This window comes from Leptodactylus fuscus, chromosome 9 (assembly GCF_031893055.1).
Source record: "Leptodactylus fuscus isolate aLepFus1 chromosome 9, aLepFus1.hap2, whole genome shotgun sequence".
Lineage (NCBI taxonomy): Eukaryota > Metazoa > Chordata > Amphibia > Anura > Leptodactylidae > Leptodactylus > Leptodactylus fuscus.
In genome coordinates, this window is record NC_134273.1 from 17,056,081 (window position 1) to 17,200,259 (window position 144,179).

General features: G+C 42.7%; 8 protein-coding genes across 12 annotated transcripts in view; 7 read left to right on the forward strand and 1 right to left on the reverse strand.

The window, feature by feature from the left end:
* Nucleotides 1–725: 725 nt before the first annotated feature.
* On the forward strand, nt 726–17,247 carry LPAR3 (lysophosphatidic acid receptor 3). Of its 2 annotated transcripts, none has more exons than XM_075287001.1 (3): nt 726–895; nt 10,043–10,798; nt 16,925–17,247. In XM_075287001.1, the coding sequence occupies exons 2-3, from the start codon at nt 10,063–10,065 to the stop codon at nt 17,245–17,247; spliced, it is 1,059 nt and encodes a 352-aa protein (XP_075143102.1). In that variant the 5' UTR covers nt 726–895; nt 10,043–10,062. The 2 variants fall into 2 exon arrangements, with proteins under 2 accessions (XP_075143102.1, XP_075143103.1); XM_075287002.1 differs by lacking the exon at nt 726–895 and adding an exon at nt 1,085–1,122.
* Nucleotides 17,248–25,723: 8,476 nt separating this feature from the next.
* On the forward strand, nt 25,724–44,035 carry LOC142218472 (atrial natriuretic peptide receptor 1-like). Its single transcript, XM_075287222.1, has 24 exons — nt 25,724–25,844; nt 26,143–26,237; nt 26,598–26,688; nt 26,971–27,097; nt 27,365–27,512; nt 28,466–28,570; nt 28,832–28,934; nt 29,621–29,766; nt 30,251–30,320; nt 30,398–30,542; nt 30,849–30,935; nt 31,496–31,636; nt 32,473–32,594; nt 32,811–32,949; nt 33,379–33,427; nt 34,556–34,657; nt 36,299–36,418; nt 36,864–36,957; nt 40,515–40,602; nt 41,044–41,183; nt 41,650–41,802; nt 41,954–42,052; nt 43,284–43,375; nt 43,970–44,035. Exons 1-24 carry the CDS (start codon nt 25,724–25,726, stop codon nt 44,033–44,035), a joined length of 2,643 nt encoding a protein of 880 aa, XP_075143323.1.
* A 3,080-nt stretch (nt 44,036–47,115) lies between these two features.
* SSX2IP (SSX family member 2 interacting protein) lies at nt 47,116–63,831 on the forward strand. 3 transcript variants are annotated; one of them, XM_075287054.1, is made up of 14 exons: nt 47,116–47,189; nt 52,170–52,279; nt 54,124–54,272; nt 54,887–55,096; nt 55,204–55,314; nt 55,742–55,877; nt 56,512–56,587; nt 56,877–57,054; nt 57,148–57,298; nt 57,553–57,689; nt 59,423–59,602; nt 59,708–59,819; nt 61,113–61,251; nt 61,847–63,831. In XM_075287054.1, exons 2-14 carry the CDS (start codon nt 52,243–52,245, stop codon nt 61,881–61,883), a joined length of 1,653 nt encoding a protein of 550 aa, XP_075143155.1. In that variant the 5' UTR covers nt 47,116–47,189; nt 52,170–52,242; the 3' UTR covers nt 61,884–63,831. The 3 variants fall into 3 exon arrangements, with proteins under 3 accessions (XP_075143155.1, XP_075143157.1, XP_075143156.1); XM_075287056.1 differs by having other exon boundaries at nt 57,580–57,689; XM_075287055.1 differs by lacking the exon at nt 47,116–47,189 and adding an exon at nt 50,424–50,438.
* An 8,435-nt stretch (nt 63,832–72,266) lies between these two features.
* On the forward strand, nt 72,267–84,229 carry LOC142218811 (vitellogenin-A2-like). Its single transcript, XM_075287749.1, has 35 exons — nt 72,267–72,405; nt 73,692–73,712; nt 74,177–74,328; nt 75,043–75,294; nt 75,386–75,547; nt 75,640–75,788; nt 75,895–76,045; nt 76,199–76,356; nt 76,501–76,666; nt 76,747–76,872; nt 77,054–77,272; nt 77,363–77,586; nt 77,790–77,887; nt 77,970–78,094; nt 78,216–78,317; nt 78,402–78,521; nt 78,619–78,808; nt 78,892–78,985; nt 79,087–79,272; nt 79,455–79,599; nt 79,691–79,907; nt 80,001–80,173; nt 80,262–80,876; nt 80,975–81,022; nt 81,702–81,785; nt 81,866–82,078; nt 82,163–82,305; nt 82,417–82,555; nt 82,638–82,773; nt 82,862–83,045; nt 83,204–83,298; nt 83,387–83,484; nt 83,606–83,765; nt 83,848–84,003; nt 84,114–84,229. Exons 1-35 carry the CDS (start codon nt 72,366–72,368, stop codon nt 84,227–84,229), a joined length of 5,457 nt encoding a protein of 1,818 aa, XP_075143850.1. The 5' UTR covers nt 72,267–72,365.
* A 12,392-nt stretch (nt 84,230–96,621) lies between these two features.
* On the forward strand, nt 96,622–112,900 carry LOC142218473 (vitellogenin-A2-like). Its single transcript, XM_075287224.1, has 35 exons — nt 96,622–96,670; nt 97,547–97,564; nt 97,982–98,133; nt 98,730–98,981; nt 100,118–100,282; nt 100,358–100,506; nt 100,599–100,749; nt 101,385–101,542; nt 101,687–101,846; nt 102,222–102,347; nt 102,644–102,862; nt 102,963–103,186; nt 103,284–103,381; nt 104,503–104,627; nt 104,723–104,824; nt 104,912–105,031; nt 105,122–105,311; nt 105,994–106,087; nt 106,183–106,368; nt 107,075–107,222; nt 107,359–107,578; nt 107,661–107,833; nt 107,917–108,468; nt 108,617–108,664; nt 109,074–109,184; nt 109,268–109,480; nt 109,559–109,701; nt 109,953–110,091; nt 110,315–110,450; nt 110,708–110,894; nt 111,153–111,247; nt 111,409–111,506; nt 111,840–111,999; nt 112,287–112,439; nt 112,797–112,900. Exons 1-35 carry the CDS (start codon nt 96,631–96,633, stop codon nt 112,898–112,900), a joined length of 5,409 nt encoding a protein of 1,802 aa, XP_075143325.1. The 5' UTR covers nt 96,622–96,630.
* Nucleotides 112,901–114,192: 1,292 nt separating this feature from the next.
* CTBS (chitobiase) lies at nt 114,193–122,969 on the forward strand. Its single transcript, XM_075287392.1, has 7 exons — nt 114,193–114,349; nt 115,547–115,685; nt 117,018–117,226; nt 118,866–119,037; nt 119,338–119,435; nt 122,129–122,290; nt 122,375–122,969. Exons 1-7 carry the CDS (start codon nt 114,224–114,226, stop codon nt 122,558–122,560), a joined length of 1,092 nt encoding a protein of 363 aa, XP_075143493.1. The 5' UTR covers nt 114,193–114,223; the 3' UTR covers nt 122,561–122,969.
* A 3,563-nt stretch (nt 122,970–126,532) lies between these two features.
* SPATA1 (spermatogenesis associated 1) lies at nt 126,533–139,125 on the reverse strand. Of its 2 annotated transcripts, none has more exons than XM_075286227.1 (12): nt 139,012–139,125; nt 133,552–133,658; nt 132,542–132,659; nt 131,777–131,830; nt 131,233–131,554; nt 130,635–130,779; nt 130,461–130,521; nt 129,384–129,477; nt 128,825–128,950; nt 128,176–128,354; nt 127,051–127,149; nt 126,533–126,673 (listed from the first exon to the last, which is right to left on the reverse strand). In XM_075286227.1, exons 1-12 carry the CDS (start codon nt 139,066–139,068, stop codon nt 126,569–126,571), a joined length of 1,467 nt encoding a protein of 488 aa, XP_075142328.1. In that variant the 5' UTR covers nt 139,069–139,125; the 3' UTR covers nt 126,533–126,568. The 2 variants fall into 2 exon arrangements, with proteins under 2 accessions (XP_075142328.1, XP_075142327.1); XM_075286226.1 differs by having other exon boundaries at nt 131,224–131,554.
* A 4,170-nt stretch (nt 139,126–143,295) lies between these two features.
* Nucleotides 143,296–144,179, forward strand: part of GNG5 (G protein subunit gamma 5) — a 5,733-nt gene continuing 4,849 nt past the window's right edge. Inside the window, exon 1 of the mRNA XM_075287235.1 lies at nt 143,296–143,458. Coding sequence (XP_075143336.1) covers nt 143,378–143,458 — 81 coding nt within the window. The 5' untranslated portion in view covers nt 143,296–143,377. The remainder of the gene's footprint in view (nt 143,459–144,179) is intronic.

The following is a 144,179-nucleotide window of genomic DNA, read 5'->3' on the forward strand; positions in this document are numbered from 1 at the left end:
ATTTCTATGGGTGCCGACATACGCGCGTATCACATTGAAAGCAATAGGGAAAAAAGCCTTCAATTGATTTCAATGGAGAGCACACGTATGCCGGCACCCATAGAAATCAATGGGAGCTGGTTTTTCCGCGCTCATTCTGAACAAGTTTTACGTTCAAAATGAGCGGAGCGTATACTCCGTGTGAAGGCTCCCTAAGAAGCAGAGAACCGCTCTTAATAGAGAAACAAGGCAAAGAGTGAAAAATGCAGGATTTCACATAAAGGAGCCAAAATTTGTTACTAAAGTACAATCCAAATTGTATTAATGACACAAATACTGCCAGAAAATCAGAAGTTGTCCGAGCATTTTGTTACACATTAATATAGCGTCCATTGGAACATGCTATGAGACATCATAGGGATTTGGAGGTACAGTATGGGCCCATAGAGTTCTATAGGTGCGATATGGTCCTATACACGAGGCCGCAGACCTAAATGCACAGTATGTATTGAGCTTTATGGAAGTGGTTGCAGTTGTGAGGATCCGGGATCTCTGCGTTGGAATGTAGTGTATATGTGGGTACATGTGATGTGTAGTATATTGTACTGGTGATTTATAGGGTTGAGCGTGTCTTACACAAAGCATATGATGAGTTAATCTGGGAGGGAGCGGAATGCTCTTCCTTGCGTGGGGTGGGACAAGTAGAAAGCATTCAGACTGCCTGCAAGTTGTAACCAGCAGCTCTCCCCACACCACTATACTGAAATCTATTCTCACACACACAGGCGGGATCTGTGTCCAACCAGCACCATGACCAGGGCTGCCTATCTAATGGAGCAGATGCTGCCGCTGCATCTACCTGCACTGGACACCTGCAAAGACCAACAGAGCCACTGACTTAGAGGCCAGCCCAGTGGTGAGTAACCTATGACCTGCCACACTACTCCAGCCATATTGCATGACATTAAGTTATCAGACTTGTACATGTGCCCTGTCTTACTTTAAAGGGAAATCTGTAAAAATTGATGGACTCTCTCAATTTTTTGCAAGAGCTGTGCTTGCTGGAAAGCTCCCAAATAAGTTGGCATCAGGTTCTGATGGAGGACACCACTGGATCACCAAGCCCCTGCAGAGATCCATCAGGTAGTGTTCCTAGATATATTGTTACCCTATGTATTTCACAGGAGAGACACAATGGTGTATGGGGGAAAAATAGCCAAATGAGCTCATCCCAGAAAACCAGATTTGCCCATCTGTTTCGGAGAGTTTGCGCCTCATCAGCGTAGAGGAGGGTTACTGGATTTCTGGATGAGCTGCCTATGGCGCAACACAGTGGGGGGGTCATTGATGAAGGTCAAACATCCGAAACAATCCTGATGTGTTCAGTGCTATGGGCTGTCAGATCTAAAGGAATTGTCCGGATTACCCCTCCTATAGGTAGATGTTAGATCATAAAGATCCGGTCAATACATCACATCTGAATTAGAAATGTGACTAATATATTAAGAGCTGAGTGATTTATAGATCGTATTAATGTCACTATTACATATATCTGCAGTGATGGGATGTCAGGGTTATCCGCCCTGGTGGACTGCTGCTCCGTGCAGGTCACTCCGTGCAAAACTTAAGTGGTTAATAAGGTTTAACACAGATAAATGTAAGGTTATATATGTCAGAAGGGAAAACAAATGTCATCATTAGGCTCTGTTCACACTACGTTAAAAGTCAGAAACTTATGCAGGATTTTGTAAATGGGACAGTACAGGCTGCAACCAATTTGTTTGTGTTCAGTCACACCCCCATCCCTATCAATTTTCTTTTTGATCCTGTCCAGTACCTCTGTGCCCCCCCCACACAGTAATAGTGTCTTCCTTGTGTGTGACAAAATATAATACCCTCTTAGTGGTCCTCACATAGTATAATGTCCCCTTAGTGGTCCTCACATAGTATAATGGCCCCTTAGTGGTCCCACACACTATAATAACCCCTTAGTGGTCCCCACACAGTATAATGCCCCCTTAGTGGTCCCCATACAGTATAATGCCCCCTTAGTGGTCCCCACACAATATAATGCCCCCTTAGTGGTCCCCATACAGTATAATGTCCCCTTAGTGGTCCCCACACAATATAATGCCCCCTTAGTGGTCCCCATACAGTATAATGTCCCCTTAGTGGTCCCCACACAGTATAATGTCCCCTTAGTGGTCCCCACATAGTATAATGGCCCCTTAGTGGTCCCACACACTATAATAACCCCTTAGTGGTCCCCACACAGTATAATGCCCCCTTAGTGGTCCCCATACAGTATAATGCCCCCTTAGTGGTCCCACACATTATAATGCCCCCTTAGTGGTCCCCATACAGTATAATGCCCCCTTAGTGGTCCCCATACAGTATAATGCCCCCTTAGTGGTCCCCACACAATATAATGCCCCCTTAGTGGTCCCCATACAGTATAATGTCCCCTTAGTGGTCCCCACACAATATAATGCCCCCTTAGTGGTCCCCATACAGTATAATGTCCCCTTAGTGGTCCCCACACAGTATAATGTCCCCTTAGTGGTCCCCACATAGTATAATGGCCCCTTAGTGGTCCCACACACTATAATAACCCCTTAGTGGTCCCCACACAGTATAATGCCCCCTTAGTGGTCCCCATACAGTATAATGCCCCCTTAGTGGTCCCACACATTATAATGCCCCCTTAGTGGTCCCCATACAGTATAATGCCCCCTTAGTGGTCCCCATACAGTATAATGCCCCCTTAGTGGTCCCCACACAGTATAATGCCCCCTTAGTGGTCCCACACATTATAATACCCCCTTAGTGGTCCCAACAAAGTATAATGCCCCCTCAGTGGTCTTCACACAGTATAATGCCCCCCTAGTGGTCTCTACACAGTATAATGCCCCTTTATTGGTCCCCACTCAGCATAATTCCTCCTTAGTAGTCCCCACACAGTATAATGCCCCCTTAGTGGTCACCATACAGTATACTGCCCCCTTAGTGGTCCTCACACAGTATAATGCCTCCTTAGTGGTCCTCACACAGTATAATGCTCCCTTAGTGGTCCCCATACAGTATAATGCCCCCTAAGTGGTCCCCATACAGTATACTGCCCCCTTAGTGGTCCTCACACAGTATAATGCCTCCTTAGTGGTCCTCACACAGTATAATGCCCCCTTAGTGGTCCGACACATTATAATACCCCCTTAGTGTTCCCCACAAAGTATAATGCCCCCTTAGTTGTCCCCACACAGTATAATGCCCCTTCAGTAGTCTTCACACAATATAATGCCCCCTTAGTGGTCCCTACACTATATAATGCTCTCTTAGTGAGTGTTAAGTAAGAATATCACAGGTTATTGGAATTACAGATTTTGGTCCAGGGATTTAGTCACATTGCCATATTTGCACCAAAGGAATTTGTTTCCTCTCATAGGGCGACTGTACCTGCTTCATAGGGTCGGTAAACTTGGTAGGTTTATAGGTTGGGCTTCATAGACTTTGTCTTTATCCAACCTTATGTTACTATATGTTATTGGGCCCCACATAATATAATGTCTTCTTAGTGGCCCCACACAATATAATGTCCACTTAGTGCCCCCACATAATATAATGTCCGCTTAGTGGCCCCACATAATATAATGTCTCCTTAGTGGCCCCACATAATATAATGTCCCCTTAGTGGCCCCACATAATATAATCTCTGCTTAGTGGCCCCACATAATATAATGTCCGCTTAGTGGCCCCAGATAATATAATATCCCCTTAGTGGCCCCACATAATATAATGTCCCCTTAGTGGTCCCCATACAGTATAATGCCCCCTTAGTGGTCCCACACATTATAATACCTCCTTAGTGGTCCACACACAGTATAAGGCCCCCTTAGTGGTCTTCAAACAGTATAATGCCCCCTTATTGGTCCCCACTCAGTATAATGCCCCCTTAGTGGTCCCTACACAATATATTGCCCCCTTATTGGTCCCCACTCAGTATAATGCCCCCTTAGTGGTCCCCACACAGTATAATGCCCCCTTAGTGGTCACCACACAGTATAATGCCCCCTTATTGGTCCCACACATTATAATACCTCCTTAGTGGTCCACACACAGTATAAGGCCCCCTTAGTGGTCTTCAAACAGTATATTGCCCCCTTATTGGTCCCCACTCAGTATAATGCCCCCTTAGTGGTCCCCACACAGTATAATGCCCCCTTAGTGGTGACCACACAGTATAATGCCCCCTTATTGGTCCCCACTCAGTATAATGCCCCCTTAGTGGCCCCACATAGTATAATACTCCTTTGTTCTCCTTTGTCCCCTTAATGTCCCCCCACACACAGAATTCTTACTATTATAAAAGCATTACTGATCTATCCTAGTTCCCCCGCAGCAGGTCCCTTTGGTCTGCGATGTTTCTAGCTTGGAGCGGCAACTCGATGACGTCATCACATAGCACCTGCCTGCGCTGTAGTGTAGACAGGTGCAAATAATGTAATGGCGGGGCCGTGTGCTGACAGATCTTTGCTCCATCACTGTATACAGCTCCATTGGCTTATACTCTGGAAGAAAGTCATGGTTTCCACGGGGCTCTTTTCACCCGATGAGTGTCATTGACCAGTATACAAAAGAGGATTGACTAGCATAGAGTATACAAACAGTACAATGGGAACCTATTAATATGTATCCTATTGTATATCTATACCATACGATATGTTGCGAAATTGGTGACCTAGCCATAGGTAGGTCATCAGGATCTGATCATTGGGAGTCCAACACCCGGGACCTTACTGATCAGCATCACTGAATAACAAATACAGTGCCGTTCATCTATGTATTGCGGTTCTGCCCCATTGACTTCAAAGCAGAAGGGGAATCATCAGAACGCCCCCGCCACTTTCCAGCAGCTGATCTGTAATGGTCCCAACAACAAACGCCTGGCCTAAGAGAGCTCGTCGGTCTTCCACAATCTCTATGCTAGAAGTTGGCAAGTATGGAATGATACTTGGTCACTGGGGGTTAAGATCTACGATATTCGGCTTGATCAATAGCCGCCCCTTATGGAACAAACACTTTATATTGGCCAGTAAAGGTCCATTTTGGGGTAAATCCTCCAGCCCTGTAGGGTTGTCGGTGGTAGCGCCATCACCTAATACAATCTGCAATGAATGAAAAGTGCATTGAATGTCATTGATTTGTGGTATTCTGTGTCTTCATGGTGTGGTTTATGACCCTTAATCGTGTTTATGTCACTTTATCATGGTGCTTATGGGGTCCCTTCCTCAGAAATGTACATATTATAAAGGACGCATTCATCCCTGCTTGACTTCCATGTGGCTTGTATCTGCATGTAAGAATTTAGAAGTTCTGGTGAGTCATTGTAGTTGTCAGATGTCCCTAATTCCTGAGATTATCACAGGCTCTAAACACTTGACTATTACAAAGCGGTATAAACATATGGCAGAGTACAATATACAGTAATCTATAGAATATAAAGTACCGGACATGATATATAGAATGTACTATATAGAATATAATGTATAGTTTATGATCTATAGAATGTAATATATAGAATATAAAGTATAGAATATGATATATACAATGTAATAGATAGAATATAACGTATAGAATACAATATACAGAATGTAATAGATAGAATATAATATACAGAATATGAGATACGAATGTAATAGATAGAATATGAGATACAGAATATGAGATACAGAATGTAATAAATAGAATTTAATATACAGAATATGAGATACAGAATGTAATAGATAGAATATGAGATACAGAATGTACGTCACTTTTTGAAAAGGAAGGATATTCCTGTGGTCTCCGTATTCTGACACCTAAAACTTTTTTACTGTACTGTTGATAGAGATAGGTCAGGGCTCTTTATTTGCAGGACAAGTTGTACTTTTTAATGGTACCAAGGTTAGGTGTGAGTGACTTTTTGATCACTTGAGCAAAGCGAGGTGACCAAAATACAAGAATACAATGTCCTACAAAGGGACTTGATCCTGGGATCTCCTAGTACTGCAGCACATCGCACAGCAGCTCACTTTGTGTAATGGGTATAGGCAGTCAGGGGGCCATTGCTTGGCCCCATGGCTGTCATTGCAACCCCTCAGACCACACAATCTTATCACAGGGATCTGAGGGTGACAGGGGGCAATATGGTGCTGAGGGGGAAGGGGTCTAACCCTAAAATCATTGGGAGAACCCTACAATTAGAGATGAGCGAACACTGTTCGGATCAGCCGTTCCGAACAGCACGCTCCCATAGAAATGAATGGAAGCACCTGGCACGTACACTTTTCCGGCGGCCGGTCGCTTAACCCCCCGCGTGTCCATTCATTTCTATGGGAGCGTGCTGTTCGGAACGGCTGTTCCGAACAGTGTTCGCTCATCTCTACCTACAATCATTCATTCATGTTATTCACATGTTAGTGTTTTTCTGTCCGGGTGAAGGTTGAAAAATCAGAACAGGTGCAAATTTTTCCACTGTACCTTATCTCTGTTTCGTCTTCACTCCTGATGTGTGAATAAGGCCTAAGGGTATAAGGTGTTACAGCTCCAATACATCATGTGAATATGCCCTAAAGTCACTGTTACATAATAATAAAACAGGATTCAGCTCTCCTGGCAAACCTGTTTTATTAAATATCTGTATGTGCTGTTCCTCTATTATTCCTCCTGGAAGTAGATAAATGATGTCAATGTGCTTGGGGAAGGAGTGTTTCTCTGCATACTGATGCTATAGGGGGAATTCGCTAATCCATCTACACCAGTGTAGCCCATTTTTCTTGCATTCTTTTTTTGCGCCGAAGATGTGCTACAGTGTTATTTCTGCACCCCGCTTGCTGCTTTTTATGAAAGTGGGCAGAGAGAGGTAGAGATCAAGGCAGGACTAGGTGGGGACAATTCAGCCCGACGTATATACCTGTCCCTGACTGGCGCATAGTCCATTACTGGTGCACAGGAGGACCGCTGAATTATTAAGAGGATGGAGTCTCTTGCACCAACTGGGGGCTGGAAAAAATAAGCTTCCTGCTCAATCTTTCTGCGGATGCCGCATCTCAAGACTCCCCGCTGGTTAGGACCATTCATCTGAACGTAATCAGCATTGTTAAAGCCGCAACAGAATGTCGATGTAGAGCCTCTGCATTTCACCATGGAGAGCTGGAGGGCAGAAAATGTAAAGGAATGCCTCTTCATTTTCTGCATTTGATCGGCCCCGTTACTCAGTAATGTCTCTTTTTGCCTGTACATGAACTCTATGATGTGTAAAGCGCTGCGGAATACATTGTTGCTATATAACTGTAATATTATTATTATGATTATTATTATTATTATTATAATGATCCCATGCCCCGGCTATTGCACACCTAGGATGATGCCGCCTCATGTTAGAATAGACTGCCCGCCATGCTTGTTTACGCCAGCCCCGGTCATTGTAACAATTGTGTTGCTATAACTTGTGCCAGTTTTTGTCTCTCAAGGCCACAATGAGCGATGTCTATGCAATGTTTATATCATCTGTATTATCCTCTACAGCACATTCCAGGCAATGGAGGGGACAGGTTACCCAGCTTGTGACATTTGACACATATTGGGCAGTTGATTCAGACTGTGGGAATTGTGTAACTACTCGCCCGTCTGTGCAGTGAATGAAAACCTATCATTATCAGTAGGAACCTCCTTGCATTTATCTGAGCAGTCTAATGCTGGTGTATTAGGTATTTACTATGGCTCTGGGATAATATAACTGGACCTGGTTGTTAGTATTCTTATGTTCACAGGGAACTTAGCTCAGCACTCAGACCTGGTGGTTGTGTTCTCAAGGAGCTTAGTTCAACTCCTTCACCTGAGGGTTTGTATCCTTGTGTTCTCAAAGAACTTAGACCTGATGGTTTGTATACTTTTGTTCGCAGAGATCTTAGTTCAGCACCTAGATCAGTTGGTTTGCTTCCGTATTATCTCAAAGAACTTGGCTATACACATAGATCTTGTGGTTTGTATCCTTGTGCTCTTGGTGAACTTAGCTCAGCGCCTGAGCCTGGTAGTTTGCATCACTGTGTACTCAGAAAACTGAGCTCAGCACCTAGACCTGATGGTTTGCATCTAATGTTCTCAGATAATTTAGCTCAACACCTGGTCCTGGTAGTTTGCATTCGCAACGAACTAAGCTCAGCACCTAGACATGAGAGTTTGCATCATTATTTTTTTCCAGAGAACTTACCTAAAAACCTAGACCTGATGGTTTGCATCCTTGTGTTCTCAGAGAACTTAGTTCAGCATTTAGACCTGATGGTTTGCATCTTTATGTTCTCAAATAACTTAGTTTAGCATTTAGACGTGATGGTTTGCATCCTTGTGTTCTCAGAGAACTTATCTGAGCACCTAGGCCTAATACTTTGTATCCTTGTGTTCTCAGAGAACTTAGTTCAGCATCTAGACCTGATGGTTTGCACCCTTGTGTTCTCAGAGAACTTATTTCAGCATCTAGACCTGATGGTTTGCATCCTTGTGTTCTCAGAGAACTTATCTGAGCACCTAGGCCTAATACTTTGTATCCTTGTGTTCTCAGAGAACTTAGTTTAGCATCTATTCCTGATGGTTTGCATCCTTGTGTTCTCAGAGAACTTAGTTTAGCATCTAGATCTGATGGTTTGCATCCTTGTGTTCTCAGAGAACTTAGTTCAGCATCTAGACCTGATGGTTCGCAGCCTTGTGTATTTAGAGAACACCTGGTCCTACTGGTTTGCATCTTTGTGTTCTTAGAGCACTTAGCTAAGCACCTAGGCCTGATAGTTTGCATCTTTGTGTTGTCAGAGAACTTATTCAACATCACACATCACAATATTGCATTGCCGCACTGTGATGTGGGACCCCCTTCTATAATGTCCATATAATGTTCACATATCTCAGAAGGCCATAAAGATAGTGGTTGTCTCAAGCTGGCAATTCCATTAATCCAAACATAAAGAAAATCAAAGTCTGAACAGGCCCTGTCAATTTTCTACAAAGTTACAGAAGCCTCTGAAGACTAAGCAATTGAGAAGGTGTTTTTTTGTCATGTATTTCTTGCTTTTGAGCAGGGCTACAGTGTAAAGCATGGGAAAAAGATAATGCAAAAACCTGTGATGAGAAAGGGCATTGAGCTCAGACTCCCATTAGGTGATGTAGTTAAGCTCCCGTGTATAGGTGTGTGCCAATAAAGCAGAGGTAAAACCAGCCACGTGTATAAGTACTTTACTCTGAAACTGGAAGAATTTACATTCACATTTCCTAATTTTTACTTAATTTTATGGGGATTTCTATTCCTCCTATATAGCAGAGTAGGTGTTTCACATCTGACGTTTGTTGACAGCTTATTCGTATTCATAGCTTTACTGTCCAGCACTTCACTACTATTGTAATGGAGAAGTAATGTGATTCATGGCGCGTTTCTCAGACTAGATGGCATCAGGCAACATCTTTCAAAGGGGAGTCAGGAGGCCCTTATACACACAAGATAGTTGTCCAGTCCCACCATTGATTCCAGCGTCTTTTCTCTGATGTGTATGGGGCCTGTATACTGGAAGGAGTTCATCTATGTCTTAGAGTGTGAGAGGACCGAGGTTCCCAAAGGAAACACGAAGAGAACGTGCAATGCTCAAGCAGATGTTGTATGAGTCGCATTTGGATTTTATGGCCCAAGTGCTTCAAAAAACCAAAGCATTTGTGTCACCAAAATCTGACCTACAGCACCAAGTATATCAGGGTAATGGTTTAGACTTATTTATTGGGTTGGTTAATGCTACAGGTTGACCTACAAAGGGGAATGTAAGCAGCGTTGAACTAAGGTTCCTTGGGCCCACCAGATACAATGGTTCTGGAGCCGACTCTCCAACAACCCATTAGAAATAGACCACAGCATCCTTCAAATTTTGGTGTCTTGCCGGACCATTATTGTGTTAGAACCTGGACCCACTGGAGGACACTCTGGTACCATGGTGAACCTTTCAGCCTTATTGGACATATTCTGATGTTTTCTCTCTCTCTCGCCCTATAGGATGTGGGGTCCCTTCCAGGATGAACACCTGTCACTATGATAAACGAATGGACTTTTTCTACAATCAGAGCAATTCCCAGACAGAGGACGACTGGACAGGAACCAAGCTGATATTGCTGTTCTGTTTCGGGGCCTGCTGCTGTTTGTTCATATTCATCTCCAACATGTTGGTCATCGCCGCCGTGGTCAAGAACAAGAGATTCCACTATCCCTTCTACTACCTGCTCGCCAACTTAGCGGCTGCAGACCTTTTCTCTGGGATTGCCTATGTCTATCTCATGTTTCATACGGGGCCAGTGTCGAAAACACTAACTGTACACAAGTGGTTCCTGCGCCAGGGCCTGCTGGACACGAGCATGTCAGCGTCATTGGCCAACCTTCTGGTCATTGCTGTGGAGAGACATATCTCAATTGTCCGGATGAGAATCCACAGCAACCTGACCAAACGGAGAGTGACTTGTCTCATTTTGCTCATCTGGGGCGTGGCAATTTTTATGGGCGCTGTCCCAACTTTGGGCTGGAATTGCATCTGTAACATAACCACATGTTCTTCCCTTGCCCCCATCTATAGTAGGAGCTACCTCACTTTTTGGACGCTCTCCAACCTGGTTGTTTTCTTAATCATGGTGGTGGCTTATCTAAGGATCTACATGTATGTACAGTATAAGACCAACGTCTTATCGCCACACACCACGGGCTCTATAAATCGACGTCGGACTCCGATAAAGTTGATGAAGACTGTCATGACTGTGTTAGGTAAGGCCACTCATTTTACATCTGACCAACACACATGGCTACTCCATAAGGAGCTATTTTCGGGGTGCATAGGAGTTAAGTATGGGGCAATTTAGTGGAAACTTTTTGGGGTTGGGGTGCTATTTATTTGCCAACCTCAACCAATGATTCCGAGTCTTCTTGTTTTATCATTATTTCTAGAGATGAGCGAGTAGTACTCGATCGAGTAGGTATTCGATCAAATACTACGGTATTCGAAATACTCGTACTCGATCGAGTACCATTCGCTGTTCGAATGTAAAAGTTTGATGCAGAACCAGCATTGATTGGCCGAATGCTATACAGTCAGCCAATCAACGCTGGTTCTTCTCCTACCTTCAGAAGTCTTCTCCGTGCAGCTTCCCTGTGGCGTCTTCTGGCTCTTCCGCCTCTTCATTCACTCTGCCAGGCATCGGGCCTGGGCAGAGCCGACTGCGCATGTCCGCTTGTAGTGCGGGCATGCGCAGTCGGCTCTGCCCAGGCCAGGTGCCTGGCAGAGTGAATTCAGAGCCGGAAGACGCCGCGGGGACGCTGCACGGAGAAGACTTCTCGGAGGATCCAGCCCAACCCTCACTCGTGGACTTGGTAAGTATAATTTGATTGAATGTTGCCTACCCCTGAAACGAGCATTTTCCCCCCATAGACTATAATAGGGTTCGATATTCGATTCCAGTAGTCGAATATTGAGGGGCTACTCGAAACGAATATCGAACCTCGAACATTTTACTGTTCGCTCATCTCTAATTATTTCCCTATGATGTCCATTATAATGAATGGTTGTCCAGATAACATACGATAACGTAACACCGATTTCCAGAGAAGGAAGCGTTCACATTTGTGCCATTTGATCCATTTGTGAAATCCGGTCCATTTAATGGACAACGATAGGCTTTGACTGTAATGGGGTCCTTTGGGTATCCATTGTTTTGCCAGAAAGTGATTTTAGACAGAGACTCCAACGCGAATATGAATGTAACATAAGTCATACAAGCCACAAACCCCACTTTATTTTATTCTAGACGATAACCGGCACTTTCCAGTGAAATGAATTGTATATTTTTTATTGCTTTGTTTTCCAGATCTTAGCACAAGGATATCTTTTATTGCTTAATGTATTTACGTCTTATTACAGTCAAAAGCAAAGCACATTTCCTATAAGTCATGCCTTGTATTATTAAATCTTAATTGACTAATATTAGTCAGTGAATGGAACATGCAGGAAGCTGAGATACTTATTCTACCCCTGGTTATCTCAGTAATGCAATGTGGTCAGGGACTAGGTTTTTTAATCAGTTTTTCTTGAAAACTCCAAACAATTTTCCATTTTCAAGTGCAAAATAAGGCTCAGAGGGACATACAAAAAAAACAAGAAAACAGCCCAAAAGGAAATATAGTCAACTTAGACTTAACCGAACTAACATATAACCCCACCCACAGACACGGAGGTAAAACTTCAGGCCGTTGTGCTGATCAGCATAGACATCATAATAAAAGTATCTATTAAATAATTTATCAAGAACTCCAAAGATCCCTTATAACCCCCGGAGCTAGAGACAACATGAAGTAATCAGAAATATTCCTAGTAAAGTAGTGTTATGGAGGACGGGATAGTGGGAAAGTCCATAAGGAGGATTCTGGTGGGAAGACTTCAGGGGCGTAAAGTGAGGGGTGCCGGGGCCCAGGAGCCTTAGGGTCCCCATAAGCACTGGCATCAGTATTGAGATTGCAGCTTCCATCTGGCCCATAAACCAAGGAGACCCACAGATTACCCCTAACCACACTAAGGTGGATTAAACTCCTTAGCACCTGTAACCATCACTATCAAGAATTCGCTGTAGGGATGAGGTAGGGGCCCCGGACAAAAGATTGCACCGGGGCCCACAAGAGTTTAGTTACACCACTGCCAGGACTGTCAAGCCACTCTCCCTACACCTTTACATAGTTATGGGGAGACTTTCCTTTCATGTACCCTCCTCCTTCCAGTCTAATAATAGTGGACATTTTAGTTTTTAGGTCCCTAATAGTGATGTATAGACGTCTACCCAATAGACTGCTAAATGGTCCGAGCTTGATATAAGATCCAAGAGATTCCTATTGATTCACGAGACTCCATATCCGTCCCAAGATCTTAGGACCGATCTGTAATTTTTAGGGTTGAGCTGATCTTGAAATTTCAGGATCGTTTTTAAAATCCGATTTCTGATCATTTTCCATTTGAACCCCATCCCGATTCCGATCCCAATGTAAGTCAACGGGATTTTTTAAATAATCGGAGATCGGATTTAAAAAAACTATCCTATTCACTACACAGCATGTAGTCCAAAAATGTATTCAATTTTTGGACCCCACGCTGTGTAGTGATTTAACCCCCCTTCCCACCCTAAAAAAGGAGCTGTTCACTTCCTTGTTAATAACATCCCATCCTCAGGATAGGTCAGCGATGAAAGGTCAGAGGGGGTCCAACACCTGATCAGCTGGGTGAAAGTCGAGGTATTGTTAATCGAAGCTTGTCAATTTTACCTATGGAAATGCTGGCAGTTTCCCTATAGGTATAATGAAGGCAGGTTTCCTCTGCGGACTTTCTGCAAAAAGCTCTGCAGGAAAAACCATGATGCATGGCCTTGTTTTTTTCCCACAGAGCTTTTTTGCTGCGACCCGTTACATGGGGCCTTAGCCTTAAAGGGATTCTACCACTAAATAGCTATTTTTTCTGCCTTAGACGTCGGAATAGCCTTTAGAAAGGCTATTCGTCTTTTACCTTTAGACGCGGTCTCCTCCGTTCCTTAGAAATCCCGGTTTTTACCGGTATGCTAATGAGTTCTCTTGCAGCAACGAGGGCGGGCCCCAGCACTCAAACGGCGATGGGAGCGTCCTCACTGCTGCCCGAGAACTCTCTCCAGCAACGCCTCCTTCTTAAGCTACATCCTCCTCTTCTCTGTTGTCTTCCTTCTGCGTCAGCTCCGACGCCTGCACAATCGGCTCTGCCAGCGAGACACTAGTAGAGCCGACTGCGCATGCCAGCCGGCGGCCATATTTTTGAGGCCGCAATTGTGCGCATGTGCAGTACACTCCTCGAGGTCTTCGCCGAGCAGAGCATACTGCGTATGCTCAGTAAGGTCTGTATAGACCTCCGACACGCGAGTGAAGTCATCCAGGCTTCAGAGGATCTGTACAGACCTTACTGAGCATGCGCAGTACACTCTCCTCGGCGAAGACTTCGAGGAGCATACTGCGCGCACGTGCAATTGTGGTCTCAAAAATATGGCCGCCAGCCGGCATGCGCAGTCGGCTCTACTAGTGTCTCGCTGGCAGAGCCGACTGCGCAGGCGTCGGAGCTGACGCAGAAGGAAGAGGAAAGAAAAGGGGAGGATGCAGCTGAAGAAGGAGGTGTCACTGGAGAGAGAGTTCTCGGGCAGCAGTGGGGACGCCCCCATCGCCGTTTGAGCGCTGGGCCCGCCCCCATTGCTGCGAGAGAACTCATTAGAATACCGGTAAAAACCGGGATTTCTAAGGAACGGCGCCGCGGAGATCACATCTAAAGGTAAGAGACGAATAGCCTTTCTAAAGGCTATTCCGACGTCTAAAGCAGAAAAAATAGCGATTTAGTGGTAGAATCCCTTTAAGCCATTATTATTTGATTTGTGGAGGTCCAAATCCCAGCACCCCAATGTGGACCTCTTCAGCGTTTACCCAGACACAACGCCTTTATGAACAACCCTTTAACGTCAGCATCCCTGGTGGTCTAGAGTTGTGAAAGTGTCTGTCCCTCCATATCAATGTGACCTTTGCCCTTTGCCTTCCATCAGTTCTTCTCGGTACTTGCAGACAGTTTTTGGCAGTACTGGGCAGGGAGGTTGTTCCTGCCGCCATCTTGAAGAACTAAGCACTGATCTTCTGTAGATGTAGGCTCGCTCCAATCCGTCTGTCTCTTCATGTCATCCCAGACAGAGGGGATGATGTTGAGATGACGGCTATATCTATGGGGGCCGGATCATCACTTCCCCAGACTCCTCCTCCAAAGGGGAAAAGGCCACCCCAAATATTGATGGGATTTACATTTCTATTTTCTTCATTCATTTAATTTTGTTACCTGAACGCATTCTTACTTTGCAGCAGTTTTTCCACACCTGCCTAAAGCTTTTGCACATCAATGTATATCTGTTGATGTATCTCATTATTCTAGTTGCTTTAGTAGGAGCTGCCTGACACTGCTAGTGTTATATGTGCCCATAAACATTCAATAGCTTTTTGGCCAATAGATAAGCAATTCCTTTCAGTCTTTCCAATATACATGCATGCTCAGTGGTAAGAGGGTAGCAAGCTGCTGCAAAACATCTTGGTTTAGTTTTGTCTTCCATGGGAATGATAAAATCTGATATGACTGATCCAAATTACAGTAGCCATTTCCTACCTCTGCACCCCCTATCAGTGGTGATCCTTTAGCTCAGACACCATTGACATTGCCCTTAATGTAGGGATTCTGGTACCAGATAGCACCATTCGGCTCTGCTTGGCCTAGGCACTTTTGCAACCTGGAATAGCTATGAACCCAACCCATTGGTCCAAAAGGCCCATCAGAGATAGAATCGTAACTCATAGCAATAACCCGCCATCATTCCTTACATTGACATAGTTTATTAATCCCTGCCTAACCATCATCTGCATTCACAGGGTGATTGAGTGCTTTTGCAAATCGCCCAGAACTTCTGTAGGTTGGACGCTGACTCTCATTTCGTGGGCTGGGTGTTTATGTTCTTTCATTTCCTGCTCGTCTCTCTCAGCTCTTGTTGGGACCTGCAGGGAGTTTTGCCACTTTCTTCATCACAGTCATTATACAAAAGACCAGAAACTGGAAAAACTCCCTTTTCACTAGGAGCTTTGAAATCCATCTTCAGATGAAAGGAGATTGAATGGCTGGACGTATCGATGAAGTCTGTTCAAGCTGCGACGAGCTGGGAGATGTGCGTGTGCCCTGTAAACACGAAATAGGATTCTCCCCGTCTTCATCAATTAGATTGAATGTGATAACCTAATCTTTGCTTTGTAATAGGGTAGAGTATGATTTGACATAAGACACGTGACATCCTTCCAATTTTCTGTCTTTCACATTGTACAATTTTCAAAAGATATCACAAATGCTAAGGTCAGGTCAGTGTATTAGGGAATGTCTGAAGTATGTCCTCACGGTCCCATAGATGGAGCCATGAGCGAAACTCAGGACACGTCCTATTCCTGTCCGTTTTGCAACCTGATCTCAATGAATGGTACTGAGAAGATACGGGTGGCACATAGAAGTCATCCAGGTGCCATCGGTGCCTAGCAATCATGGTTATATGCATGTCACTTTGGGCTCCATTTGTTGTAAACGGACCCTTAAAACAGAGCAAGGGGGTGTCCTGTTGAGGATCCTTATCTGTTAGCCAAAATGGCTACAAAGATCATCTGTCTCTTTGGAGGACCCATGTATTATTGGGATATACCTTTGATTTCAATGGGAAAAGTGTAATTCTCCTTTTCTCCTGAGGAGGTGCTGCAGGAAACTGAACAGTTACTATAGATTGTACAAAAGATGATCAGTAGAGTCCCTACAGTGGGATGCCCTAAGGTCAGTGGACCTTTCAGACCTTACTCTTCATCACTGTCCCTTTATTACCTTTATATACATCATATTGTTTTTCTTTGACTTCCAGCCTGATGTATGGACTTGGATCCCAACACATAACCTTACAGCGGCAGCAGGGCTCCCTTGTAATGTTCGTCCTGTTATAATGCGCCTATAACCCTGCAGCACTACCCCTTTCAGTTATTTCTGGTCTAAATTCAGAAGAAAGTGGTGAAAATGGAGTCAAAATTTCTCAGCATTACCGGTATTATGTGTAGAGTGAACGTAGAGGGTGGGCACGGCAGGAAGTCTGTGAGATGTTGTTTCAGCCAATAGCTACAGAGCAGGAAGTGAGGTCAGAGAAGGAGGATATCGTTTGGTGCCTCCTCCCATTCTGTTATCGTATATCCATAGACTGGACTAAAATAAATATATTTGATTTAGGAATAGACTATGACTGTCTTGATTCATATTGTTGATATTAAGATTTCCTCTTGTATCTCCAGGTGCCTTTGTTGTGTGCTGGACCCCCGGGATGGTTGTTCTCCTTCTAGATGGTCTCCACTGCACTTCATGTGGCCTACAGCAAGTCAAGCGTTGGTTTCTTCTCCTCGCCCTGATGAATTCTGTTATGAATCCCATTATCTATTCATACAAGGATGAGGAGATGTGGAGGACTTTCAAGAGCATGATATGCTGCTTTATCTATAGGGGAAAACGCCGATCCTCCAGGTTTCCATCTGCGGTACATAGCACCAGAAGTAACGATACCTCCAGTTACTACCTAGAAGACCTTGCTAGTCAACTACCGCCTGAAAAAGTACCCTAGCAGTAGAACGAGACACCCCGACACCCTGGAAATATTTTCCTTGTTTTTTTTTCCCTATATTTATGTCATTATAAAACACTGTATGGAAAATATACTGTGTATAGTGTAAAGTATCACAAAGGGACAATAATTGTGATATAAGATCGCCCTCCAAGGACAGTGTCCATGTAAATACAATATAGTTAGTAAAATATTAGATTTTTTTTTTGTAAATTTTTTCCTAAAGGTATTGTTTTTATTTGACTGTTTTATATGTTTGATCTCAGGTACAGTTTGTGCATATAGCTGGCTATAGATGGCATGACCCAACCAATTGGGTTGGTCATATCAGTTCTATCATTGTCACGACCAAGTGCATACATGTTATTGAGCAGACCATAGATACTGGGGAGGAAGCCCAGTCCTGTTTGTCCCATTCTACTAGATAGGACAACCTGCGAAGCAGAATATATACAATTTGTTCCATGGGCCATAGATAAGCATTGTGGGGTTTAACAAACACGAACTTCTTCTGTCTTGGGTGCCAACACCAAGCACCATCGTAGGGCGTTCTGCCGCTGTGATCAGAAGCCTTGGCGATATATATTGGTTTCGGGGCAATGGTCAACAATGTATATCGCTGCTATGGAGCCCCTAGGGGTTCGGTGTAAGGACAAAGTCAGTGTTCATCAGAGGTGGTGGTCATCTTTACAGGGCTCTCACCATCATGGTGCCATCATGCCACCACAAAAAGGAGAGAGGATACACCACAGTACAGATGTGTCCACACTTATCTTTCCAAGAATCTCATAATGGACTCCGGTTTCTCAAGACAGATTAGGCCATTTTTTGTGAAAAGGACACCTTTATAGTTTTCTACTAGGGACGTGGATGATGGGATGCCGCAGTCCTCGTAACAGAATTGTACAATTTTTCCTTTTTCCTTAGAATGACATAATATTATTGCCTTGACTTCCTGTTTAGCCCTGGTTGTATAGACTATAGGGCAGCGTATGTGTATATACAACAACCTCCATTAACTAATCCCACTAAAGCCACGTGACAGGTTCCATGGAACACAATGTTTCCATATGTAGTAATGCGGCCATGTGTGTATTCAGTGTAATGATTATTCTGCCATCTAACATGTATCTGTGAATTATTTTCATGCTGGTTCATTGATGATCATAGTCATGGTACTGTTACTAGAGATGAGCGAACACTATTCGATTGAATACATATTCGATTGAATCTCAGGCCGTTCGGAGTATTCGATTGGAATCGAATACTACGAGGCAAACGCAGTAAAAATTCATATCCCCTCTCCAATGTAGCAGTGCTGGCCGTGCGCTGAGCTAGACTGCATCTCCGGAGTAGCCGAGCTGAGCGCACGGCCAGCTCTGCTACATCTCAGCATAGGAATGCATTGACCAGCGTTGATTGGCCGAATGCCATACAGAGTATAGCATTCGGCCAATCAATGCTGGTTCTGCCGGTGGAGGCGGAGTCTAAGATCGGTCCACAGCAGTCTCCATTCTGGTCCGATATTAGACTCTGCCTCCTCACAGATGAGCCTCCGGCAGAACCAGCGTTGATTGGTTGAATGCTGTACTCTGTATGGCATTCAGCCAAACAACGCTGGTCAATGCATTCCTATGGGAAAAAGTCAGCTCCCGCATATCGCAAGCTGACAGGGATCCCGACATAATACAGTTACTTGGGCATGTTAGATGCCCCCGACATGCTTCGCCTGCTGTCCCAGTTGCATTGCAGAGGTGTTGGCATCATTTCCTGGGGTGTGATAGTGGACTTGGTGACTCTCCTGAGTCGAATGGTGGGATCCCCTGAAACGAAGCATTTTCCCCATAGACTATAATGGGGTTCAATATTCGTTCAAATAGTCGAATATTGAGCGGCTATTCGAAACGAATATCAAATATTTTACTGTTCGCTCATCTCTGTTACCCTTCCAGAACGTTCTTGCTAGGGGGCAGTAGATGTCATGTGTGGACATGTAAATGTATCTTTTGTATACAGATATAATATAGTTGATTTTATTTGGCATAACTTATTGTGATACTGTATCAAGATATAAGACACTGTATGATGGTTGATGTGCCTGTGAGTCAATGCTATTAATCCATAAATGCACTGTATGTTTTTGCACCATATTTTCCCCTAAAAGTTCTGCTTTTGGGGAAGAATCCCTCTGTAATAAGGCACGAGGTGTTGCATTTGCTGCAAAAACCTATTTGTACTTCCATTTAAAACTTGAGGCATAAAAGGGTTCTGTATGGCATAATTGATTATTTTCAATCAGAATAGTGTAATGCTAAATTGCACCTGTGGTGGCGCTGCAGAGCAAATAAACAGCCATGTTCCTTCCTATAGCTGATCACTGTGGGGTTGTATATCATAATGTCCAGCCAATATTTTGGATCTGAGTTACACTCTCATGGACAGGGACGTTGCAAGGACAGAGCTCCAGATTTAATATAATCTCCTCCAGTTTATTTCAATGTGCAGAGGGTGCACCTGATTTATAAATGAAGTGCACCCTCTGCCAATACAAGGGACAAGAAGACTGACGCTGAATATGCCAGTCTCCATAGATGTTCCCCATAGTGTATAGCATCTCTTTGAAGGACCCGTACTGTCCTTTATTACACAGACAGCCCATTGATTTGAATGGACACTGTGCAATGCCTCATTTTTCCTGCGGAGGCGCCGCTGAGTAATTGATTACCTATTGCTAGACTTTCCCATAGATAAGATCTGATCACTGGGAGTCCCAGCAGGAGAACACTTTGTGATCATCTTAGGGTAGATTCACACTACCTTTGTTAATGTCCGTTGCTGTCATCTGTCATAGGACGTTAACAAAGTCAGTGTGAACGAACCCTCACTGCCAAGAGACCCTTCTAAATAGGGATTGTCTTCTAACAACTTATTCTGGTAGTACTCTCTGTTTTAATGTCGACTTTGTTAAGAATGGCCAGGTTTTTAGTAATATGATTATTTTTATTTTATTTAAAAGTGAACTATACTGTAAGGCGACAAGGCCGAGTGTGCAAGTGTCCAATATTATAGTTAAATGCACTTGGATGACATTGAGTGCCATCTGTCCCCCATCAATGGGGGATTCATCTTGCTCCGCTCTGACCGGACCTGCTCTGTAATCAGTAATAGCGGTTACACTCGGAGCCCAGTGGACACCATTAACGATAAAAGGACTGTCAAGGGCCCATCGTTGTAAAACTGAAAACGGCACATATAAAAGCAATACATGGAGGTCTCGCAGATTTCAGATGGACAGCTTTATTTAAAGAGGACCTTTCACGTCCTCCTAGATGTGCGGTATTATATACCGCTAGAAGGCTGAATTCAGCACCCTGTCACCCTTTACGGTATGTGCCCCGGTGGTGGAAATATCTCCTCAATGTCGGATGGGTGGGCCATACCACTCAGCATCATCACTAGGCTGTGAACGCCCCTCTGACAGTACTCTTCCATAGACTTGATGACGCTAGGCTGTAAGGCCTGACCTGACAGTGGGGAGATATCGGTGCCGAAACTAACAGCACCAGTATCTCCATTACTAGGGCTCATAACAAGATAGCCGGTACATAATACTGCCCATCTATGAGGTCATGAAACGAAAAATTGTCTAACACCACGACTGTATTTGTTGCCCATAGCAACCAATCAGAGCTCAGCTTTCATTTTTCCAAGGCAGGTTAAGAAATGAAAACTGAGCTCTGATTGGTTGCTATCAGATGGCTGTGATAAACAAGGCCCTATGGGACAGTCTTGGCTATAGCCAACAAAGACAGTTTTATAAATCTGCCCTTATGTGTCGTTTATTTTCCATATATCTTGGTATGGGTTAGACCAGGGGTAAGGAACCTTTGTCTCCAGCTGCTGTGAAACTACAAGTCCCAGCATGCTCCATTCACTTCCATGGGAGTTCCAAGAACAGCAGAGCAAGTATGCATGCTAGGAGTTGTAGTTTTGCAACCGCTGGAGAGCCGTACATTCCCTAACTCTGGGTTAGACTTTTTCCTGCTACAGTGCTCCAAAGAATGAAATGTTTGCAGCCACCACTAGATGGCGATTAGGAGTCATTTGCATACAGTTTACAGATTTATCAAGAAGTCGCCATATTCTATGACAGTCGGGTTTTTGCACAAAAACATGCAACTTTTTTCCATTTTATTCCACCTACTTTCCTGATAGGGGGTGTAGCTTATGGCATGGCTACCAACCCCATCAACTATACGATGCCTGAAGTCTATGTTGTAAATTTCAATGCAGGTCCATGGTGTTGCCAGAGGATTTGCTAGATTTATGACGAAATGTGCACATGCCCCAGCAACGCAGGCCTTGGGTCTTCAAGTTCCCCCATTGAACCCAATAATAACCCAGTATGTAGTAAGCTCCCCCTAGTGGTGACTGCAAATAATAACATTTTACCATTTATCTTTGTTGTTATGCATGGGGATTGCAGAGACTGTTACATATGTGGAGCATGATGGGAGGAACAGTAAGAATACAAAATTATATAGCAAAACCTATTTTATAGGATGTAACAGGTGAAATATCAGGTATGTGTTTCGCCACCTGTATCCTAGTATCCGCATACCTAACATACGCTACTACATTTCAGAGGGAAAGCAAAAGATGTAGACGCTGCATTGTATATCACTGCCATATAACAAGTCGCCTGCTGCATTGTAAGTCACTATGGTTTGCTGGTCAGATCAGGACATGTTGCTGTTGTTAATAAAGAATCTTATTCATTTGTGTGTCTGTCTGGATTCATTATATTACCCCTTCCAACCTGGTCAGGTTTAATACAGTGGAGGAGATGAGCAGCTACCAACAACTCGGGCGCCGCTTATCTCTTGGGAAACCGTTAGGATCCGGAAGGTAATAGTACCAGTGAATAGAAGAAACTTTGCAATATATCTTATTAGAGAAATCTTTACGGTTGCTCTCCTCCTCCTTATCTTCACTCAGGCTGTGTATCTCGGTCTACGGATAGGGGAAGGGGAGGAGTAGGCTGCTAATGGATGTATTGGATTTAGTAGAACCTTATCTTGAAGATATAGCAGTGTCATAAGAGCTCTCACTTACAGTGTAGCAGAGTTTAGCAGTTGTGTCTTTAACAGCAGCCTCCTCCCCTCCCCTCTCCATAGACTTCTATGTAATAACTCAGCCTGATAAGTGGAGAAGGAAAGATTTTTTTAAAATAAGATATATTACAAAGTTTCTTATATTCTCCCATACTATTCATCTATAATCGGAGGTACACTTTAATCCATGTGCCTGAACGGTAGTAGGATCACCTCAATAATCTATGTGTATAGGCAGCTATACAGTATACATTTCAGTCTTTGGGCTGTCTCATCTTGATGTCTTGCCTGATGATCCACTCTTTGCCATACATCTTAAGAGACCCCCCAAAAATAGATGTAATACTGGGGTAGTAGCAGAAGGCCATATACTACATTTCCTCTACTGTGCCCTCCGCAGGTGAAATGTAGAATTACAAGCTGTCCGAATGAATATATGGAGAGAACACAATTGCAGAGAGACACTTTTTGTTGGTGGCCCTCCATTCCCAGGTGGAGAATCTTCCCTATATGACATCCATATACTCTAATCGAGATAATGAAATAAAATAAATTGTAATTGATATTCGTCCTAACCAACTAATATTCATTACGTGCACCCAAAAATCCCCAAAGGATGGTCTTCGGAACGAGCAGCTGCCGGGATTAGCACAGTTTTTCCCTAAAGTCACATTTACGCCTCTCTAAGTCTCAGTTGTATCATTACAGACAGTGATTTACAGTAATCTGAGTCTTTCCTTCATCTCCATCCTACATGCGAGAAATGAAACCAGTTTAAGCAGATCATGTGCGATAAGGTGTCAAATCCTGAAACACGGCAAAGCTCTCAGAGAGGCGGGGAGTGACTCACCGCCATAGACGTTGCATAAAGAACATGTAGGGACAAAGCGCAAGACGAGAAGAATAGGATCTCACCTGTCCTATGTCAACTGGAAACCGACATAAATTTGTGTCGCCCACGCATGGTACAGCATGTTCCCTGTTTACCGTCTCCTTTGCTCTCATACTGAAATTTTTCGATCTTTACCAATGGAGAAGAAAATTCCTATAATTCACCGGCTAAGTTCTTGGTCCGAACTGGACATATAGGTCAGCGTCAGATGGCTGCAATACAGCCGCGTAATATGTTCATTTTAAAGCTGCACGGTCTGGGCCTAGTCTGGTTCACAATGGGATTATATATATGGGATATATATTATATAATAAAATCATGTTTATTGACTTAATCTTCTGTGTCAAGCGATACATAAAGGAAATTGGAACAGGACAATAATACTGGATACTGCATTAAAAAACAGCAAAAGCACAGGGAGGGCAATGGGCACTATGCCAAGTATGGGATTGGCACTTATAGCAGCTACCTGCAGCCCCACTAGGTAGAGCTTGCTGCATTTACAGCTCCCACTGAGTTCAATACTATATACAGTTAGCTCTCCTAGAGGTCCTCTCTATGGTTAGATTATAAAATTAAGTAATACCATTAACGATTTGCTTTTTTCCAGCAACAGCACCACTATTGCCTATGGGTTGTGCCTGGTATTGCAGCTCACCACTACTCAAGTCAGTTGCAATACCGGACACAACCCATGGACAAGAGTGGCGCTATTCCAACCTCAGAATGTGCCTTGTGTATTCATGTTTCAGCGACATGCACACAACTGTGTGTGGGTTCATGAATGATTTGCGCAAATGGTACACGGATTCCTTCCATGTGCTGCCCATACTTCCCATTCATTGGCGCCATTGCAAAATGGACAGAAATAGGACATGACCTGAGTTTTACCCAGGACAGTGAAAATACACAGTCGTGTATATGGGGCCATAGAAATGAATGGGTCAGTGTGCTAGTGGTGAAAAATATGGCTGTGCACACGATCGTCTGCATGAGACCTTCCTCAGATGGAACTTAGGTGTTAAAACCTACTTGTAAGATTTTCGATAACACAAGAGTATAAATGTAAATTTGCATGTTTTTACATTACAGGGGTATTCTGGTTTTCTAGTTCCAATGTGAGTTTCCACTGCCTTCTGGTCCTCAGATATGTCATGTGACCAACAGTAAGACTCTAACTGAAGGAGCCTTCGCTATTTATTGTTATGAGACTCACATTGATCATGCTAGATCATGGTGTAAATGGAATTCGAAATCTACGTCTGAGTGGAGGGTGCACCTCGCCATAAACGGGATGGACCCTGTGCCGGTGTTGGGGTTATGAAGGCAGCCATTGATATGCCAGTCTCCATAAATCTCCCCCACTGTGTCAGTCCAAGAGACTTATTATAGGTCACATGACACAGCTTAGGACCAGAAGGCGGAAGAGAGAACTGAAAAATACAGCCAATGGTAAGAAGATTGTGCTGTTCCTCTGTTGTTCCTCCTAGAAATGTATGAGTAACCAGTTGCGGGTGCGCCCCTGCATGGTTTGATACCGTCCAATCAGCCTGCGTCAGACGATATAGGGACACATATGGTAACGAAAATTTCCAAGAGAAGTAACAGAGTAACAACACAATGCAGACTTATTACAAAAGATGTTCTAGAATAATTTCTTGAAAACTATCAGGCCCTTTATAAGTACTGGAGCTTCTAGCTGATACTATTTTCAAGGATTTTGTGTCCTCTGGGATTGTTGATCCTCCCTAAATCCAAATGGCAAATTCATCATACTAGGTGGAGATCAGCGTTCATCTTACTAGTGGATCTTACTGGCTTCATCTCAGTATCATCCTTAACTTAACACTTTGCCTCTTGAGGATAAAGATTCTTCCTCTTTATTCACGTCTTAAGAACTCATTACATTTTGCGCTTTATTGGAGACTTCATTCAAGCGGTGGAAGGAGTCCGCGTTCCCATTTTCTAAAATCGTTTCTCACACTTCTCGCCATAAGGTTCCTCATCTCGATTCTCCAAGAACTTGACTTGCAACATCTATTATAGGAGAATCACTGATGATACCTAAACTTGTTGGGATTAAGAAGAAGAAACTTGACATCTTGAGAATTCAATGAAAGCTTATCTTGAGTTTCTATGTCATACTTGAACCTCAAGAAGATCCCTCTTGTCAGGTCTACTGACCAACATCTACATTGTCTCTACTCCTTGCTTGGCTTTCGAGATTCGGGAATACTAAACGTCTGATCCAAATGGAGTTGACTTTGGTGTTGAGCTCACACCTACTCCTTCTCTTCAAGGTGAGAACATCGCTGGACACATTATAGAATGTAGTATGGCATAGATATATGTTGGGTGTAGACCTGGTTTTTGGTTTCAATGTTGGGATAATTCTCATTGGTGATGGGAAATATCGCATACTGATTTTCAGAAAATCGTATCAGAGAGTGAGTTAATAGAGGGGTGTGGGATGGGGGCTGTTAGCCTGGATAAGATCCTCGTCTCATCAAAAAGTGAGAGTCATCACAAGGAGCATCTCTTCACCTTTCCTACATTACATGGACAGGCCATTGATCCAGAACTACAACTACGTAATGCTAAACGCCACTGTGGTGGCAATGCAGGGATACTGAATTCTTAGTCTGCATGCCAGTCATGGGGTGGCTTATTTTATAGTGGAACGTACTTGGATGACATCTGAGTGTCTTCCGTCCCCATTGATTTCAATGGGGTATTCCATTTCGTTCCAATGTTAGAATAGGACCTGCCCTATAATTGTCGGAATGGAACGGAGTAGAAGCCTCCTCGGATGGAACACATGGTCTTATACATCGGGCCTTAGGGTCTTAGCACATACGGAACAGTCTAACCTTTTTTGCTATTGTATAGGGAGGCATCCTATATCTTTTGTACTAAACTTCTCAGGCAAGGCTCAAACTAAACGTTCAAAGGAAGATCCATCCCGTATTCACTCTGTATCACCGGTATTTACTGAGATAGCAAATACCAAAACAGGGAGTCACTTCAAACGGTTGTATCTCCAGTTTTATACCGCCTAGAACAGTCATTCTGGTGTTATTGGAAAGCTGAGAGTCTCGGCATGTATAGGGCTCCCAATATAGCAGTTCTAGTGTAAAAGGAGAAATCGCTAAAAAAAAAATTAAGAATGTATTTTTTACATCATGCAGCATTCACATTATCACTTTCAAATTTTATATAAAATGTATAAAGTTCAGAGAATAGACATATCTTCAAAATAGACCTAAAGAGGCCATCGCATTTCTGGCAATTAGGTGTTGTAAAGATTACTAAATGCGTTGATATTTCTTGCCTTCTCCTTACAGGTCGTTTCTGCCTGGCATGACCTGGATAATACAGATTTTGACTGTTGGCCAAATGATCAGCCTAATGAACAGAATATGATTGACTGTATGGGTATGTAAGTTACTATAGGAAACTCAGGTCTAACATACTGCACTATTGGTGGCCACTAGAGGAAAAGTGTGGTATTACATGGTGACCATTAAAAGAAATGGATGACCTTGGTTGTGTTGAAGGCTAGGAGCAAACATTTAAGAGACTTATAGCACTAAGAGTAAAAACTACTGTAATATCTGGAAACAGATGAAGGGGCAGATGGGTATAAGAAGCAATGATGAGAGTCTTTAGCTCTGATAATATCTGATGGGAATCTTTATCATTACTGTTCTCTTGTAGGGTTGGAGATGACCTGGATTGAGAAGCCTCCTGAAAAGGTCATCACCGGGCACGAATTTAATGTTACCTACACGGTGTCTGTACCTGACAGTTTTTATGAGAAGGCCGTGTCACAAAACATTATGAAGTTCAGGTGAGTTCTATCATTCTATCATTTAATTGCAATTTTATTACACGTGTTATTATAAAGGGTTAATCTTTAAAACACCCCCAACCATTATAATTGGAACCAAAAGGGATTTTGAGATGATACATAATCTGTATACAGTATACAGGCCCTATAGCAGTGGCATGGTGAATCCTCTATGGCAGATATTCCCCTGTATATCTGTGCTTCATGTACCTTGCAGATTGCGGTTATGCAATATTACATCATTGTACTGTACAAATATAGTAAGTCTACAAATCTTTTTCATAGGAATGCCAGCGAAGCTAAAAAATTTTGCGAGGAAGTTGAATGTCCTGCAGACTGGAAATATGCGACTGCTGAAAACTGCTGCATCTACCACGCCAATATCCATTCCTGTCCGCTAGCCTATATGGTAAGTCGTTCAGATGATGTCTATATAACCTCATGAGTCTCCTCTCTGTGACGCTGGACCCATGAGACTGCAGACATAGTCAGCCAGTACAGGACACCCCTTAGGGTACAGGGCACGGGGCCACTGCCATGCAAAGTGTTTAGAGAGAAAGAATAAGTTTGTTTAAGACCCACTGACCCTACACCAACAATTGTGTATGTAAGTCATCCTTGGTTCACATCTCCATTGGTAATCCCCATGCGGACTCCCCCGAACGGATGGCAAGCGGTGTGCAGTGAAAGCACATGGACCCCATAGACTATAATGGGGTGCGTGTGCTTGCCGCGAGATCTCCGCACGAATCATGCGGACATGAAAGTAGATTGTGAAGTACTTTCCTGTCTGCATGTTCCCTGCGGAGATCACACGGCAAGCACACGCACCCCATTATAGTCTATGGGGTCCGTGGGCTTTCACTGCACACCACTTTCCATCTGCGGACTCCCCCGGACGGATTACCGACACAGATGTGAATGAGGCCTTAGGGTTATTAATCCTAACCATTTTACAAGATTTGTCCAGTGTGAATCAGATCCTGATTCGCTTCGATGCCTGAAAAATAAGACCTACCCTGAAAATAAGCCCTTTTTTCATTTGTTAGGGTTTGGAGATAGAGTGGCGGTATTACTCCATCTTTCCAGGATGCTGAAAGGATTAGTCTTGACATGGATAGATATGAGAGGCTGATGACAGGGGAGCGCCGGCGCTGGGGATTCCTCCATCACTCTCCAGCGCTTTGTGGTGACTCATGATCTTTTCGGGTCACATTTTCCTCTGCATTGAGGGTATTTCATGAGTCTGATGTCACTAGAGCGGCAATAAACAATCCCAGGGCTCCGGGAATAAACTTCACGTCTTTCATGTGTGCAGCTGCTATAGACACCCTTAATGTGCCTCTTGTGCATTCAATACAGAAACAGCGTGGGATCTGCGGGCCGTGGATCCCTGACGATGGCAAAATAGTGACACATACTGTGTCCCAGGCCGGGAAGATGACCCAGCTCAACTGGACAAGTAAGGTAAATTCTTCTACGTAGGGCTAGATATATGACCAAATGATTCCTAGACTTGTTCATTTAATCTCTGCAACTGTTTTAGGGTAACAATGATCCCCCAATGTTGTTATTTGCTGTCTGATCCCATTCTGTTTCCTGGAGATGAGCGGCACCAGATATGCCTGGCTGCCACTTATCTTCATTCTATTGAAATTGTACAGGGCTGACTTTGTATTTCTGTCTCATCTTAGTCTATGCATTGCTGAATGATTTGTGTAATTGTAGGTTGTTTTGCTTCACCTCGGCCTCACCTCATTGATCGCTCACATCAAAATCGGATCTTTTCAGGTGGCTTTAGAAGCCGAGTCCACCGTGATCAGTGGCAAAGGTAATGTGATTGTTACTGTAATGCCTTCAGATTTTTCAGTTGGAAACCAAGCGAAACCCATTATAGTCTATGAGGTTTCTGCGGGTAATCCGTATGTCCCCCATGCACCGACCGTGCCTTTAATTCACGGCCGGTCAGAAGTGTACGGTCATCTGCAACCGGCCTTAGGGGAATCCAGGAGCATCGATTTGATCATGGTACCTCTGCCATGGAAGGAAGGTGTAAAGAACCACAGGACAAGGGAATGAAACCAATCCAAAAATTCTCACCTGCCCCATTATACATTCATGATTAAAATGCGCTTTAGAAAAGTTGTAACCCCCCCCCCTCCCCCCCAGCCTGTAGTCGAGAACCTGAAAGTAAGGGTGCAGTCCCCCCCCCAGGGAATATGAAGCCGGGGGTTCTCCTTTATTAACTCAGAATTCCCAAATATCATGTGTGAAAATGGGATTTCTACGTTACAATGCCTTTAACCAGATTTCCAAAATTTTAGGGAAAAAATTGATTCTGAGAACTGTGCCATCTAGTGGCCAAACAAAGACCGGCATGCTCACTATATCAGGCATCACCTCGTGTTCACACTAGCTTTAAAATATTGAATGAATATTCCTCCAGATTGTCTTTCCTTCTGTTTGCATCTGAAGACTATGATGTTGTCTCCATCACCGAATGTCTCTTGTCCACAGTATGTGGAGATGATGTCTGCAGTCCTCAAGAGAACTGCGCCCTGTGCCCTGCTGATTGTGGCCCGTGCCCAATGCCAACCGCAGTCAAAATCGCCATTGCACTTCCCCTGACTCTGTTCTGCAGCGGCTTCATCTTCGCGATAGTGGTATCAATATCTTGCCTTTACATTTTCTGATTTGTGTGATTGGGATTCCTTATATAGAAATACGATTTCCAGAGACATATTTTTGGTAGAGATACAAAAGGTTTTTTTTTTTTTTTTTTTTTTAAAAACTCACTAAGGGAGGGGAATGAGGTTTACTAAGGTACTTAAGGAAACAAATGAACATGTGTATAGTATAATATTACTGAATAACCAGACAGATTTATTGTGAAGTTATGTGCTCCCCTCCAGAGCACTGACGTCCTCTCTACTCCTCTATGAGAATCAGAGCCAGACTCTAATAGGCCTGCATTGTCAGTATTACCTACTGGAAACACTGTGTGCATCAGAGGAGCAGAGGAGTGCTCCAGAGGGGAGCATATAACTTATGTGTGTGTATTTACATATAAATGTATATTTTTGGGATCTTAGTGTTAGTGCTTGTTCCTAAGCTATAATACTATGATGATATTGTCTTGTTTTCCAGTGGTTCCAGTATCAAAAACAGAAAATGCTTTGGGATGAGAGTTGGATTCTTACCGTGAAAGACTTACCCGGTACACAGTATATTCGGGTATATTATATTGGGATAATAGACATGCCCCTGACTAGTCATCCTATTATTTTCCTTTAGCGTCTGAGGTTTGGAATGAGCTCGGCAGCACCATCAGTCTCAGACACAACAATACCATGATCCCGGGTCAGCGGGTGGAGTTACTGGCAAACACGGTCTTCATATGCGGCTCATCTACAGAAAACGCCATACAGACAGGGATCTAGTGAGTAAATGACGGGTTACATGAATAAGACCCTTTTGTCCAGTCGGTCAGCAGCATATTATAGAGCAGGAGGACCGCCCACTGGACTCTTAAGCCCAGAATGAGCAGCCATTAGGTCCAACCACAAGTTCTACTGAATCTTTTCCCATCAAGCTATATATCAATCTGCTCCGCTCCTCCTGCTCTATAACATACTGCCGGCATTTTTAATACAACAAGTTCCAATAAATGGACCGATGTTTTATAGAACCTAAAACCAATCTGGTGCCCCCTGTAATGACAGTGATGTCTTTGGTTACTTTTTAGCGATGGACGGACTGTTTCTGTCAAAAGAATATATAAGAAAAATTTTACCATTACCAAAACCATAAGGAAGGAGGTGCAGCTTGTGCGGTAGGTGTTATCATCAGGGCCCCTCTTGGATGATCTATGGAACCATTTGCACCTTATTTAAAGACGTTTAATAGGATAGGTCATGGACATGTGTTTGGTGTTGGTCCAACATGCAGGACCCCCAACGATCAAAATTTGGTTAGTTTTGTATGATATATACAATCTTATATACTGTACATGTATAAAATGAATTTCTGATGTCTCATGGCTGTTGTCTGTTCCTTATTCACGGCCAAAAGACAGGACCAATCGGCACCAAATTTGGCAAGTAGATAAATTTGGCAAGTGAATTCATGCACCATGAATTCACTGTTGTTCTCTGTTATCAGCCATTTCAGAGGATTGTATATATATCTATATGGCAACTGCCTCATTGTTTTCTGCTACTTTAACTAAACCATACCCCATCTATCATGTAGCTCCCCGCCCTTTAATGCTACTGAGATGACTCTGCTGCCTCTGCCCCAGTAGGTACAGCAAAGCAGAAAACACGAATGATCAATACAGATTGAAGGTTGAAAACTGGGCTTTCAAGTCATGTGATCGCTTTATATCTGTAGGAAGCTGGATCACCAGAATCTATGTAAGTTCATAGGAGGATCAGTGGAAGGAACCATCTTCATCATCACAGAATATTGTCCAAAGGGAAGTCTGACTGATGTACTCCTGAACGATGATGTTCCTCTCAACTGGGGTTTTAGGTGAGTTATGTGGGTTACCCGGGAAAGCCCTTCACAGAGACGAAAGTGACTATTGATTGGGTGACAGAGGGAATTGACAAGTCCTTAAGGCATGCTGAATTTTGTAGTTTTGCAATATAGAGGCCCCTGTTATATCAAAATAATATGGCACTCCTAGGAATAGTGGTGACCGGGGAGGAACTTGCTCCAGTTGCGTCAGGAATTAATGAACTGCGACTCTCGATAATCTTGCACTTAACAATAAATTTATTGGATCGAGGCAACTTTTGTGACGTTTCGGGTTGTTGTGACGTTTCAGTCCAGTCTCGAACTTTATTCAAACAGTCGGATTGCTGTGTGGGAGGAAAGAGGAAAAGATTCAATTGTTGGCCTCTGCTTAGGATAATAGGAGTCCATAGTATGTCCCCTCTCTGCTATATAAACATACCCTAACAAAGCACATGGCATTAAAGGGAACCTGTCATCAGAACCTAGCACGCCACCCTAGCCCTGCAGATAGATAGGTGAGGATCACCGGTGTTGTGCATCGCTGTCTCTGTTACTGTATCATTGCTGCATTTGTCAAAGAGTTATTTGGAGCAATGACGGCACTGCCATTGCTCTAAAAAAGTAAGCGGCAATACCCTCATTGCTCCAAAGAGCTCATTTACATATCGACCAAAAAAAAAAAAAGATATCTCGGAAATGGAGGCAGCGATTTACAAAGGGAAAACACTGTTTCATAGGTAACCCTAACCTATCTATCTTAAGGGCTGGATTCATATGCTGGGTACTCCCTTAAATATCCTTATATAGTATCAGGCAGTAATTGAGGGGTTTTATTTTGCTATCTTCAGACTTTCCTTCGCCACCGATATAACACGAGGTATGGCTTATCTGCACCATCACAAAATGTACCACGGGAGACTGACATCCCGAAACTGCGTCATAGATGATCGATGGGTTTGCAAGATCTCAGGTAAAATATGTGGATACTATTGATGTTCAGCTGACAGGTGTGGAGCTGTGTTTGGAATAAAGCAGCCATGTTTTATTAATCCTGGCCAGCGAAGGGGCATATACACTGATTTGTATACATCACATTATAATTGTCAAATTAAATCCATGTAATAAGATCACTGACAATAAGTATGACCTATAGGTGAAATTGTATATCTCATATATTTTTATGCAGATTATGGATTGATGGTTTATAGACGAGATGAGTTTAAAGAATTAATGAAGAATAATCCTGCTCATATCTACTATGCCCCAGAGGTTATACACAGTGACAGCAGTTCTGTCCTGCCGACCCCTGCTGCCGATGTATACAGGTAGTGGTACCATTATATAAAATAGAGTTGTTGTTTTTTTTAATTATTTCTGCTTCCACATATCTCCCTTTGGTGTAGGTGTTCATCTATGCTGCTGGGGGTGGCTTCAGAACAGAATCAGCCTCCTTCCCCCTCTGGCAGCTGCATAGGCATAGATTTTACAAATGCACAATTTCACCTATTCCACTCTTTTTTTTTAAGTTGGACACTAAATTGCCAAAATTCCAGTCTAAATCCAACTCCTGGATCATCAGATTTCACATAGAGAGAGGTAGCAGTGCTAAATTCGTCATTAAACTGTTGCAGTTTCTGTAAAAATTTCTTTGATGCTAAATTTCTCCATTGAGATGCATTATAGACATATATTTTTGATGCTTGTAGAATATTATACAGCATTTCTGCACTTGTTTAATTATTTTGTTCTTTCAGTTATGCCATTGTGCTGGTTGAAATTGCCAGCCGCTGTGATACATTCCCGGTGAGTTTTATGGTTTCAACATCTAAACTGTGTTGTACTACCTTTGGCTTGAATCTTACAATGGTAGCTTGCCGTCTTCCCTGACCACCTACTTGTACCTGACTACTGAATGGCCTACCCTGATTGCCTACTTGTACCTGACTACTGAACGGCCTACCCTGATCGCCTACTTGTACCTGACTACTGAACTGCCTACCCTGACCATTGAATGGCCTACCCTGACCACCTACTTGTACCTGACTACTGAACGGCCTACCCTGATCACCTACTTGTACCTGACTACTGAACGGCCTACCCTGATCGCCTACTTGTACCTGACTACTGAACGGCCTACCCTGACCACCCACTTGTACGTGACTACTGAACAGACTACCCTGACCACCCACTTGTACGTGACTACTGAACAGCCTACCCTGACCACCCACTTGTACGTGACTACTGAACGGCCTACCCTGATCGCCTACTTGTACCTGACTACTGAACGGCCTACCCTGACCATTGAATGGCCTACCCTGACCATCTACTTGTACCTGACTACTGAGCTGCCTACCCTGACCACATACTTATACCTGACTACTGAATGGCCTACCATGACCACCTACTTGTACCTTACTACTGAACTGTCTACCCTGACCACCTACTTGTTCCTGGCTACTAAACTGACTACCCTGATCGCCTACTTGTACCTGACTACTGAACAGCCTACCCTGACCATATACTTGTACGTGACTACTGAACGGCCTACCCTGACCATTGAATGGCCTACCCTGACCACCTACTTGTACCTTACTACTGAACTGCCTACCCTGACCACCTACTTGTTCCTGACTACTAAATTGACTACCCTGACCGCCTACTTGTACCGTACTACTGAACTGCCTACCCTGACCATATACTTGTACCTGACTACTGAACAGCCTACCCTGATCGCCTACTTGTACCTGACTACTAAACTGACTACCCTGACCACCTACTTGTACCTGACTACTGAACGACCTACCCTGACCACCTACTTGTACCTGACTACTGAACGGCCTACCCTGTCCATCTACTTGTACCTGACTACTGAACGGCCTACCCTGTCCACCTACTTGTACCTGACTACTGAACGGCCTTCTTCATTTCCAGGGAGATGCTTACCTTAAAGATGTGACATGGAGACCAGAGATACCAGATCTGAGTGCAGGCAAATCTGACCCCGACTGCCCCAACCAGGCAGATTACTCCGAGGTTAGTGCAACTTGTAGACTATCCAGACTTCATGAGGGTTGACCTCTGAATAGATCCAATATGGTGGGTTGACTTGGAGGTGCGGCTGATTATGTTACGGTAGGTTCTCACCTGCGTTGGGGTTTCTATTATTCAGGGATCGAAATACGGAAACCCAATCTGCATAAAAAGCGGTTACCCACAGAAACCTGCAGACACCATAGACTATAATGGGGTCTGCTGGGTTTCCGCTTAAAAAATATGGAGAAAAAAGTCATGGACCACACAGCTGCTGTGGTGCCCAGGCTTGGCTTATCACATCTTTGCTACTTGGTGGTCAAACTTATGTTGGGCCCCTCTCCAGACTCATTGGCAATGAAAGCAAAACCCCGTACCCATAATGTCACCCCGTTTTGATGTGTGGCCCCTGTCTTCTTTACATGCCGCTGATCTAGACTCTATAGTATAACCATTACCCGTCCTCGTGAGCGCACAGATGTCCTTGCATGACATGTTTACCTTTCACTAGCATTTGGCACAATCCATTGTAAACTACAGTCAGCACTTGGGACTGAGTCACTAAATCCTTGTTTACCAGAGATGAAGAGAAAAACAAGTGATGTCATCGGAGCTGTTTACATCACATATCTGTTTATTGTATCCCCCAAGTCATAGACTAATGAATTTGCACCCCAAAACCGGGGTCCGTGCTGCTACTATGGCAATAGCTCAATGGCAGACAAAAAGTCACCTAAAACATGTTAGAATATATAGCAGTATAAATGCTATTGATGTAACACGTAAACGGTATTAATGGGCCTGGCAATCCCGACGTGTCTTACTGTTAATATTTAATGTAGTGATCAAGTAGTTTACAGAAACCATCAGCAACGCTTTATAGAGTTTACGAGACTCTCAAACATTAGAAGAGAGGAATTATAGATGTATTAACTACCTGTAAAATGATTATGTTATATGAGGGTCTGGCGGACAGAAAGTGGAATCACCAGTGCTATGTACTAAAGCAGGGGCAGGCTGCTGTGAAACTACAACTCCCAGCATGCTCCATTCACTTCCATGGGAGTTCCAAGAACAGCAGAGCAAGTATGCATGCTGGGAGTTGTAGTTTTGCAACAGCTGGAGAGCCGTACGTTCCCTACCCCTGTACTAAAGGGTCTTCGCCTCCAAAAAATCTCAGCAAATCATTGTCGTCTTAGACAAGAGCTACCCAGATTGCAATTGTTGCATTGCCAGTTGCACTTAATGTAAATGGACATGGTTGCACATAAACCTAGCAGATATAGATTCCAGCACATTGCAGGTGGTAAGCATTAAAGGGGAACTTTTACCATGCCTACACTGATTCCAGCACAGTTGAAATTTTTTCTCTAGCCCCTACCGCTCCAGTTTAATCAATGCTGTTAGTTTCAGCACATAATATAGCACTTAGGCTCCATACTGTCAAGTAGGCGGAACTAGGTTGGGGCACACAGACAGGGAATCACAGCGCAGCTTTCTTCTTGTCTTCGGCACCCAAAAAATGAAAGCTATGATTGGTTGCTACAGGCGGCTAAGAAAATTTTGTTTTTTGACCATTTTCATAAATCTGCCCTAAAATGACCCAATATCAGATATTAATTTTGGTTCTCTGTTTGGCTGTAGCTGGTACAGAAATGCTGGGCCCATAACCCCATGCTGCGACCCCCATTTGACCAGATTAAGAAGAGTCTAGAGAAGATGAATCCTCACCGAGTTAGCCCGGTAGACATGATGATGAACCTGGTAAGTCTGGCCCCTGTTATTGAAAGTCGGTATATTCAGTTTAGGTTGTTTTTTCGTTATTTGTCTATTCTGTAATAAGGGTAAGTTCATACTGAGTTTTTTGCATGCTGAACACATCTGCTTCAGGAATTAGGCCATGTTTTTTGTCCCCCAAAGCACACTGCTTATGGGATGGGCCTTGAAAATGTGCTTAAAAAACAGAATAATATTGGTTTTTGATGCTGTTTTTACAAAGACGGCATCACTTTTATCCACCTCCCATTCATTTCTATGGGTTTTGCAAGGCAGAATTCATCTGAAGATAGGTCATGATGCTAGAGGATAAAATCTGCTACTTAATTATATGCCTGAGATTGATCTGTAATACCAGGCATAACCTATGATCGAGAGTGGCGCTGTTTTAGATGGAAAAATCAGAGTCCTTATTTGTATTATTTCATTGTAGATGGAGAAGTACAGTAAACATTTGGAGGCCATTGTAGCCGAGAGGACTCAAGATCTCTTACAAGAAAAGCAAAAGACTGACCGCCTGCTTTACAGTAAGGAGGAAACCGAGTGATTGCTGTGATGAGGGGTGCTGAGGTAGTAATTGCTAAAAGGTCCTGGAGCCTCAGGTGGCCCAAATGACTCTCTACAATATAAGAAGCCATCAATGGTATAGAGAGCATATTATACATATTTGGCATTGGGCCCAGGAGCTTCATGTTACGCCTCTGATGGAGATATTCTGCTACTAATAAGATATTAGGCCCAGCCCTAAGGCAAGATGAATCCATTAAAACCATAGTATAGTGGTACAGAGAGCCGGAAATCCCTCCAGTGCTCCTTATATCTGGGGTGGATAAAGGGTCTCTTACCAGAAACGTTATACAAGAAATATTGACTTATAATGGTGTCTGTCAGGGTCCACTAAAGAATCTTCCAATTGGACATGTTTAAGCAGATGTGAACATGGCCCTATAGAGCAACAGCTGCGCCAGACAGTTGAGGAGTACATAGAATGTCTATGTGCACACGTATGTGTCTCCATGGTAACAGACTACAAACCAGTGGTGTAACTACCGCTGTAGCAGCAGAGGCAGCTGCCACAGGGCCCGGGACATTAGGGGCCCGGCGACAGCCGCTACCGCTGCTATCATTATACTCAGGGGTCTTTTCGGACCCCCGAGTATAATGATTGGCGGACCGGGAGAGGCAAGAAACAAAAAACACTATTACTTACCTCTCCACGATCCGTGCAGACTTCGGCCTAGTCATCTGACGTCTCATGACCCCGGCCTGCATCCCGGGTCATGTGACGTCTGACGTTATTGAAGATGGACTACTTTGGAGGCCGACAGCGTAGGAGACAGGAGATAGGTGAATAACAGAGGGTTTTTTTTATGTTTCTCTCCCCCTGGGTCTCTGATTATTATACTCCGGGGTCTGAAAAGGGAGGGGCATAATACTGTGTGCAGGGGCCACTATGGGACATAATACTATGTGCAGGGGCCACTATGGGACATAATACTATGTGCTGGGGCCACTATGGGACATAATACTATGTGCTGGGGCCACTATGGGACATAATACTGTGTGCAGGGGCCACTATGGGACATAATACTGTGTGCAGGGGCCACTATGGGACATAATACTATGTGCTGGGGCCACTATGGGACATAATACTATGTGCTGGGGCCACTATGGGACATAATACTGTGTGCAGGGGCCACTATGGGACATAATACTGTGTGCAGGGGCCACTATGGGACATAATACTGTGTGCAGGGGCCACTATGGGACATAATACTGTGTGCAGGGGCCACTATGGGGCATAATACTGTGTGCAGGGGCCACTATGGGGCATAATACTGTGTGCAGGGGCCACTATGGGACATAATACTGTGTGCAGGGGCCACTATGGGGCATAATACTGTGTGCAGGGGCCACTATGGGACATAATACTATGTGCTGGGGCCACTATGGGGCATAATACTGTGTGCAGGGGCCACTATGGGACATAATACTGTGTGCAGGGGCCACTATGGGACATAATACTATGTGCTGGGGCCACTATGGGACATAATACTATGTGCTGGGGCCACTATGGGACATAATACTGTGTGCAGGGGCCACTATGGGACATAATACTATGTGCTGGGGCCACTATGGGACATAATACTGTGTGCAGGGGCCACTATGGGGCATAATACTGTGTGCAGGGGCCACTATGGGACATAATACTGTGTGCAGGGGCCACTATGGGGCATAATACTGTGTGCAGGGGCCACTATGGGACATAATACTATGTGCTGGGGCCACTATGGGGCATAATACTGTGTGCAGGGGCCACTACGGGACATAATACTGTGTGCAGGGGCCACTATGGGGTACAATACTGTGTGCAGGGGCCACTATGGGGCATAATACTGTGTGCAGGGGCCACTATGGGGTACAATACTGTGTGCAGGGGCCACTATGGGGCATAATACTGTGTGCAGGGGCCACTATGGGGCATAATACTGTGTGCAGGGGCCACTAAGGGACATAATACTGTGTGCAGGGGCCACTATGGGGCATAATACTGTGTGCAGGGGCCACTATGGGGCATAATACTGTGTGCAGGGGCCACTATGGGACATAATACTGTGTGCAGGGGCCACTATGGGGAATAATACTGTGTGCAGGGGCCGCTATGGGGCATAATACTGTGTGCAGGGGCCACTATGGGGTACAATACTGTGTGCAGGGGCCACTATGGGGCATAATACTGTGTGCAGGGGCCACTATGGGGCATAATACTGTGTGCAGGGGCCACTATGGGGCATAATACTGTGTGCAGGGGCCACTAAGGGACATAATACTGTGTGCAGGGGCCACTATGGGGTACAATACTGTGTGCAGGGGCCACTAAGGGACATAATACTGTGTGAAGGGGCCACTATTGGGGATAATACTGTGTGCAGGGGCCACTATTGGGGATAATACTGTGTGCAGGGGCCACTACGGGGGATAATACTGTGTGAAGGGGCCACTATGGGGCATAACAGAGCGGCAGGAATGCGTAGGAGGGGGTCGGCCGAGGTCTTCGGCGTCGGTCGGTGGGGGGGGGCCATGTTTGCCATGGGCCCCACCATTCCTAGTTACGCCACTGCTACAAACCAACCCTGTGTAGTCTGATCCTGTAGTCCTATCGCTGTAGATCTGTACACTACTTAGCTTACAGATGCATTGGAGCAATAAATAGTTGTGAACGTGACCGATAGCCTTTCAGAAGTTTCCAGGGAGATTTAGGCTATGCCTTTGTCCCATAATATTCACTAATGAATTACAAACCAGACAACAAAAGGACACGATTTACGATCATTTGCTGCAAAGTGGTCCCTGGACAATGTCTGCATACTACTAGGCACGATGGGAGCGGGACTGTTGGTGTATGATGTATATAAAGGATCGTGACGGAGGACGATGAAGAGGTCACCATGAAATATTCATACGATGGACGATAAATGGCATCCTTCATCGTAATATACGCAACATCCGAGTAGAGAATTCTATTAAAATGGGGATAAGAAATCCTAAATCCCGAGCGGAGACAGATTGACTTAGCGGCTCATTTGTAGGGGACTCATTGCACAAAGCAGACAGATGGCCGGGCCTGTGTTGCCTAGGACACTGTGAAAGGCCTCACTTGAAAGTCTGAATAGGGACTTGGAGATGAATGGGGCTTCTCCTTGTATAGGTTCATCTACAAGCGGATATTGGGATGACTAACATATAGAAGAACTCTCCCACCCATAGTAGCCGGTTATTCATCTATAGTCAGTGACTAGTTCTGGCCGACTATGTAATACATGATCTGGTCTGTGAAGACGAAAGCTGTTCTTGCCAACCAGGGAAAATCTGCAAAATACATTGACACCTCCTGGATTTAAAGGTTTCACTAACAACACTTATCCCTGTATAGTTTTAGGCAGAATCTATGATTCTGTTCACCCAGTGCCTCGTCAATTATGAATAAAATTCCAGATCTGCAGTGTGCACTGACACGGCTTTTAACTAATGGCCATTTCTTGATCATGTTTTGTCCTGCTTCCTTCTCTTTGGACACTACCAGGTATGCTGCCCAAACCTGTAGCGGATGATCTACGCCAAGGCCTGACCTGTGAAGCTCAGAGTTACTCTAACGCTACTGTCTATTTCAGGCAGGTTGTATGACTGCGTCTGTGGTTTTGTGAACTTGATTGTGGTGTGTCCCGAGAGAAATCTATAACCCATGAGCGAGTAGATCAATGTCTAAATTACTCGATACAGATTCGGCAGACATTGAGACGTGATGGCCTAATGCGGCCACAGATGTACTTGCATAGGGGTCCCAGGAGAACCCCCTTTCTAATATGGAAGCCACTAAATATTGGATAAGATTGTCAGCGCCTACATCTGGGTCTATATCTGGTTACTGTCTGCTGTCAGAATTACTAGGACACACAGGAGGAGAAGAGGAAAGTGGTAACGATGTGACCCGTGGAAAGCTGGGTGACAATCTCTATGGCTTCTGTAGTGGCTGTACCCTATAGAAATCCATCATCATATAGGGACCTAGAGATCAGCACACATACTAACCATGATTTTTCTCACTGTTTTAGTGATATCGTGGGTTTTACATCACTTTCTGGGGCAAGTACACCATACCAAGTGGTCAATTTCCTGAATAAGTTGTACACCAAGTTTGATGACATCATTGACAATTATGACGTGTACAAGGTGGAAACCATTGGAGATGCATGTAAGTAATGAGTATGTGTTCTGACTGTGCCCTTGTCATTAAAATATACATATATATATATATATATATATATATATATATATATATATTTGTATACCCCTGAGTATGGGCAAATAAACACAAATTACTCTACATCATAAGCACTGGAGTGTTGCAACCTTTCTTGCATTTGGATAGCTGTGACGCCTGACCTTCGAATTGGACTATGCTTTCGGCATTGCTTCTTTTTTTCCCTTCAAGATCTGTAGTCTATGGCATTATTGCTCTTGGCTTAGCGAGTGCACCCTGTAAAAACTGTATGCTCAGGCTTCATTGAGTGTTCCCTATAAAACTGCAAGCTCTGAGCTCAATGTGTGTTTCCTTATAGAACTGCTACCAGACATTCCTGCTAAAAAGTTATATATACATATATAGTAATGTCCATGCTATTCCGTAGTTACTCACCCCTCAGTCCTCTGCCCTATAGATATGGTGGTGTCTGGTGTACCAAAGGAAAATGGCCTAAACCATGTGGCGGAAATTGCAAGCATGGCTCTAGATCTCATTGCTGTTTGCCACTCCTTCAAGATTCCACATATACCCGATACCAAGTTGAAGATCCGAGCGGGAGTCCACTCAGGTAAGTCATTGCATCAATTCTACTATAAATTTTGTATGATATATATATATATATATATATATATATATATATATATATATCATATAAAAAAAAAGTCACATACCATGTAAATGTATTAATGTGATTATTATTTATAAAATCTGAATTACAGGGCCGGTAGTGGCTGGAGTAGTTGGCACCAAAATGCCTCGGTACTGTTTATTTGGCGATACAGTGAACACGGCATCGAGGATGGAGTCTACCAGCGAAGGTACAATTCGCACCTAGTACATGAGTAGTCTGATAGTTGACCGAAACATTCACATGGAGTATAACATGGATCTACCTGTTACCACTACCTGTATATGTTATTAAATCTGTGCTGTACCAAGGCAAGCCCTGGAAAGTCAGATATGACTACAGCTAAATCTGAGAATTTTCTGCCTTATGATATTTAAAAGGACAAGAATCTGAGGCCTGAAGTGTTGTTTTATGAGGTCCTCACATAGTAGGGCTTCTATAGATAAATAAATAGATAGATAGATAGATAGATAGATAGATAGATAGATAGATTGATAGATAGGAGATAGATAGATAGATAGATAGATATGAGATAGATAGATAGATAGATAGATAGATAGATAGATAGATAGATAGATAGATAGATAGATAGATAGGAGATAGAGAGAGAGAGATAGATAGGAGATAGATAGATAGATAGATAGATAGATAGATAGATAGATAGATAGATAGATAGATAGATAGGAGATAGATAGATAGATAGATAGATAGATAGATAGATAGATAGAAGATAGAGAGATAGATAGATAGATAGATAGATAGATAGATAGATAGGAGATAGAGAGAGAGATAGCTAGATAGATAGATAGATAGATAGATAGATAGATAGGAGATAGATAGATAGATAGATAGATAGATAGATAGGAGATAGATAGATAGATAGATAGATAGGAGAGAGAGAGAGAGAGAGAGAGATAGATAGATAGATAGATAGATAGATAGATAGATAGATAGAAGAGAGAGAGAGAGAGAGAGAGAGAGGTAGATAGGAGATAGATAGATAGATAGATAGATAGATAGATAGATAGATAGATAGATAGGAGATAGATGATAGATAGATAGATAGATAGATAGATAGATAGGAGATAGATAGATAGATAGATAGATAGATAGATAGATAGATAGATAGATAGATAGAAGATAGAGATAGATAGATAGATAGATAGATAGATAGATAGATAGATAGATAGATAGATAGATAGATAGATAGGAGATAGAGAGAGATAGCTAGATAGCTAGATAGATAGATAGGAGATAGATAGATAGATAGATAGATAGATAGATAGATAGATAGATAGATAGATAGATAGGAGATAGATATTAGATAGATAGATAGATAGATAGATAGATAGATAGATAGATACTAATAGATACATCCGCTGAATTTCAAAGTGAATAATATAATATTTTCTTATCATTAGCCTTAAAAATTCAGTGCAGCCCCAGCGCCGCTGAGCTACTGAAGAGAATTGGTGGCTACACTCTGGTATGCCGGGGCACACTGGATGTAAAGGTATAATAAACTGACTTTATGGCAATCAGATGACCACTAGGAACATAAATAACAAGCCCAACATCCACACATATGGACTGTATCCATCACCCAGATAAAGACCGGATCATTAGACCAGATTCTAGTAAATGAACCCTGGGTTTTGCAGCAAGTTGCTGTGATCTGAGTGTATGGCCCAGTGGGCAGCTGACGAATAGTCCACAGGGTTTGTTCATAGACACTGTTGAAGCTATCAGAATTCACCAGCACCTATGGACGTGCATGTATCTCATGACCAGGAATACACTGACCCCCATCCCACGGCCGCAGGGAACAGAGAGGTGGGCATACATGTGCAGCGCTTTCCATTTACTCGTTCATTCATGGGTTAACCCAATCTGCCAGTGGGATATTGGGGTATTTATGGAATACTTTGTGGATATACCATAAATAGCTAATATCAGAATACTCCTTAACCACCATAGAATGACCAGGGCTGACCTGTTAGTGTATACGCTCTGTTGTGACCTGACAGCCAGTACATACCAGTACTTCTAATTGTATACTCTTGTCAAAATGAATGCTGTAATCTTATATACTTTAAACATTTTTCAGGGAAAAGGAACGATGACAACATGGTGGCTGGAAGGGAAAGAGAAACCTGGAAGCTGGAACATCTAATACGTTATAACCCATCCAAGAAATGTTATATAGACTGTGAGGGCTTCTGGTTTTATGCAAAACAAACTTAAGGCCCCACGTGGTGTCCCGCAACAAAAAAAGCATCACGGTTCTTCCTGCAGCGCTTTAGACAGAAATTTCGCAGATGTTTCCTCTGCAGACTTTAGGCTTCAATTATACCTATAAGGTCGAACCCTAGGCCATATGCATGGTTCATTTTGTGTACCAGTAAAAAAACATATACCTATGTCTTGAATTTGGAAAAAAATCATATTTGATTTATCACTAAAGAAGGGTTCGGTGAATGTGCATATGAGACTGGTGGGTCCGGTACCTCAAACAAGGTTAAGAACCACTGCTATAAGGAAACTGACAGCATTTCTGGAGGAATAATCATGCTGCGATTTCAAAAACCGCGCAAAAGCCTTTGGCTTAGTTCACACGTAAATTACGTGTGGCTTATTTTGGCACCGGAAAAAAAACGCTTCCTAATTAGGAAGCATTTTTTGGACCTTGCCCCGCTTTTTGTGGAGCGTTTTTTTGTTAAAAAAAAAAAATCGCTTCCAAAAGGTTCCAGGCGGTTTTTCCATCCTTTAAAGAGAACGGGCAGCAAAAAAAGCGTTGCGTTTTAAAAAAACGCAACGCATTTTTTTTGCAAAAACCTGCGCGGTATAAAAAAGTGCGTTTTGCGCTTCCCATTCACTTCTATTGCTTTCTTCAGGCGGAAAACGCCTGAAGAAAGGTGATGTCGCTTCTTTTTCTCTGCTAGCAGTCTACATAGACTAACATTGTGTGGAGGAGGATTATGACGTGGATTCCGCTGTCAAAATCCTCCTCCATGTCCCCGTGTGAACTAGCCCCACTGTGAGGGACATCCTGCAGTAATAAAGCGCTGTGGGAAAAACCGAGGCAGCAATGCATCGCGGCTGTTCCCGCAGCACTTTGAATAGAAAGTTTGTAGAGTTTACCTCCACAGACCTTCTGATACAATTATATCTATGAGGGCACCGCCGGCATTTCTATAGGTATAATTGACACACTGGCCACACCGGTTTTAAAAATCGCGGGATGTCCGATTGGCGGTTTTTACCGCAAAGAGAGCATGGAATTCGCTAGAATCCCATCCACTTTGCCCGTACTGTAAAATGACACGATACTTCCAGAGTTGTCTCCGCCACAGGCAGATTGTGGCGTTTCCGTCCCTTGGGGCCCCGGCCTAGGATTTATATACTGTGACTATGGAACGTCTCTGTCTAATAAAATCTCATATTGGTACGTCTCTGTTCGCATTCAGCTGTTTTAATTATTGTAATACCAAAGGTGCAGATAATTGATATGTTGTGAGATCTCTGCTTGCAGTCATTCAATAGGACCCGTCATAACGTACTTTCAGGGGATAAATATCTATCCTGATACTGTGATGATCTCACAAGTACACGGCCCATTACAGTATAACCCCTCGCTATCCAGTGTATCAAAATGGGTGGTCTTTATACTCATCACCCACAAAATGGGCACTCCGGGGATGGATATGGCGGTGTTATTGGGCAGATTAGGACAGCAGTTGGTGTAACTTGGTAAACATCACATGGCAGGGAATCAGAGGAGCGGCAGGGGATGGGTAATCGGTGTAAGAAATTTGAGGGATGGACCACCCCTTTAACAGCCGATATCATTATACCAGGATATGGCGGTGATGATGTGTAAGCTGGCATGATAGATGGCACAATGGGGGAATTAGCCGCCAGAAATATTAGGAGGCTGGTGACCCCATTTCTGCCAAATAAATTATAACATAAGTAATGTACAGTCGACTCTCAATATTACATATCGGTATATAAAGTATATCGGCTATAACGTATATTTTCTCTGGTCCCGACTAATCTACATGTATTTTTATCCTGTTATAACGTAATACGGTTCGCATATAACATAGCTCTTTTTCGGACCCCTGCAGCCAATTGCATGCACTTTTCGCCACATATAATGTAGTACGTTGTGTACAGACGGGCCCCACCCAGCCAATCGCATGCATTTTCTGCCGTGTATAATGTAGTACATTATACGTGCGAGCCTCTGACGAGTCTCTCACTGCATTGCCCTCTGGGTAGATTAGTTCGCCGGAAGCAAGGCATACGTGTCTCGTGTCGTGTGAAGTGCCGGTTTTCGTTGTTTATTGATGTCAGAATGCCTCCCAAAAAGAGGACTAAGTTTACTGTGCAGCAGAAGGTAAGCCTGACATGGAGTTGCACACTGGTAAAGATCGTTTTGTGTCAATTGCATTGCGGTTTGACATAGTTATCGTGAATAACGTATTCGGGGTCTAGCACCGTGAAATACGTTATATATGTATAACATATTCGCCTTATAACGTATTTATTTTCCCGGTCCCGACAATACGTTATATCGAGAGTTGACTGTATTAGAAATTATTGTTAACCCCTTGTATGCCGAATACATAAAAGGTAGAGGAAATCTGCCCATTGAGTTCTATGATGTCCGTAAATGCGTCCAAATGGACAAATATAAAACGTGTGCGTTTTTTTTAACACATTTTTTTCTGTTTGTCAACAAATACAGCCTCGTGAACCCAGTCATTAACTCTCAATGTTCTTAAAATGGCCGCCTGACATCCGTTCTTCAATGTAGTGTGAATAAGCCCCTAACCCAATTATAAATCAGTGGGGTCTGCTGTGTATCCCTTCCGGCAGTGCGGTTTGTTAATCATGATGCAAGTGTGAACTGCGCCTTATTCCCATGTGCAGTTTCTCTCACAAATGATCAAAATAAGTTTTTTTTTTTCTCAACAATTCGTCAAACCGTGAGAAAAACCGCAGCACGACCACAAAATGTGAGCAGAGCCAGAGTCCAGTGACGCACAATAAGCTTTATTAACCCCTTATACTTGGGTGGCCATGACACCCGCCTGTCCTCTCACCCAACCCTGTCTCCCAAGCCCCGCCCACGGCCCGGTCAGCACGTGCAGGTGTACCCGCCGCCTTCCCGGCATCCTTCGCGCCCTGTAACAGGTGCTGAGTCTCCGCCCCTCCGCTCCCTGGTTGCTTGGTAACCGCTCAGGCCTATAGGGCCGGTAGTTGGTAGGACGAGACTATAAACCGCCGGAGGCCGCGCAGCCCCGGGAGGAGGAGGACAGGTAACAGCCGGTCCGGGGGGAGGGAAAGCGGTGTGTTTGTGTCACATGGGCGCTGGTGCTGTCAGATTGCCGGGGCCGTGTAGTGCCGCATCAGTCATTGGGTGTCAGGCTGTATTATGGCGGATACTGTTATAGGGACCAGGTCACACTGGCAGTGACTGAGCCGTTATTTGTCTGTAATGAGCGATTGTATGACTAGTGTGAGATCAGGACGTGTCACGATATCTGTCAGGGTTGTGATATGGTCCCATTTACTAATAGTGCTGTCACCTCTAGCCTTACCTGTATGATCTATAGGTGAGAGCCTTCATGTGGCTGCAGTACTGCTAATCTCCACTCAGTGTGTGAGGGCGCTGTGCTGTTACTTCATGATTGTCAGTGGGCTGGCCTCAGGAACTGCCACCCGTCCTGACAATGATTGATTTAGGAGCGTGCTCGTGGATCGGTGACTGAAACCACTCCAGCATGGTGGACCCAAAGAACCGAAACCCAGCGCAGGTGTGAACCAAACGTCAGCCTCATACAGTCCACTGAGTGGCTGCCGATGGGGGAGGGGGGTCTGATGCTACACAACAGCTCCTTTACTTCTCTGTGGCATCGGAACACCCCCCCCCCCTATTGAGGTCAGTGGGGGACGGGTGATGGTCGGACGTCATCTTAGTGCTTTCCACTATGAAATTGTTCCCCAGCTGATGTGTGTGTGTGTGGCCTTATACTAGTGATACGTCATCACACTATAAGATGGGGCTATTCCTTTGTTGTCTTCATATTATACTAGCAATTTTAAGGAGGTTTTCTTGCTGATCCAGGTGCTAAGAAACAGGATACCAAAAGCAGTTATATAGGACGGGAGCGTCAGGCTCTGCCCACTGTGTATTGAAGGCAGCGGTGTACTGCATCTGTGCTCCAGTTTATATAGGACTAGAGCTTCAGGCTCCATCCACTGTGTAGCGGTGTACTGTATCTGTGCTCCTGTTTATATAGGAGTGTAGCTTCAGGCTCTGTCCACTGTGTAGTGCTGGTAGCTGTGTACTGCAGCTGTCCTTGAGTAGCCCCAAAGCTGCTTCTTGCTCTGTCCATCTTTGTAGCTTCCAGAGCTGATCGGTTGAGGGGCTGACACTCGCTGATGACCTATCGATAATATGATAAATGAAGGGGGGGGGGGGGGGGTTCCTGGAGATCCCCGGTGTAAAGCCAAAATAGACGTTCAATGTTCCAAATTAGAAGGTTTTTGCCTGAAGCCTCTTGAGTGCTGCAGTCTATTTTGGTTTTGTATGTGATGTGGATTCTCGCACTGTGCCCTTAGAGGGCTATTCCTATCTCACCCGCTGGGCTGCCGGTGACACCAGCGCCTGTAACACTCCTTAAAGTCAATGTGCGGTTTCTCTTGATGGGAAATTGCTCTTATGTTCCTATCATGATATTCAGCAAAAAAACAAACAAATCTGAATCGTTATCACGGTGGAGGCATCTACTGCAGTCATGGGTATGGGTCTGCTGGGTGGTGTTTTTGGGAATAAGACATCACTTCTATGGCTTATCACCTTTGACAACCTCTGTGTTTTTGGGATGTGTGTGAACACCTTCCTGAGCAGATGCCCCTCGGGCAGTGACAGCTGAGCGCTCCTTGTTTATCCAGCTGATGCCTCCTGTAGATTTTGGGCACCATGTACAGCCTTTTGGTGTAAATGAGTGCAAAGGTCAACCTCAGGACAGGTGAGGACGTCACTTCTCTTCTTTCACTTAAAAAGAGGATGTCCCTCTTTGTCACTTGGGTGGATTTATGGTCCTTGCTGCATCCAGTACATCAGTGCCAGATCTGTCACATAGTGGACACACGGACCCCCTGGTGGAGCTCACATGCTGGGAAACCATGGGTGGGTCTTTGTGAGAAAAGTGACGTGTGTATGGTAAAATGTACAGGCAGTGGGTCCTTGTGGTGAGCTCTTCGACCAAAGTGATGATATAGGTAGCCATCATCTGATAGTCGGACGCTAACAGCTCAGTGACATGTACAGGACATCCGGCGGTCACACGTGTTGGCTCTCATGACAGGGCTTCAAGTGGCATCCTCAGGCCGGGTTCACACTAGTGTCAGAGCTTTTCTCTCTGCTTTTTTTCAGCATTTTTTGGGTGGACCCTATTATAGTCTGAGATCCATGCGTTGAAACTTTCCGTAGGTAACAGCTTTTTTTAGTGGATTAGGTTTCTGTTCTTGCGGCGCTTGGAAAATGGAAAGCCCAACGTTCGTGTGACCCTGGCGTCAGCAGGATAATGCTCGTTCACCCACACAAGGTTTCAGAAATGTCTCCACCATAGTATAACACTCTTGTGCCTGCTCAGACACCAGATTTATCGCCAATTTAGTCTTTATGGAACCAGCTGGGAAGCCGTCATTAACCTATTAGGCCCCGTTCCCACGGAGTACCGTGCCACTCATTCTGACACGTAAACACGTGTCAGAGTGAGCACTTCAAAACAGATCTCATTGACTTCGATGGGTGCCGTCTTACACGCGCTACACATTGAAATCAATGGGTTAAAAAGCCTCCCATTGATTTCAATGTGTAGCGCGTGTAAGATGGAACCCATTGAAGTGAATGGGATTCTGGTTTGAAGCGCTCACTCTGACACGTGCTTACGTGTCAGAATGAGCGGCGTGTTACTCCGTGGGAACGGAGCCTAAGTGTGCAGGATCTGCAGGCCCGGTTGTAAAGTTTATGGGTAAATGGATATCCTATAGTACCTTTATACCCCACCTCAGACTTGTACTGAGCCTCCTGAACAGGAAGAAACTTCTCTTCGAACCTAAAATCACCAAATATTGTGTCTGTGACTATTTTATTTAACCCAGAAACACTGATAAGATCACCTAGTCAGGGTCGGCTTTCTTGTGGAGCACCGCTGTTCGCCATAGACCTTATTCACGTTATTGAGACTTTCCCGCTACAACAGACATGGCCCATAGAGGGGTATGGTTTCTGGGGAAGAGCCGGGTTTGTGTTAGCTATTACAACTACAACTCCCAGCATGCTGGTTTACAGATCACTGTCTTACAGCGTATCATTGGAGGATCAATAGGCAGGTGAATGGGAGAGGGCTGAGTGTTGTGTGATCCTTGTGTCTGACCTTTAGCACCAGGCGGGGTGAGCAGTGTGGGCCGGGCCCAGGATAAGCTCCTTATCTTCTAGCACAAGGAGGTCAATGCTGGAGGAGATACCACAGCGCCCCTGACATTCAGCTCCTTCAGTAAGTGCTCTGTGGGACAGATGGGGTAATAATATTCTGTATTGTTTCCATGTCTTCTGGTTTGTGATGTCTCTCTGTATTACCTGTGATAAATCTGTATAGTGACATGTACAGTGTGGTAGTAAAGCTAAGTAACCTTCTAAGTATCTGACTATATCAACGCCTCCCCCTGTGACTGTATGTCCGATTATATGCATGATGTTTGTTATACCTTTTCCTGATTTTAATGGGGTTGCCAATAGTATAAGAACTATAATAAATGCAGCAAATGTTACACAAATAGACCCCCTGCTATTGCTCTGCACGCTTGGACAGATTGTCTGTACATGCGGTGATGATGTGTTATAGATCCACATGACTGTGGCAGCCAATGATGGCTTCGGCCTGCAATCTTCTGCATTTTGACACTGTCCCTTTATGCTGTGGGATTTTTTCCCCGGCTTTGAACTTTTGCAGTGTTGGTCTTTTTGAGACAATGAAAAGTGATCTGATACTTGTGTGTGAAGAGTTTTTTATTTTATGATCATCCTTTAAGGGCCGTTCCTGCTGTGGTTCTTCCATTGGCTGATCGTAGTGGGTTCTAGGGGACATACACATACATATACAAATACCGTACATGCATACACATATATATATATATATATATATATATATATATATATATATATATATATATATATATATATATATATATATACACACGCACATGTATATACACATATATATATATATATATATATATATATATATATATATATAATATATATATACGCGCACACACACATATATATATGCACATTCCTCTGATAGTGATCTATCCTTAAAACATCATGAATTTAAAGGGGACCTGTCTCAGGTTTGGGGCCCTGATGCTGCTGGGGATTATGGCTACAGACCCCGCCATCACCCCCAAATTCAACCTCCCAAACCTCTAATGTTATGTATCCTACGTCCATAATCCATTGCTGCCCTGAAATCTCGCCCATTATATTCTAATCCTCCGCTGAATTCTAGTCCAGGAATACAATGGCTTGTGCCCACATCCTCTGTATACACTGCGATAGACTATTACTGTATTTAATTTTGGCAGAGCCATCTGGAGGGGATTACTTGTGGGGCGGCTGTAAGTAGATTGGAGGGCTGCTATTTACAGAATTAATGTCCCTTTACCGGGGATTCTTAGCAGGGTAAAGTCACGGTCCCTGGCAGAGGGGTCATGTCTACGGTGGAGGGTATTAAGTGATAAATCACATGGTACTAAAGTGCCGTGTGGGTTACATGTGCCGCGCTTTACCCAGATTAGTGAGGGCACAACGTAGCAGAGAAAGCCCCAGACACAGGGCCTGGATTATATCACCTGCTGCGTCTCCAGTGTATCCTCTGTGCTGCTGTTGGTATAGGAGTATAACCTATGATATATTCTGTCTTCTGACGCAATACGTACATTAAAAGGCCAGCATTTATCCGGTTTCCCCTATTACTTGTATCTTGTCATAAGCAGCTCTTACACATTTCACGTATCCTGGAAAATCTGAGAAGCATATCCTGTCATCTGTCCTCATGTATCCGTCTATATACCATGCGTAGTGAGACATGACAGCCATTATCACCTGTTTCCCACCTCTGTAGTAGTCTGCTGATGATCTTTCTGAATCAATGATGTGCCGTGTTATCTGCATCCGATACCAGATTTATTGATGATATTTCTAACCATTTTCTTTTCACTTTTAGGATATGTCTAGATAGATGGTTTGTCCATCTGCTGTATACAGGAGATTAGACGTCTGCATGTTATAAGCCGGCTATGGGTGATTGGAGGTCGGGAAACATGCCAGAATCAGGTAATTCTACATTCTGACATCTTGTTTGCCTCAGCTGACGCTTACATTGTACAATGAATTATTGCAGGTAAGGTTACGGTCACATCTGTCGGACGCCCGGTTTCTATTGCAGACTGTTTACAATCGCAGATTAAGAATGCCCTACAAAATACAGACAACACATTGGTTACTCAGTGGATCCCATTGTCGTCAGTCGGGTGTCTCAGGATCTGATGGTGTCTGTCATTAAATGGATCGATCTCTCCTATTATTTGTTCTTCTGTCTTTCAGAACAGACTAAATACTCATGAGAACACAGTCTAAGGCCTTGTTCACATAATCTGTTCTGGGGAGTCTGCATGGGGACCCCCCTGAACGGACTACCGAACGCATTGATAAGCAGTATGCAGTGAAAGCACATGGACCCCATAGACTATAATGGGGTCAGTGTGCGTTTCTACATGGAACATGCGGACAGAAAAGTAGTTCACGATCTGCTCTCCTGTCTGCATAACTTGTGCGGAGACCGTGCAGAAAGCACACAGACTCCATTATAGTCTATGGGGTCCGTGTGCTTTCACCGCTGACCGCTTGCCAATGCGTTCGGTAGTCCATTTGGGGGGGAGGGTCCCCATGCGGACACCCCCGAACGGTTTACCAGCGCAAATGTGAAAGAGGCCTGACCTGCAGATTTTAATGGGGCTGATCAGGTCCTGAAGGGAACTGATACCGATGACCTATCCACAGGACAGGTAATCAGTATCAGATTAGTCAGGGTCCGATATCGTGTTCAGGTTTCAGCTGGCAGAAGCCATATAATGCATGGATGAGCGCAGTTCTGCTCCTATTGAAGTAAATCGGAAGCAGGGCTTCAATTCCAAATGTCATTGATACAGACCAGAAGCTGTATATACAAGTGCACAGAGCTCTGTATACTGTAATAGCGATGCCTGGAACTGCAGCCTCATTCACTTGAATAGTAGCTGAGCCGCTTCTGGCTGTATATCTAGTGCAGGGGTAGGGAACCTTCCGCTCTCCAGCTGCTGTGAAACTACAACTCCTAGCATGCTCCATTCACCTCCATTGGAGTTCCAGGAACAGCAGAGCAAGTATGCATGCTGGGAGTTGTAGTTTTGTAACAGCGGGAGAGCCAAAGGTTCCCTACTTCCTGATCAGTATAGGGTATGAGTGATTGACCCTGACACATCTGATAGACCACCAGTATCAATTACCTTCAGGTCCTGGACATGTTGATTAGACATGTATGGTGCATAAACAATATATGTAAATTATGTCTGATAGATATGAGTGACACTTGTAGAGAAATGTGTGTTCTCCTACCTGTCTGGTGAGGTGGCCATTAGCCTCTGCATCCCGGCGGAGAGCGAATGGAGAGGTGACTGCTCATGTGTGCCCCTGCCAACCACAGAGAGCCATGTTCTTCTTCACATAGATGTGGATCACAGGGGTGGAACGTGCAACTTTCAGACTTTAATGACATGCCCTGTGGATGCCATAAATGTCCGAGCTGGGAATACTCCTTTAACTTTGCACAACTTCCCGTAGTAATCCTGGTTCTAAGTACACCCTTCTGGTCCGAGCAGACATCACGTCTTTGGTACATGCAATGTTCTGAGCACCCAGTACACTGTGGTTAGTAAGTCTTATATAATTAGGCCCGATGGGGGGTTGATCTTCTTACGGTCGGTGTCTTTGTAGCCAATTACTATAATGATTCTGTACCTGCAGTGTCTGGAGGAATTCCTTTGTGGTTAATCACGCTTGAGGTGCGGTGCTGAACACTTGGCCTTTTCTTCAGTTTGTGTTACATTCTCATCTGTCATTGTTCATCGTATATTTTTCAGATACCAGGATTATTTCACGATACAACTCTGAGCCCAGAATGACCTCCCCGACCCTCCTGCAGCCCTCCATCAGCATAGCCAAAATGGCCCAAGAGCCCAACTTTTGTCATGAAGACAATGTAGAGCAGTGTATCACTTACATTGACCAGGTGAGTACAGTAATGCGTCGCTGTATGATACGTCTGCATTAGTGCGTTATATGTATCCCAGACAGAGAAGGAAGCTCATAGGCATCCTCAACTCCTTATTGATATATCACCAATTTAAAGGAGTTATCAGACTTATTTTTAGAAGAACCATGCCGATGTGGCGAGTAACAAAGTGTGTGATTGCTGCGAGCTATGATGAAATTGGTTAAGTCTCTCTCAAAGGGGATGGTCCAAGTTTTAAAGTTATTCCCAATCCATGATGTAAGGGATAACTGGCTGATCAGTATGGGTTCAACTACTCGGACCGATACAGATCCTGTGAATGTGAGTCTTGTTTCTCTACAATGTGCAATGCTGCTCCAATTTCTGCCGGCTCTGTACAGTCCGCTTCATAGACAATGAATGGAGCAGCAACACAAATGCCGAATTTGTCTTTTTGGAGACTGGGAAACAAAGACCCTTTTCTTAAGATCAGTCTGGGTTACAGAGGTCAAACCCCTACAATTCGGAAAGCTATCATCCTATACAGGAATTCAGTGTAAAATTTGGTCCCACCCCTTAATGCTGCCATTTGGTGTATTCTGTTGTTACAATGACCTTTTCTCTTCTTGTAGGAGCTGATAACATTGGGGTTTCCTTCACTACAAACCGTGTCCAGAAATGGTGGCAGTAGGAGGCTGCATGTAGTGTCCATTATGAACTGTATCCATGAGCTGCTTCAGCGACACACCCGGGATCTGCGAAGGCGCGAAGATGTAGAAGTGCAGCTCCTTAAAGTGAACAGCGACTTGGAACATCTGCACAACAGTCACAGCAAACTTAAGGTTAGTAGGGTCAAGTGTCCCGCATGTCTATTAGTTTGGTGTTCGCTGATATGATCGTCCACAGTCCTATCCCTAATACTCTATATATTCTCTGTATGTGACCTCAGGATCAGCTGGATCTGACAAAACGAGAAAACGCTGCTCTCCTGGAGAGAGAACGGCAGCAGCAGTGCAAAAACCACAACCTGCTGCAACTACTGAAGAACGAGAAGGAGGAGGTGAGTCCTGTGCAATGGCTGCTGCAGGATTGGACACACACCATGGACAGGGGTGGCAGTGTTTTTGCAAAGATGCAGCCGTGTTTCTCTAATCCTGTACAATCCCTTTAAAAGTTTTTTAATGTATCCTGGAAATAGTTGGATACGGTTTTCTTACGGCTTCCTTCTTATTCCAGCAATAAGCATAGACTGTATTACCACAATCTGTGTCTGTTGCTCCTGTTGCTGCCACAAATGAGTTGTCTTATGACAGTCGTGTAGGGAAACGACAAGGGATTCTTCATTTTGCTGCTTCTCTTGTTCGCTCACTCCTACTTGTAAAGGATGCCCTAAAATACACCAATGGTAACCCTTTATATGTCTTCCTAGGTGGTAACTCTGTGTATGTTATAAATAAATATCAGTGCGCCTTGTGCATTTCTTACAGGTACAGAAGCTGCAGAACATCATTGCCAGTCGCTCCACTCAGCACAATCATAACATGAAGAGGAAAGAGCGGGAATATAACAAGTTGAAGGAGAGGTTGTACCAGCTGGTCATGGACAAGAGAGACAAGAAAATCTGTAGGTGACATTGCATGTACAGACGCTGTTATCATATTCATCGTTCTAGAGTTCTGCGATTATCTGGTCACATCACTTCTTCTGTAATAAATGGGATCCAGTGGATGATATCATATGTGTGGGGCCTCGTGACCCTTCCCCAATAGTAGATGTGGGGAAGATCAGGACTGAGCTTTTTCTTTCAACTGCACATTCAAGGGACAAGCTATTACCAGAGGTGTCCTTGTCCTAATGAGAGCACATGTATCCTCAGCCAAGCCAAGTGTACATCTGTACGGGGGCTTTGTGAAAGGTCCCACAGCTATTGTGTGGGCTTGTGTAGGTATGGTAGCATCTGATGATGTGACATGGCTTTCAGAACTGATAAACCTGTGAGTTTCAGTAGAAATCATGTCTAATATCCTAGAGTGTTGCTGCAAGAGAGCCGAGGGAAGACATAGGGATTTAACAACCAAACATGTCTGCTTTACTATACTCTCACATACCCTGACCTCCATCTGGTTTAATCTCTACAATCCTCTATCTCCAAGTATAAGTGTAAGGCTTGTGATAGGACATGTAGTAATTCATAGTTTGTCTCTTATGTTCCACCTACATTGTTCTGCCCAGTTCCTAACACACATTCGTTTTACAGCCATTGATGTGCTGAACTATGTAGGACGAGCTGATGGCAAGCGGATGGCCTGGAGGACCAGCAAAACCGATGCCAAGTGAGTACAATGTATATTTAATGCCTAGTAAGTGTAATAATTGGCAGAAAGATATCTGGAACATTAGTTTTTAGAAAATAAGGCTTTATGCCTCCAGCCTATGAGCTACATTGTATACAGAGATGTTTGACGTCATTTAGACCCTTGACATCACCGATTTTGGGTCAGAATAAAATTACTGACTCCAGCTACAAAGTTGAGGTTTTTTAATTCTATTATAAATTGATGTTGTACGATTATATTTGTTCCTGGCCATAGACAATACATAATGTGCATTTTGTCCTTTCAGGAATGAAGAGGAGATGTACAAGGTCCTGCTCAGCGACTACGAACAGAGGCAGAAGCAGCTAATGCTGGAGAACGCCGAACTGAAGAAAGTCCTGCAGCAGATGAAGAAAGAAATGATCTCCGTCCTCAGCCCGCAGAAGCCGAAAGCGAAAGAGAAACTGGAGGATAGTCTCGGCCCTGTAAGTGTCTCCGTCTGGGCCAGATCTGTTTCTGTACCCGTTTGCTGCAGTTTACAATACTGGCTGCTGTTGACTGATCTCCTGCATTTTCAGGCTCTCTCGGATGGGGAGGACGATGCTGCAGACTCCAGTAAAGACAACCTAATAGAGTTATCCTGTGAGGCCGTCAGGGAGCAGCTGGTCAACAGCATCCGGCAGCAATGGCGCATACTGAAGAGTCATGTGGAGAAGCTGGACCACCAAGGTAGGCCTTTGTTAGCATTATAGTCCAGACACAGCAGGTTGTTTCCATAAATGATGAATAATTTGCCAGTGAAGTCTAACTGGATTTTGCAGCGTATTTGCTGATGATTTCACCCCTATTGAAGTGGATCTGCATCAGAAAATCCACTACATATGAATAGGGTTATGAGAAGCCTATTCCCTTACAAACCTATCACCCTTATAACTTGCTCAAATCCCCTGATATTTGGCTCTAAACATGTGACCCGCTTGCAGCTTCTCAAGTATGTGTGGCATCCCCAGATCGCAAAGGCTTGATCTCCAGGGAGGATCACGAAAAGGAGCTGGAAAAATTAAAGTCAGAAATTCAGTGCTGCAAAGAAACCATAAAGAACCAGCAGCACCTGTTACAGGTATGGGGGTGTCATGGCCAGGTTTAGAGTGATTTCCAGTGTCATGTAGATTTATAAGTTGTGATATTTTACAATGTAGTCGGTTAGATGGTGTAATAGGCAAAGATGGTGACTCTAGATCAAAGGGTATTTACATTCTTAGGGGGCATTCACATGGAGTTGGTTCTGAGACAATAACTCTCGTAAGAATCAGCGCTGCAAAACAGAATCCCATTGACTTCAATGGGTTCTGTTTAACGCGCGTAACACATTGAAATCAATGGGATTCTGTTTTGCAGCGCTTATTCTTATGCGAGTTATCGTGTCAGATCCAACGCCGCGTTTCTCTGTGTTAATGCTCCCTTAGTGTGTCACAGCATCCTGGGCCTGGGGAAGTCTTCATCCAGGAAATAATGTATTGGGGCTTATTGGCTATTCATTTGCATGGTTTTACACAATCCCTTCCCCATTAGAGGATCATCAAGATATTTAGTTACTTTCAGGGCCCCATGTGGTGTAAACGCCACGCGGCAAAGCGCTGCATTTTACAGTCTAGCAAATCCCATCCACGCCTTGCAGAATAATATGCGCAGCGGACACGCTACGGTTTCCAAAACGGTCACAGTTTTGAAAATCACAGCATGTCAATTGTACCTACGGAAAAGCCGTCAGTTTCCCTATAGGTATAAGGGAAGCAGAAAGTCTGCAGAGGAACAAAGTGACTTGAAATGCCTTAAGCCTGCAGTATGTCATTGTTGCTTTTGGCTTTAAAGCAGAGACCCCCACGTTTTTTGTTGTTGTGGATTTTGTTGCAGTTTTTTGAGCCAAAGCTACAAAAGGAATGGGAAATGTATAGGAAGTTCTTATACTTCTCCCTTCTGCTCAATCTAGTCCTGGTTTTAGCTTTAAAAAAAAAAAAAAGGGAAAAAAAGCCTGCAATAAAAAAAAAGTTGTTTCTGCAACGTGGGGCCTTAGCCTAAAAGTGTAATGCAAAGGTTAAAAGCTGGGGGTGGGGCACAGAAAACTGCAGGTGAGCTACACCATAAATCACCAGATCTGTGTAGTGTTCTGTATGTGTGTGTATAGATAGATTATTATTAGAGATGAGCGAGTACTATCCGAAACTTCAGTTTCGAATAGCACGCACCCATAGGAATGAATGGACGTAGCTGGCACGCAGGGGGTTAAGTGGCCGGCTGCCGGCAAAGTCTGCGTGCTGGCCATTTCCATTCATTCCTATGGGTGTGTGCTATTCAAAACGGCCATTTCAAATAGTACTCTCTATTATTATTAATAATATTATATTATAAAATATATATATATAAAATATAATTTATTTTTATTTTTTTTCTATGGCAGCATGCGGCCAAGCAAAAATTCTGCACGGTGTTCACACTGTGACCTTAGAGTGTTTCATTTGTGGTGCACTGCTGCCCTCTATTGTATTGTGGCGCATATTACATGCAAAGTTCTTGCTCCAACCTGCTCCAATCTGCAGTGAAACAAAACACTTGACAGGTTCCTTCTCAGATCTTGGCCGATTGACCGAACTAGTGAAGTATGGCTTTCAACCAAAAAATCCCACCTACCCTATTGAAAATGATTCGGTGCAATATTGTGGCCTTTGTCTTGCTGTAGCCCCCTGGCCTTATTGTCACGCACTGACATCTCTGGCAATATCGCTCAACCACGGCCTAAAACCTCTGTCTACACTAAATCTGACACCTGGCTAATAATTGTATCTTCATGTACAGCAACAGGTAGTTGTACCGAGTGATGATGATGATGATACGTCCGCCCTGCTGCAGGATTGCTACCTCCTAGAAGACCAGGAGCGGCTCCAGCAGGAATGGAAACTCTTCACCGAGCAGAAGAAAAACTTTGAAAAGGAAAGGAGAAATTTCACGGAAGCGGCCATCCGTCTGGGCCATGAGGTAATTGATGGTGTATGCTAAGTGGCCACTAGATGGCGCTCCGTCACTGTGTCCAGGGGCCTCTTTGTCTATTTTGTGCTTTATTAGAATTTTTTTTTTCCTTAGAGGAAAATGTTTGAGGAGGATCGAGCGCTGTGGTTAAAGCACCAGTTTCTGAATATGACCTTGTTTTCTGACCGGAAGAGCTCCGAGCACTGCCAATCTCTAAGTGCCTTAAGTAAGTCTCACAAGGCGTAACAGCGGGGTCTTGAGACACTTTCTCTGATATCTCTATTCTCTATCACTACCAGTTATGTCATTGTCATGAATACATCGTTTTAGCAATGCTATTGTGAATGGATGACTAGATCATTCTCTAGTATATAGATTTGAGCGCTGAATTTCGGGATATCCTTCATGTCCCCTATACACAAGCACTCTCAGGTCATGAGTGTAGTAAGAGAAGCCACTGCCTCCCTTGATGGACACTATCAGGATGGGCATCCTATGGCCAGGACCAGCAGTGAGCGGTGGGAATCTTTGGTATAACTCGAGTCAATGCATTTATTTACCCGACAGCGCCACCCCAAGGAAAAGTCTGGCATTACATAGATCCATAAATGCCATGGACTGTCTAGGTAAAGATTTCAATCTGTCCATTCTCCTCTGGTTGAGTGATGGGATTCAGAGTAGAGGGGACACCTGTATCGTGAAATAAGTCTTCTACACCAGAGAAGCCCCTTAAAGGGATTCTACCATTAAACTACCTTTTTTTTTCTAATGAACATGTCGGAATAGCCTTAAGAAAGGTCTTCGCCGTTCCGTTCCGTAGAAATACTGGTTTTAACCGGTATGCAAATGAGCTCTCTGCAGCAATGAGGGCGGGCCCCAGTGCTGAAGGGCCGATGAGCACATCCCCATTGCTGCCCGAGAGCGCTTTCCTGCGCCGCCTCCTTGTTCTGCAGCAACTCCGCCTCTTCTGGCTTCCGCTGGCCATTATTGGGTAGCCGCTCTTGCAGTTCAATACAGGAGCCGTCCGGCAGCCATTTTGGGGTGGCCTCTCTATGCTCCTGTATAGAACTACAAGAGCAAGAGAAGCCAGAAGAGGCAGAGTTGCTGCAGAAGAAGGAGGCGGCGCAGGAAAGAGCTCTCGGACAGCAATGGGGATGCGCTTATCGGCCTTTCAGCGCTGGGGCCCGCCCTCATTGCTGCGGAGAGTTCATTTGCATACCGGTTAAAACCGGTATTTCTACGGAACGGCGCGGCGGAGACCACGTCTAAAGGTAGGAGACGAATAGCCTTTCTTAAGGCTATTCCGACGTGATAATTAGAAAAAAAGGTAGTTTAATGGTAGAATCCCTTTAAGGGCCTGAAAGGCACCAAAAAGTGAGAAACTCCTTTGTCCGATATTTTAAAGGAAAGGTGTATCTGCAGTAAGCTGCCAGTTTTTCTTTTATAGTCGGCTTTAATCTTCTATTTACAGCTTGTTACCAAGAGCACGGACTGAATTTGAGGTTATTGTTTCTTTCAGGCCCCGAACAAGACCCTAATAATAGCCAGTCTAGGTCTCCTCACAATAACCTTCGCCCATCATCTTCAGATTTACCAAGAAGCACTGGGAAGTCACTGCCAGCTACTCCTGCCACCAAGCAGCCTCTTCACAGATACAGGTACATGTCAGCGTATCTAATAGATTATATATATATATATATATATATATATATATATATATATATATATATATATATATATATATTAGAGGTTTCCATGCTGTACTAGGGTCTGGGGCTCTTGGCTAGTGAGCAGGTTATGTACAATAGCCGGGGGCCATATTTTATATTCCTGCTTCTTCTGTATGTGATTCTGTCCTTGCTTTATTAGAGCGTCTCCCATTTGAGGAACCTTCTAAAAACCTGCAGCAAGTACTAATTATGGTTCCCCATAATATATAGGATCATGGTTCCTTCATAATGGGAGAATGGGATCAGTGTATGGCAGGTCTCTCCTCTTCCATATGTGGAGCCAAATACTGGAGTTGAGGGTAACCAGATAATCCGATTTCTGATCTGTAATGTATTGACTTGAGAAATCTCACAGGCCATATTATATTCTAAGATATCTCCCGGATTGTTCCATTGGAGAGACGTTTTGCTGTGACTGTCCAGCAGATGGCGCTCTTTACTGACATATAGGCACTGTGCACATTATATCCATTGGTAGAATAACTCCATGTCCTGATTCTTTACTTGTTCTCTCCTCTTTCAGATCTAATCGGATTGACTCGAATGGCAGCGACCTGTGAAATCCCGGCAGATTTCGATGCTGGACCATCCTCCGCTCTTGCACACACCGGCCTGTGGCCTTGTCTCTGAATTGTCTAAATACCACTTTTCTCCATGATCTGATCAGTTTCTCTGCTGTGAATTTCACTGCCTGCCTAAATGAGTTGCGGCTGTCTTGTCTGCGGGAGCGGATGGATTATTCGCTCCCGGCCGTGTCCCCTGTACGTGTGCGCGCCGTGTGCGGATCTCATAGCTTGTGACTGAACGTGGAATGTTTTTCTTTTTCTCAGGGAATAAAGTCTGGAGAATTCTCATGGCCTTACATTGGCTGGACACGCGTAACGTCCTAGAAGCGCATACCTATACCGGAGTTCAGTCCTAGTGTAATGTAATACTGGGGTGCAATGTGCCTGCTGGTAGGCCCGACCCCGTTTTATGCCCTGATAGGTCTCCCACTGGTTTGGGGGGTAACTCTAATCTTTGATCTTGAAGTATAGATATATATATAACCAAATGATCATGTATTATAAACTGTAATGTGACCGGATGTGTCATGTAGTCAACATCCGCACAGTCTGAGGTTTTCTGTTATGGGACTACTACTCTCATCATGCTCTGCACCCATCATGTCACCAAAAGTTCTAGTCCGCTGCTAAACATCCTCATTGACCTATCACGATGGTGACACAAGGTAGGCTCCATTATTCCTGCCACGCTCGCTGCATGTCGTAGACACATTTTAAGCAATACTTTATAGCCACACCCGGTGCGTCTTTTTAATAGGAACCTGTAAAATGTCTTAATTTATGTCTGAATGTCGGCCAGGTCTATGAAGGAGTCTTCTGTGGCTTGGAGCATACCTGACTTTTTTTTTTGCCAGAAATGGGATTTTGTCATTCTGACGTCTAGGCAAAGCTCACAGCCTTCAGACCAAGTCTACAATCCTTTGGTCATGGCTGCACCCTGCAACATAATCGTCTGAGGCTATATCGAAATCTAATTCCTCTTCTCAGACCTCTCACTTATTGGTCACGTGACCACGCAGCGGCTCAGTCTCCTTCAAATGAAAAGGGCTGGGCTGCAATACCAAGAACAGCCACTATACAATGTATGGCACTGTACTTGGTAAGTAGCGAAGAGGCCGGAGCAATATCGCCCCTTTAAGTACTTGACCCTTAAACACTATAACGGAAGGCCTTGAGTTGAGCCCGCTGCTAACCTCTTATTTCTTTACACTTCATTTGGTATAAAGCTTAAAGGGTTGTCCAGGATCACAAAAACATAGCAGCTTCCTCCCAGGAACAGTGCCACACTTGTCAACAGGTTGTTTGTGGTATTGCAGCTCTGCTCCATTCACTTTAATGAGATTCTATACCAGGTACAACCCTTAAATAGGTATGGCACTGTTTCTGAAAGTAAGCCGCCATGTTCCTGTAATCCCGGACAACCCCTTTAAGTCATTTTAACTTTTTGTTTTAGTAGCTCTCCCTTTTTATTCTGGTTTTCGTTCTCCAAGCCCTTGGTAGCAGAGCTGCTGACCATGTATTGGGCTTTGTACCTTGTACATATCCATAGAGGTATCAGACAGGTTCTCCGTAGCCTGATAACTATGGCAGACACTGACGCCGTTTCAGCACTGCCAAGACGCGACGTTCTCTTTAGCTCACTTAGATATCATGTTAGCGCCACCTGCTGGCCAAACATGACAAACTGCCCCGTATGTGATAGAATATAGCAAGAGCTCTCTCTTCTAAGAATTTGGGTTCTTTGTGAAGATCTGTTGGGGGGAAAAATAAATCTGTAACACTGCCCCTAACTTTCCAGCCTCCATGTTGGCGCCTGGTCTGCGGTTCTGACGTTCCCTGTAGTCATCTATCAGAGGTCTCCTGTCGTGGCACTTAGTCATGTGTATGCTTTTCTGCCTTGTTTTTGTTTTTTAGATTTATAATAAAGTTTTTTTGTTTTTAATGCATGTGTTCTGTCGTTCCTGGTGGTAAATGGAGACTCGATGGGTTTCTTTTATCAGCTCCTGAGCACTCCACCGCCCGTACGATGCCTCCATTGGGCACCTAGTTATCACACATGGGGTACAGGATGGATCAGATCTGTGATAGGACAGTATACTTGGCTCTAATACATACACCCTCAGGTTATGAGGGAGGTGAGAATAGGAGTCCTCTGATGGGGCTGACCTCTGTGTAAGTCTATTGTCAGCTTGGAGAAGGAATGGTCAAATGATCTTTTGATAGGTCACTGGTGCAGAACTTCTGGTTTTCAAAATGAAAGGTCCCAATGGAGACCTCATAGCATACTTGGCAATTGAAATCAATGGGGCTGCCATAAGCGTTGGTCCTCCAGAGAGTGATATACATTTTGTATCCAAGTTTGACCTTTTTCAGCACTGAAAAGAAGCAATTTTTTGCACAAAACATAAAGAATTGCGACCTTTTGTATCTTGTATATCAGATAGAAAGCTGCCCCAGCGTTGTATGAATTTGGCCCTAGTGTATAGGTCTATTGAACATGTTGATGCTCTATATTTTATGGCAAATAACTCATAATATAATTGTAATATTCCCACCTTAGAAGATTTGTATATTAACAGGATAGGCCATAAATGTGTGATAAAATCGGATCTCCACTGAGACCCGCACCTGTCTGAAGCAAGGCCACGACGCAAACCGAGATTAGGAATGGAGGTCACTGGGCATGTCCGACCCCAATTCTATCCCAGACATTTATGATCTATCCTGTGACTATACCCTACAGATAGAAGGTGATACTTCCCCTTTAACATAGTGAAGAACAATATTACATGACAACAGTGGAATAATTTTGGTAGTTACACAAGCCAAGAGACCGGACTAATGTCCTGATGCACGTGCCAAAGGTTTGTCCTTTACCAAAGTCATTGTGACCTGCTATGAAGATGGCAAAATCGGGAAAAATGTGCAAAACACGAAACCAGAGTCAGGAATAAAACTGATTAAAATACAACATAAAATAAAAAAATACAAGATATAGTTGTGGCAAAAAGAGATGCACAAGTCTTTAAAAATTCAGACAAATAGGAACAAAACAAATAACATATCTGGGGCATGTCGTGTACTTTATATGGCCAAATTTGTAACCAGATTCTGGTGCGTTTTTACCAGTGCTAAGGATTTTGTATATTTAATTGCCATCATATATTTAATACATTTCTATTTCATTATCGTTCTAAACATATTATTTAGTTTAGTTCTCATTAGTGTATTATATTATTTTATATTGATTGTGGGTATAAATATATATATTGTAATATTTCATAATTTTATACATATTTTATATAATATATATATATGAAATATAAGAATATATAAAATATGTATATAATTATCAAATATTACTATAAAATTTTAAAACTAATTATATATAGTATATAAATTAAATATATTTATAGAGATATTTAGAAAATACTACAATTTAAAAAAAAAAAAAACTATATATATATATATATATATATATATATATATATATATATATATATATATTCCACATGTTGCTCTTATTATTCTTCGTTCCTGATAAGGTCACATTTGAGAATTAGAGAATTTGATTATTCATTTCATCCTCTCAGGGCTTTGTTAATGTTATTCTATCACTTTATATTTTCTTTCATGTTTCCTTACACTTATTTTTGTCAGCCTTGTGGGTAAGGCACAAACGTCCATCCAAGAAAAACTTCCATATTTTATATATATATATATATATGTATATATATGTATATATATATATGTGTGTGTATATATATGTGTGTGTGTGTATATATAAAAAGTAAGTAGAGTTGTACTAAATGTATATGTAAATTAATATTTCTATAATATAGTTAGATATTTTCCCTTTGTTCTACTTTATACTGATTCATTGTTATATATTTTGTATTTTTGATTCCTACATTTTATATCTATTAATTTGTATTCCTTATATTCTGGTTGTTGTGTCCATTTTGTGTTTATTTTAAATTATAATTATTTCTTTATTTAGATTTATTATACTCAGGGGCATAATATAGATAGATACTATAGATAGATAGATAGATACTATAGATAGATAGATACTATAGATAGATAGATACTATAGATAGATAGATACTATAGATAGATAGATACTGTAGATAGATAGATACTGTAGATAGATTATTCCTATAGTAAAATTATCTAAGTAACATCTGTAAATATATTATAATAATAGTAAAAGAACCTGGTGTTTCCTATCTGGTGAAAATAGATATTATATTTCTAGCTCTTCTATATAGCACACATAAAATTGATTCTCAATTTATGTATCTTTTTTTAAAAAAAAAAATGGATTTTTTTCCCCGTAAGAAATAATTACTAGTTTAGTGTAAGTTTTTGTGAAAGATTTTTCTGATCTAGTCTCAGTTCCCCGCCATCTAGAGTTGTTCCTCACTTCATGAAGATAATAATGTTAATATTAATACTATATTGATTATTCAATACTAAATAAGGTGTAAATATTTACAAACATAATATTTCCGCGGCTATCATTAAAATATCTTAGTAAGAAGACAAAATCTTGTTGTTTACTGCGATCTATCTCATGAAAAGTCTGACAAGTCAAAGAGATCAAAGTTCTAATGGAGAAAAAAAATAGTTAAAAATTAATGGGACAATAAAAAAAAAAAAACGTAACCGCGTGAATGAAAATAATGAAATAAATTATATTAAAATTAATAAAACTGTATTGATTGTATTCATTCGTCTTCACTTCGTAGCACTGGCATGTAATATCAGAATAATAATAATGATTCGTCTACATTACAAATGTTACAATTGTAATAATAGAAGAAGTTACAAATTATCACATTTAAATCAGTCTGGATTTGTCTATAAAAAATATTTTAAAAAATTAAAATAAAAAGTACAAAATCAATTATTGAATCAATCGACATACAATGAATGAATCAGATGAAAAATTCAGACGTATCAAAGGCTAAGTTCTGAATACAATTATGTGAATCTGCATATAAAGAAGAGAATTGTCAGGAATGATTTGCACTTCCTTTATTTACACACGTGGACACAATTGTTGGTCGTCCTTGTTTAATGAAAGAAAAACCCACAACGGTCCCAGAAATAACAGTAATAATAACCAAACTACATGTTGACAAGCCACAAAGCGTCTGGGAGAAGGTCCTATGGACAGATGAGACGAAAATCAAACTTTTTGGCCAAGTACATCAGCTCTATGTTCATATCTTGAAAAGAACACTATCCCTACTGTGACACATGGAGGAGGTTCTGTTATGTTGCTGCGTCTGGCACAGGGTCTTGAATCTGTGCAGGGTACAATGAAATCTCAAGACTATTATTATTATTATTATTATTGTTTATTTATATAGCACCATTAATTCCATGGTGCTTTACATTTGGGGGTTACATACGGTACACAAAATGTACAAACAGATATAATACTAACAATGACCGACTGGGACAGTGGGATAGAGGGCCCTGCCCGCGAGGGCTTACAATCTATGAGGGAAGGGGGGTAGAGACAGAAGGAGAGGGGGAGACTGTACAGATGGTGGTGCGGTGATAGTGTTATTGGAGGTTGTAGGCCTTCCTGAATAGGGGAGTCTTCAGGGCCTTCTTGAATCCTGTGATTGTGGGGGGTCAGTCTTATGTATCTTGGTAAGGAGTTCCAGAGTATGGGGGATGCACGGGAGAAATCTTGGAGACAGTTGTGTGAGGAGCGGATGAGAGCAGAGCGGAGTAGGAGGATCAGAGGTTACGTGTTGGCAGGTAGCAGGAGATTGGTCCCTATCAAGTGGTTCTAGACAGAAATGTGCTGCCCAGTGTCAGAAAGCTTGATCTCAGTCACAAGTCATGGGTCTTGTAACAGGATAATGACCCAAAACACCCAAGAATGGCTAAGGGGGCCTTCACACAGCGTTTACACTCCGCTCATTCCGAACGTAAACTCATTCAGAATGATCGGCGTAAAAACAGATCCCATTGCTTTCTATGGGTGCCGACATACGCACGCTACCCACTGAAATCAATGGGATCTGTTTTTACGCCGCTCATTCTGAACGAGTTTACGTTCAGAATGAGCGGAGCGTAAAGTCCCTGCAAAGGCTCCCTAAGAGGAAAACATTGGACTGTGTCATGAGGTTTATGTTTAAAAAATAAAATAAAATTCTGTTGAAGCAAAAAGTAAAGTCTGACTTTCATTTGTTCATTTTCATAGAATTTTTCTTATTACTTTTGTCAGTTTCAAGTTATTTCTGGGACCATTGTGGGTTCTTCTTTCATTAAACGAAGGGGACCAACAATTTTGTCCACGTGTGTATATACAGGACGATGGTTTGCAAGATTTTTCTGGTTGCCCTTGGAAACAGACAGCGTTGTGTCTCCAATCTGTTGTCAGCGTTGTCACCTGGTAGCTTAGGATTTACTGAAAATTTAGTTCCTAAAATGCTCTGTACAAGGTCCATCGTAAAGTTAGGCGGATACTGTATATCACAAATCTGGGATCACTCTTGTAGTGCAAAATACTATTTTTAACCACCAGATGGCAGCACTTTACAGTGATCGATCCACACTGATAGAACTGGCAAACACAATGGGAAACCTAACATTCTAGAAAACAGGAATGTATCCACAATGTTCCTTTTCCTTATTTCTCATCAGATTGCACATTTTCTGTTCTATTTTCTGTACATGACCATGGGGTGGCCATCTTGTCTGAGCTTCTATCGTGCTCTGCTAACAGCATTTAGCAATCTGCTTTACGGTATAGTTGAGGCAATAGCGAGCAATAGACTGGAGCAGACGCATTGGGGTCTATGGGAGAGTTTTCTAGACATGCTCTATGCAGGGGGGAGGGGGAGCAGACAAGCTGTGCCGTCATCTATTGTCAGTACTGGATGTAATGATGGCTGTTGTGGTGTTAGCTATAGTGGTTTTATTTTCTTTTGGTAATGTCTGTAATGTAAATGAGGCAATGCAAACCCCTTCAGAACTATTAAGTGCCAGATTATGATTAGGCTTAGTGGCCAGAATGAGAATTGCAGGATATAGTATATATGAATTTTTTTTTACTATAAATAGCGAAATGGAAAATTATATTTATCAAAAAAATATGTTTCATGTAGAACTTGGTTTAAAAATAATAGGCCATCTTTGGTGACGCTTTCCCTTAGTCCTTCGGCTTATGACTCTGGAAACAACAGCGCCACTCTTGCCCATGATTTCTGCCTAGTATTGCAATAGTCACTTGAATGAATCTGAGCTGTAGTGCCAGACTAGGCCTATGAACCACAGGGGCGCTGTTCCTGGATTAACATCAGATTTATTTTCTAATTTCAGTCAACCATTTAGATTGGAGCACTAGAGATACATTTTGTATTATGGCGCTCAGTGGTGTAACTAGGAATGGCAGGGTCTTGTGGCGAACTTTTGACATGGCCCCCCAAAGACCCTGACCGACCGACCAACACCCCCCTTCTGCATTCCGGCATTCCCCATAGTGGCCCCTACACACAGTATTATCCCTTATAGTGGCCCCTGCACACAGTATTATCCCTTATAGTGGCCCCTGCACACAGTATTATCCCTTATAGTGGCCCCTACACACAGTATTATCCCTTATAGTGGCCCCTGCACACAGTATTATGCCCCATAGTGGCCCCTGCACACAGTATTATGTCCCATAGTGGCCCCTGCACACAGTATTATGCCCCATAGTGGCCCCTGCACACAGTATTATGTCCCATAGTGGCCCCTGCACACAGTATTATGTCCCATAGTGGCCCCTGCACACAGTATTTTGCCCCATAGTGGCCACTGCACGCAGTATTATGCCCCATAGTGGCCCCTGCTCACAGTATTATCCCCCATAGTGGCCCCTGCTCACAGTATTATGCCCCATAGTGGCCCCTGCACACAGTATTTTGCCCCATAGTGGCCACTGCACACAGTATTATGCCCCATAGTGGCCCCTGCACACAGTATTATGTCCCCATAGTGGCCCCTGCACACAGTATTATGTCCCATAGTGGCCCCTGCACACAGTATTATGTCCCCATAGTGGCCCCTGCGCACAGTATTATGTCCCTTAGTGGCCCCTGTACACAGTATTATCCCCCATAGTGGCCCCTGCACACAGTATTATCCCCCATAGTGGCCCCTGCTCACAGTATTATGCCCCATAGTGGCCCCTGCACACAGTATTTTGCCCCATAGTGGCCACTGCACACAGTATTATGTCCCTCAGTGTCCCTGCACACAGTATTATGCCCCATAGTGGCCCCTGCTCACAGTATTATGCCCCATAGTGGCCCCTGCACACAGTATGATGCCCCATAGTGGCCCCTGCACACAGTATTATGTCCCCATAGTGGCCCCTGCACACAGTATTATGTCCCATAGTGGCCCCTGCTCACAGTATTATGCCCCATAGTGGCCCCTGCACACAGTATGATGCCCCATAGTGGCCCCTGCACACAGTATTATGTCCCCATAGTGGCCCCTGCACACAGTATTATGCCCCATAGTGGCCCCTGCACACAGTATTATGTCCCCATAGTGGCCCCTGCACACAGTATTATGTCCCCATAGTGGCCCCTGCACACAGTATTATGTCCCTTAGTGGCCCCTGTACACAGTATTATCCCCCATAGTGGCCCCTGCACACAGTATTATCCCCCATAGTGGCCCCTGCTCACAGTATTATGCCCCATAGTGGCCCCTGCACACAGTATTTTGCCCCATAGTGGCCCCTGCACACAGTATTTTGCCCCATAGTGGCCACTGCACACAGTATTATGTCCCTCAGTGGCCCTGCACACAGTATTATGCCCCATAGTGGCCCCTGCTCACAGTATTATACCCCATAGTGGCCCCTACACACACTATTATGCCGCATAGTGGCCCCTGCACACAGTATTATGCCCCATAGTGGCCCCTGCACACAGTATTATGTCCCTCAGTGGCCCTGCACACAGTATTATGCCCCATAGTGGCCCCTGCTCACAGTATTATGCCCCATAGTGGCCCCTGCACACAGTATTATACCCCATAGTGGCCCCTGCACACAGTATTATGCCCCATAGTGGCCCCTGCACACAGTATTATGCCCCATAGTGGCCCCTGCACACAGTATTATGCCCCATAGTGGCCACTGCACACAGTATTTTGCCCCATAGTGGCCACTGCACACAGTATTTTGCCCCATAGTGGCCACTGCACACAGTATTATGCCACATTGTGGACCACTCATGAACAATTATTATACTCTGGGATCTTTTCAGACCTCAGAGTATAATAATAGGATCCCCAAGGGGAATTCAAACATAAAAAACACTGTTACTTAGCTCTCCCTGGCTCCGGCGCACTCCCGGCTGATCTTGAGCTGGGACTTGCGTCGCGACACATAAGGACACAACCCAAGGCCCAAGTGACCTCCGTGATGTCATCAAATAGGGGGTCAAACCCCCCCGTATAATGATAGTCTTTGTGGGGTTCACGGGCTTATGGCCTCACTTACCAAACCCAGCTCCCGCTCACAGCGACCTCCGCAGAAGAAGAAGATCTGGCGGCCATGAGCAGGAGGCAGGATTGGTAAGTAAATAGGGCCCATTACCGGCTGGAGCTACTGCTGGTGTCCAAAGAGAAGCTCATCCTGGTGTAGGTAGAGAAGTACAGAACATCTTGTACTGCACTATAGTATAGGGGGCGCTACTAGTCAAGCACTTCTCTAATACCAGATCCTGTACCAGTTTTATTTAGGGGTACCAGAGTACAGGGGGGCTGAAGACTTTTGCACATCACACTTTTCAGATTTTTATTTGATTAAGATTTTGATAACTTTGTATTATTTTCTGTCCACTTCACAATAATCGGTGCTCCATACACAAGGAGGTCTTAGGGGGACTTTCGGTCCTTCTGATCACTGGGGGACTCCCCTGTCCTAAGGATATACAACATCAGATCGGCCCTATAATATTCCCTCCAGGTACCATTAGAAATTTACCAAAGCCTTATGGTCATCCCAATGAAACACAGACCCCAAAAGTACAGAAAAAGTATCAGCTCATCGATTATCAGAATATCTGATGACTCTGCGCAGTTCATCTGACCAGAGACAGGTCATGGTGACCGAGCCAAAATTGATATAACCTGGACCTTATCTAAAATCACTAACCCTGCACCAAAGTAAATAGAATAAAGGATACAAATCATATCTTTATATAATACAGAGAAATATCCCAATATACATGTAATCTAATATGCGGTTATTTGTTACCACTCACTAGAAAACCAACAGTTTTTATTATTTTTTGGGTTGAAAAGTTAATAGTTGATGGAAGAGATCTCCGGCCAAACCTGATAAGGACACAGAGGAGTGCCAGGGGTGACGTGTCCAACAGGTGACGTATATCGGGGGTATCGCTATAAATACGCAGGACTGTTCTTGGTCCGACATTCACCATCATCATGAGGGGAATCATCCTAGCACTAGTGCTCGCACTAGCGGGTGAGTAGCTGAGACTATATCGACTACAATATCTATCTATCTATCTATCTATCTATCTATCTATCTATCTATCTATCTGTCTATCTATCTATCTGTCTGTCTGTCTGTCTGTCTGTCTGTCTGTCTGTCTATCTATCTATCTATCTATCTATCTTATCTATCCTTCTATTTATCCACCATAGAACTATCTATCTAATCTATCTATATCTGCTATATCTATCATCTATCTAATCTATCAATCATCTATCTATCTATCTATCTATCTACGGTATCTATCTCCTATCTATCTCCTATCTATCTATCTATCTATCTATCTATCAATTATCTATCTATCTATCTATCTATCTATCTATCTATCAATCAATCATCTATCTATCTATCTATCTATCTATCTATCTATCTATCTATCATCTATCTATCTATCTCCTATCTATCTATCTATCTACCTATCTATCTCCTATCTATCTATCTATCTATCTATCTATCTATCTATCATCTATCTATCTATCTATCTATCTATCTATCTATCTATCATCTACCTATCTTATATATATCCATCTATTTATTAATCTTAGATCTATCTCTCTATCTATAAATCATATAACTATCTATCACCTAATAATCAAAATATCTAAACTGATATAGCAGATCTGAATGTGTATTGAAGTATCTTGTGATTTTACACCTACTTCATTAACACAATGCACAACATCATATACATCACTAATACTATCTCCTATCTATCTATCTATCTATCTATCTATCTATCTATCTATCTCCTGTCTATCTATCTATCTATCTATCTATCTATCTATCTATCTATCTATCTATCTATCATCTACCTATCTTATATATATCCATCTATTTATTAATCTTAGATCTATCTCTCTATCTATAAATCATATAACTATCTATCACCTAATAATCAAAATATCTAAACTGATATAGCAGATCTGAATGTGTATTGAAGTATCTTGTGATTTTACACCTACTTCATTAACACAATGCACAACATCATATACATCACTAATACTATCTCCTATCTATCTATCTATCTATCTATCTATCTATCTATCTATCTATCTATCTATCTATCTCCTGTCTATCTATCTATCTATCTATCTATCTATCTATCTATCTATCTATCTATCTATCTATCTATCTATCCTTCTATCTTCTATCTACACAGTATAATATTCTATTACTATACACACACATCCGGATGTCTTGATTTCTTCTAATATACTCCGTTGTTAAATAATATTTCCTCTCTTTTTCCTTTCCAGGCGCAGACAATGCCAATATAGGTAAGACTATAAATGTCATTAGAATTGTGCGTTGACAGCATTAGCTTATTTCTGTAAAAAAAAAATTAAAATAATCAAATAGAAATTTTCCAAAACACATCAATAAATACATCTAAATTTATATATATATATATATATATATATATATATATATATATATATATAATTTATAATTGATAAATTCATTATTTTAGCATATTAGTCAAATATTTTATAATTTGATAATATTAAACCTAAAAACCACCCAGAACAAAGGGTTGACTTCAGCTTTAAAGCCATGGATTTTCCGTGTCAGCCTGCTATAGTTATAGTTTGGGAGATAATTCTATTTAGTTGACTTTATGTATTCTTATATTCAATTAATATCACAGAGAATTTTCCAGTAGATAATATCTCCAGGGATCATAAGGGATGGGGTTACTTTCCCCGGAGTCTAATGTAATTTCTGTCTTGTCCTGTTACAGATCCTACGTTCAGCCAGAACAAAGTATTTGTTTACGACTATGAAGGCTTTATCATGACCGGACTCCCGCAAAATGACTTTGTCAGATCTGGAATTAACATCGCCTGCAAGCTTGAGATCAGTCCCTATGCTCAGAAGATGTTCCGATTAAAGGTAAAGGACAAGGCTTGCTAAATATTGTGCCCAGTGAATGAGCATCCAAGGAGAAAATGTATTTCACCAAAATTCCAAAAAGTTCTTAACAAATATTGACTTACCATAACAGCCATCCTAAATGGTGAAATCTACAAACTGAACCCTAAGGGTCAGTTCACACGTGAAAACCGCCTAGCTTATTTGTGCGAGGTAAAAAACCTCGAGGAGTTTTTTTGACGCTGTTTTTTGCATTCCACGCGGTTTTTGACGAGGTTTTTGACGCGGTTTTCGCTAGCGGTTTTCGCTAGGTTTTTTTTTCCTATATGTGCTATAGAAACTGCAGGCGAAAACCGCGCGGTTTTTTGCAAAAAACCGCGCGGTTTTGTGTGCAAAAAACCGCGCGGTTTTTTACCGCGCGGTTTTCGCCTCCCATTCACTTCTATGCAATTCTTCAGGCGTTTTCCGCCTGAAGAAAGGTCATGTCGCTTCTTCAGGCGGAAAACGCTAGGAGGAAAAAAAAAGCTAGTGGTCTACATAGACCACCATGTTAAAAGAGAGGTTTTTGAAGCGAATTCCGCTGTCAAAAACCTCCCCTTTGCCCACGTGTGAACTAGCCCTAATACCCATGACTAGCCGGCCTGGGGGTCTCAACCATCTGAGCCTCAAGTTGGAGACAATTGGTTAGATGGGTGAAAAATATTTGATAATTACCAATTTTTGTTGCATTTTTAGGTCCTATCTCCTGTCATTAAAGAAATCAATGGTGCGTGGCCCAAAGACCCATTCACTCGCTCCTCAAAGTTGACCCAGGTTTTTGCTGAGCAGTTCTCCAAACCCATCAAGTTTGAGTACCACAGTGGAAGAATTGGAAACATTTACGCTTCCAATGACGTTTCCGAAACCGTGGTCAACTTGTACAAGGGAATGCTCGGCATGTTGCATGTCACCATCAAGAAGACCCAGAATGTCTACGACCTGCAGGAGGTCAGTGCTGATGTTCTAAGATGTTCCTTTGTAACAAATGTCTAGTTTCATACGTGGTGTACTTACTACGGATTTCCTTTCCATGCACTAGACGAGCATTGCCGGTATTTGCCACACTAGATATGTGATCCAAGAAGAAAAGAAAGGAGATGACCTGTTTGCTGTCAAGTCTGTCGATATGAACAATTGCCAAGACAAAGTAACAAAGGATATTGGAATGGCCTTCATGGAAGACTGCCTCACTTGCAAAAGGGTACGTTCCTTATTGATTGACAAGCAGTTCTAAAAAAAATTCCTACTTGTAACCTACTGACTGTTCTTTTTTCTCTATATTATCCCATATAGATGCACAAGAACATTCGCAACGCTGCGACTTACTCTTACAGGTTGAAGCGCAGAGACCACAATACTATTATCACACAAGTCACCTCTGAGCAGATCATCCACTATTCTCCATTCCAAGAACGTAATGGCGGTGCCGTAATGGAAGCCAAGTAAGGTTTTTGTTCCAACCCATCTAAAACGAATAACATTGGGAAACCGTAGACTATTTTATGGATTTGCCTTACTATATGTACTTTTTGTACTTTTATACTCCAGGCAAATTCTTACCCTGGCAGGAACCAAGAGCAGTCAACAGAATATCCCTCAACTTCAACTCCAGAACCGTGGAGATCTCCAATATACCTTTGGAGATGAAATCTACCAAATTCCATTTGTTCTAATCAAGACCAAGAGCATCGAGGCCCAGGTACAAAGGGGTGCCCATGGGTACATCTCCCCAAGTAGCCTCCATCTTTACATGTCAATAGCTATAAACTTCATCCATCAACCAAACTCACCATATCGATATAACAAAAATTTTCAGATCTGTGAAATAAATTCTTCACTTTTTTTATATCAGATCGTGGAAATTCTTCAGCACGTGGTACAGAACAACCAACAGAAACTCCATAAGGACGTCTCTCTGAAGTTTGTGCAGCTGGTTCAGCTTTTCCGTCATGCCAGCCTCGACGTCATGCAGACCATTTGGAAGCAATTTTCCGAAAAGCCTAAATACAGGTAACTTACAAAAAAATAACCATCTATCAAAACTAAGACTCTATATGGTGATGTTTCCACTGGGAAAATCTTAGGAGTAGCTACCCGTAGGTGTCACACCAACCTATAGGGCTTCTCTAGTTTATATCTATCTTATTTTTCCAGACCATGGATCCTCCAAGCTCTTCCTATGGCAGGAACTTCAGATTGCCTGAAGATGCTCCACCAAATCATTCACAGCGGGGATCTGACAACTGTACAAACCCTTAGACTGCTCCCCACCGCATTGCACTTTACCAGAGGTAGCCAGCGGGCAGTGGAAATTGCTCAAGTATGTATTTACCAGGATACCTAATCTTATTTTTGGTTCGGATGCCAGTACCTAAACTAAGTGGGGTTTTTTTGCTGCAGGATATCATCAAAGACTCCAAGATTGTGAAAAACCCCGAATTTTTCAAAGTTGCTCTTCTTGGATACGGTTCAATGGTGAAGAAATACTGCGACCGTCTGAGTTCTTGTCCTGATTCCGTTCTGGAGGTGAGTTATTTCTGTGTGGTGGGAATGGCGAATGCTGGGAATGGCGTCGTGAGGTCAACGCCTTGTCCAAGTGACCAAATATAGGAACCAGAACCATCGCAGACATCCTATAAACCTATAAAATGTTACTAGGTCGCCATTTTCATTGGTGGTATCCTGAATTTTTCTACTTCTTTTCTAGCCTCTCCACGATTTTGCAGCTGAAGCCCTGAGCAAGGTCCATGAAGAAGACATGGCTCTGGCATTGAAAGCCCTGGGTAACGCCGGCCAGCCTGAAAGCATTAAACGTATCCAGAAATTCTTGCCACTATTTTCTTCCAGTGCCTCTCAACTTCCAGTCAGGATTAAGGTTGATGCTGTCTTGGCTTTGAGGAACATTGCTAAGCAGGACCCCCGTAAAGTAAGACATTCTAGATTTTCTCTTGGCTCCTTATTTTCTACGTTCATAGATCATTCTCTAATAATTCTCTACTTTACATCTCATTTCTAGCCCCAAGAAATTCTAATGCAACTGTACATGAACCGAGATGTCCGAACTGAAGTGAGAATGGTTGCTTGTTTGGCCTTATTTGAGACAAAACCAAACCTGGCCATGGTTGCCAATATCGCCAATGTGGCCGTTAGAGAGAGCAAGGTTAACCTTCAGCTTGCCAGTTTTGTCTACTCCCAACTGAAAGCCTTGGCCAAGAGCAGTATACCACAGCTGGAACCCTTGTAAGTACCGTGGTGGTAGGACACTTTATTACCATAATGACTCAAAAAGAGAATCAAGAGAACATTTAAGGTAGCCATTTTGTGACATGAACTAGCAAAAAGTATGATAGACTTAATTCAGGTTGACCTCCTCCTTTACAAAAGGTATATTCTTTGATAAGGTCCTAGTCCGTGAACTCTATATCTGGTCTGTTCTCTTCCAGGGCTGCTGCTGCCACCGTTGCTCTGAAACTGTTCAACCCAAATATGGATAATCTGGGCTATCGCCACAGCAAGGTCATCCGTTTGGACACATTCAAATGTGAGTCTGTAGAAGGTCTCTTATTTACCATCAGTTTCTGTGCCAACACTCCACGATACTAAAATGTGACTTGATGTTGTAGACAATCTAATGAGTGGAGTCGCTGCTAAACTGTACATCATGAACAGTGCCAGCACCTTGTTCCCCGTGTTCGTTATGGGCAAATTCAGAGTCTTTGTGGGTGGATCAGAGACTGACATGGTAGAGGTAAGGAAAAGAAACATCTCGTTGGAACATAATACCATGGCGGCATTGGGAAAATATATTACTTATTGTCAATTATTGGTCAACTTGTGGAGATAGTCATCCATGTTGATATTTTCCGTAGTTTGGTATCAGAGGAGAAGGAATCGAACAGATCTTGAGAAAGCAAGATGTCCAGTTCCGTGAACTATCAATGAAGAAGAAGATCAGCCAGATTGTGAAATTGGTCAGTGTTTCTACATTCTCCTTTGTATTTTATATATGTTCTTGACCGTAATGGTGGCCGTAACGTTGTGCTTTTCCTTGACAGCTGAAGGGATTCAAATCTCAGCCATCTCAGGTTCCAATTCTATCTGGATACATCAAAGTAGGTGGCCAAGAACTTTCCTTCCTTGAACTCAACAAAGACACCATTCAAACTTTGACCCGGGTAAGAAGAACGTAAAGGTTTTCAACATGTATACTTGAATGCTATATAGTCCATATCTCTCTATATCACCATATTATTTTATTGGATTTTTTTTTAGCTGTTCAGTGAGCCAACAGAAAGACATACCACCATTAAGAACATCATTAACAAGCTCTTGAATGGACTGGCTACACAATACGTCCAGGCAATTCTGCCATTTGAAGCCCGCCATCTCACCACAACTACTCTTGGTTTTCCAATGGAGTTCAGCTGGTATACTGCAGCCGTGGCCCAAGCCCCAGTGAACAGTACGTAGACGTCAATGTATACTTTATGCTGTCCAGTCCCTTATGAGTAGTGCATTGACAAGAGTATACGTTCCTCTCTACAGTTGAAGTGAAGATGACTCCATCCTACTCACCAGACTTAAGTCTTTCTCAGTTGCTGCAGTCTACAGTACAGATCAATGCAGATGTCAACCCCAGGTGAGAATCAAGACAAATACGGATGGCCGTTGACTTGAGGGAAAGCGCCATTTGGATGGGCCATCCAATAACTTGCCTTGTCTTCTCCATTATACCCATAGTTTCTTACTTCATGGTGTATCAACAATGGGAGTCAACACCCCCTTAATCCAGAGTGGAATTGAATTTCACGCCAAGGCACTCACAAACATCCCAGGAAAGTTCTCGGCACGTGTCGATCTGAAGAATAGGAACATTAAATTTGAAGCACCACCCTGCCAGCAGGAGAATGAATTACTCGAATTTAGGTAAATTTTGACGGTCAATATTTCCTAAGCCCATAATAGTAAGAACACGCCATATCTATATTTCAGGGACCATTCCAATCCCAAGTTGTCAATGACTGCAGTCGTGTCAATAACTCTTTGCTGGTTCTAAGACGGTGACAAAAATGGTAATGCTGATTTCTCCGTCTTTCAATTGGGTGCAGTGCAACAACTTATGCTGTCTCAAGAAATCGTGAAGAATTGGATTCCGTTAAGAAGACACCACTTGTTCCAAAATCAGCCAGCCAAAATATCCTCCAGAAACACTTTGAGGCTACAGGCAAGACATCAGCCGAGGGAGCCAGTATGGTAAGTAACAACCAAGAATTTCTATAGACCTGAAGAAGAATTGTATTGCCAAGGATCCCTCTGATCAAATCCATCTTGTTCTCTTTACTAGGAGGCCTCAGGAGAAGCCAGATCCAGGAAGTACATGGGTCTTGCAGACGTAAAAGACCACCAATATGACACCATGTTATTCAAACCCTGCTTAAAATTCGGCCGCATCCCACTGAAAGTGTGTCTGGAATATAAATCTCGCAGTGCTAAAGGACGCAAAAACGCAGTCTTATATCAAGTAGTGGGAAGTCACGAGACCAAGCTCACATTGTCACCAGGTTAGTGGGATCTTGGTATGGTAGTCTTAACTTCCTTCAATCTCTCTTCCCTTAGTTTTAGGTTGTTTGACATCTACTTATGTCTATTTACAGCTCACACCGATGGCGCTATCGAAAAGATCCAAATCGAGGTAACAGCCGGACCCAAGGCATCCTCAAAGATCATCGCTCTGGTTGATGTAGAAGAGAAAGAGGGTGAACAACTTGAAGAATCTGAGATCCAGAAGAGACTGAAGACCATCCTTGGCATTAAAGAGAACATTGCAGTAGGTGTCGATTAAACAACGTAACCCCGATTTCCATGAATATAAGGATTCATCGTTGAGTCAAACTTTGTTTGTTTTTTTCCTGCAGGCCAGAAATGAGAGTTTGGCCAAGGTCCCCACCAAACGCCAAAAGAAACATAAACATGTGACCGAAGATGGTACAGAGACTGAGTTGGTCCGTAAAGTATCATCCTCCAGCTCTTCATCCTCTTCTTCATCTTCCTCTTCATCAGAAGAACCTAGAAGCAGACGTGGTCAGCAGCAGGACAGCTCTAGCAGTGAATCAAGCAGCAGCAGTAGCAGCAGCAGCAGCAGCAGCAGCATGCAAGGCAAAAGAAAGACAGACAAAGGCCATAAGAGACCCGGCTCCAGCAGCAGCTCCAGCAGCAGCAGCAGTTCCAGCAGCAGCAGCAGTAGCAGCAGCAGTAGCAGCAGCAGCAGCGACAGCGACAGCAGAAGAACACGTAATAAGGAAATCAGCAGCAGCAGTAGCAGCAGCAGCAGCAGCAGCAGTAGCAGCAGCAGCAGCAGCAGCAGCAGCTCTAGGAGGAAAAGCAAGAACAAGCAACATCAAGACGAACAAGGACATGAACATCAACAGAAAAAACATCAACACGGAAAGAGGAGCAGCAGCAGCAGTAGCAGCAGCAGCAGCAGCAGTGACAGCAGCAGCAGCAGCAGCAGCCAATCCACAAGACACAGGGTATGTCGTACATATAAATATACATCCGAGAATAGAATGGGATCATATGTTACATTTCCATCCATTAATGCCCCTGTACTATTTTCTTACAGAGACAGAGAGAATTTTATGAACTTCGCTTCAGTCCTGTACGACGGGATCAGAAGGTAAGTTTGCACATTTGCACAAATGAATAGTGCAGGTGATTATAAGAAGTGTCTTGTCAGAGAGAAATGCTTCTTTGTACCTATCAGGATGTTTTCCTGCTCTGTCTCCCTCTAAAAATCTCTCCTCTATCCATCTAGAGAGGGACTGCAGGTCACATGACTCTATAGACGTCTATGGAGGGGGTAGAAGGAAGTGCCGGAGATAGATGAAAGTTGGGGGCAGAAGGAAGTGCCGGAGATAGATGAAAGTCAGGCTTAGTCTCATGCTGGAGCTGAATAGAAGCTTTCTATAACAACCAAATCACTTTATGCACATCAGTGCAATTCAGTACTTCTCTCTATATGTCCTGCATTTTCCAGGGACTATTTCTGAGTGAGTGAGACACAGTTATAAGGCTCATTCCTCCTCTGTGTGTAGTGTATGGCAGTCAGTCTATCCACTAGTTCAGAGAGAACTGTAAATAATAGGAATTATTGCTTGGGAATGGAGATGGAGATGGATGCAAAGAGCTGAAGTTGGTGGAGGTGGTGAAAGGTCCTCTTTCAGTCCTTTGCTACTCCAGTAGATTGCCACGATATAAGACGTTTTACTGTATCCATTATATATCGGGAGATGATAGAACTATGTTTAATGATACAATTCCATGTGATATTCTAACAAAACCAACTATCTTTCTAGACCAAAAGCCAACAAGAGTCCTCCTCTTCATCCTCCAGCTCTTCATCTTCCAGCAGCAGCAGTGGTCCTAGACAAAATCGCCAGGTAGATATTGTTGGCACACATGCCATACCTAGACCTTCTCATTTATTGAACATCACATAACAGGGAATTTCTGTTTTCAGGGCAAATTTATGGGAGACAACAAACCACCAGCATTTGTTGTTACTGTTCGCGCCGTAAGAAACGACAACAGCTACCAAGGATATCAGCTGATCGTCTTTTCAGACTACTCTACCTCCAAACCTCGTGTCCAGGCCTTCCTTGTAGACTTCACTAAAGAAAGCAGATGGAGAGCCTGTCTGAACGCTGAAGTTGTGAGCTCACACGAAGCTGCGGTAGGCCAATGTCTACGTCGTAAGATTTAAAAATGGAATTTTGCATCCTTTCTATTGAACATCTTAATGTTTTAACTAATTTAGGCCAGCCTGAGATGGGGACAGAACTGTCAGGATTATAAGATTTCCTCCAAAGTTCAAACTGGTCACTTGGGTAACCAACCTGCAGTCAAGGTGACAGTAGAATGGCCAAAAGTACCATCCAAACTGAAATCCGTTGCCAAATAGTAAGTGTTCTTCATCACCATAATGAATCGTAGAGGTTGAGAACCCTAAAGAAACCTCTAGTAGATTGTCTTGCAACATATTAAGGCTTAACAAGTCAATTTTTCTATCAGCGTTTCAGAATTTGTCCCAGGAGCTGCCTACTTGCTAGGAGTCTCTGAGAAGTACAAGAAGAATGATCAACGCCAAGCAAAACTCATCGTGTCCCTAAGTTCTCCAAGAAACATTGACCTTGTTCTCCATCTGCCATGGGTAAATTAAGATATTTGCTTAAGTCTTATTGACTTCCATTTGACAAGGTAATCCTAACGTGTATCTAATTTCCTTGCCACAGTCGACATTGTACTACAGAGCGCTCAGAATCCCAATTGCAATCCCAGTTCGACGTGTTTCACAAAATGAAATTCTACAGGCTCCAACCTGGAACCTAATTGCGGAAGCTCCTCAGATGATCCTGGATTCCTTGCAAGGTTTGATGATACAGAGTCAAATTTGCTAAAGAGTTTGCCAAGATTCCTCATGATTTGCCATATTTTCATGCAAATTTAACTTTTACAGGTGAATGTAAAATGACCGAAGACCGTCTTACAACCTTTAATGGTATTGACCTTGCTTATGCCATGCCCGAAAACTGCTACCACATCCTGGCCCATGACTGCAGCAATGAGATGAACTTCATGGTGATGGCAAGGAAATCCAGACATAGTGAAGGCAAAGACATTAACGTTAAAGTCGGCCAACAGTGAGTATGGAACGAACATTGAAATTGAAATTCAGTTTTAGAAATTCTAATTTTACAATTCCAAAATTTGGAATCCGGGAAGAAAAATGAATACAATGTTGAGTGTAATATAATGCAAAATACATACTAATACAAATCTTCATTTTATTCCCATGTAGTGACATTTCCTTGTCCTATAAATCTGGAGCACCAGAGATGTTCCTTAATGGAATCACCTTGTTAGAAAACCAACTTCCATATAAATCAGAGGCCGGTAGGTGTCTATACATTATATAACCATGGATGTGGAGTTGGCAGTACTGGATACATTAACTATACAATGTTTTAATCTGATCTTGTAGAGCCAGTTTTGGAGATTCTGAAGACAGAAAGTGGTTTGACCATCTTGGCACCAGAATCTGGCCTTGACAGGATCAACTATGATGGAACAAATGTTCAGGTACTTCTAGTGTGGCTGTATTCAGGGTTTACAACATGGGGTCGTCTATAACAATATAAGGGTCTGAAGCTACTCCAGAACAATTTATGGAATGAACTGACCCAACTGCCTTCTTTGCTAGGTGGTACCAGCTCTCTGGATGAAGGGCAAGACCTGCGGAGCTTGTGGTCGCAATGATGATGAGACACTGCAAGAGTTCCAGAGGCCAGATGGTTCCTTGGCAAAGGATGAAATGGGCCATCTTCAGTCTTGGATTCTTCCTGCCCAGACTTGCGCTGAAGGTAATTGAAGAAGTTTTGCTCTATTCTCATGGGTATCCCAGATCTAGAACACAATCTAAGACATCCTTTATCTTCTTTTAAGGTTGCAGTGTTCGACAATCTCTTGTGAAACTGGAGAAGGAAATCGATGGTGAAACTGCCAGGTGTTATTCAACTCATCCCGTATTGAGATGTGCCGAAGGATGTTCCCCACTTAAGACTGCCAAAGTAACCACTGGTTTCCATTGCCTGCCTTCTGGTGAGTGTAACCCTTACTAAATGTATTTCAATGCTCGACCATGTGATTCCATAAATAGCATTGGTCAACCTGGCAGTCAGTCTTACCCTGTTGTATGACTTTCTTTCTAGGATCAACTCTGGAGCTGGCTGAAGGACAAGTAAGCCTGGACAAGTCTGAAGACTTCTCAGAACTTGTTGAAATGCACACATCTTGTTCATGCAAAAACGCAGCCTGCTCAGCTTAATCCAGTGTCCCGCCATCTCTCTTTCCTGGAAGATACTTTAATTCCCTGTCTAATCTGTGCACCCCACAGAGACATGATTTTCACTTCAGGGTAACCTCAAGAAGTAATCTAGACTTTGTAATGTATTTCATTCCCAATAAAAGTTTGCATTCAAAAATATTTCATTTGTGGTTCTATTTCATATTACTGACTTGTATAATAGGTGGCTATTCACACACAATATAATACAGCCTATGCAATACAAAACTGTAAGGCATGTAAGGTCATGTTCTCAGGGTACAGAGTACCTGGTGTTCCACTTGAGAAATGTAAGAGTTAAAGGGGTTTTCTGGGTTAAAGACCAGATCAGCGGCGATCTGCCTGACACCCTTATTCATCAGCTGTTCTCTGCTGCTAATGCACAGAGAATGTGACAGGAAGCAGACAGCTCTGTCCTCTGAGTAGTGGCCAGACCAGGTACTGCAGATCCACTCACATATTATAAATGAGACCTGAGCTGCAATGACTCAGTTCTATCCCTACACAGAGAACAGCGCTGTCTACTTCCTGCTCCATTATCTATGTATCAGTTGATACAAACTATAGGTAATGGATATGTGTAGCAGGTGTTAGAATTTCATCAATCTGATATTTGTGACCTGTCTTTAGCATATGTTATAAATATTTTTAGCCCTGAAACCCCTTCAATGGTCCAGCTTTATGTTAGGCATACATAGTCTTTAGACCAGGGTCAGGAACCTCCAGCCCACCAGTTGCTGTGAAACTACAACTCCCAACATGCTCCATTCACTTCCATGGGAATTCCAAGAACAGCAAAGCAAGTATGCATGCTGGGAGTTGTAGTTTTGCAACAGTTGGCGTGCTGAAGGTTCCCTACCCCTGGTTCAGACAGTAGACTTGCTCTGCATGGTGGAAGCCATTGGGACGATGATTTGGTTACTGAACTACAAGCACTCAACTATACCCATCAGCCTGCAATATATACAGTTGTATAATGTTAAATCTCTCCATAAAGACCACCTCATTGAGACCACCACTCTGAAACAAATATACAGCTCACCATGTATTATGCATACTAGCCCTCATCTTTAAGAAAATCTTTCCCCCAGAACACAGACCCCTTTTCAATGCAATTTTGGATGGTTGTCTCAAACAGGGTTGTACAGGTCACTGCCTCCTACAAAATCAGCCCACTCTTCCTCTGCTGCTTTCTCATCATCTCATTGACTTTATGGTGTTATATCCTTGCCCGCGCCCTGTTATTACCCTCTCACTCATTCACAGAGTACTCTGTCCATGAAGGCTAACAGTCTCTTCTCGTGATATCATCTTTGCATCCTTCTGATAATAGAGTTAGGGACACATAATGGGAGGTGTTTTTACCATCCAAAAGGTCCCTGTAAGTGTGCTAGACAGAATCTTCTAGACGTGTGCCAGACACAGCGACACCTATGCCAGTGTCAGCAACTTAAGTACCTGCCATAGTACCCCAATATCAGTAGCGGCCACAGTAGATGGGTGGCTGTGGAAGCCACATTACTTCCAATATTGGTGCTATCTAGCAGCTCCCATGATGTAAACCAAAGATATGGACTCCTTACAGAGAAGGAGTGAAAAACCCAATGACATTTCATCTGATCGGCGTTGACACCCTGAGCATTTTAGTGTTTTGTTTATCCAGTGAGAAACAGCCCGGATCAGCATCAGCGGTCCAACACAACATGAACAGAGCACATCACTCAGCTTGAGAACAAGGGTCCCATGATACACAGAAGTTTGCACTCAGCACTCACAGTAACCGGTTCTCACGCAGGCAGCAGTTGCACCATACTGGCCTTTGGAAACAACAGGCCAGTCTCCGGAATTGCACTGCACGGATGCAATGTGAGACTGGTAGCAATGCAGGATGTAAGATGCAAAGTACAGGCATACCTCTCTTTTCTAAGTTTCCCACTTGGATTGGCTCCACAAGCTAAAGGCTGGGACATTCAAAGACTGTACACTGCTGCTGCACAACCAATAGGTGCAACCTGTTTTTGGCTATTTTAGAGAATCATTGCAGAAAGTACCAGACTGAGGCAGAGGCGGTGTAACATCATACAGTGCAACAAACCATCAGTACATTCAGTAAAATATACATCATGAAATGCACCATAGGAAGCACAAAGAAATATAACTACATAGGTGGGGGTATGCTGCACTGCCGAATCCTTGGAAGGACAGAGGGTGATGATCTCCTCATACTTCACCGACCGCACATTCAGCGTCTCCCACTCGCACACCACCTCCTCACCTCACCCTCTCTCTGTAGGTGTCCCCCAAGGCTCCGTCCTAGGACCCCTCCTGTTCTCCATCTACACCCTTGGCCTAGGCCAACTCATAGAATCTCATGGTTTCCAGTACCATTGCTATGCTGATGACACCCAAATATACATCTCTGGACCAGACATGACCTCCCTGCTGGCCAGAGTTCCAGATTGTTTAGCGGTCGTAGCCTCCTTCTTCTCCTCCCACTTTATCAAACTCAATATGGAGAAAACTGAGTTCATCATCTTTGCCCCACCCCGTATGGCCCCCCCCCACCTGACCCATCTATCAAAGTCAACGGAACCACAATTACCCCTGTCCCACAGGCCCGATGCCTTGGGGTTACCCTGGACTCTGACCTATCTTTCAAGTCACACGTTCAAACCCTCAACACCTCCTGCCGCCACCAACTCAAGAACATCCACCGAATCCGCTCCTTCCTCACCCCTGAAACGACTAAGACGCTTGTCCAGGCCCTCATAATCTCCCGCTTAGATTACTGCAACACCCTTCTCCATGGACTCCCAGCTAACACTCTCGCCCCCCTCCAGTCCACCTTAAACTGCGCTGCTCGCTTAATCCACCTCACCCCCCGATCTTCATCGGCTGCTCCCCTCTGCCAGTCCCTCCACTGGCTACCTATAGCCCAGCGAATTGAGTTCAAGCTACTAACACTAACATATAAAGCCATCCACAACCTGTCCCCTCCATATATCTCTGACCTCATCTCCCGCTACCTGCCCACACGTAACCTCAGATCCTCCAATGACCTCCTACTCCGCTCTGCCCTCATCCGCTCCTCACACAACCGTCTCCAAGATTTCTCCCGTGCATCCCCCATACTCTGGAACTCCTTACCAAGATACATAAGACTGACCCCCACAATCACAGGATTCAAGAAGGCGCTGAAGACTCCCCTATTCAGGAAGGCCTACAACCTCCAATAACACTATCACCTCACCACCATCTGAACTGTCTTCCCCTCTCCTTCTATCACCTATCCCGCTTCCCTCATAGGTTGTAAGCCGTCGCGGGCAGGGCCCTCTACCCCACTGTGCCAGTCTGTCACTGTTAGTATTATATCTACCTGTATATTCTGTGTATTGTATGTAACCCCCAAATGTGAAGCACCATGGAATTAATATAATAATGTAAAGCACCATGAAATTAATGGTGCTATATAAATAAACAATAATAATAACAATAATAATAATAATACCCTAAACCACCACTCTAAGCCCAGGACTGTGTGTCTGACACTGTGATCTGTAGTATGGGGGCACCACAAGGTCCAGTTCTTGCCCCATTTCTCTTCACACTGTACACTGCTGACTTTAGGCACAACTCCTCCAGCTGTTACTTACAGAAGCACTCCGATGACTCTGCTATAGTCGGCCTTATCACTGATGGCGACGATAGTGAATACAGAGACTTAAACCGGGATTTTGTTGAATGGTGCCAGCAGAACCAGCTCAGGATTAATGCTGGGAAGACCAAGGAGATGGTGGTGGACTTTGGAAAACGGAGAAGTGCTCTGACCCCGGTGGAGATCCAAGGGACATGTATTGGAATAGTCAGGACCTATAAGTATCTGGGTGTGCTCCTCAATAATAAACTAGACTGGGCTGATCACCTGGAGGCGCTGCACAGAAAGGGCCACAGCAGACTCTACCTGCTCAGGAGGCTGAGGGACTTCGGAGTCCAGGGGACACTTCTTAGGGCCTTTTTCAACTCTGTAGTTGCTTCAGCCATCTTTTTCGGTGTGGCCTGCTGGGGGAGCAGTATATCAACCAGGGACAGAAATAGACTTGACAGGCTGATCAGGAGGGCCAGCTCTGTCCTGGGGAGCCCCCTGGACCCAGTACAGGTGGTGGGTGACAGAAGGATACTGTCTGTGGTGACCTCCATGCGGGAGAACAAATCCCACCCCATGTATGGGACCCTGATGGGACTTGGCAGCACTGTAAGCGACCGTCTGCTTCACCCCAAGTGTGAGAAGGAGCGCTATCGCAGGTCCTTCCTTCCAATCGTGGTCAGACTATATAATCTACATCAGGCCAAGCGAAAATCACTCCGCACAGAGAACTAATGATTATGACTATGAAGTCCTCCTTCTTTCTTTCTTCCCTTCCTAAGCTGCTATGGACTCCTAGTATATCTTCTCTTCTCAGTATATGTGTGTCTACGTCTGTAATATATTACTGTGTATTATCCTGTATCTGTATTACTATGCTGCTGTAACTAGCTGAAATTTCCCCAATGTGGGACTATTATAGGATTATCTTATCTTAATAGGTGGGGGCAAACAAAAGCCTGTCACAGTGATTCTAATGAGACAAGTTGGTGTTCCTATTAAGTGTTGTATTTGTGGTGTTAGACTCAGGTCACCTTCTTCTGTATACTATACGCAATCCTCCTGTAACTGGGGCTGAAATGGTTAAATTCTGCTAAATAGGTTGATACTGCAGGGAAAATGTTAATGCAGAAATAGTTAAATTCTTCAAATGTTATTATTTTTCAAAAGTTCGCCACGGGGCTCCGCCATTCCTCGTTACGCCACTGTCCATACCCATGTGATATACAGTCCCTGGTCATGTGATGGACACACAGGTGCACAGCTCATAATAGTCACATCACAGCAATCAGGCATCTACCTGGTATTGAGCTGTGCACCGGTGTATACTTCACATGTCCATGGACTGTATATCACATGACTATGGACCATATATCCCATGACCATGGACTGTATATCACATGTCCATGGACTGTATATCACATGACCATAGACTGTATATCACTTGACCATGGACTCATTTTTATCCACTGGCAGTAATCAGAATGAATGACAGCAAGCAGAAATCTAGAAAATCGTGAGGAATTGATACAGAAAGTACAGTATATTGTATATTGAAAAAACATTGTACAAAGATTATAAAAGAGAAGTATAAGAACTTCCTATATATTTTCCACTCCTTTTGAATCCGCTCCTGTGTTTGGCTCAAAAAAATACAACAAAATCAAACCAGTATTTTTGCAACCTGGGGCCTCAGCCTCACTGCCCGTGCACTAGTAATACAGTAGACAACATACTGACATTTATATACACAGCAGTACATTACAGCAAAAAAAGGTCATTTGAAAAAAATCAGTTAAAAAAAACCCCAAACACTCCCGCCGCTTTATTTTTGCTTTGTGCGTCATTAGGGGTTTCACCTCCAACTTCTTGTATACAGCCAAGCCCTGCGTGTCTCTGCACCATTTGTTTGCTCACACTGTTTTTGTCGTTTTTCCCATTATATTTAAAAAAAATCTTTAATAAATTTTGATTAAACATAAAAAAACACAAGCACATTTTTTAAATAAATATGATTTCTATTAACATATATGCATTTTTGCTGTCCTAAGCCAGTCCAGGACAAGCTGTCCTGGACTGGCTTCGCGTCACCGTCACCGAGCGGTGGATTGGGGCGGCCCTGTGGATGCAGTGCTGCTCCAGCGGCCACCCCTCACGCTTAGCAGAGAGCAGGTCCGCCCCCTTCGCCCCTACGCTCCGCCTCCTCCTCCTCCCGGGGGGAACTTTTTTTTTTTAAATGTAGATTGTGAGCCCCACATAGAGCTCACAATGTACATTTTTCCCTATCCATATGTCTTTTTTTTTTTTTGAATATGGGATGGAAATCCATGCAAACACGGGGAGAACATACAAACTCCTTGCAGATGTTTTTTTGCCCTTGGTGGGATTTGAACACCAGGACTACAGCACTGCAAGCCTGCAGTGCTAACCACTGAGCCACCGTGTGGCCCCCCGGGGGGAACTTTCTGACGTCCGCCTCAGGCGGCACAAAGACTAGGTTCACCCCTGACCGTATTTGATCATATTTTACATGCACAAGAATAGGCGATGTGTTTGAACCGCAGTTACCAAACTCCCCCCATTTATTATGGCCACTTTAGCTGTTCACCTATGTGCCATTACGCACTTCAGTTTTGGTCAGTAGCCGCATAATGTACAGTATAGTTATGCACCATTACATTTCCTTTAACTGTGATGGCCGCTTTAGTCATCAGTGTTTGTAAAACAACGCAACACAACGACCAGTAGTAGGCGCAGTTGTGCACTGTAGACGCCATAATGGTGCCTTAGTGAGTCAGGGAATGGGCTTATGGTAAATCCCTCCTGCTAATGCGGTATATAATGTGTATTATCTATTTACTATATACACCGGCGTGTTTTATAAGTTTGTATGGATTTTTTCACTTTATGCTTATTTTGATCAAGACCTTTTTTTCACTATTGTACTGTTTTATTAAACATATAGGACATACATTGTACAGGACTGTGATATTTCTCCGTTTATGATACTTTATTTAATTGCTAGTGAACTAGTAGGAGTTAAAATAAAAATGATTATGTCCTGAAGGCCAAAATTTACCCATTCCTCCAGAGGTTAATATTACATCCATATTATATAACCTGAGGTTCTTCCAATCTGTTTATTCCTTCAAGTAATATTCTGCTTAATACGTAATGAGCACAACAAGAACTGGATCAAAATGTCCTCTGCTTCCTTACAAATACAATATGGATTCATACGAACAAGCAGAGATTGATGCGGACACCCCCTTTAAATTCAAAACTATAATTTGTCATGTATAGAGTTTTCAGTAATTCCCTACATTAGGCCAATACATGATGGATTCTGCCCCCTGCTGGTATAGTACTTAGCTTTTGTCACATCGTTTATTCAATTTCTATGCCAAGACAAATGTTCAGAGTTACATCAAGTCCGGGGTCACTCCGACATCCAGACATGTCATAATCCACAAACATGTAATGTGCAACGTGCCAGGAGCAACTACGTGATGGCGACAGGGACCCTGCACCTGTATAACCAAATATAGGTATAATGGCTATACAGGCGAATATCTGACGCCATACATAGTGACACATAGTTATAATATATATACACAGGCGAATATCTGATCCGATACATAGTGACACATAGTTATTATATATATACAGGAGAATATATGAACTGGTATATAATAAGGAATAGTTATAATTAGAGATGAGCGAGTACTGTTCGGATCATCCGAACAGTACTCGCTCATCTCTAGTTATAATATATATATATATATATATATATATATATATATATATATGTAAAGGTGCCAATCTGATCTGGTATATAATAACAAATTACGGTATATATATATATATTCACATTACATAATGGTGAATGTTCGTTTTATTGTATAGACAATGGACATATTAAATGTATTAAAAATCCTGAATCAATTAGAAAATGGTTTCAACTGTATAATATGGAGATATTATCAGAATTGTTCTCGGAAGTAATCACAACTTTGTTTAAAACTGATACATTGTTTCGTATTTATCAATAGAATTCTGACACTTTTCCGTCTACATTTGCACCACAATCTCTGGTGTACAGTATTTACCAGATATTTATGACCAGTGTGAGCCAGAAAGAACAGAAAATTCCGACAGACTCCACACTTTTGAAAAATGTGCCCCAGAACGTGCGGGGTTTAGAAGTGTCTCACTTTACAGCACATTCATGAGACTGGAAAGAACGAATATGGCGCAGGTTTTCTTGTGCAAAGTAGACCACGTTTATAACGGTGCAATGAACCTACGATAATTTATTTTGTGCGCCATAAATTCCCCTCGTGCGCCTCATATTTGCTTCCTCGATAAGTGAGAGATGATTTGTGTCTGCTTATGCTTATGCTGTGCCAAAAATTGTAGGGTTGTTTATGCGTGCACCAAATATGTGTTCCTTTAAGTCTGAAAGTTAAGATTTTTGTCTACACGTTTTGCGCCTATTATTTGTCTCACGTTGAACCAGAATTTTCCATATTTATGAAGGTCTGTGCGACAGATCCATAAATATAAAACTACAAACTATATATTGGTCATGTATATTTATTAAGTGTCTATGTTTGCATCAATTACTATATCAGGATCGGATGTTCTGTAATATCAATGCAGGCTACGACTTCTTCATATCAAAAGCAATTGCAAATATTTGCATGTCTTTAATTCTAATTGGAAACCTATTGATACAGAGTAACTGTGCCCAGCAATGCTCAGCCCCATTCGAGTATAAAAAGTCCAATATTTCAGTAACGCTGCAAGTCTCTAAAATCTGAATAACGTGATTATAAATAACATGTTACTCCTTGTAATCAATTAAGTAGGACAAAAGAGACAAAAAAAACTTTACAGATCGAGGAAAAAGTAAAAAATAACAAGTGAAAAATCAGTAACATGAAATAGACATCCAAAGTGCCTGGTAATTAGGCTGGAAATGTAATATTAGGCTGCCACCTGGTGGCCAACAGTATAGTTGCAGGTACATTTTATAAACTGTAACAAGTTATATAGTACAAATAAATTATATACCTTATACACAAGATCAGAGATGGTAATGGCTGACATTTCCTTTTGCTTTATAGAAGTAATGGTTAATTTATTAAGTCATCAATTGTTATATCTATATACTCAGTGGCGTAACTAGAAATGGCGGGGCCCCATGGCAAACTTTTGACATGGTTCCCCCCCACCGACGTCAAAGACCTAGATCAACTGACACCCCCCCTCCCGCGCATTTCTGCGGACATTATTATGTCTCATAGTAGCCCCAGCACACAGTATTATGCCCCATAGTGGCCCCAGTACACAGTATTATGTCCCATAGTGGCCCCAGTACACAGTATCATGTCCCATAGTGGCCCCAGTACACAGTATCATGTCCCATAGTGGCCCCAGCACACAGTATTATGCCCCATAGTGGCCCCAGTACACAGTATTATGTCCCATAGTGGCCCCAGTACACAGTATCATGTCCCATAGTGGCCCCAGTACACAGTATCATGTCCCATAGTGGCCCCAGTACACAGTATTATGCCCCATAGTGGCCCCAGCACACAGTATTATTCCCCATAGTGGCCCCTGCACACAGTATTATGTCCCATAGTGGCCCCTGCACACAGTATTATCCCCCATAGTGGCCCCTGCACACAGTATTATCCCCCATACTGGCCCCTGCACACAGTATTACGCCCCATAGTGGCCCCTGCACACAGTATTATCCCCCATAGTGGCCCCTGCACACAGTATTATGTCCCATAGTGGCCCCTACACACAGTATTATGTCCCATAGTGGCCCTTGTACACAGTATTATCCCTCATAGTGGCCCCTGTACACAGTATTATGCCCCATAGTGGCCCCTGTACACAGTATTATGCCCCATAGTGCCCCCTGCACACAGTATTATCCCTCATAGTGGCCCCTGCACACAGTATTATACCCCATAGTGGCCCCTGCACACAGTATTATCCCCCATAGTGGCCCCTGCACACAGTATTATGTCCCATAGTGGCCCCTGCACACAGTATTATCCCTCATAGTGGCCCCTGCACACAGTATTATGTCCCATAGTGGCCTCTGCACACAGTATTATCCCCCATAGTGGCCCCTGCACACAATATTATGTCCCATAGTGGCCCCTGCACACAGTATTATGTCCCATAGTGGCCTCTGCACACAGTATTATCCCCCATAGTGGCCCCTGCACACACTATTATGTCCCATAGTGGCCCCTACACACAGTATTATCCCTCATAGTGGCCCCTGAACACAGTATTATGCCCCATAGTGGCCCCTGTACACAGTATTATCCCCCATAGTGGCTCCTGCACACAGTATTATGCCCCATAGTGGCCCCTGTACACAGTATTATGCCCCATAGTGCCCCCTGCACACAGTATTATCCCTTATAGTGGCCCCTGCACACAGTATTATCCCTCATAGTGGCCCCTGCACACAGTATTATGTCCCACAAAAAAGCTACTAACTACAATTCCATGATCAATAGTCAATTACTGTGGAAAACCAAGGCCATAGACATTGCAAAGGAGATCCATTATATTACGTGGCAGCTATTCCGATAAATACGTGTCTAAGGACGGCTTAAGTCTTCGAGAAGGGGGAGCCACTTCTACAGGGCAGCTCTCTATTTTGTCTGACAATGGGAGAACTCCCATCTATAATGTCCTTATACCCTAATAGGACCTATGGACAAGGGCTGTCTTAGCAATCCATTATAGTAATGAAGAGAGAATATGTCTATCTCTACCATACTTCTATAGAATTTATTCTTCGTATTAAAATATGTGAGGTCTGATGAACTAGGAATTGCTCTTTTACTCCTTTATAGTAATTTTTAGAGCCGTTTTTTGCATAAAAATTTTTATCACGCAAAAGTGAGATGCAAAAAGGATTAGAATCTCTTTATTATAATTATAATTTTTATTATTATAGTTTTTATTAAACTTTTTTAATTTATAAAAATTGTGGGAACCAAAAATTAAAGGGATTCTACCATTAAAATCACATTTTTTTTGTCGTTCACACGTAGGAATAGCCTTAAGAAAGGCTATTCTTCTCCTACCTTTAGAGGTCTTCTCCGCGCCACCATTCGGTAGAAATCCTGGTTTTCGACTGTATGCAAATGAGTTCTCTCGCAGCACTGGGGGCGGTCCCCAACGCTCAAACTGCACTGGGGCGTCCCCAATGTTGCGAGAGAAATCTCCAGCGTCGCCTCCATCTTCATCAGGAACGGCCTCTTCACGCATTTTCTTCCAACACAGGCGGACAAACTTCTAGGCCTCGGGCAGTAATTAAGCAGCCATTGTCTTGTGGCCGCTGGCATGTGCAGTCGGTTCTGCCAGAGGCCTAGAAATTTGAACCCAGCTCCAGAAGAAGACACGCAGAGAGGCCGTTCCAGAAGAAGATGGAGGCAGCACTTGAGAGTTCTCTCGCAGCATTGGGGATGCCCCAGTGCAGTTTGACCGTTGGGGACCACCCCCAGTGCTGCGAGAGAACTAATTTGCATACCGAAGAAAACCGGGATTTCTACCAAACGGTGGCGCGAAGAAGACATCTAAAGATAGGATAAGAATAGCCTTTCTTAAGGCTATTCCTACATGTGAACGAGACAAAATGTGATATTAATGATAGAATCCCTTTAAGGCTCTATTCACACCTCCGCATTATGTGTACGTTCACATCTGCATTCCGACCATTCCGTTCCCCTCTCTGCATGAAATAAGTGGATAGGGGAAAAGTCTCTTTCTCTCCGCATTTTTTGTGCGGAAACCACACGGACCCCATTATAGTCTATGGGGTCCACGGGTTTCTTTAGGTAACTGCTTTGTTATGTAGATTAGGTTTCCATGCGGAGGTCCCCAGAACACAGATGTGAACTGGGCCTCACAGTTTGTCATAAAAACAGATGCAATATATTGTAATGAATGGGTATATGTGTCATAAATTGTGGATGTGTGAATATGGCTTAAGCCACAATGCAAGTTACGGCCTTTATTGATACCAGAATTCTAATAGTTTGATATATTACATTCTCATTAGATCATAGATTGTAAGCTCTTGCGAGCATGGCTCTCAGTCCCATTGTGTGAATTGACTATTCCTTTGCAATGTCTCTTTTTTGTTTGTACTTGAACCCTACAAATTGTACAGCACTACGGAATATGTTAGCGCTATATAAATAAAATATATTAGTATTAGGTCCATAATACAATATGGCTGCTTCCCGACACAGAAGTAAGAAACGTTCAAATTATTTTGGCATCAATTTTGTCCAAATAATCTGAAATTTCTTATCAGCGAGACGCAACGTATTCTGTCACTGTGACCACGAGCAAACAAAGTTATCATGACCTGCCCAATCATTAACCACCTACATTTCCATCCAACTGAAACGCAAAAAATCCCCAAATAATAAAAATTATACAATAAAAACTTGAATTCGGATCTTATTACAATTGATATAATGTCTCATTTCTCTTCTGTTGAGATATAAATTTGATCCTTGGTGTCGAACTTCTATATTCTATCATTATAAATCTCTGCTTGTAAACAAAGTTGGAATCATTGGAAAAAAGTTGATTATTGACCAGCAATGATGGTTTCCAGGATGACGTCTCCCAGAATATTTGGGTATAAATACCCCGGGCTGTTAGAGGTTTGGTATTCACCATCATCATGAGGGGAATCATCCTAGCACTACTGCTCGCACTAGCGAGTGAGTGACAGCACACCAGCTCTTAGCTCTGACTTATACATTACATTTACTTTTTACTTTTATTTTTATATTTCTAGCTAATTTAATTTAAAAAAAAATTTTAAAGCTAATTTAATTGTATACATTTTTCTTTTTAATATAAAGAAAAATGTAGAATTTATTTGACATTGAATTAAATTTCCTTTTATTTATTTATTTTTGAGCTAATTTAATTTTACATTTTAAATTTAAATTTTTTTAGCTAATTTAATTTTTAAAACATTTCTTTTTAATTTAAATATAAATGTAGAATTTATTTGACATTGAATTAAACATTAAATTTCCTTTTATTTTTTAAATTTTTTTTAGCTAATTTAATTTCAAATTTTAAATTTAATTTTTTTTAGCTAATATAATTTTTAAAACGTTTCTTTTTAATTTAAATATAAATGTAAAATTTATTTGACATTGAATTAAACATTAAATTTCCTTTTTTTCTAAGCTAAGCTAAAAAAATTTTAAAGCTAATTTAATTGTATACATTTTTCTTTTTAATTTAAATAGAAATGTAGAATTTATTTGACATTGAATTAAATTTCCTTTTATTTTTTTAGATAATTTAATTTGAAATTTTAAATTTCAATTTTTTTTAGCTAGTTTAATTTTTAAAGCGTTTCTTTTTAATTTAAATATAAATGTAAAATTTATTTGACATTGAATTAAACATTTCCTTTTATTTTTTAGCTAATTTAATTGTAAAAATGTTTCTTTTTAAATTAAGTATAAATTTAGAATTTATTTGACATTGATAGCCTTTATCTATTGCGTATAATCTATACCATATAATTGTATTATTTGCCTCGTGTAATATTATTCTTTTTTTCCTCAATTTTACAGGTAGTGATTCACAAAACGGTAAGTATTTTCTCATTTATATTTTTAGAATTTTTTTGTCCTTTTTTTCTATTTTAAAATATTTTGATACAAAATTAGAATGGTGGCTTGTAAGCAAAAAAAAAATCTCCAAATTGGTATTATAACTACAGTGCATTTTGTACTATCCCTTAAGGATCTCCTCTTGACAGATGGTCAAATTGTGTCCTGATGTGGGGCTGTGAAGTGTGAACAATAAGTGTTTCATTTCCTTATAGTGCCTCCACAGGTGAAATGAAGAATTACACTTCCCTTTAAATGGGTTGCAGTATATATATACCCTTTAAGAATATCTACTTACTATGAAGTTATTGCCATGTGTCCTTGTTGATAAAAATATCAATAAATTAAAATTTTACAAAATTAAAAAAACAAATAAATTCTGTCTTGTATTTTCAGAACAACTTCTAAATCCAACCAAGACCTATGTGTACAACTATGAAGGAATAATTGTGAACGGTTTACCAGATAATGGCTTTACAAAGGCTGGACTGAAGTTGGCCCTCGAGGCTGAGATCAGCGGCTTTGCTCAGAGAACATTCATCCTGACGGTAACTTGGGGGGGGGGGGATAATGGTTTTTATTGAAGAGATCCAGACTCACTGGAGCAATGCTACATGGCACAATATGCAAACTAGCTCTACAGATGGTCAATGTCAAATATTTCATTTTCCTTTTGGAGGAAGATTGGCATCCTGAAGATAGGGAAGAAATGGGTTCTAGTTGTGGCTCTATGTATGATTTATTTGTAGTAGACTAGGCCCAACCCTTTCCTGATGCCGCCAAAGTGGTTTATCAGGAGTTAAATATCACAATTCAGTCCCATTCAAGGCAATAGGCCTCTGAGATGCAATACCAAGCACAGCCACTATGCAATGTATGGCGCTGTGCTTGTTATTCAGTTCTCGCTCAGTCTCTTCAACCACGTGATTGGTGGAGGTCCCAGGCATCAGACCCCACCAATTTAATATTGATGACCTAGCCTAAGGATAGGTCATCAATATTACAATCCTGGAAAACACCTTTAAAGGAATACTAGGTCAGCTAATATATGAAATATGAGCTTTTACAGCTCCTAGGCTACTTATTTGTATCAATGTGTATCATCTGCCTCTTGTACTTGTACTTAATCATGGTTTCCATACAGGTTCAAAAAGTTGACATCAAGGAATATCATGGTCAGTGGCCAAGAGATCCCTTCACTCGGTCCTCAAAACTGACCCAAGCCATCGCAGAACAGATCAAACATCCCTTTAAGTTTGAATACCATGATGGCCGAGTTGGGAATGTGTTCGCTGCTGAGGGTGTCTCCAGTACCGTGGTCAACATCATCCGAGGAGTTCTCAATCTGTTGCAAGCTCACGTCAAAAAGTCCCAGAGTGTTTATGACTTACAAGAGGTTGGTGCGGTTTATCCTTTATTCGGCTTTCCTCTGTCCTATATACATAGTATATAAATGGATTTTCACAATGAATATCATTTTATATTGAATATTTTAATGATGTTCTTGTACCATTTTTGAGTAAATTTTTCTTTATTGAAGTAGCTCAAGTTTTGGTGCAAAATACGTATAGTGAAGTATTGAAAAAGATACTCAAAATTCTACGTAGAAGTTAAATGTGAATTTTTGCATCATCTTCCAAACTGGAGATTCATTCAAGCTAGTCTAGAGTATTTAATGGCATAAAAAAGTCAAGGACCATTTATCTATCCCCTCACCCAACCAGACAGTACTCTGCTTCACCCTGTTTGGGACAAAGAAACCCTGTCTACATATGGATCTTTCTTTTTGGAGGAGATATTCTGGTTTGGCTTTGATCCCAGATCAGGTCACTTAGGTTTCTTGAAAACCAAGCATTGATCTATAGGGAGCTTCCTCCCAAAAGTTGGCGATAGAGAAAGTTCCATATTCTTTCACCAGAATTCTTAGAAGAGCATATATGATACGAAAGATTCTGCTCTCCAAACGTTGTCTTCTCTTGGAGGCATAGTACTGAAGAAAGTGTCAGAAAAAAATATCTGGGTTAATTTAGAATGTTAGATATGTAAAAATCGATATAAATGCTCCTCCAATATAAAGGCGAGTAGACTAGTGGATTATATGTTATCACATAAGCTTTTAGGATGAGCAAGTCTACCAATTGGGGTCATCATCGCCCATCTACCCCCAACTTATTGCTTGGTGATCCTATATGGCCAAGAAGTGATGGCCATATACGTGTAGAACTCCAACATAGTCACTAGCTTGACTGTCTTTTTAGACTTTAGTGGAGAGGACCATGGGTATACATGGTCTCCTCTGCTATATGTGTATGCTATAGATGGCCCAGTGAGCACTAGGTGGTTGGGGTTCCTCAAGCCCACACCAACCTTTGTCCGGCCCCTAAAAGAAACATTGGAGATCATGATCTAATCATGACATATACTCATCTCTAAGCATCGTAACTTCTTGGGCCCATAATGTCAACCTACAGTCTACCTTCTCCCCATATCAACTATAGGATTATTCACAAAATTCTTGATTTCTTTATACAGGACTGTATCTCTGGAAAGTGTCCAACAAGATATGTTATCCAAGAAGATGACCAGAAATCCAATTCCATCATTGTTATCAAATCCCGGGACCTTGAAAAGTGTGAGGATCGTGCAGTAAAGAGACTCGGAATGGTCGCCTTAGAACCTTGCAGAGCATGCCAACAGGTATGTGTGATCTTCAACTCAATGTCCTTTAAGGTTTGCAAATTCTGGATACTCATTTACTCCTACTGTCTGTAGAAATCCAAGCACTTGCGTGGAATGCTGACAGTCACATACAGAATAAGGAGTAAGGGCCATGAATCCATCATTGAGGAGGTTAAGGCCAAGGAAGTCTTCCAGTACGCTCCTTTCTATGAACTTGGTGGAGCAGCTCTAACAGACGTCAGGTAAAGCATATACTACAACATGTTAGGATTAGATTCTTATAGAATAACTAGACCAATCATGCAATCGAGAAAATGTTTTCTATTCTTTCCAGACAAGTCCTCACCTTGAAAGAGGTCAAGTCCAGCAGAGTGAATGAGCCACGCATGCAACTTGAAAACCGCGGAGGATTGAAATACAAATTTGGCTCTGAAATTTTCCAGATGCCAATTCACTTGCTGAAGACCAAGGACTTAGAGTCTCAGGTAAAGTGCAAAACTCCAGGGCAAAGAACCTAGAATCACAGTGTTCATGTTGACCTGAGTCTGTGAACAGGGTGTCATATGTGTTAGGACTATGGACCTAGAGTTACATGTGAAGCGGTTGACAAAGCGTCACTCATGAGACTAATTCCTAGATCTAGATTCAACAGCTAACATTTACAGTCATGGGTAATGGTAGATCCTAATCTGAATCAACACTAAAAGGGCTTATATCTTTGGAATAGCTGAACAGATTTGGTTGAACATAACACTAAATGCTGAGGGTGACAGTGCATATCAGATGATGGATGTTATTGGGCTTGCCAGACATCTTGAAGTTTACATATTACATAAATGTCGCTAAACATAACAATTTTGGAGGGAATGGCAAGCTAATGTGTTTGGTGTTGCCATGGTGGAGGAAAGATGGAAAAACTGCTACAAGCGTGTTCTAGTGGCTTACGACCCTCTCCCCATTGAGAGCACTGGCATGCTCCACTAAGCCGAGTATGTATACAGTATGTATGGGAGGTTGGGAAGCATAGCTGTCAGACATCTAGGACATGCTCCTCCATGTCATCATACATACTGTAACATAACACTAGTCATAACAATTTTTCCTGCTCATAATTTTGCAGATCTCAGATACTCTGCAGCGCCTGGTACAGAACAACCAGCAAGAGGTACAGACTGACGCTCCCGCTAAATTCATGCAATTGGTCCAGCTCCTGAGAGACTCCGACCCTGATAGTGTCCAGGCCATCCTTAAGCAGCATGCCGACAGACCTCTGTACAAGTAAGCGGGGGAGGGCCCGTGGAGATCAAATGCTTCTTAGACTTAAGATAAAATTTATGGGTTTTTAAATCAGTTTCTTTTACACCCCTGTATTAGTTTTTCTATTGACTGCTGTTTGCTCAAATATGATAATTATATTTCCAGGCAATGGTTGACAAAAGCAATCCCTGTCATTGGTTCAGCCGAGGCTCTTAAGATCATCAAGCGCAATATTCCAAACCAGAGCACCCAGGAAGCAGCCATGTCTATCGTTCTTGCCATGCACCGCACCCGTCCCAGCCAAAATGCTCTTCAGAATGCAGCTGTGAGTCTTCTGTCCTCTTTGTATATGTATATACGTCCCTTCAATACATCAGCATTGCTAATATTTGCTCTATGTGTTTGGTATCACGTCCTTTCATCATAAACATTAAGTCATAGTTATACTACCATAGTTTATAGTAGCCAAAGCCGAGCTGCAATACCACACACAGCCACTGAACACACGTGGCACTGTGTTTGGAGGAAGGCAGCAATGCTTTCTAGTCCTGTGCAGCCACTTTAAAGGTACACGGCCAAAATCATCACCTCCAATATAAAAAAAGCACAAGACAAGAGTCTCCAAAGATTCACTTACAAAAATTGTATTTTTAATGTTTTCCATCTCATAAATTGTATCATTATTTGTTTTGCATATCAGGATCTGGTGGAAGATTCCAGAGTCCAGAACAACCCAGTACTGCGCAAGGTAGCCATGTTATCCTATGGTACACTGGTCAACAAATACTGTGCAAACATGGCAGTATGTCCAGATTCAGTACTTCAGGTGAGTAATAATTTTAGGTTAGTCAACAGGTTTTGTTCCAAGGTGGAATATACCAAGAAATCTGACAGATAGATACAACGTATAAGCAAATAGGTTTATCATAAGTCACCAATCATTGGTTGGGATGGGTTGGTTCGGGGTGACTGAACCAACCCACCTTGAACCAACCAATGATGGGTGACCTATGATAAACCTAGTTTACATTAAGTATTGAAGGACAACTTCTGGTTGGTTGCCATGTTGTCACTGCTTTACAAAGTTCTGATGTGGAACGTGTCACTTTTTCCATGTTGTAGCTCCTCCATGATTTTGCTGCCGAAGCCGCCAACAAGGCTCATACTGAAGATATCATCCTAGCATGCAAGGCTTTGGGTAACGCTGGACAAGTTGCAAGTATCAAGCGTCTCATGAAATTCCTGCCAGGATTTTCTGCTAGCGCCTCCCTGCTGCCAGTCAGAGCCCAAGGTATTGCTGTGATGTCCCTCAGAAACATAGCCAAGGAAGACCCCAAGAGAGTAAGTGATTTTTAATAGGATCCTTCACTTAAAACACAAGGCCTTATGTAGTGTTACACTGTACGTGACAACCATTCATGAACATATTCTTTCCATTTAGGTTCAGGAAATTGCACTTGAGATCCTAATGGACCGTCGTGTCCGTACTGAAGTCCGCATGATTGCTGCCTCACTTCTCTTAGAATCTAGACCACCTGCCGCCACTGTGATCACCATGGCCCAGGCCATAAAGAAGGAGGCTAAAGCCAACCTGCAATTGGCTAGTTTTGTCTACTCTTACATGAAATCCTTGACCAAAGCTTCAGTCCCAGAATTCCATGAGGTGTAAGTGTGGAAGTCTTACTTTGATCCAAAACAGAGACTGTAAGTTTCTCTCGTATTTTGCCTCCATATTCCTAAAATAACGTTTGTATTACTTTAGGAACGCCGCTTGCAACATCGCCGTCAAGATGCTGAACCCACAGCTTGATAAACTGAGCATGCGCTACAGCAAAGTGTTCAATCTCGACACATTCAATTGTAAGTCACAATTCTACAAAAGTTGAGCACAAGTAACTTTAAGAGTGCAGAAGCGTCACCTGAAGTTTTTGGGAAGCAATACACAATCTCTTATGGGGTTTGCCCTTTACCATGTGTCTTTTATATTACTGGTAGCAAGTGCCTTTGGGTCCACTCAGGGTTCAGAGCCTCGTGTGACTTATTGGGCCCCCTGAAAATTTTTGGCAGCATTTAAGGGGCAACACGGTGGCTCAGTGGTTGGTACTGCAGCCTTGTAGTGCTGGAGTCCTGGGTTCGAATCCTGTCAGGAACAACATCTGGAAGGAGTTTGTATGTTCTCCCCGTGTTTGCGTGGATTTCCTCCCATACTCCAAAGACATACTGATAGGGGAAAAAAAGTACATTGTGAAACCTATATGGGGCTCACAATCTACATAGAAAATTTTGGCAGCATTTACATTTCCCTTTCCTTCCTGACCACCATGATGACTTTTTTGCAACATCCATGTAAACAATGATGGATTTTCTTATAAGATATACAGGCTCCCAGGCATCTTCATTGGGTCCTCTCAGACGACAGGGCCTCATATGACTGCTTGGGCCCCCCGACACAATTTTGGCAGCATTTACATTTCCCGTTCCTTCTCTATTTGGGCCCAGACCACCATGACGACTTGTTCATGACATGTCTGTGTACACATGGATGGATTGATGGATTTTCAATTCCCTTATAAGATATATAGGCTCCCTAGCATCTTCATATGTGGTAGTAGTGTCATTGGGTCTTCTCAGGCGCCAGGGCCTTATATGACTTTTTGGGCCCCCGGCACAATTTTGGCAGCATTTACATTTCCCGTTCCTTCTCTATTTGGGCCCAGACCACCATGACGACTTGTTCATGACATGTCTGTGTACACATGGATGGATTGATGGAATTTCGATTCCCTTATAAGATATACAGGCTCCCTTTTATGGGAGGTCCACAACCGTAGAAGAACATTTTGGATCTAAAATGTTTTTGCTATATCTGTTGAGTAGAAGATGAGGCTTCCAGATATGGAGAAATATAATATTTGCTATCTGTCTCATTATATTTCTTACGTTCTGCACTTCTATTCTTATATTGACATTATATTCTGTAGATCCTCTGATGTCTGGAGTCACTGCCAAAGTTATTATTTTGAACGATCCTTTCACCACACTGCCATCAGTCATGCGTGTCAAACTCCGTGGATACATAGCTGGTGCAAGCACAGAACTGATTGAGGTAACTCAAAAAGATTCAACATTTGTTACATGATATTTCGGAATACATTATATTCTTATCAGTTTTACATGGATATGATTTACTCCTCATTTCAGTTTGGTGTATGGACCGAAGGTCTCCAGCAAGTCCTTAGGAAACAGAACATTCAATTTAATCAGTTCTCCCTACGGAAATCCATGGTCAAGATTATCAAATCTGTGAGTTTTCGCTTTCGTCTTGTCTTAAGGGATAATTGTGTGCAATAAATAAAGAATTTGCTAATATTTTAATTGTTTATTTTTTAGCTGACTGGATTTAAGAGTGTTCGCTCCGATCAGCCTCTCGTCGCAGGTTATGCTAGGGTACTTGGTCAGGAAGTCAGCTACGATGTGGCCACCAAGGAAACCATCCAAAATGTTTTAAGGGTAAGGTCGCTTATAAACACCTGCCATATACCCGTACGATTTCCTATATTCCATGTTTTTTTAACATTTTTTTATCTGCAATGTTTTTAGTTACTGACAGAACCAACTTCTCAGCATCCTATGATAAAGAAAACCATCCAGAAACTTCTTAATGGACTTGCAGAACAATGGGTACAACCTCTTCTGTTGGCTGAATTGAGATACATCACCCCCACTTCCATGGGATTTCCTCTTGAGCTGGGATTCCACTCCGCTGCTGTTGCCAATGCTGCAGTTAACCGTAAGACATTAAGATTTATTAGATCGTATTACTAAGCACCATCAAGTCAACTAGTGACTCTATCCCAAAGGGTTACTTTTCCTCTTCGAGTCTTCAGTTTCATTCATCTTGGTGCTGCTTGTCTTCTTTTCAACTTTTTCATATAAAATTATTTTTTCCAAAGACCTGGGTCTTGTCTAAGATCTTCATTTGTGCTTCATATAGAAGATTAGGCTTATATTGGTCAATGTTCCAAGTATCTGTTTTCCGTAACATCCAAGGTATTCTCAAAGCTCTTACAAATACCAAGATGTCTACTGTAAAAGTGACAGCTTTATGCCAAATGTTGTGGTTGTTTGTGGAACCCCAGACCAGGATCCAAGGAACCCTAGAATCCTTGTTTGGAACCCTAGGATCCTTGTTTGGAACCCTAGGATCCTTGTTTGGAACCCTAGGATCCTTGTTTGGAATCCTAGAATCCATGTTTGGAACCATAGAATCCATGTTTGGAGCCATAGAATCCATGTTTCGAACCCTAGGATCCTTGTTTGGATCCTTGGACTCCATTGGTGGATTCTTCCCTAGGCTTCACTGATCATTTAAGAATTTAATAGTATTAAACCAAGCTCCTACTCCGATCACTATCAATAATTCTGCCTTTCAACTTTTTTATTCTGAAATAATATTGCATTATATTTTTCAGTTGAGATGAAAGCCAACCCAACACCATCAAGTGACCTGAGTATTACTCAACTTTTGCAATCCACTATCCAACTGCGTTCCGATGTAACCCCCAGGTTAGAAGACTTAGATATTACTGTGTATTATTGCTGAATTATAAAATATTCCAAAATATTTGGAAATAATTGACCACTGTCCATTGTATTTTTAGCATTGCAGTGCACTCCATAGCAAGCATGGGAGTCAACACACACTTAGTACAGTCCGGAATTGAATTTCATGCAAAGGTCAAGGCCGTCACCCCAGCAAAATTCAACTTAAAGATCAATGCTAAAGAGAAGAATTTCAAGATAGAAACCGAACCAGTCCTGCAAGAAAATGACTTGTTAACCGCAAGGTAATGTTCAGGGGATTCATCGTAAAAAAAAAAATGGAGATTTTGACATTGCAGTGTTCTATATATATATAACTATAGTAGAAGTTAATTTGTTCTTCCCTGATGTGGGCACCTCCGAAGATCAGCTGTAATCTGTTGGCAGCAAATTCTCAATTTCTCTACAGCACTACTACAGGAGAGCTAAAGTATTACACAATTCCCTTTGAAAGCTATATATTGCATGCATATGCCTGGTCCTCCAAAGCAATAGATGCTTTCCAGTCTGGTAAACCATTAAGAGCTCTGAATGTGGAATCCCCCTTAAATGGGGTTCTGAACTGTGGACAATCCGTACTCCTTAGAAGCTTCCTGTCGAGAAGTGACAATATGTAGGTCACAAAGTATCCCCAAATGATCAGCTGTAATATGTTTGAGAAAATGGCTGTGTTCAGTTTCCCTGGAAAAATTGACCATGACACAGTTCTCAATCAGTTCTCTCCAGAGAGTCAGACACACTCTCTGCTACCGATCATCATTTAGGCCATAGGTGAGAATCCCGAACAGAAGATCCCCCAACTGAGAATTCATCCAATGGGTTTTCCAAACTGGAGAACCACAATAAAAGTGGACACTTGGTTCAACATATCCATACATACTTGGTAGAAAAAGGAGGAAAGTAACGGGTTACGTAACATCTTATCCAACATATTCATCTTTTCTTAAACAGAACTCAGGTATTTGTCGTGTCCAGAAATTTGGAAGAGTTGGATTCCGTGAAGAAGTCACCCATCGTCCCTAAGGGAGTGGAACAGAGCATTCTGCAGAAACACTTTGAAAAGTCTGACAAGGCTTCGGCAGAAGAAGCTAGCATGATGGTAGGAAACAGATTAAGATCCTACTGAGGATCCATTATGGCAGTAGTATGTTGACTGCATATCCATAGATAGTGATTTGGACAATTAAAACCAGAAAATCCAAAAATAGTCAACAATACTATCTTATTCTTTTCAGGAAGGATCTTCAGAAATCATTCCCAAGAAGTACGCTTACCCTGGAGAGACAGGACAACATGAGTATTCTCCTTCCGAGCTCCTCCACATCTGCTTCAGGATTTCCAAACTTAAAATCCAAGTCTGTGCACAACATAAATCTAATACTGCTAAAGCACGCAGGGCTACCAAGTTTTACAAGCTCATCGGAGAACATGAGGCAAAATTCACAGTGAAACCAAGTAAGTGGCCTCCTCTCCCACCCACTTTAGACTCATCTCAAGGTTCCTGGTTGAGTAACCTCCATTCTTTCTATCTCTACAGCAACATCTGACAAAGAAGTAACCATCGAAAAACTGCAACTGGAAATAACCGCTGGACCCAAAGCAGCCTCAAAAATAGTTTCTCTTGGCGACCTACAAAAAGATGGACATCTTGAGGAATCTGAAGTTCAGAGGAGGCTGAGGACCATCCTTGGAATTGATGAGGAGTTCAAGGTAATTTAGTTCAATTGGGTATAGGGTGTTGCTCCTTCCCAAGCACCTTGATGGTTCTCATGACGTATGATATGATGTTACAGGCCAGAAATCAGAGCTTACATTCACGGAAATGGGCGAAAAAGACACATGATGACGATGACGACGATGACGACGACGATGATGATGATGCAAGGCGTAAGAAGAAAGATCCAAGCAGCAGCAGCTCATCCAGCAGCGAACAGGACGAAAAACGACGCCGCCAACAACAAAAGGGAAGACCTAAAAACTCATGGGAGAGACAACAGCAACACAAAGGTGACAAGCGCCGTCCAAAGAGCAGCAGCAGCAGCAGTAGCAGCAGCAGCAGCAGCAGCAGCAGTGACAGCAGCGACAGCAGCAGTAGCAGCAGCAGCAGCGACAGCAACAGAAAACCAGGCCATAAACACCAACAGAGCAGCAGTAGCAGCAGCAGCAGCAGTGACAGCAGCGACAGCAGTAGCAGCAGCAGCAGCAGCTCAAGTGAGCAAAAGCATGGCAAACACCAGCAAATCTCTCATCACGGACAGCAAAGCAACAAACAGCAAAGCCGCAAACAGCAAAGCCGCAGACAGCAAAGCCACGGTCACTACGCCATTGATGCTGATAATGAACAGGTACTTTCCAATGCCATATCTGTGTATAGACTGAGCCTGGTATTGCAGCTAGGACTAATCTGCAATACCAGGCCAAGAACAGACGCTGTTTCTGGGGGCAAAAAAAAACCAGATTAATTTATACCTGTGTCCTTTGTTGTCTTACTAGGAGGATCACGACATCTTTGCCCTGCGATTTAAGAAACCTTCTAAACAGGTGAGTACACATTGAAAGCTGGGTCATGAGCTTGAAAATTAGAGTGAAAATAAAAGAAAAATTTCAGTACTGCCAGTGACCACTAGGCGATGCTGTTTTAATATTGAGTTTATTGATTTTGTATACTATTCTAGGTTAGGATACCTAAATACCGTATAGGTATACAAAGGTTTGAGTCACCAAACGATATACAATATGCTTTAGAAAACTTTAATGTGTAATGTCCCATTGCAACTGGAAAAATTCTATAATGTATTATCAATAGGTTGTCCTAGGTCATAGGTTTAACTCAAGTCATCCCTAGGTGATTATAGAACTGGACATACATGCTTGTTGTTGTAGTCAATTTAGTATTAAGCATATAATATTACCGGCTTCTTAAAGGTATCATGCTCCTTTATCTCAACAGGTCAAGACCTTGTCTGGCCGTGTCCGCGATTCACAGTCCAGCTCCAGCTCTAGTAGCAGCAGCAGTAGTAGCAGCAGCAGCAGCGAATCTGATGAACGACCCCAGTCACGTGTAAGTAGGATGGAGGCAATACAGCTTTGGTATACAAGGTATACTATGTATAACCACTTATAATATGTCATCTTATTTTTCAGGCCAGATTCCTTGGAGAACACAAATCTCCTGCCTGGGTGGCCACCCTCCAGGCTGTTAGATCTGACAGTAAGAAGCAAGGTTATCAGATGATCGTGTATGGAGACTATTACACATCCAAGCCTAGACTGCAGGCCTACGTGGTGGACATCTCAGGAGAGAGCCGCTGGAGAGCATGCGTCAGTGCAGAAGTCGAAAGCCAACATGAAGCCAAGGTAAGGAAAGCTTTAGAACAGACTTATACATCTCACAATAGGTCAAGATATCATCTAATAACACTATAAACCTTCTAGGCTGAACTGAGATGGGGACAGAACTGTCAACAATACAAGCTCTCTGCCTGGGCCGAAACAGGACGTTGGGGCAACCAACCAGCACTCAGAGTAAAAGTGGCCTGGCCAAGAATCCCATCTAAACTGAAATACGTCGGACAAGCGTAAGGAAATATTTAGCTTTTCTTGTGTTCTCCATCTATGTATTTATTCTTTGCAAAGTTAATATTCAGTGCTAGAGTCAGATGTTTGGGGAAAGGGGTGGGGCATAGAGTACTAAGCTCCACCTTTTTAACTAAGCCCCACCTCTGAGGAACAATATGACATTTTCTCAAAAATTGACTAATTGTTTCAGTAACTTGATGAATGTCTAGAAATCATGATTAATTGCCATGAATTTGGACTATCATTTCAGAGTCGGTTGGTACGTTCCCGGAGCTGCCCTCATGTTAGGATTCTCAGGACACATGCATAGGAACCCATCAAGAGAAGCTAAGCTCATCCTGTCCCTTTCCAACCCCAGGACCATGAACCTTATTCTCAAAGTCCCACAGGTAAGCTACCTGTTATTAGCCATGAATTGTCACCCGAGAGAGACCAACCTATCCAGTTGTCCATCCTTGAACTAGAATACTAAAGAGAGGCACACTAAAGTTGAGTGGGGCTGAGCTGCAATACCCAACACAGCCTATCAACAAGAGTGGCGCTGTCTCTAGATAAAAGCAAATCCTTTTTATTAATGAGTCTTTAAATCAATATCTGTTCACTCCTCTGCAGGCATCCGTCTACTACCAAGGTTTGACTCTCCCTCTTGCCGTCAGTGCTGCCTGGCATGCACGTCCTTCAGAAATTCAGATCCCAACCTGGAATGTCTTTGCTGATGCTCACAACTCAATAGCAGATGGACTTAGAGGTAAGTTTAATTTTGCTGGACCATACATGGGAATCCATTATGGTGTCATGGTCTGGGCCTATGGGACGACCAGGTGGTCCACTAGCAGGCCAATCTTTGTTCCAGCCTTGGCCTTATCAGGCAATGGCTGCAATGGTCGGCCCTTTCAGGTTATGGGACAATCCTAGTAACCCAACACCTCTAGGGCCCATGTCATGCTGATAGACAGATATATATCACAAAATCCTAACCCTTCATCACTCCAATTTGGCCCCTAGGACGTTGCTCAGTCTCCAACAACATGATATCAACATTCAATGATGTTAACTACAACTACACAATGCCCGGACACTGCTACCACGTTCTTGCCCACGACTGTACTGAAGAAAATAAGTTCCTGGTCATGGCCAAGAATTCCCTGGAGAATCCAGAACACAAAGATATTAACATTAAACTGGGAGAACTGTAAGTAGAAACTGGTCTGATATAGAATGTCAATTGTGGCGAATATTCTGCATTTTGTATAACTGTTGTAATATGTATTCATGTATTATATTATGTCATATTATATTATGTCATATATTATGTATTAAGTTATGGGACTGTCTTGGGTCCTAACCACTTCTAAGGGACCTCTACGATTTATCCACAGCGTATTACAAATCTAAAATATATAGGTTTTAACATGATAAACTTTATTTTCTGCTTTCTTCACTTTCCTAGTGACATTCACATGTACAGCAGATCAGGAGAGCCCATGCTGAAGGTTAATAACATTGAAATTTCCAAGATGAAACTTCCATATGAGCCCAGCCAGGGTAAGTGAGATTGTGCGGCCATACTAAGGAACGTACAACTAGAAGATTTATGATATCGAATGGAAAGCACTGGGGAAAATGTCCCCATTGTATCAATTAGATAGAATCGAAAGACGCAGGAAAGGCATACGGACGGAATCTAAATCTGATATCTCTTACAGAACCATCCGTGCTTATTGAAGAGAGAGATGGAAAAATTGTCCTACTTGCACCAGACTTTGGTATTGAAGAACTTCTTTATGATGGAAAGTCAAGCGAGGTAAAGGAACTAATCACATCCAATATCTTAGTCATATGGGGTGTCCTCGACTACATATGTGGAAGTGGGGAAGAAACTGGTGGTCAAATGACTAGACTTATGGAGCCCATTCGGTGCAATACTTGATGGACACCAATGCAGACTTGAAGTCTTACAAAGTCCCAGTGATATGACCAATGAAAGCTCTTTGATCATCACAATATCCGACTCCTACATCTCAGAGAACTCGTGGCAACGCTCACAATATATTAGTTGTCAGGATTGCGGACATTTGAAGGCTTTGTAGGCCACACATTGTCAGATATCCCACTAATGCGCATGTATTCTTTGTAGGTTCGCACCGCAGTATGGATGAGAGGTCAGACTTGTGGTATCTGCGGCCGCCACGATGATGAGACAGAAATGGAATTCAGGATGCCTGACGGATCAGTAGCAAAGGATGAAGAAAGCTTTGGTCATTCTTGGATTCCAGCTGAAGACACCTGCTCAGGACGTAAGTAACAGATGGTTCTGTTGTAGGTTGACGCTCAATCAGTTCTGTATTCCCTTGCAATAGGACAATAGATATTAGGATCCATGGGTAGGAGCAGAACACAAAAGATTGTAAATCATGACAGCAATAAGGGAGGAGTGTGTTGGCTTTGTGACGGGCAGTGACCTGTTCTTTTATGTTATGACATTAGTGAAAATATTGGAAGTTCCACCCAAAGAATAGAGCAGTCAAAGTTTTGGCCACTAGACTCCTTGTATGTGCTATATCATAGACTCCTTATTTTACAGTCTGCAAACTTCATCGCTATACGGTGAAGACTAAGAAGCCAGAAATGGAGGAAAACAAATGTTATTCCACTCACAAAGTCCTGCGTTGCCCTGAAGGTTGCACCCCATCAGCCAAAACCCCTGTCTCTGTTGGCTTCCACTGCACATCTGCTGGTAAGTTATCCTTCATTTGCAACATAAGATCCCTATCCATTGACAGCAAGTGAAGGATCCTGCTAAATCCTTGGTCGTGTACGATTCTAGCTCTGCTGCAGTATATGGGACCCTTGCTCTTCTATAGTATAATGCACCCTCCTTAAAGGGGTGATGCAGGTCTATAATATTGAGCGCTGTAGCCGCTTCACTACTTACCAGGCACAGTACCATACATTGTATAGTGGCTGTTCTTGGTATGGCTAGCTTCAGTAGCTATGGGCTAAGAGTTATACATCCTGGCCCCACCATACCTGCCAATGTCCACCCTATTTCCATGGACTCCAGACTATAACCCTCTCTCTTTTTCAACTACAGAAGTGGCAGAAGGAGAGTCGCTGATTGACATGCCTGAAGACTTCACAGAACAAGTAGAAGCCCACACTTCCTGTTCCTGTGAGTCCCTCAAGTGCGCGGCTTAATGTTAATGGCGCTGCCCCTGCCCCCTTCTTGTCCATACTTAGAAACTAAACAGTAACGGAAGAATAAGCTGCAACGTCAGCAACAATCAAGCCAATCGCACTTTCCAACCAAATGTATAGTTCTTCTTTCTAAACCCTGAAATTTTCAAATAAATATTTGCATCCACAAACTTGAGCGTCCTGCGACTTTTATGTCTCCAATCAATATTTCTAATGTGTTTTACGGAACGGGTTATTGGGGTTAAAAGAGGGGGGGACAATGGGGAATAGAAATAGCCAAATGGTGGCAATCTCTGTGACCAGTCTTATAGTTTTGTCAATGATAAGCGGCGCCAGATGTGCCTAGAAAACAGTTATTTTTCACTCTAGAACAAACATGACAATCCAGATGAACCATATGTGAACAGAGAAGTTAGGTTGGGTAGTTGTCTTATGTCAATGGCAAGCTTTAGCACATAATGGCTAAAAGTTATACATCATGGCCCCACTATACATACATGCATATACCTGCCAACGTGTTGGACCGTCGGAGATGGTTCACTAGGTGTAAGTTTACAATTTGTTTCTATATCCAATTAGATTTCTATTAAAATATTAACAAAAACAATATCTGAATATGAAGGTCTAAAATGTAGCAAATTCTGACATATTATATAAGTTGGGTATAAAATACAGTTTAGAACCGGATAGATTTCTGAACCAATATAGTTAAAGGGGTTGTGCAATTAAGGACACATCCCCTATCCTAGGACCGAAAGTCCCCTTAAAGTCTCCTTGTGTATAGGGCAGGGTTGTAACTTGATGGGGTACAGAGGGTGCAGTCGCACTGGGCCCGGGAGCCTTAGGGGCCCCATAAGCACTGGCATCAGTAGTGAGATTGCAGCTTCCATGATAAACCAAGGAGACCCACAGATTACCCTAACCACACTAAGGTGGATTAAACTCCTTAGCACCCGTAACCATCACTATCAAGAATTCTCTGTAGGGATGAGGTAGGGGGCCATGGACAAAAGATTGCATAAAAGTTAGTTACACCACTGGTATAGGGCTGTCATTTCCAGCAGTGGCTGCAGCTCCATAGAAGTGAATGGAACAACAAGTGCCCTGGCGCTCCATTCACAAATAACAATGACTTTGTCTACAATACAGTAACACAACACATTGACTTTTATTGTACGTGATCTCCATCTACTAGGAACATAAGCCATCTCCCCTCCCCTTATATAATACCTCCCTCCATTACACCCTCCTCCCCCTCATTGGTGCAGCCCTATATGGGAGGTAGCAGGGCTCACACCAGTGCTTGGACACTGTGTTCGGAGGATGGGGCTGTGCAGGTACTTGCTGCTGGGGCTGCTCCTCTATATAGAGTCTTCTGTCTGCTTGGGTGAGTGCCCCTGCTCTGATCCAGCTCTATGTGAACCCATCAAGGAAACCCGGGACTTTGAGGTACAGTGTGTTACTATGTATCAGAGCAGACAATACAATGTATCATTTAGAGTTACTTGTGTAACTTCCTGATTGTAAACACTGGAATTGTGAGGAGGTGCAGGGAGACGGTCCAGGTCTGTCTGATCCCAGACTTTTATCTTCCTGCTACCTGCAGATTTTGGCTCTGGTGTTATAAGGAGGCAGTGATTAACAGGTATCAATGGTGCCATATACCTGCAGGCAGCACCTATGGCTTTATGTATACCTGACAGATTGTTGCCACATTTCCTACAACGCCCCATTTACATTCTGCTTAAGGGACGGACTAAGCAATGTCGCTACTGGTCAGCAATTAACCCACAATGATTTACAGTGGCAGCAATGTGAATTGTTGTACAAATTGTCATTTATTGCTGTGGGTTTTACCCTTGGCTTTCCAGTGTGGTGGAACTGCAAAGACCTCTATTAAAGGATTATCTTATCTGCAGGTGAGCAAAATGTGTGCAAAAACTGAAAGAGGATCTCCTCTCCTGAAATGTCTTTTAGCAAATACTCTCATTACCCTTGAAAAAAACCATTTCTCTTTGCTATGCATTCTGGTGTCCCTCTGTTATTCTTCCTGGAAATGTAACTTCATAACTGGGGGATAAGCATTCCCCTTGTATACAGGGTGTCTCTACACAGCCGGATACTGTCAGGACTACTAGGACAGCATCAGTATATAGAGACGTGTGAGTGACAAGGGGAGAGGATACACCTAGCTATTAATGTATGGCTATATTTCCAACAGGAATAACAGAGGGTCGACGCAAATAAGTGTTCTAAGACTAGATGCATGAAAAATATGATTTTTGATGTATTTTTGTGCTGACTTTTTTTAATTTTAATTCCTGACCATTTTGTAACATGCTTATTTACCTGGCTCATCCAAAAATAGCAGTACTGTGCAAAAGTTTTAAGCAAGTGCCGAGAAGAACTGATGGAAGGCAAAGGACAATGGTCACCCCGATTATTGATCTTTGATCTTTATGCGCTTCACTTTGTGAATTGCCAAAATTATTTTTACAGCCTGACTAAAACTTCTGCACATTATTGTACATCAACCTGTAACTATAAAAACGATGGCCTCCTGGAGATTCCCAACAATCTGGTTTAATGCTCTGTAAAATAGAACAGGCGCATTATATGACATTTTGCACTTGTATCCCTTTTCAGGTCTACGTATTTTACGTCCGAGGGAAAAACTGGAAGAACTATGACTGGAATCACGTCACCACGGTCGCCCTGTTCGCCCCATATGACCCAGAGCTCATGTGCTTTGCGCACTCCAAGGGTGCAAGGTTTGTCCTGAAAGGTAAGTTTGTGTTCGTGTTATACTTTAATAGGGCCATATAGGCTTTGTATATTTGACATATTTAGGCAATGATTAGAAACGGAGTACAGTACTTTGACCTATAGGGGGAGATTTATCAATGCCAGTCTTCATATCTCCTGTGCCAGCCGAGGGTGTACCTCACATATGACCAGGCACACACCTCCTCTTAAATCAGGTGCACCCTCCGCCAGGCTGGCCACCTGCACTGAAATCTATGGCAGCTTGTATCTAGTGTAGATTTCAGGGATCATATATATCAGGAAACTGTTGTAAGTAAATCTGGTGAGTCTATTGAACCTGCCAGGAAAGGGGCAAAGGGGGGCATAGAAGAGAAAGTTGCAAATTTTAGCATAAAAACTCAACATGTGCAAAACTGTTGTACAAGAGATGATAAATCCGCCCTGAAGATCTAGTTATAAGGAAAAATTTGCAAAAATAGTCTGTTGCTTATAGAAATAGCTGCAATACCAGACTAAGCCCACAGTTAGGAGTGGTGCTGTTTCTGTACAGTTAAAGAATGACCAGCATGTTTGAGCTCCTGGGAACCTCCATTGAAAACTAGAGCGAGGATCCTGAATGAGCAACCACAGTATGGAGGAGTTTGGGGTGGAGTGGCTGTCAAACATGTGCAGCTCCACTCCATGCAAAGTCTATAGGGCTGATGGAAACTTCAGAGAACTACCCATCATTGTGACTAACGTTCCCTCCATCCTACAAAAGCAAGTATAGCAGCTTTATGATTCTATCGAACATCTCCCTGTACCTGAACTTCTTGTCAATGCCTGAATTTAGCTGCACATCTAAAACCAGTATTGTATGTGAATATGTAACTCAAATAACTGGAACTGAATCCACTGTCCTATATATATGACTCAGCACTGACTTCATTCATCATTGTTAGCAAGAAAATCCCAGTCATGTGCTTGTAAATCAGCATCTGCCATTGACTCCTTCTGTTCCACACACAGAACCATGTATGTACAGTGCTGTGCAAAAATCTTAGACAGGCGTGGAACAAATGTAGCAAAGTAAAGAACGCTTTCAAAAATGGAAGTGATAATGTATTATGTTTGTCAATTTGCAAAAGAGAAATCTAAATCCCACAATATTTGGTGTGACCCTTGCCTTTCATCAATTCTTCTGGGTACAGGGAGGTTGTTGTCGCCATCTTGGAGCACCTTACAAGGCGAGGCACATGTACTGAGGTCTGAGGTATCACACAGCTGTGTTCTGCTGACTGATGGGGTTACAAGATCATTTGGATCTCTATTTCTTCATATAAAGTAACATCGCCCTCCTCTTACATTATAGGAGATGTTCCATTGAATGATATTGTGGATCCAGACAAGAGATCTGCCTGGATATCACAGAAGGTAGAACTGGCAAAGGCTCAATATATGGATGGAATTAATTTGGATATCGAACAACCAGTGTTAAAATCTTCCCCCCAATATTACGCCCTGACTGCATTGGTGAAGGAAACCACAGAAGCTTTCCATAGAGAGATCCCTGGGTCCCAGGTAAGGATAGGTTATAAATCTGTGTTTCTTGCAATTGCTTTAGTTTTTTGGCATGATTTCATGTCTGGTCTCCATTAATATACTTGGATTTTGTTGGTTGCATTTGGAAACAGTCAGTAGTTTACCTTCATTCTGCTGTCAGACATGGGACCTAATGCCTTATTTTCTACTTTATAAGGGGCCGTTCACATGGAGGAATTTTATAGGTGGATTTTACCTAAAAATGAGTTCCAAATTCCAGCTGGGATTTGCTTCCCATTATCTTCAATAAGAAACAGAGATGGATGGGGAAAAAAAACCCTCCCTGCTGATTCAGCCTTGGAGGTTCAGTCCTCTGTCCCCATGGGGCGCATGAATTAAAATTCAGCTGTCTTTGGGAGGAAACCCATGCATACACACAAACCTCTTGCCTTTATCTGGATTCAAACCCAGGACCCCATTGCTGTAGGGTTACAATGAGCCACTCAGACCCTGGGCCATATCGTTGTAGTCTTTGCATTTCTGGTAAAGGTGGCATCAATGGGTTTATTCTTTTGCTTCCTATCTTATGGACAGGAGTGGTCCTTGGCTTCCTTCCTGCTTATAACTTTGCAGACCTGACACCTGTCTGGACTTGAGACCTCATTAACCCTATAGCAGCTGCAGGGGACAATGCTCTTGGACATTTACCCGTTTACATTAGGTTTTTGCACAAGCACTTGGAGAAAACTAAAGACATAAATACCTAATAGAAGACGCTCCAACTAGAACACCATGTAATAGATTACACAAGAGGGGGGGGGTGTCTTAATATAGCGGTCAATGAGAAGGCCCTACAACACGCCGTATCCCCAGCCCTCCTCCCCTATTATCAGTACATACCTGGCTATATCTGTTTGACAAAATGTGCAGCTTTGTTTAACCTGTGTACGACGACCCTGGACTTCCACATATTAATAGGTCGTCTCTAACTAAACGTATCAATTATTGAATATTTACTTATGTGATTTCAGCTTATGCAATATTTTCTTGATTCCGTATTGACACAAATGGGTGCAATAGGTTAGAAAGTCCAAAGGGTACGTCCACCTATTAGATATAAGCTATATAAAGTTAAGTGACCTTTATAAGAACAGTGGGGCAGATTTATCAGAACTCCTGTAAGGGGAAGTGGAGAAGTACTCAGGGTAGTCCTTTTGTTTGTTGGTTTCATTGCACATTCATTATGTGCAATGCTTCCACTTTTAACCCCCTGTATTATATTTCTTACCATGCACTTGGCCTTCGTACAGTAGCCAGAGCTGCACTCAGATTTCTGCTATTTATTATTGGAAACCATCAACAAGCTTGCAAGGCATTATGGGAGACTTCTTCTGTAAGATGTTGAAAATGAAGAACTCTCCATAGACTTCTATGTAAACAATCTAAGTGTCTTCAGTGTAGATGGATCTCAGTGAATTGGGCAGTTTAGCAGACAGGAGAGGAGGTGACAATGTAATAAAGTTTCTTCTATTTACCTGAACTATTCATTTACTAAAGAAGTTGAAACCATTCCTTTTTGAGCTGCGAAGGGGAAAGTAAATATCTTATACTTCTGCTGTACATACATAGGTGAGGAGGTCACCCCTATTTATTCTCTTCTGTGTTCACATTATGGTAGGTGACCTTTGATGTTGCATGGTCTCCAGACTGCATTGATCTCCGTTGCTATAACTATACAGGCATAGCGGACCTGTGCGACTTCTTATTTGTTATGTCCTATGATGAACAATCCCAGATTTGGACTGAATGTATCGCTGGAGCTAATGCACCGTTCAACCAAACTATAGCAGGTTGGTGATCAAATACTGTCATTTTATGGCATTGGGGTCTTTCATGAGAATTTATCCTGTGTCTGCTCCTGGTTCGTGTGCTCCGGCCGTGTACAATGAAGGACATAACCATCCCCAGCAATCCCAGAAACTGAAATACAATAGTTTAACAAACTCCAGAACCTAACCATAAGGTCCTCAAGGAGTTGTAGTCACCGGTGACCTCTGAATGTCTGAACTGCATCTAGTAAATCCTGAGTGTAAACTATACTGAGAATCAGATGAGGGCAAAACCTTAGACGTCTACTTTCTATCTTGTAGGTTACAAGAGGTTTATAGATATTGGTATCAATCCTAAGAAACTTGTGATGGGCGTCCCCTGGTATGGTTATGACTACACCTGTCTTAATATAACCGAGGTAATACTGTAGCCTTATTTTATTTTTTTATATTATATTTTTGTTTTTCCTTGGTGAGTGCATACCTCCGAGCATTCAGATGGGTGGGATAGAACTGTCAAATGATGTATCATAAACCATCCCAGTCTACTTGTAGCCTCCACATGGCATAAGGTCTCCCACTCCTTGTGGCCCCCTCCATATGAAAAGTAGAACCAAAGATTTTTTTCATGAAAATGCAAAATTATTTAAAATAACAACCTGTTTAGACACATTAACACACAAAAAAAAACATAAAAAGGAGGAGAAACGCATCCAAAATGTATACACCTGTAGGAAACCCTGACAAAGGACAGTAAATATTGCAGCAAGGGGACAAAGTGTTCTAGACAGTGCTTAAACTGGGAAAAAAATGTAGGGGGAACTCTGGCATAAAGCCCCTACCCCCCCCCCCCCCCCGCAACCCCGCATTCCTGCACACGCTATTATGCCCAATATTGGCATAAATTATGCCCCATAGTGGCCCTTGCACATTGTATTATATGCCCCCAAGTGGCCCCTGCACACAGTATTATGCCCCATTATGTACACCCATGAACAATTACTATACTCTGGGGTCTTTTCAGATGCCAGAGTATAATAATCAGAGACCCATGGCCCCAGGAAGGAAACAAAAAATACCTGTTACTTACCTCTTCCTGGATCCAGAGCACTCCCCGCAGATCATGTCGGCCATTTTCAATGTCAGTACATGCGGGATGTCACGTGAGCAGGGGGGCTTGCGTTGCAACGCAATAAGGATGCAAGCCCCATGCCCAGGTGACATCGGAGACGTGACCAAGTAGGCCTGAAGCCTTTGGGATCTGGGAGAGGTAAGTAAGTGTTTATTACGTTCTGCATTATGGGTCAGAGTTTATACTGTATAAATTATATGGTATTGAGTAAGAAATTATCCTGGAACACAGACAGGCATTTTTTTTAATTTGTTCCGGCCAATTAAACCAATTAACCCAATTAAACTGGTTCTAGTATATTAGAGACCTAAACCACTGCACTTTATAATCATGATAATAACAGAGAAGAAGTGTGCCAAAGTAAACAGTTAAAAAGTATAATCCAATCCTGCCCCTATAAGCCTGCCTATAATAGATGTCAGTATTACGTGCGTGTAACACATGGTATAGCACCCGGATACTGACCTCTATTGTAGGCAGGCTTTAGAGGGGCAGTATTATATTACACTTTTTAACTATTTACTTTGGCACACTTCTTCACTGTTATTATCCTTATTATGAAGTGCAGTGGTTTAGGTTTCTTATATACTAGAACATTTTATCCCCTGGCTGCAATACTTACTATCCTTTGTCGGGGTTTCCTACATGTGCATACATTTTGGATGTGCTTGTCCTCCTCTGTTTTTTGTGTGTTACTGTGTCTAAATAGATGTTATTTGGTAGTACTGCCCTTAGTGGCACTGTTCTCTTTGATATATCTCTGGCATCTACCTTGTTTTTTGACCCAGTGTTTGTATATGGTATCTACCCCTCCTTAGGAATATAATGGCTCCCTTTTTGTGACCACCAAATGGTTTGTTTTTCACCTTGCCTTTTGCACACCCCTGACAAAGTTAGAATGCAAAAAACCCCCACAAACTTGACCCCATATACCCCTGAGTCCATTCCATTCTCTAAGTGGTTTGGAGCAGCGGGTGCAATGCAGAAATGGAAGGTGAATGGTGAAAGAGATGGCTGCCTGCTTCCCATTGCACTTCTATAATACGTGGTCCAATAAAATATGCCATGATTCAAAATGCAACTTTTTTTTTTTTTTTGAATGCCCACATATGAATTTGGAGGTGTCTAGAGGTACAGTATGGTCCCATAGCCATTATGGGTGCTGTATTATACCTCTATACAGCCCTGGACCATAATGCAATTGTAAGACCAGATTGTCCCACTAGAGGATCCACCATTGGGCTCAGATTCTGACACAATGAGGTCCCAGCCCCAACAGGAGTTTCCAACAACCCATCTAAGGGCCCCTTCACACTACTGATACGCTGCCTGATTCTGAACGTTAAAACATGGTCAGAATCAGCGTGTATAAAGCAGATCCCATTAATTTCAATGGGGAGCCGGCATACGAGCGCTCCCCATTGAAATGAATGGGCTGCTTTTTACTCTACGAGCTCTCCCATTGAAGTGAATGGGAAGCGCTCACGTGTACGGCTCGCCGTGTGAAGGGGCCCGGCGCTTGGCTCAGTCCGAGCCGTACACATGCGCGTCCCATTCACTTCAATGGGAGCGCTCGTAGAGTAAAAAGCAGCCCATTCATTTCAATGGGGAGCGCTCGTATGCCGGCTCCCCATTGAAATGAATGGATTCTGCTTTATACGTGCTGATTCTGACCGTGTTTTAACGTTCAGAATCAGGCAGCGTATCAGTAGTGTGAAGGGGCCCTAAGGGTAAAGCCCCACGTTGCCGAAACGCAGCTTTTGGTGTTGCAGTTTTTCGAGCCAAAGCCAGGAGTGGATTGAGCAGAAGGGAGAAGTATAAGAACTTTCTATAGATTTCCCATTCCTTTTGCAGCCATTCTTGACTTCGGCTAAAAAAATCGCAACAAAAACTGCAACATGGACCTCAGCCTGAAGCTGAAAGGTAGAGCAGGTCGCATGTTGATTCAATGAATAATTTTTACAATTTTATTCCCATCAGGATAATAAGTGCACATTAGAAAAAAAGCCATTCCGAGGGGCGGAGTGCAGCGATGCCGTGGGCCGGCAGGTGCGATACAGTGCGATTATGAAGCAGGTCAATAATTCATTGACCGGTAGATTATGGGATGATTTCCAGAAGGCGCCTTTTTATAACTACAAGGTCTGTGGTCGATGTAATACATTATATTTTATTGCCCTCCTGTATGGTGTTGAGCAAAGTGAAATACGTTTCTTATTTCAATAGGATACAAAAGGAAATATCCATCAGGTTTGGTATGACGACCCGAAGAGTATTTCTTTAAAGGTGGAGTATATCAAGAAACTTAGCCTCAGAGGAGTTGGCATGTGGAATGCAGATCTACTGGATTACTCTGATGATCCTATAGCCCAGCAGCAGACCGCAGACATGTGGAAAGCCTTACTATCATGATGGATCTAGAGTCCCATTGCTTTTTACCTGGGGAAATATGGAGCTGTACTGAGGAGTACAATGTTATTATGTCAAATGTACATGGTCTGGTTAAACTATAGATAAGATTGGTCCCCTGTTCTCCTGATCACTAGAAAACCCAGTAGTTGATCCCCCAATAATCTGACACTTATTGCCTAGCCTAACATGCAGAAGAAGATGAGGCTACAGCAGAAGCTGTACTGTATTCTACAAGGCATGCATGACTGAATCGCATTATTTCTGCAAGGTGCTCTCTAAAGCATATTCAGTTTACTTATTGTCATTTGTATTGATGGCACAACCCTGTAATGTCATTTACGTTTTAACACCTACTTCTCTTTTTGTTCTACTTCTTGCTTCTTTTAGGTCAATTTTGCCTATTAAAACCTATGACTGGGAACTGGTTCATGTTCTATTTTTTTTTTCTTGCATTGAAACATTAAGTCTATTGATAAGGAAATGAATACATTCATATATATTTCCTATATGTGTATACATTCTTTCAATAATACTTAAGCTTGTAGCATGCATCTCCAGGTCACAGTAGGATCATTTAAATAAACACTAACATTTTAGACCACTTATTCTGATTTCATAGGCAGATTAATAGGATCACAGTTGTGGACTAGGGAGGGACTCCTCTGTCATTACTGGAAACTAAGAAAAGGTAAGACTCCACATATGGAAAAGTACAACATTTTATTTCAATCCTAAAAATAACACCTATATGATCGTATACGTCCAAGGATAGACACAACAGTGCAAAATAACCATAGGGTCAGCGAAACAAACAGCCTGCAAACTTGACCATGACTCCCTATCTAATCAAGTGAATATCATATACCCTTATATGTATTTATGTACACTCACCAGCCACTTTATTAGGTACACCATGCTAGTAACGGGTTGGACCCCCTTTTGCCTTCAGAACTGCCTCAATTCTTCGTGGCATAGATACAACAAGGTGCTGGAAGCATTCCTCAGAGATTTTGGTCCATATTGACATGATGGCATCACACAGTTGCCGCAGATTTGTCGGCTGCACATCCATGATGCGAATCTCCCGTTCCACCACATCCCAAAGATGCTCCTCTATTGGATTGAGATCTGGTGACTGTGGAGGCCATTGGAGTACAGTGAACTCATTGTCATGTTCAAGAAACCAGTCTGAGATGACTCCAGCTTTGACATGGCATTGCATTATCCTGCTGAAAGTAGCCATCAGATGTTGGGTACATTGTGGTCATAAAGGGATAGACATGGTCAGCAACAATACTCAGGTAGGCTTTGGCGTTGCAACGATGCTCAATTGGTACCAAGGGGCCCAAAGAGTGCCAAGAAAATATTCCCCACACCATGACACCACCAGCCTGAACCGTTGATACAAGGCAGGATGGATCCATGCTTTCATGTTGTTGACGCCAAATTCTGACCCTACCATCCGAATGTCGCAGCAGAAATCGAGACTCATCAGACCAGGCAACGTTTTTTCCAATCTTCAATTGTCCAATTTCGATGAGCTTGTGCAAATTGTAGCCTCAGTTTCCTGTTCTTAGCTGAAAGGAGTGGCACCCGGTGTGGTCTTCTGCTGCTGTAGCCCATCTACCTTGGTTGTAACGGGTGGCTATTTGAGTCACTGTTGCCTTTCTATCAGCTCGAACCAGTCTGGCCATTCTCCTCTGACCTCTGGCATCAAGAACGCATTTCCGCCCACAGAACTGCCGCTCACTGGATGTTTTTTCTTTTTCGGACCATTCTCTGTAAACCCTAGAGATGGTTGTGCGTTAAAATCCCAGTAGATCAGCAGTTTCTGAAATACTCAGACCAGCCCTTCTGGCACCAACAACCATGCCACGTTCAAAGGCACTCAAATCACCTTTCTTCCCCATACTGATGCTCGGTTTGAACTGCGGGAGATTGTCTTGACCATGTCTACATGCCTAAATGCACTGAGTTGCCGCCATGTGATTGGCTGATTAGAAATTAAGTGTTAACGAGCAGTTGGACAGGTGTACCTAATAAAGTGGCCAGTGAGTGTATACTGGCTGTGTCAGCGTCTGCATACATCATGATAGAAAAGTGTGCAGCAGACAGGCAAGTGCCATAAGTAGATCTGACATAGACTGCTGCACAGACAAAGTCTAATAACACGTAGCAAACTTAGGAGTGGTTAATGATACGTTCTAACAGTGCCAACCGACGCGTATTTCAGCTGGAATACACCTTTGTCCGGACAAAGGTATATTCCAGCCAAAATGTGCGTCGGGTGCGGTCAGTGTGCAGCCTCTCCCCTATGTCTCCCGTTACCTATACCATTATGGGTATGTTTATTGTTCTGACTTATAGTTGGCACTGTTAGAACGTATCATTAACTACTCCTAAGTTTGCTACATGTTGTTATACTTTGTCTGTGCAGCAGTCTATGTGAGATCTACTTATGGCACTTGCCTGTCTGCTGCACACCTTTCTATCACAATGTATGCAGACGCTGCGCTATACTGTGTGTGTGTGTGTGTGATGAGAATTTCACTTGATTAGATAGGGAGTCATGGTCGAGTTTGCAGGCTGTTTGTTTCACTGACCCTATAGTTATTTTGCACTGTTGTGTCTATCCTTGGACGTATATGATCATGTATGTATTATTTTTGTGACTGAAATAAAATTTTGTACTTTCCTGTATGTTGAGTGTTTTGTCTTACCTTTTCTTGGTTCGGTAAGCACACGTCTATCAGGGCTGTTTTTGCATTTGTGGAATAAGGTTTCTATTGAGCCATTTCGTTTATTCCAGTTTTTTGTGCTATGCTTTTTTTTTTTTTCGGACTCTTCTGTCTTTGTACAATGAATGCAGAAGGGAGAGGCTGAGTCTCATAACAGACTCCACACTTATCTGCAAACTGCTCTGTGCAAAGGAATGAACATTCTGCAAACCTCAGAGCTTACAATGTAAGAAACGTCTTCTGTATGCTGCGTATTGTTACAGATGGGATATTATTCACAGACATCAAGCAAGTTTCCCAACTGTGCTACTAGATAGATCTTTTTGTGCATAAGGGATTTTTTTTATTGCATCATGTATTTGACCTATATATGTTCATGGATCTCCAATAATAAGCTTTTCTCAGCTATTTGTTGGCTATCATACAGTTTCTCCTGGCAGAATTACATGCACATAATCCAGTAGTAGTTTAAATGGATGGGGATTGAGGAGCAGACTTCTGCTTACTGTACATGCTCTCTGCCTCAGAGGCAAATGTAAAAGGTGCTGAAGCCATAATGGGGCTACGAATAGCCTAAAACTGATAGGACACCATGTACGCCCAAGCAAGACCCTTCAACCTTTCATGAACACTCAGGTACCCTTTAAAGGGAATATGTCATTAGGAAATAATTTATTGTTTAATACAAGTTTTAATGTTAGCAGTGTACTGGCTGACACTTCCTCTTCTGTAGCGATCACTTGTTAGCCATCATTTCCTTATCACCGCAGGAAGGACTACAATAAATGGTAACAAACTATATAGCTAAACAGGAGGTGATGATAACAGTTCCCTCCCACTACATGCAAAATGACCTCTGCACAGGTCACAGAGCATGCCCACAACACTCCTGTAGAAGTCAATGAACAACTCCAGCTCTTATGGTCCACCTGGATCCCGAAGCAAATCTCTGAATTATTTTCCAAAGAGCAGAGAAGCAACTGAGGCAAAATTTCCACCTCCCATAATCATGTACAAAAATTGGAATTAAAAATAAATTTATGATCATAAAAAACATGGATTTGAAAAAAAAAGCAAATACCAACTAATTTTCCTTTCAGTTAGTAAAAAAACAAAATGTAAGTCTCCCAAGCCTTAAGCCAAGACAGCCTTATATTAATACTCTATAAATGTACAAACAGGTATATGGGTAGAAAACCCTTCACTGGATAAGAATAATAAATATCTGAGAGAGATTAAACGTAAAGAATCACTCTACATGGATGGGGCCTCATACTAAGTACAATGGGGGAGGACTCGATAACCCAGCTTGCGCCTTCTTCTGGGCTAGTTCGGCTTTCAGAACATTCAGATCAGAGGATGCCTGTTTTCTCATCTGAAATACAGAAAAGGAGACCTTGATGTTACACTTTGTAATGGATATAAAGGACTCAGTGTATCCAGAGGAGATCAACAATGTTTGACCGACCTCTGACCTACAGCACTTTATGTAACTCCCAATTGAGTGTAACTAGACACACTCAGACTCATAATAATACTTGAAGTAACAAATTCAGAATACTCGCCTCTCCATTCAGCCAGTGATCCAGCGGAGATCCTCCATGTGTGTCCCCGGACAAGTGAGTAGTCAGCCAGCCAGTGACCGAGTGGTGACCGTGGCTTTATTGCTCACCGGAGGACCAAAGGTCATAAACATCACATAATCTCACCATATTGTATTTTCTCACCATGTGTTTGCAAGTGAAAAGTTACCTTAATTTCAATGACAAGCTTGATCCTGGCGTTATCCACCTTGCGTTTCAGCTGGTCAATTTCATGTTGTTTTGTGGTTATTGTCATTATTAGAGAATTCTGTACAGGAAGGAGAATACAAATGTTACTTATGAGTGAAGATCAAATGTGTTATGTAGAAAGCTAGCTAGCAACCCCTGTGAAAGCTACTACTGCTCACCACTAGAGGGCACTTACTGCATACTATGCAACTACTCAATTCAACGGCTGCATGTGGTCAGGAAAGCTATATAAGGGCCCCTTCACACGGAGTTTACGCTCCGTGTATTCTGTGTACCCTCGGTGTATTCTGTACATTTTACACGTGTAAAATGTAGTTAGCTATTGAGTTCAATGGCATGTTTGTATAACGCGTGCAAAAAGACGCGTGTTATCCGAACATGCCATTGAACTCGATGGCTAACTACATTGTACACGTGTATTTTTACACGTGTAAAATGTACATGATACACCGAGCGTACACAGAATGCACGGAGCGTAAACTCCGTGTGAAGGCCCTAAAGGTAGATATTCACCTAGAAGAAGCACTCCAATAAAAAGAAAAATGTCCTCCATTTAAAAATGAGTCTATGTGTAGTGTAATGTTACGTAATAACTTAGTGCCAGTTTTAATGTGACGTGAAACACTGACCTCCTCTCTGCACACGATGTTCCCTGTATAAATAGGAGGTCAAACTCACACTGCAAATCTATCTCAATCCGACTCCCATAGACCTAGATTGAGAGTGTAGCCTCCTGTGCATACAAGAAAAACTGTTTCAGAGGAACAGAGAGGAGGTCACAGCTCCGGGGGGAGCACATAACTTTACAGCATAGCTGTCAGTAAGTTATCCACTAAAGCTCATTTATAAGGAGTGATACAATTTTTAAACTGAATTGTTTCTTTAAAGAACTCACATTGCATTCAACATCTTACACAATTCACATGAGATGCTGGTCATTATGCGGGTACAATCTGTGATCACATATCATGCAGAAAGTCAATTGATGTTCTCTAGTATTGGGGCAATGTTTTCTAATGTCACTTACTAATAGACTACATTGACAATCTGATTCCCTTTCTTTGTCATGTATAGCTATAGATACCTTTGAGTTAGCAGCAAGGGTTGGGTGCTTTGCACGTTTTTTGCTGTCTCGAGCTGCCAGCTGTGTCAACAGCCTCTGGTAGTAAGTGTCCATTTCATTTTTCAGCTTGTTCAGCCTCTCTTCTAAGGCCGATGTCTCTTTCTTTGTTTCAAAATACTTTTTTTTCCAGGAATCTCTGGCTAGCAAATGAAAATTAACAATATAAAAGACTCCTCTTGGCCATGTAACCCCCTCCCCAGGTCTTCATCATCACTATCCCGTATCAGACTGCAAGACAACTGGCTGGAGCAGGAGGACAAAAGATTGTTCAGCCCCACCTCTTGCTACGTCCCACCCCTTCTAGCCGCCTATGAAGATGGAGATGATCAGCAGAAGAGGGGAATTTACTACACCATTTAACACAAGGTTCACATCTGCATTCAGGTTTTCATTCTTCGGGTCTGCTTGAGGACCCAAAAAACGGAAACAGCAGTTACTTGTGAAAACCTGCAGACCCCATAGACTATAATAGGGTCCGCCGGGTTTCACCTGGTTTCTGCCTGTAAAATGTGGAGAGAAAAATTATAACAGTGCACCTGTTGGTATCCCCAGACTACAAGAACATAAGCAGGATCTGATCTTTCATGCAGTGTATTACATAGACTATTACCTTGCTGGCGTCTAAGTTTGTGCTGTTCCAGCAGAGATTTGATCCGTTTTATTAGCTCCTCCCGGGATTTCTCCAGTTGGATCCGTTCTTCTTTTATAATATTCAGTTTTTCTAGAATTGTTTCACCTAAAATGGGATAAAAGTTTGCATCTGGACTGTAAACTGGGAACTGAGTAAATCCAACTATTTTAGAAAATGTATTTTCACGTCGGACAATCAGGACCTCCTTCTGTTACTCAGAGAGTGTCCCTCTTTGGAGGACCCACTTTGTTGGTCCATTACACAGACAGCACATTGATTTTGATGTAATACACAGTATCGCCTGTTGTGGTGCTGTGGGAAAATTGAACATTTGCTAGCAGGTTCCCTAGCAGATATCAGCTTACTGCTGCGGTTTCCTACGGCATGAAAATCTGTCATCAGTTTACTTTGGGGGACCCTTTATACAAGCAGGGATTGTACAAATAGGACAACCCCTTTAAGTACTAAAATCTGCTTGTAAACCCATGTTTTTGTAATGTAATAAGTAGTGACTTGTCATATCATCATCCGTACTTACTGTGTGACGGAATCTGGGATTTTGGAGACTCAATCGTTGGGAAATCTGGTAGAAGTGGTGGAGAGGGTGGAGGCTGGTAGTGAGTATCACCAAACTGTAAAAACATATGATCAGATGTGGAACATGTACAGAGTATATATGATATACAAGATTTTTCCCCTATGAGTATGTCATTGGAGTATGGGAGGAAATCCACACAAACACAGAGAGAACATACAAACTCCTTGCAGATGTTGTCCTTGGTAGGATTCAAACCCAGGACTCCAGCGCTGAAAGTCTGTAGTGCTAACCACTGAGCCACCATGCTGCCTATGATATACAAGAATATTGCTAGCAGACTTGAACTTATTTACAGAGGAACAGGGAAATCCATGAGCTAGGGTGGCCCCCTCAGAAACCTTAATGTGATATGGCTCCTCTCCTGTTTATCCAATAGCCATGTGCCAGAACTATTTAACAACTTTGCCACCAATCATGTTATGCTAATTATACTAGTCCAACCTGTTCTTTGTCTATACACTGTACTTAGACTACCTTTTTCCCTCCATTAAAGCAGAACTCACTATATATACAATAGGTGTGTGTGTGTGTGTGTGTGTGTTTCTCTAAGCTAGCTTATACAGCAACTTTATTCATTTGGACTTCAATACGGTGATACTTAGAATGGATTGCGCTCACAGTAGTATAGGGGGTAATGTGTTGCAGCTGGCATACCCCTTTAAGGCTAAGCCCCCTAAGATGTTTTTTTTTTTTTAGTTGCAGATTTTGCTGCAGTTTTTTGAGCCAAACCCAGCAGTGGCTACATAAGGAATGGGAAAATTAAAGGAAAAACTTATACTTCTCCCATCTTCTCAATCCACTTCTGGCTTTGTCTCAAAAAACACATCAAAAACTGCAACAAAAAAAGTTGCGTTTCTGTACCATGGGGCACCGGGCTTAAAGTGCCCACTGAATAACAGCCAGCTGAAATCTTGAGAACCATGAAGAATAAATACCAGACTGTTAAATATACAAAGAATATTATTACTTCCTAAAACCACAATACTCCCTTGATCTTCAATGCGTGATTCTTAATACCTGACTGTTTTCCTTTCTTGACTGTCTATTTGCAGGATTTTCTTTAACAGGTTTTTCTTGTCTGAAAGTAATGGAAATGCGAGATCATAGCATCAATATACAGACAGTGGATTGTGGCCGGTGGTCAGTGGTTGGCGTCTAAACATTAGCATTGGTGACAAGTTATCTTTATACCTTTTCCTTGGAGAACGTCCATTGTCTCCACCCGGGAGCGAATCTTCAATCCCAGAATCACCAGTCAGGTTTCTCGAAGACAATTTTTTGGTGTCCTCTGAACTGACAACTTCTGACTTCTTATCGAGAACATTAGAGACGTTTCCTAGATAAAATATAATAAATGTAGTATACAATAAAATAAATGTATTAAGATTGTCATCAAGACATGAAACTTAGAAAGTGGTATATTCATCACCTTCCTGCAGTCTATAGATCCCCTTTGTATACATTCATGCAGTCTATACATAATGTCATCCGCCCCCTAAAAATCCATCCATAGCAAATAAAAAACAGTGTGGGGGGGATGCAGCTGCAGTTTCTCTCTGTCCCTGGCTGTGAGACTATCTGCTGTGAGAGGGGAGATGGAGCAGAGGTAGGGACCATTTACGGACAAGTGCAAGCACCAGTGAGCATTCAATGGAAAAAGAAAGATTGGAAGATGAGGAAATAAAACACTAAGGGTCAGTTTACTTTTCTCTGCACTATATACATTTATACAAGTGACGCATGTCCCTGAAATATCTATGATATAGATAAGAGTAGATACCGTATATACCATTCAAGAGAGGTAATATACTGCTGTTCTCAATCTGAACTTGATATTGCATCTGGCTTGTAACAGGCACCATGTTCTGTCTCTTCTTATTCCATATGTAGCTTCTGCCTCCATCCTGGACCGGTTGGGACATGGCTGTATTGTTCTCATTGATAGGCTGAATTGTAGTCCTTTCCTTGGTAAGAACATCGACACGAGCTTCCGAGTCCTCAGAGGCAGAGTATTCGGCCTGAGACTGATGCTGGTCTGGAGTGATGGTGGAGCTGTATATACTTCCTTCATTATTGCCGCCAGGGAGCAGATATAATTCAGGTTCACGAGCCTGCCATACAAAGGGCACATTCACATCATGCATAGTGGTGTCATGTTAAACATGAAGGATTTTCTGCAACTTAAAGGATTGTATTTAGATAGGATAAGGTAAGAATAGATGATCAATATCAGATCGGTATTTGCAGGCAGTTTTTGGCAGACGGCCCACTTATGAGGATACTGTCTGTGACCAAGGACATGACAATATCTCATAGCGTTGAAGTCTACTTACGTAAGGAGGAGCAAATGACTTCAGCTTCAATTCGTATTCCTGCCTTGACTTTACCTGTACATAAGAAAATATACATGGAGTGTAAGACATTTGTCACTTATCAAAACCGTCTATAAGTAGAACATATCTTGTCGCCCATCAGAACTCAAATTTATTTCCTATGTAGCTCTAGTAAGATAAAAACCATCCTATTAGATGTGATAAATGAGACCATTGTTCTGTCACTTGAGCCCTTATAGCCTCACTTTCTTTATAGTGTAATACAATGCAGCGAGACTCCAATAATTATTATATACAATGAAGCCAATGTCCTGCCGACTCCCTGCATACACGTCAATAGAGAGCTCAACGTCAACGCTATGAAGAGGAGTTGTGCAAAGCTTGTGAAACCACATCTCCCGGAAACTGTGCAAATATTTGGCCACCAAACAATGTCAGAATGTTGCCAGGATTGAGGATTGGTAGATGGAGCAGAGAACTGGAGCATCATGTCGTACACAGTTATCTAGATTATTTTTAGATTTATCAAGTATCGATATTTCGTACAGATGAATAAAGATACAGACGAAGTTTAGACGGTGCGTCCACCGGGCAAATGAAGTGAGTCCAACCATGTTACACACCCACCCAAAAAGATACATAATTTGCATAATGCAAAAGGTTCCTCCCCTGTGTGGCTGTTTTAGGTCAAAACTACTTCAGTGTTCAAATAATAGGTATACAGGTAGAGAAAATCCTCCTAAATCCTGGGCAATATAACGTTACCACAGCGAGACTGCTCCCAACCGACTTCAAGAACACAAACTTGTCTGTGACCGCATCCTCCACCAAGAATTCAAGAAGCCTGTCTCTCAGCGTCCGCAGCTTCATATCAGGCGGGACCCTAAAAAGATTCAGCGATTATAGAGGGAGCACTCCAGCTATAAAGAGTATACCCTACTCACACATGTTATAGTCCAACAACAAGTTTTTTTTTTTTTTTTTTCAGTATGGCCATTCACAGGCCCAAAATGTACAGGCAAAGGAATAAAGATTTTTGACCACTTTGACCATCTAAATAAAGACTAAATCCCAGTTAAGGTTTTATCAGACAAGGGAAGTAATATGGTGGACATACAGTACTATCAGGCTGGAAAGATTCATGTATGGATACCATTATAAGGGTTAGATTGACACCAGCGCTGGCTCTCTGTTACTGAGGTCCATTTGGGGGACCGGAGTGACAGAGTTTGACCGCAAAAATAGTAATTATGCTTAGTGTTATCTGTGACCGACTCTGACGCAGATGTCTACACGGCCTTAGCAGATATTTTTTCCTATTTCAATGGGAACTGCCAACAATCTAATATATATGGAAGACAGCAGACTAGAGATGAAATCGTGATTGGGGGTCTCCTTAAAGGATGTCGACAGTCACAGCAGACTTGCTTCTGTTCTGGGGGACTCAGCATGACCATTTATTACACAGTTGTCTATTCAGTTTAATGGACACCCTGTAATAACGCATCTCTCCAGTAGTGGCCACTACAGGGGAAATGTATGGCCATTCACATCTTCAATAAAAGCCAAGTGTTTCAGGAACCGAAATCGAGTCCTTGTGTCTAAAATTAGGATCTATAATAGATTGTGGGCTCACAGTCAACAAGGGCATTGTAGAGAAAAACAATTTCAAACATGGAGGACCCCTTTATATATAAATAATAAAAAACAGATATAAGAAGTAAACCACTGGCGATGATGATGTGGTTATCACATACGGTACACAGAACTCTTACCTAATGAATCCCAGTGAAATAAATCTCCAGATCACATCAATAGGAACTTTATTTAATTTGGGGTTCCATACATCCTCTGGCACCAGGTAGACATGTAGCTCTATCAGCTGGAATTACAGAATGACATATATACTATAAGTGACTGAGGAACATATAGGTCTAATATATTCTGAACTATCATCTCCATCAACAAATGTGACTCAGGCCTCCATTCCAGAATGAACATTTCCCATATACACTAGATTTCATTGCCTATATATATGGAACCTAACATTGGCTTATAAAGAAACAGACCTTCACACGTCAGACATCAGATGGCAGAACATACAATTATGGGCGCTATGGTCAGCGCTGGACTGGCCCATCAGACTACCAGAGGACCTTCCAGTGGGGCCAAGCTCTAACAATAGTCTAGTGGAGGACATCCAATTTTGAAAGGTACTAAAGTTTAGTTCTAAGATGTTGTTGGACAATGGGCCTCCAACAACATTTTATGTGGTGAGTCCAAGGAACCTTAGTCTGACATTGGCCAAGATGATGTGTCTTTGGCTAGTACACGAACATGCAACCACATGGCCACCACAGACTGGGAAAGAAACCTGTAGACTACAAGAGGCTAGACATGAGACCAGTGGATCACCAAAGGACTGGACACATGTCTTTTGGGGCAGCACATTCTCGTTCTAGGTCCCTAGCGCCAAGGTGCAAGCCTACTGGTCACCTGAGGCTTTCCCACTGGCCCACCAGGTATCTTCATTAGATGCTTATTACTACACCATTGATGTTCACACCTCCTCAATAAATGAACCAAGAATTTACCACCTTTCTAGACCAGGAAGTGAGTACAATCCCATTAGCACCCAAGAGACTGGACATCTATATACTACTTGGTCTCTAGAAGAACTTTGTGTGCTTTGTGAGTCATCCAAAAATTGGCACAGTGTATGGTAGTCAGTTACCATGCACCAAGCGTAGTATCTGCATAGTCATCGTATCTGCGGAACCCTTCTAAGTGAACAATAGCAGGTGATTAATAGTGAATGGGAATTTACTCCCTGGGATTTGTTTTGAGAACTAAAAATTTATTTTCCTGCCACTGTGTTCAATTCCTCTTTACGATCATTTATACTGCATCGGATTTACTCAAGGAAATTTTGAGACGTTTTGTCAAAGAATTTAAAAAAAATAATATATTTTTCACCAGTGCAGTAACAGGAATCTGTGTTTTTCCTCGAGCTCTCCAAGTATCACCAACATTGTAAGATAACTGCCCATGTGGTATAAAAGTGAGGGGGGAACAATATTCACAGAAGTTTAGGCATCGGCACAAGGTAAAAAGGTTATTTCCCTCTAGTAGTCACCACTAACACAAGCTACGACTCCAGAATATTCTCATATATGGCATGCTGACTTACAGAAGGTCCCTGATACTAGGTGAAAACAATGGCCACATCTAAAAGTCATCAGTGATGTCACAGTACTGGGATAATACACACAGTGATGTCACAGTACAGGGATAATACACACAGTGATGTCACAGTACAGGATAATACACACAGTGATGTCACAGTACAGGGATAATACACACAGTGATGTCACAGTACAGGGATAATACAAACAGTGATGTCACAGTACAGGGATAATACACACAGTGATGTCACAGTACAGAGATAATAAACACAGTGATGTCACAGTACAGGGATAATACAAACAGTGATGTCACAGTAAAGGGATAATACACACAGTGATGTCACAGTACAGGGATAATACACACAGTGATGTCACAGTACAGAGATAATACACACAGTGATGTCACAATACAGGGATAATACACACAGTGATGTCAGTACAGGGATAATACAAACAGTGATGTCACAGTAAAGGGATAATACACACAGTGATGTCACAGTACAGGGATAATACACACAGTGATGTCACAGTACAGAGATAATACACACAGTGATGTCACAGTACAGGGATAATACACACAGTGATGTCACAGTACAGGGATAATACACACAGTGATGTCACAGTACAGAGATAATACACACAGTGATGTCACAGTACAGAGATAATACACACAGTGATGTCACAGTACAGGATAATACACACAGTGATGTCACAGTACAGGGATAATACACACAGTGATGTCACAGTACAGGGATAATACACACAGTGATGTCACAGTACAGAGATAATACACACAGTGATGTCACAGTACAGAGATAATACACACAGTGATGTCACAGTACAGGGATAATACACACAGTGATGTCACAGTACAGGGATAATACACACAGTGATGTCACAGTAAAGGGATAATACACACAGTGATGTCACAGTACAGGGATAATACACACAGTGATGTCACAGTACAGGGATAATACACACAGTGATGTCACAGTACAGGGATAATACACACAGTGATGTCACAGTACAGAGATAATACACACAGTGATGTCACAGTACAGGGATAATACACACAGTGATGTCACAGTACAGGGATAATACACACAGTGATGTCACAGTACAGGGATAATACACACAGTGATGTCACAGTACAGAGATAATACACACAGTGATGTCACAGTACAGAGATAATACACACAGTGATGTCACAGTACAGGATAATACACACAGTGATGTCACAGTACAGGGATAATACACACAGTGATGTCACAGTACAGGGATAATACACACAGTGATGTCACAGTACAGAGATAATACACACAGTGATGTCACAGTACAGAGATAATACACACAGTGATGTCACAGTACAGGGATAATACACACAGTGATGTCACAGTACAGAGATAATACACACAGTGATGTCACAGTACAGAGATAATACACACAGTGATGTCACAGTACAGGATAATACACACAGTGATGTCACAGTACAGGGATAATACACACAGTGATGTCACAGTACAGGGATAATACACACAGTGATGTCACAGTACAGAGATAATACACACAGTGATGTCACAGTACAGAGATAATACACACAGTGATGTCACAGTACAGGGATAATACACACAGTGATGTCACAGTACAGGGATAATACACACAGTGATGTCACAGTAAAGGGATAATACACACAGTGATGTCACAGTACAGGGATAATACACACAGTGATGTCACAGTACAGGGATAATACACACAGTGATGTCACAGTACAGAGATAATACACACAGTGATGTCACAGTACAGGGATAATACACACAGTGATGTCACAGTACAGGGATAATACACACAGTGATGTCACAGTACAGGGATAATACACACAGTGATGTCACAGTACAGAGATAATACACACAGTGATGTCACAGTACAGAGATAATACACACAGTGATGTCACAGTACAGGATAATACACACAGTGATGTCACAGTACAGGGATAATACACACAGTGATGTCACAGTACAGGGATAATACACACAGTGATGTCACAGTACAGAGATAATACACACAGTGATGTCACAGTACAGAGATAATACACACAGTGATGTCACAGTACAGGGATAATACAAACAGTGATGTCACAGTAAAGGGATAATACACACAGTGATGTCACAGTACAGGGATAATACACACAGTGATGTCACAGTACAGAGATAATACACACAGTGATGTCACAGTACAGAGATAATACACACAGTAATGTCACAGTATACGGATAATACACACAGTGATGTCACAGTACAGGATAATACACACAGTGATGTCACAGTACAGGATAATACACACAGTGATGTCACAGTACAGGGATAATAAACACAGTGATGTCACAGTACAGAGATAATACACACAGTGATGTCACAGTACAGGGATAATACAAACAGTGATGTCACATTAAAGGGATAATACACACAGTGATGTCACAGTACAGGGATAATACACACAGTGATGTCACAGTACAGAGATAATACACACAGTGATGTCAGTACAGGGATAATACACACAGTGATGTCAGTACAGGGATAATACAAACAGTGATGTCACAGTAAAGGGATAATACACACAGTGATGTCACAGTACAGGGATAATACACACAGTGATGTCACAGTACAGGGATAATACACACAGTGATGTCACAGTACAGGATAATACACACAGTGATGTCACAGTACAGGGATAATACACACAGTGATGTCACAGTACAGGATAATACACACAGTGATGTCACAGTACAGAGATAATACACACAGTGATGTCACAGTACAGGGATAATACACACAGTGATGTCACAGTACAGGGATAATACACACAGTGATGTCACAGTACAGGATAATACACACAGTGATGTCACAGTACAGAGATAATACACACAGTGATGTCACAGTACAGAGATAATACACACAGTGATGTCACAGTACAGGGATAATACACACAGTGATGTCACAGTACAGGGATAATACACACAGTGATGTCACAGTACAGAGATAATACACACAGTGATGTCACAGTACAGGGATAATACACACAGTGATGTCATAGTACAGGGATAATACACACAGTGATGTCATAGTACAGGGATAACACACACAGTGATGTCACAGTACAGGGATAATACACACAGTGATGTCACAGTACAGGGATAATACACACAGTGATGTCACAGTACAGAGATAATGCACACAGTGATGTTATAGTACAGGATAATACACACAGTGATGTCACAGTACAGGGATAATACACACAGTGATGTCACAGTACAGGTATAATACACACAGTGATGTCACAGTACAGAGATAATGCACACAGTGATGTTATAGTACAGGATAATACACACAGTGATGTCACAGTACAGGGATAATACACACAGTGATGTCACAGTACAGGGATAATACACACAGTGATGTCACAGTACAGAGATAATGCACACAGTGATGTTATAGTACAGGCATATTTATAAAGACTGGTGCTAATCATGTCAGTCTTCATAGCCCAGAATTGGCAGAGGTTGTGGCTCATATCTGATGAGGAACACTTCTCTTTATAAATGAGGAACACTGTTCGCCAAGCTCTCACAATTTTGTAACTACTGTATTTATTTCATAGCGAAGTGATAATACACACTATAATGTTACGGGACAGCACTAATACACACTGTGACATCACAGGACAGCAGGAAGGCATGGTGCACACAGCAGAAATAACCATAGGGTGCATGCCGTAGCAAAACTTAGGATGGGATTACAAGCTATTGTCCCCACCCTCTTCTATCATCCATAGTGATCGCAGGATGGAAATGAGACCACCTAGTTCTTGGGCCCTTACTGTGCCCACTCCCCAGGTTACTATCTCCAAGCCCTCCATGTACTGCAGACATTGACCGAAATCCATTCATACATCATATTACACCATCTCCCATTCCCATATGGATCCACCAAATATAAGACTTCCACACCAGTAACAACTACACAGTGAAACTCTGAGAAATCTCTCAGCTCTCACCCCGGCTGTCGACGGCCTTGTCTGATTCATTGGAGTTTGAACTTGATCGCTGTCCATGACGAATAAAAACCCAAAGTTAACCTCAACATCCTGATAGTAAATATCTAATAGGATCTATTCAGTCCTGGGTCTCAGCATAGAGTAGCGAGTGGTGCATTCAGTGAGCCGGCATGTACCTGTGTATGGGCACAGGCCTGACACACCCTAAATACACAGGACCTCGACTCTGTAATGTCTGCATAGCGCAGCACAAGCCAAGATAAGCTTTGTTTTGTTGTGTGTCGTACAAGTGTGCGGGATGCCTCTGTAGTTAGGTGACTACTCGCTCTACTTTGTTGTGGGGTTGGAATTTTATAATTAGGGGCTTGGTTATGGGCAGATTAATACACCAGTAATCCAGATCCAGGCAACTAATACTATAAAGCTAACAATTCTGGGCTGCAAATATACTAAGCCACCAATGAAAGGGGTTGTCTCTACCGGGGCGTATACACATCATAGAGGGGGTGCAGAGTATTGGTACTAATAGAGTAACGTGCACTTGGATTGTCTGGTATTCTTGGTAAAACAGGCAAGCATCATAGCTGGTTCACGCCCTCCTTTTTTCTTTGATGTCCTCCTCCTTGCGATTCACTATCTCCAGCCCCCGTTTTCGATCAAAATCTCGCGCATGCGCAGTAGCGCTCCCTGCGCACGCTCCAGCGCCATTTTCCTGTAGAGAACATTGCCAAGCATACTGCGCATGCACAGCACGCTCGCGTACTTCTCAGGGGAACTGAGCAGTTCTCTACACAAAAATGGCACGGGAGCATGCACAGTAGCGCTACTGCGCATGCGCGAGATTTCGATCTCAAAACCACCGGGCAGGAGGCGGTAAATCGCAAGGAGGAGGACGTCAAAGAAGAGAGAAGGGCGTGAACAAGCTATGACGCAGGGGGTGCATGGAACGCCCACCATGCACGGTAGGTTCATTCGCATATACATTTTAACAGTCATTCAGAAAAACGGGGGGGGGGGGGAGTTCAAAAACGGTTAGCAGCACCTGAATAGCCTTTTTAAAGGCTATTCAGGCACATGTTTATCTAAAAAACGGAAAATCTAATGATAGACCTTTAAGACTGCATGTGCTTCCCATCCACTAGCAGCTTCTGGCACCCGGAAGCTTCTAGAAAAGCTGATCTGGGCAGGGTCTGGGTGTCATATACTGATCACGTCATAATAAAACATCAGTTTTTGGCCAAAAAAACTCTTTAAATCCTGTTATATGTCTATCCAATATTGCATAATAGCCCAAACATGTTTCATTTATTCTGGAATAAAGGATTCTATATGTATATACACATTTTAGGATTTTTTTCTTTCTTGGCAGCTTGGCACGGAAACATCCTGTTTTGAGACAGTGCAGACATATTATGTGCTAGGTGTCTTTGCAACTACTTCCTCTGCTCCGGCGAGTTGAGTTCTGACTACTGTTCACACTATTTTTCCAATAACAAGGCTCCCGATCTGTATATCACTGTACAAGGTTTTGTATTTGCAGTAACAGGTGATCTATTCCTATGAATGGTTTGAGTAACCTGAAGCCATGTCGATGTCAAAGGTATTATAAAGACTGCTGGTAGAAGGTAACCTAATCCCAGGTGAAGGATCCTCAGAGTGTCTGGGAGATACCTGAGACCTGAATGTCAAAGGCAACAAAATGGCAGAGAGATGAAATTGAACCAGGGGAAATCCGTTCATATACATGTGGTTTTTGCTACGGGGGATTTTAGTCTTTCCTGTGTATAGGAAGTCTTTAACCTGCTGTATTGCCCCATTCATTTTTGCTCCAGGTGTTACGCGTTGGAATAGCCTATAGGACATGTAACCTGTGCAGTCCCGAGCCACCTTTAGCCCAAATTGGCCACAGTCATCTGGTCTTTGCCAAGGCTTTCCTGGTTGTATGGTCCAGTGTGCAACCTGCATTACAAAGGGTCAAAATCCTACAAATCTGACTTTTTTTGTCTTGTGGTTTTAGTTTAAAAGTATGGGCTCCCGACAAATCCTATTACAGTTAATGGGGTACGTTGGAATCTGTGCGTTACTGATATTTTCCAGATCCCCTGATCTGGACCAGAACAAATAGGCCAGCGCTGGTGTGAACCTTACATAATGTATAGACATTAGAGATGAGCGAGTATTATTTGAAACGGCTGTTTCGAATAGCACGCACCCATAGGAATGAATGGAAGGGGATGGGACGCAGACTTTGCCGGCGGCCGGCCGCTTAAGCCCCTGCATGCCGGCTGCGTCCATTCATTCCTATGAGTTTCGAATAGTACTCGCTCATCTCTAATAGACATCTATAAAATGCTTATAAGGGCTAGTGCAAACGGGGATAATTCCCACGCATTTTCGTCCTGATTCTGATGCAGGAAACCGCGTCAGAATTGGTACAAAATGCGCCTGCCACGACGGTCGCGGCTTCCCCCTCCGGAGTAGGCCTAGACCGGAGGGTGCTGCTGCGAGGTGGACGCCGGGACTGAATCAGCCGCGGAGTCCGCCTGAAGAAAGGACAGCTCGCTTGTTCCCGCTCATGGAAAAAAGGAAGCTAGAGGTCTACATAGACCTCCATTGTGAGGGGGCGGATTATGACGTGGATTCAGCGCCAAAATCCGCCCCCTCTTGCCCCGTGTGAATGAGCCCTAAAGGTTTAAAACAACCCTCCACTTGGCGCTGTTTGTGGCATAGAAAAATATATACAGTCAGGATATTCTTCTTTTTTACCATTTTGTTATGACTACTGGCCATTTGCTATACGTATATGTGACCTACGTCGCCCTTAGGTTATTTGGTTAGAAAAACGTGTACTGCGCAGTGTACGTTTTTACGAGGTGTCAACAAACACCAGGTAATTAGCGGATTATTGAACATCGGTGTAGGACACACCCGTAGACCCTATTTAAGAGGACCTTTCACCACTTTTGGGCACAGGCAGTGTTATATACTGCTGGAAAGCTGACAGTGCGCTGATTTCAGCGCACTGTCGGCTTTCCCGATCCGTGCCCGGTGTAAAGCGCTATCGGTCCCGGGACCGTAGCGCTTTAGTGTCAGAAGGGCGTTTCTGACCATTAGCCAGAGACGTCCTTCTGCCTCGCGGCGCCAATCGCGCTGTACAGTGGTGCGGGGAGGAACGCCCCCTCCCTCTCCTGATAATGCTCGTCTATGGACGAGCTGTGTGAGCAGAGGGAGGGGGCGTTCCTCCCGGCTCCACAGCACAGCGCGATTGGCGCCGCGAGGCAGAAGGACGTCTCTGGCTAATGGTCAGAAACGCCCTTCTAACGCTAAAGCGCTACGGTCCCGGGACCGATAGCGCTTTACACCGGGCACGGATCGGGAAAGCCGACAGTGTGCTGAAATCAGCGCACTGTCAGCTTTCCAGCAGTATATAACACTGCCTGTGCCCAAAAGTGGTGAAAGGTCCTCTTTAAATGCATGTAGTTTTTCACTGTATACGCTATGACTAAGGGGTATGGATACCTCGAAACGCGTTAGCGTTTGTTCGTAACGCATTCATGTTATGATTTTTTTCTGTCACTTTTTGCTTTTGTCTGGATACTGTATTGTTAATGGACTAAATTAAAAGTGGAATTTTAATATAATGAGTGTTGCAAGCCATCTCCTTCTCTCAACCCGTCCGTGTGGATTACCCTCCTTGGTCCGGAGGGTTGGTTTGGCACCTCGAGCTTCATCTATGGCTCTATGGATGTGGTAAGGAACAGTCTATTACTTTATATTATTGTGTTTTTACGAGGTGGCTTTGCATAGAATTGTCGTTGACTAGACTGCCCCATATAGCAAGCGGACAGGTATAGCAACGACTCTGTACCACATAGAAGGTATCTTTGGCTTCTGTCACATAAGTGGCGCTTATATATACATATACGCTTCGGCACATACACCAGATATCGGCTACAGATGCCATATAAGCGCCCCAATCCCGTAAATGAAGTCACCACAGTATAATATTTATTACATTTATTACTTTTTTTCCCCCTATTTTCACACAGAAGCTTCCAGATCTATAAATAAGTCAGCTCCCATGTCTGCTGAGGAGGGTCACTATAATATCTGCCCTCATGACAAGCGACAAAAAAAGTCTCTCAGGAAACGAGAAACAACAACAGCAGCTTTCCCGCCCTTCCTGTCCCCTCTTCCTCCTCCCACACAGGACGCGCGGCCCCGCTAGTCTAGGAGTCGGCCGCGCGCTCTGCCCCGCCCCTGTCCGCCCGGGGGGGGGGGGGTAGTTGTGCACTACAGCGCATGCGCGGCCTCTGGCGAGTAGAAGACACAGCGGAAAAGTTGGGCGGAAAGTTTTACAGCCAACATGTCGGGAGCAACGAACGTGTCCGCTATGAAGAAAGTGGTGCAGCAGCTGAGGGTGGAGGCCGGCATTAACAGGGTGAAGGTGAGAGGGGGCGCCCTGCAAATATAGGACCCAAGACTCACAAATGGAGCGGCCCCAAACTTCCTCCCAGGGAGTGGGGGAGGGGAGCAGCTAAGCTGTATTTACTATAGGCCGGGCATGTATTGTTATATACCTGTACATGTGCATGTGATATATTGTATCTCCTATATTGTATACACTTTACCGGTTTTTGTTGCTATTTCCCTCTATATAAATGTTCCCATAGACAAAACTGTATCCGCTCAGGCCAATAGTAAAGCATGGCAGGCCTTGTATACAAGAGACTGGTGGGCACCTAGTAAAGCCTTAGGCCCCGGGCCCCACATTGCAAAAATGCATTGTTTTGGTCGCAACGGAAATGCTGCGGCAAAAAAACCCTGCAAAGTAAATGAGATTTTGGCTAATGATAGAGGCAGAAAAGGCGCTGCAGAGAGAAAAACAAAAAACAGGACGCAGCGTTGTTTGGCTGAGGCTATATGGGGCCTTGGCTTAAGTCACACTCGCACAGTTTGCATACGTATTCCAGGTATGGCGTCCGTGCGTTCATCTGAGACATTACAATGTAAAAACGGATCGACCACAGCACGCCACCCATAAATAAGCAGGATGGCGCACTGTCCATGACTGTAACGCACATCACATGACTGCAAAATCTGGATAGGGGATAAGGTTAAAACAGGGTCAAACACACCAGGCCCAAAGTGAGGTAGAGAAAAGTTGA

Excerpts from the sequence above, each read along its gene's own strand:
- LPAR3 (XM_075287001.1), top strand. The coding sequence starts at position 10,063 with ATGAACACCTGTCACTATGATAAACGAATGGACTTTTTCTACAATCAG. Across the intron at positions 10,799-16,924 it reads GACTGTCATGACTGTGTTAG|GTGCCTTTGTTGTGTGCTGG; the intron begins GTAAGGCCACTC and ends TTGTATCTCCAG.
- LOC142218472 (XM_075287222.1), top strand. The coding sequence starts at position 25,724 with ATGGGGGCTGTTAGCCTGGATAAGATCCTCGTCTCATCAAAAAGTGAG. Across the intron at positions 25,845-26,142 it reads TGATCCAGAACTACAACTAC|GGAGGCATCCTATATCTTTT; the intron begins GTAATGCTAAAC and ends GCTATTGTATAG. Across the intron at positions 32,950-33,378 it reads CCTGCTGCCGATGTATACAG|TTATGCCATTGTGCTGGTTG; the intron begins GTAGTGGTACCA and ends TTGTTCTTTCAG.
- SSX2IP (XM_075287054.1), top strand. The coding sequence starts at position 52,243 with ATGGGTGATTGGAGGTCGGGAAACATGCCAGAATCAG. Across the intron at positions 55,097-55,203 it reads ACAGTCACAGCAAACTTAAG|GATCAGCTGGATCTGACAAA; the intron begins GTTAGTAGGGTC and ends ATGTGACCTCAG. Across the intron at positions 59,603-59,707 it reads CCATCCGTCTGGGCCATGAG|AGGAAAATGTTTGAGGAGGA; the intron begins GTAATTGATGGT and ends TTTTTTCCTTAG.
- LOC142218811 (XM_075287749.1), top strand. The coding sequence starts at position 72,366 with ATGAGGGGAATCATCCTAGCACTAGTGCTCGCACTAGCGG. Across the intron at positions 73,713-74,176 it reads CGCAGACAATGCCAATATAG|ATCCTACGTTCAGCCAGAAC; the intron begins GTAAGACTATAA and ends GTCCTGTTACAG. Across the intron at positions 78,522-78,618 it reads CCATTCAAACTTTGACCCGG|CTGTTCAGTGAGCCAACAGA; the intron begins GTAAGAAGAACG and ends ATTTTTTTTTAG.
- LOC142218473 (XM_075287224.1), top strand. The coding sequence starts at position 96,631 with ATGAGGGGAATCATCCTAGCACTACTGCTCGCACTAGCGA. Across the intron at positions 107,223-107,358 it reads CAGAAGAAGCTAGCATGATG|GAAGGATCTTCAGAAATCAT; the intron begins GTAGGAAACAGA and ends TATTCTTTTCAG. Across the intron at positions 109,185-109,267 it reads ATGAACGACCCCAGTCACGT|GCCAGATTCCTTGGAGAACA; the intron begins GTAAGTAGGATG and ends CTTATTTTTCAG.
- CTBS (XM_075287392.1), top strand. The coding sequence starts at position 114,224 with ATGGGGCTGTGCAGGTACTTGCTGCTGGGGCTGCTCCTCTATATAGAG. Across the intron at positions 115,686-117,017 it reads TGCAAGGTTTGTCCTGAAAG|GAGATGTTCCATTGAATGAT; the intron begins GTAAGTTTGTGT and ends CTTACATTATAG. Across the intron at positions 119,038-119,337 it reads GTTCAACCAAACTATAGCAG|GTTACAAGAGGTTTATAGAT; the intron begins GTTGGTGATCAA and ends TCTATCTTGTAG.
- SPATA1 (XM_075286226.1), bottom strand. The coding sequence starts at position 139,068 with ATGGACAGCGATCAAGTTCAAACTCCAATGAATCAGACAAGGCCGTCG. Across the intron at positions 129,478-130,460 it reads CAAGAAAGGAAAACAGTCAG|TTTGGTGATACTCACTACCA; the intron begins GTATTAAGAATC and ends ATGTTTTTACAG. Across the intron at positions 127,150-128,175 it reads CCCTTGCTGCTAACTCAAAG|AATTCTCTAATAATGACAAT; the intron begins GTATCTATAGCT and ends CTTCCTGTACAG.